The sequence below is a fragment of the Notamacropus eugenii genome, chromosome 1 (genome assembly GCF_028372415.1).
Source record: "Notamacropus eugenii isolate mMacEug1 chromosome 1, mMacEug1.pri_v2, whole genome shotgun sequence".
Classification (NCBI taxonomy): domain Eukaryota; kingdom Metazoa; phylum Chordata; class Mammalia; order Diprotodontia; family Macropodidae; genus Notamacropus; species Notamacropus eugenii.
In genome coordinates this window covers 745,229,657-745,373,835 of record NC_092872.1, presented here as the reverse complement: position 1 = coordinate 745,373,835, position 144,179 = coordinate 745,229,657, and positions in this window count along the sequence as shown.

Below are 144,179 nucleotides of genomic sequence, written 5' to 3'. Positions count from 1 at the left end.
CTTTTATAGAGGGAGAACCTCCTTTTTCCCAGGCAAACTATTCTAGCTGTAATTGTTAAGGAGTTTTCTCTGAAATTAGGCCAACATCTGCCTTCTGATCATTTCCACCAATTTTACCAATTTTTGAGCTCAGTTAAAAACAGAAGACTTCTAAGTATTCATTCATATGATAAAGTGTAGAAAATCTGAAGGCAGGTACCAGTAACAGATCTATGATCTCAATTCAAATGGATATCCTTTGACCTTGGACTTACCAGTGCTCTTTTCTATCAATATAGAGTTTATGTAGCATTAGAGTGGTCAATGGATTTCATTACTGTTTTTGTACTCTCGCCCCCAACACTTCAAAAAGTTTGATATACTGCAAGTGTTCATTATGTTCTTATTTAATTGAAGTGAGTTGATTTGGCCATATGGCATAATACAATTTCAGCATCCATAAAACCAATTAATATGTATTCATTGACCAAGTACTATGTATAGGCATGCAAGTGTGTGTCTACATGAATGTATACACGTGCATATATTGTGTGTGCATGTTCATGTACTTTTTATGTATGTTCCATGCATGTGTGTATATGTGTGTATACATACACATATATATTTTGGCCACTGATTGGGTATGTTGGGGTGAAAGAGAGGGAAGCTTTGAAGGTGGAGGATAATTGAATGCTATCCACTCAACAAGGTAGAAGGGGAAAAAATCAAGTGAATACATAATCGGCCTTGGCAAGAAAAAGAACCATGTCTTTGTCAGAAACTAAGAAAATGTAGAGTGTAGGAAATGAAGAACCAAGGTCGTTCCATGACTCAGTAATACATATCTATCTTTGTTCCCTGAAAGGGGGTAGAAAGATAGGAATAACTGAATCACCTTCTACTCCTGTTCTTTTACCACATGGCAGAGCTGGGTGGTACAAGTCAAGTTCATCCTAAAGAATGAGAAGAGTTTAAATTTGGATACTAGCAAGCAGATATTTTTCTAAAGTCTCCCCATTGATGCTTTGCAGTGTGTTTCTCATTAGCCTGAATCCCAGAATCTTTTTAATAGTGGCCTTTCCCCTGACTTGGAGAGACTGAAGCTTTTCAAGAGGCTGCTCAGTCCCCTGTGTGGTTCAGTCCTTCCCCTAATTGACATAGTACAAACAGTCCATCCAACTGTGAAGATGACAGGTTGACATTTCTGTGAGTTCTTGTTTGAGAATTGGAGACCAAAATCTACAAGAAAACCACCCAATGCACGAGGCCTTTAGACTCAGCTGGAGTTGAACAAGTGCCCTGTTGAAATGACAGACTTGTAATAGTGTTGGCTCATAGGGAAGACTCTCTTCCCACTTCTCTAGATGCCCATTTCATAGAGTCACAGCAGATGAGAGCTTTGAAGAACTACAGAGATCATTTTGTTCAACCTCCTCCTTTAAAAGTGGAGGATACCAAAGTCCAAAGTAACAATGTGATTTGGACAAGGCCACACAGGAAGACTAGGCTAGGATTAGAATTCAAGCCCTCTTATAAATCCAGATCTTTTTTCAATGTACTGAGCTACTTTAATCTATCTGGATTCTACAAATGAACAAAGATATTTTATATGAAACTTACCTGAACAGAGATATGGAATCATAAAATAAGGTAAGTTTAGAGAGCATGGTTGTAGAGTGGAAACAGCAATCAACTTGTAGCTAGATGACTTGAGTAGCAATTCTGCCTGAGATACTTACTAATTGTGTGATGATGGGTAAGACATTTTACCTTTTGAGAATCAGTTTTCTCATCTACGAACAAGAGGAATGGACCTGATCATAGCAGCCATTGTAACCACAGCAGCCACATTTCTATCAGGATTTAAGATTGCCAAAGTGTTGTCGGTGTTATGACACTGTATCATCTGATCCAAATCCCCTTCTGTGTCTAGGTCTATGATCTAAAGTCCACAACAAAGACACAGTGACCATGAGGAATGAGAAGCAATGAGTAAAGAACTCTACTCTAGCAAGCAAAAGGCCTATGCATGGGACCAGGATCATAAATTGCTGCATAACTTTGGGTTAATGATATGACTTCAACAAATCCTTTGTCTCAAACTTTACAAGGAGGCAGATAGGTGGTATATAGATAAGAGCCCTAGTGCTGCAGGGAGGGAGAAAGAAAGATCTGAATTCAAAGCTCGGCTGAGAAACTTACAGTGTGGTGCTGGAACATCAATTAAACTCTTTCTGCCTCAGTTTCCTCAACTGTAAAATCAGGATCATAATAGCACTCACTCATCTCCCAGGTTTGGTGTCAGGATCTAATGAGATAATGTTTATAATTAACTTATCACAAGGACTGGGACATACTCAGTATGTAACAAATGTCTCCTTCCTTCCTTACTTCTTTCATTCCTTATTAAAATAGTGTTTGCACATAGCTATGGTGAGGATAGCATTTTGAAAACTAGAATGGGCTATTAAAAAAATCCTATCATTAGTAGTTATTTTGTGTGTGGAAATTCTCATGTAAGATTTTCAATGGGTGATTAGCTAAAACAACTTTTTGCCCTATCCCACTTCCTTGGTGTAACATCTTAGAATCACTGATGTCATTTAAGGAACTGCCAAGGTAACACCTATTATGGGAAATCTTTCTCAGTCCATCTTCTGGTGACTGCATTCTTTTCTTCCTCAAACATCCTATGCAACTTATCTGGTGTATCCCCTAGTAGAATACAAACTGCCTGAGGGAGGGGAATATTACACTTCTCATTTTCAATGTATCCCCACAGCTAACACAGGATTTTGCACATAGTAGGTGCTCAATAAATTCTTGCTAGATTGGATTAGCCCAAATGTGATTAAATTGGATGGTCTGTCTCATTGCCTATTCTGTGACATAAGATTTTCAGTGGACTATCTCTTCACATTGCTTATCCCACTGTTATCAGTTGGCCATAAACTGGGAGATTTTCATGAACCTGTTGTTTGTTTGTTTGTTCCCTTCCTAAAGAACAACTTAAATTATTATTATTTTCTTTTTAAACATATTTCCACATTAGTCATGTGGTAAAAGGAGAATCAGAAGAAATGGGAAAAAAACAATAACAAAAAAGAGAAAATGTTTTGTTTCCATCTACATTCAGACTCCATAGTTCTTTCTCTGGATAAGGATAGTATTTTCCACCATGAGTCTTTTGTGATTTTTTAGATCGTTGTATTGCTGAGAAGAGCTAAGTCTATCAAAGTTGATCATCACTCAATGTTGCTGGTACTGTGTACAACAGAAGAGATTAAATTCTATAGTGGTCAACTTATTTCTTAAGTTTCACATTTTAAAAATTTCTTATTTCCTCTGAGATATAGAGATTTCCCTTAAATTCATACCAGAAGTATAATTTTCAGCAAGTGTCCTTTTTTACCTTATTTTATTAGTAAGTTACTGAGGTTAATTTTCTAGAAATCAACTGTACTCATAAACTCCATCTCCAAAACAAGATATGAATGAATTTACACTCCTTGTATTTGCAATGAATTGATTGGTCTTTGAAACATTAACTCTGAAAGAATTGAATGTTACACATTAGTGTTGGGAGGGATGATATATGATCTCATCAATATGGGTGGCCATATAATGGTGGAGATCACAGGCTATTCTTACTGTTATAGAATTTGAGTACTTTATATTAGGATTCGGAATTATAGATTTGAAATTAGAAAGGTATTTGTAAGGCACTGAATTCAATCTACTTGTTTCACTGATGAGCAAAATGAGGCCCAGGGAGCTCAAGGGACTTCTTCAATGTCATAAATTTGCTAAGTATATGAGACAGGATTCAAACCCAGGTCTCTGCATCCAAAGGAAAACATATAATGATTACATAAAGCACCAGTTTTGATCCTTTCATTTTACAGTTGAAAGAACCAATGGTAAAAGAATTATCCAAGGTCACACATTTCACTTTGGTGTGACATGAGAGTCAGCTTCTGAGATGGAACTTGAAACATGTCATCTCAAGGCTCTTTCCAACTTACTACTCAACACCAAATACTCAATTGCAAATCAATTTCTAAATGTCAATAACATCACTGAGCTGGACCATCCACATGATGTTTAACAATGATATTTGGTTTTCCAAGGTGTGTTTTGTTACAATCACTTTAAAAAAGAACACCCCCACCCCCACCAAGAAAAATATATACACATATACATATATACATATATATGTATATATATATATATATATATATATATATATATATATATATATATATATACGGATAGAAAAAAAGATAGATAGATAAACAGCCAGCCAGGTGAATAGACAGCTAGACAGACAGACAGACAGACAGACAGATAAATAGATAGATAGATAGATAGATAGATAGATAGATAGATAGATAGATAGATAGATAGATAGATAGATAGATAGATAGATAGATGATAGATAGATGATAGATAGATAGATAGATAGATAGATAGATAGATAGATAGATAGATTTAGTGCTTCATTCATGCAGTTACAGAGGACTTTGACAATATAGAAAGAATCCAGACAATACATAAAGAATGTTAAAAGGCATTGCGTTTGAACATCAATTAGAAGAATTAGGTAATTTTTTTCTGGAGACATGAAAACACAGGGGTAATATTATACCAATGTCAAAGTATATGAAGAGTGAATTCATAATTGAGGGATTATAGACCTATCCTGCTTTTTGGAAGAGGACAAAACAAGGAACAATAAGTGGAAAATGCATTTCAACTTGATGTAAAGAAAAATTTCCTACCAAGGAGAGTTGTTTGAAAGTGGAAGGGATCCCCACGGTAAGGAGAGAGTTATCTGTTAATGGAGAACTTCAATCCACAGCTGACTAATCATTTGTCTAATATGTTGTTGAAGGAATATCTGAGGTATGTGCTGGACAAAAAGGCCTCTGAGAATCCTTCCAGCTCCGAGACTCTGTGAAGTTGACCTATGCTGGGCATAAGAGTGATACAAAGGAGGAACTTAATCATGACCGCCCTTTCTCAAACACTACCCCAAATGAGCTGTGTTGGTTCATAAATCTGTACTGACCTAAGGCTGCTCTTGCATTTTATTAGGAGATATTCTTGGAGGCAGAGACCTGTACAGCCTCTTAATAAGAGAATCAGCCTTCTATGCTGAAATTCTAAGTCCTTCTTTCTGAGAAATAGGGAAGATTAGGATAGATGAAAAAATTTTTCTTGGCCATATTCCTAATTCTTACTCCACCTGCCAGACATACTTCCCCTTTGTGCTTTTTCCAGTCCAATAAGTCAATAAGTATTCATTAAGAATCTACTGTGTGCCAAGTATTATGCTAACTTCAGGGAATGCTAGGAAAGGCAAAAGACAGTCCCTGCTTTTAAGGAGCTCTATAACACCCACATGACCTCACTTGCCTCTACTTGTAATCTTTATTCTATAATTAGTTAGTCCAACTTTATACTGTTGTCCACCCCCTAGGATCCCTGACCCAAGCAGTCCTTTTTCCCTTTCATTCCTGAAAAAAGTTTTATTTTAGTTTGAACTTAAGAAACAAAAGAAAGCATTTCCATAATATGGGTGGGTGAGGTACATGAAACTGAAAATCTATTATGTACAACTTGTTATTCCTTCTAAATATATAATAAAGTTATGATTTAACTTTCTTTTTTTTCCATTTTGTCTTTCCCCTTGCCCTGGAGATGGCTACCAGGCACAAATCTCTCTCTCTCTCTCTCTCTCTCTCTCTCTCTCTCTCTCTCTCTCTCCCCTCTCTCTCTCTGTCTCTACCGCTGTCTCTGTCTCTGTCTCTCTGTGTGTGTGTCTATCTGTCTGTCTGTCTGTCTGTCTGTGTCTGTCTGTCTGTCTGTTTCTCTCTCTCTCTCTTTCTCTCTCTCTCTCTCTCTCTCTCTCTCTCTCTCTCTCTCTCTCTCTCTCTCTCTTTCTCTCTCTCTCACCATTCTATACTTCTATTTACCACTTCTTTCTCTGGATGCAGATGGTATCTCTCTTCATGTGCCATTTGGGATATTTATAATCATCAAAAAGACTTATTGACTCAAAGATTTTTTTCTTAAGGCAATATTATTTTCCCTGTGTACAGTGCTCTCTTGTTTTTACTCATTTTGCTGTTCATTATTTTGTTTAACCCCATTCGAGTTTTTTTTCCTAAGATTGTTGAGCTCATTTCACCTCCAACTATGAATTACACTCATTGATCTTCCTTAGATTCCTTCAAGACAGCTCAAACACTGCATCCTCCAAGAAACTTTTCTTTATCCCCCAGGTGCCAGTACCCTCCTTCCCCTACTTCCTTATATTTATTTTCGATTTACTCTCTGTGAACTTCTATGTCTTTATATCTCCTCATTTAAAAATGTAAGCTCTTTGAGGGCATGACCTATTCCACTTTGGCTTTTGCAACCTCAGCACTTAGCATGGTACCTGGCTTATAGTAGGCTTCCAATAAATGCTTGTTAATTAATGATCTAGTCTACTCAAGTGCTCCTAGAGCAAGGTATTTAACCATTCTGACTTGATCCTTATGCTAATATTACCTAAATATGCATTATTGCATGACACTTCTTCCATCACTCTGTGACTGATTCTCTATCATCTTCTATCTTTCATTACCACTATGGGTCAGTCTTAAATAAATAATTTCACAAAGGGTACATGAAAAACATTGATTTCACTCAAATAAAATATCAAATCAAATGAAACAAAATATGTAAAAGAGCTCAGCATAGTGCTTGGCATGTAGTAGGTGTTCCTTAATTATTTCCTTCTTTTCTCCTCCCTTCATGTGACCTATGTGACCACCTGCTCATTTCCCTGTAAACAGAGACTCTCATCCCAAATTTCATCCACTTTATTGACATTTTTTGTTTTAACATCATCTTCCTCCCATCCATTATAACAAAGAATAACACAGAAAATATGCATATATGTATATGTATGTGTATGCATGCATACACATACTACATATCTGCGTGTATACATACATACACACATAAATATATGCATGTAAACATAAACACACATGCATACATATACATATGCATGCACACATGCATGTATGTATGTATAATGGGTAGTTAAAGATGTGGAAGTAATATTGAACATGCCCTCCCTATTCTGCAATACAAAAAAAAATTACCTGGACTCTTAATATTATAGTTGAATCAGACTAATATCCCCATCTCATCACTGATCCTTGTCATATGTATTCAACTTGTGTTTCCTTGAATCTCATGTCATGTTAAGTTGGTGCCAAAATATCCTTTTCTCCAGACTCCTCCTTTCCTTTTTCTTATCTCATTGCTTTCCCTTCAGCATCTCCTACAGCACTTACTAATTATCATTGCTTTCTGACCACATTTTCTTTAACTGGTTCCTTGATCTTCTCAAAGTGTGAGCCACAGATTACGCTGAGATTCTTTGTTTAATAGCCCATTAATTCTTATTCCTGATGTTTTGCTTTTATTTCTTTCATTTTTCTTAATTTACTGTTGTTATTATAATGATAATTTTCCCCCATTACCTGCCGTGTTGAAAACAAGCATTTTGTTTCATTACCAGTATAGGTCAGTCTCATCAATTCTACCTTCACTGTGTTTCTTACGTTTGTCCCCTTCTCTCCACTAACATTACAACTAAGCTATTTTAGGCCTTCATTACCTTATACTTGAAGTATTCTCCTCTATTTGGACTCCCTAATCCCAATCTTTTCTCCTCCAATCCATCTTTTAGATAGATACCAAATTGATATTCCTATAGCACAAGAATGACTATCACATCCCGGCTTAAGAATTGCTGTCTTTCAACTCTCCCTATCTTATCCCTATTTGCCTCTACTGTCAAATACCAGCTTCCATAGTTGGTAGTATAAGAAATTGGACAATAGACTAGACCTAAAGGACACTAAAGGTCAAATCCTGTCTAGTCATCTACTAGCTGAATGATCCTAAGCAAATCACAACTCCTCAGTCTCAGTTCCTTCCAATTTAAAATGGGAACAATAATAAAACAGCATATATTTCACTCAGTTGTTGCAGGATTGAATGAGATAACATATACAAAGAGCTTTGCAAGCAAAATTTTGTACAGGGTATTCCAAAAAATATTGTGCTGCTTTAAGTTATTGAAGCCTAAAATGGCACTAAGACTTTTGTGGCAGTCTGTATCAAGGCTATCATCATCATCATCGTCATCATCACCATCACCATCATCGTCGTCATCATCATCATCTTCATCATCACCATCACCATCACCATCATCACTATCACCACTTAACCTTCAAAAACCTATCTGAATAGATTTTGACCAGATTTTAGAACGTTCCTCTTTGTGTGTTCCATAGTCAGACAAACTGACTTAGTCCAAATTTTCAGCACATGACTTTTCATTGCCTATCTCTGTGCCTTTGAATAACAGGTTCCCTACCCCTTCCCTCTCCCCCGGTCTGGAGGGTCATCTCTCCCCACCTCTGCCTTTTAGAACCTCTAGTTTTCTCCAAGGCTCAGCTCTTCCCTGGAGTTGTTTATTCCCTTTTCCCACTCCAATGTTACTTATCTGTTAGCACGACCCACTGGTAGAATGCAGCAGTTTGGGGATATTTCATGTCAATTTTTGTATCTTTCACACCCTGTGCAGTGCATAGTGTAAAGTATAAATTTAGGAAATTCTTATGGAATATATGATTCCTGTGAAGTATTTTAGGGTTTCAAGGATTTCTTTGAAATGTCACATATAAAAGTAAACAGAAAGGATAGCAAATAAATGAGCCAAATAAGGAATGTGTTGTTTAACCTGGGACAAAATTCAGAAAATTCAGAAAAGTTGTAATAATGGTGATCATACTAAAACAAATTGATTGTCATTATCTATGCAAGTGGAATAGATAAGACAATCAGATGGAGTTAGTCTGAGTTGGAGGCTGGCCCCAAAGAGTAGTTATTAATGGTTCATTATCAAGATGGCAACCCTAAATGTCTCCAGTTGAGTACCACAGGGATCTGTGATTTACCTGGTATTAATCAATGTGCTTAAGTCATCAATCGATGACTTAGATAAAAACATCTATGGTGTATTCATCTAATTTTCAGATGACATAAAGGTAGGAGGAAATACTAGTACAACATATGAGAATCAAGATAAAATAAAAAATTTATAGGTTCAAACATTAACCTCCATTTATGTATATGCAATTCTTTAGGAATAAATGTAAAGTTTTTAATATGAGTACACAATCAACATCTAAAAAGAGAAGGGAGGTATAACTGGAGATGTTCTGAAAAATGTTTGGGGATTTTAGTGGAATAAAGACTGATGTGCTGTCTCTGTGATATGGCAGAACAAAAGGCTAATGCAATTTTCAGTTACTCAATAAACTTTTATTAAGCAACTAGTATGTGTCAGGCACTATGCTAAATGTTGGGATGCAGAGAGTCAAAAGACAGGCTTCACCCTCAAAAAGCTTACAATAGAATTTTGAACCCTGATAAGAAAGGCATGAATTTGGGGAAGGGGTGATGTTAGTTTCTCTCTGTTCTGTCCTTTTCAGACCTCCTCTGATGATTGTGTTCAGTTCTGACAGAGAGATTTAATAGGACATTGATGAGATGGAATATGTAAAGAGGAATTATAACCAGGATGGTGAAGGCACTTGGTTCTACTACATAGAAGATAAAGCTGAAGTAACTAAAGAATTAAACAACTAGGTGATGCAGTGGATGGATTGCTGGGTCTAGAGTCAGGAAAAACTGAGTTCAAATTCAGCCTCAGACATTTTCCTGTGTGTGACCCTGGGCAAGTCAACTATCTGTTTGCTTTATGTTCCTCGCATGCAAAATGAGGGTAATAATAGCACCTGGTTCCCAGGATTGTTTTGAGGATCAAATGAGCATTATTGTAAAGTACTTAGCACAGTGTTTGGCACACAGCAAGAACTATATAAAATTTAGGTATTATTATCATTATGTTTAGGCTGAGAAAACACTTATGGGGTACTCAGCTATGCTCAAGTATTTGAAGGGCTATCAGGTAATAAAAAGGCTTAAGCTTACTCTATTTTGTCTCCAAAGGCAGAATCAGAACCACCATATAAAAGTTGTAAAGAAGAAGATTTAATAAACTTAATATTAGGCAGGGAATCACTAAAAGCTAAGCACTCCTGAAGTGAAATACGTTCCCTGAGGTCCATGGTTCTTCCTCCTTGGAGATTGTTGAGCTGAGGATGGATGACCCCTTGTTCACTACGTAATAGTGGGCAATTCCTCTGATGTGTTGGTTGGGTTACATCAACAATGGGGTTTATTCCAACTCACACATTCTGTGTTTCTGTGATCCACCTTACTTGTGCACAGTAACATTTTGTCAAATTCACACAACACAATTTTGCTAGCATTACCCTAACCCTTGGCCACATGTTATTCCCAACTTTTTCGTCACCCGGAATAATATGCTTATGAACATTTTTGTACACATGGTCCTTTGCTCATTGCCAAAATGCTCCTTACAGCGTCATCTCAATGGTAAGATCTACACATAAGTTTGTGAATGATTCTGCAACTTTTTTGTGAATAATTGAAAATTGTTCTCCAAGATGGCTAAGGAAATTTCCAGGTCTGTTAGGAGTAAACCTATGTCTACAGCCTGCTGAGAAAAGGAGCTCTCTCTGTTAACGGGATAAACATCTGTCTTCTCATAAGCATATCCAAGTTTTTTTTTTTTTTCCTCTTCTTTGGACTGGGTCTATGATTTCAATGGTATAGGGATCTCCCAAGAAGAAAAGGCCCACTCATGCTGATCTGCTCTGCAACTAATTGACAAGGAGATTGGCCTGAAAACAGTGAGAAGTCAGGACAATCAGCAAAAGTGAAAAATGTTTATTAAGTTCTTCCTCTATGCCAGGCACTATGCTAATGCTGAGGATTGAAAAATGTTGGTTTCTTTTTAAATAGTCTTTCTCTAACTGGAGAGATCACATGCAAATATTAGTTACATATAAGATATACTGGAGGTAGATGGAAGATAATCTGAGACAAGAACCTTTAGAAGTGGGAGGAACCCAGATAGCTATACTAAAAAGGGTAGAGTTGCAGTTCATTCTTCAAGGAATCTAAGGAAAGTAAAAAGTTGAGAGCATAGCATTCTGGGCATGAGAAATATATACCCTTATCAAGAGATCTCACCACTGAGGGGATGCAGTAAGAAGAATTTTGGCAGCAAGCAAAGAACCATGTGTACGAAAATGTTCATAGAAACATTACTCATGATGACAAAAAAGGTGGGAATAACGTAGGTGGCCAAGTATTGCTAGACAAATTATATAGTGTGAATTTGAAAAAATGTCATTGCACTTTGCACAGATAAGGTAGATTCCAGAATCATAGAATGTGTGATTCGGAAGAAACTTCATTGTTCACATAGCCCATCAAAGGAATTTCCCACTTTGACATTATGAACAAGTGGCCATCCATCCTGAGATTAGGGACCATCAAAGAGAGAGAACCATCAACCTTGTAATGTAAAAAGCACAATGAATTCAAAAGCACAGAGACACAAGATAGATTGTTATGTCTGAGGAATAGTAAAGAGACTGGTGTGGTTGCATGAAAGGGGCGTGAATGGAGGTGGAGTCTAGTTGTAGAGTGAAGCTTATGAATGGATGATGTTGGGAAGAACTCTACATTCAAAACAGTTTTTATTTCATTGTGTAGATAATAGGAAACAATTTATCATTGTTTGGGAAAATGACAAGATCAGGAAAATTGTTTTGGCAGCTGTGTGGAAGATGGAAGTGGGGAGACACTTGAAACGGGGAGTTAGAAATCCATTGTACTAGAGAAGGTGCAAAAGGGGGAGGTCCTTAACTAAGGTTGTGACTGAGTAAATGAAGAGAAAGGGATGAATACAAAAGATATCAGGATAATAAAGATGATTTGGCAAGGTGAATTTACCAGGGACAACTAGCCAGCATGAGGCAGAAGAAGGACTAGAACACAGACCTTCACAGCTATGGAGGCTATCTTTTTTACCATCCAATTTCTCCCCAGAATAAATGTTATAATCTTTTCTAGCTTGATGAACATGAGAGGATATGTCGGTTGTTCAAATTTCCATCTCTCTGATCATTAGACATTTGAAAATTTGTATTTTAGGACAAGTTGGATACTTTTAAAAATTTCTTTGTCAGATCCTTCAATGATCGCAACTTTGAGACATGGCCACACCTGTCCATGGACAGTTCTAAAACTGTTTCTTCCCTTGGGGCATTTCCATCAGGCAATATTTGAAATAATACCTCACTGGTAAAATGCATTCACGTTTACAGAGCGCTTTCCTTGTATCAGTACAATGAGATTTTTCAGACAAGAAAACTGATGTTCCAATGGAAAGAGAGTTGATTTGTTCTAGTCACACAACTAGAACATAGGGGTCCAAAGATATCTAGTCTGATTTTTGGATTCAGAGCCTCTTCCACTGTGTTACATTGTATTCTAACCCTATCTCACACGTAGCTGTGTATAGATATGTAGATATAGATATGTACCTAGAGAAAGATATGCATGATTTTTTGTTCACAGATGATTGTGCACTCAATGCAGCCTCTAAAGCATGGATTAATTCTCTGCTCCTTATGCTAACTGTGGCTTAACAATTAATACCAGATTCACACCATCCATACATGAAACTGATGGTTACAGTAAGTGAAAAAGGTTGCAATACTATTATTACCTTGGCAGTATACTGTCCCAGCCATATACACATAAATAATGAGATTGGCGCATGCATTGCCAAAACTAGTTCAGTGTTTGGGAGACTCCAAACGAATATATGGGGGAAAAAAGAGGTATTAGACTGACTACCAAACTGAAAGTCTACGGAGCCATTGTGTTGAGCTCATTGTTGTATGGCAGTGACAGTTTACTGGAACCATGCCAGGAAAGTGAATCAATTCTATTTGAATTGTCTTAGGAAGATTCTGAATATCACCTGGCAGGATAATGTACCAGACATTGTGGTCCTTTCTAGAACTACAGAGCGAAGCATTCAAACTCTACTTCAGAGAGCACATCTCTGATGGGCTGGACATGTTGCTCAAATGTCAGATGTATGCTTGCCTAAAGACTATTTTATGGAGAACTCACACAAAGCAAACACTCACACCCTGGTCAGAAGAAGGACACTCTCAAGGTCTCTCTGAAAAACCAAAATTGATTGTATGACATGAGAGATGCTGGAAAAGTACTGCCCAGGATGGTGTACTTAAATCAAAGAATGTACTGTGCTTTATGAGCAAAGTAGAATTGAAGTAACTCAAACAACCACAAAATGTACAAATTTAGAGAAACCACCCCAAATTTACACATGGACCCTTTGTGCCCAACTTGTGGTCTTGCATTTCAAGCTTCTATTCATCTGATCATCCATAGTTGGACACATAGTACCTTGCCTCTAACATAATGAAGTCATTTTGGTCCTCTTTGAGCTTGAAGGACAACAACCAACCAATCAACTAATCTATATATCTATACACATATGTGGATATATGAATATATAGTTTATCAAATAATTTTTCATAATACTCATTTGAAAACTCATATAACTTAGTTGACAAAGAAGTGGTCTCAGTGTCTTGAAGAAATGGTTTGAGTCTTCTCCATGACACAGACTGACTCTCACATAATGGCCGTGTGATGCTAAGTCACTCAACTTTTCTTTGCTCTAGGCAATTCTTTGATTATAATATGAAGATAATTATTATTCACAGCAACTAGAATTTATATAGCAATTTGAGGTTTCCAAGGAACTATACAAATTTTATCTTAGTTTATCCTCACAGCAGCACTTAGAAGTAAGCACGATTGTTGTACATGATTTACAGAGAAAGAAACTGAGACTAGCAAAGGTGAAGCAACTTTCCCATTATCACACAGTTTTATCTGAAGTTGAATTTGAACTCGTCTTTCTCTTTCCAACTACTCAGTATTGTTTTCGTGGCTCTACTTCCTTCACTGCCTCAGTTCATGAAGATCTTTTCATGCTTCTCTGTACTCATCACCATCATAATTTCTTATAGTACAAGTAATATTCCATTATATTTTTGTACCATAATGTATTCATCCCAACCCTAATCTGTGGGAATCTGCCTTTTTTGAGGTTTTTTGCAAATATAAAAAGTGCCATTTTAAATATTTAGGGAATTTCTATTTTTTTTTTTGATCAGTGTCTTTGTTCTTTAAATTTAATAATATAATCTCTAGGTCAAAGGATAAGGGAATTCTAGTCCCTTCATTTCATAATTCCAAATTACTTTTCAAAATGATTGTATTGATCACTAGCTTCTCCAGTCATGAATAAATATGTCTATCTTCCCACCCTTCACTATACATTAAGCAGAATCGGGGTGATTCCTTCTCATTCATGTTATACAAGGGATTACTTTTCAGATAGTCTGGACAAGATAGACTCATTTCTTTTCCATCTCCTCAACTCTGCAATTTTATGTAGTTCATGGTAAAACTGTTTACAAATATCCACAATAGACTCTGTGTCAGTAACAAGTCATTTCCTGATGGTTGAACTATAACCAGCTTCATTTTCCTTTATTTCCCCATATCTAACAACTAAATCTTTTCTTCCTAAAGTATTCATCATATGTTTGCATGACAAATGTTGTACATTCCACACATCATTGCCCACTTTTATTCATTATTTTTATTCCATGGTTTCCAATATTTTTCCATTCTGGTCTGTCTTTTCATCAGTTGATCAAAATTAGAGTATATATAATTGGACAATCTTAAGGAGTCTATCATATACATTTTCTCAAATCCATCATCTGTTGTAGATAATGTAGTGTGCAGTGCAATTCCCTTGAGAGTCCTTTTCATTATAAATGTTGTGATCATTCCATCATGAAATGACCAAATATCCATGAAATTATATTTCCTCTTGACTTTGGTTACATGATTAAACTGGTTTTGAGTTAGATTGGTCCATGGAAAGCAAACTTAGTCTGTTTCTCTCACCCTGTTAGAAGACTTTCTTTCATTGTAGAATCTGCCAGAGCCTGGCTTCTGTTTGCATAACCTCTGTGAACATAGGCTCACCTCCATCTGAGCAAGGATTTTTAGAATAGCAATTATGAGACATGTATAAAATACTCCTTTTTGTGCTTTTGAATTTCATGCACTCCATTTGCTAGCTGGTATCCAAGCAAAGGAGCCTTCCATTAGGGAAAAAGAAAGGGACCATGTTGTGGGCTGCATATAGAGAGAAGCTAGCTGTGTCGGGGTCCTGTTCTCAATACAGTTCCCCACAGATTAGCTTCATACATTTCTATTATGGAGCATTGTACATTGAAAGACATAAAGAATTTAGTGTGTGTGCCTTGGTTCAATCCACCAGTAAATATACATTTATCAGGTTTCTACTTTAGGCAGAGTACTGTGCCAAGTGAGGAGGATAAGAAAAGAGGCGAAACATAGTCCTTGCCCCTCAGGAACTCTCTGTCTAATGGAGGAGACAACAAAGAAATATGTATAAACAAGCTGGATTCATTGAGAATTATTAAGACACTATAATTAAGAAGGGGTGGGTAAAGCTTCTTGCAGAAGATGGGATTTTGACTGGCACTTAATGGAAACTAGTTAAGCCAATAAGTAGAGATGAAGAGGGAGAACATTCTGGGGTGGGGGACAGCCAGAGAAAATGTGTGTATCTGAGAGATGGAGTTTTTTAATTTATGTAACAACAAGGAGAGCAGTATCACTAGATTAAAGGACACAAGATGGAAGGAAATGGGAAAGGTAGGAAGGGAACATTATGAAAGGTTTTGAATGCCAAATAGAGGATGTCTTATTTTGTCCTGGAGGTGATAGGGAACTACTGGTGATTTGTGAAGTAGAGGGTTAAAGTTTAGAAAAATCACTTTCATGACTTAATGGAGGATGAATTGGAGTGGGGCAAGAATTAAAAATAAAAAGTAGATTATTGAAATAATCCAGGTGTGAAGTGATGATGGTCTGCATCAGAACAGTAGCAGTGCCAGGGGAGAAAGGGAAGTGTATTCAAGGGAGGATGTAAGGGTAAAATCCACAGGCCTTCACAACAGATTGAATATTTTGGATGAGAAAAAGTAGAGAATGAAGATTGGCACCTACATTGTAAGTCAATGGATGATGTTATGATAGTAGGTAGAATAGAGAAAAACAGATGGAGGGAAAGATAATAAATTCAATTTTGAACATATTGAGTTGAAGATGTCTTCTGCATGCTACTTCTGAGATATTTTAAAAGCAGTTAGAAATATGAGTTTGGAGATTAGCAGAGAGGTGAGGGAAGATAGCCTCTTCCTACTTCTGTGGATTTTGAGAAATCCTTTCACCTCCCTGCCTCTCTATGTTCAATACAAGTCTCATGACTTCTCAGAAGCTGCTCATGATACTCTCCATCAGAAAATCAACTTGTCTACACCAGATAGTTGAAATCCCATCTAGAAAACTCATTGCCCTAATGGTTCTCAACATCCCTACCTGTACTGGCCCAGACAATACTATTGCACATGATCAGGGATTTGACAAAGGAACTGGGGATATTTAAGTGAAGTCTGAGATAGGAAATGGATAGACTCTTCAAGCATGTGGATGCTGGACATTTTATTCCATGTCACCTGGGTGGGGAAGGAGCAAAAACAAAGCTAGGTTTGGAAGTTGCAAAGAATGAACTTTTGTTCCCATTTTATGTCAGGAAAGAAAAATTCTTCACAATTTGAGCTGTTACAAACTACTTCAATTAATTCAAGTCCAAAAGCACTTAAAGGGCTTACTTTGTGATAATCACTGCCCTAAGTGCTGGTAATACAAAGAATAGATACAAATGTGCACCTGCTTTGAAGGAGTTCACAGTAAAATGGTGGAAGAGAAGGCAGACAAAATGCAGATGATTATGTACAAGCTAGCTATGTACAAGATAGACAATCACAGGTGGAAGACTCCAAGATTAAGGAAGACTGGGTAAGGTTTCTTGAAGAATGTATAACTTTTCCTGAGATTCAATTTCATCAGGAGACCAGAAGACAGAAATAAGGAAGCAGAGAGCCTGTGGAAGTGGTGACATCCCCATCACTGGATGCTCTTAAATACATGCCAAAGAAACACTTGTTGAGAAGTTGCTGGGTTTTTTGTTTGTTTTTTTCAAGTCATCCTTTGGTCTAGATGGCCAATGAAGTCTCTTCCAGTCAGAGATTTATTAATTCTGTGATTCAAACAAGGATTTCTGGTGAGATGTCAGGCCCCTCTGAGGGTGTGGGCCCTGAATTCATTGAGGATATAATCAGCAATTACATGAGTTTTGAGGCAGATTCCAGAATTCATGGTCAACAGTCTTTTACATGTTTGAGCTTCCTTGATAATCACCACAGAAATACATGTGAATGAATGATTAATTTAGGTTGTTTATAAACTGCCTTTCCACCTTCATCTTGTTCTTATCTGTTTGGCTAGAATGAACAGATTGAGAATGACAGCTGCTATGGATGGATTTGTGAAGGAGTTGAGAATCCTCACACAACCCACCTATTTGGGCTGGTTTTCTGCCTGAGGTCCAATTGAGGTAGGGTAAATGAGAGCAGGAAGAAGCCTGGGCACAAGGGAGAGCCTTTCATGACAGTACAGCTTGGTATGTTGTGAATTACGATAGGGAGACTAGAGTGAGAAAATGTGACGTTGTATAGTTTTAAAGAATTTCTTAGTTCAAAGATCATCTAGTCTACTTGGTATAATAGGAAGGATTCTCTTATAATTATAGGACCTTTCCTTTCTTTTTCCTTCCCTTTCTTCCTTCCTTCCTTTTTTCTTTCCTCCTTCCTTCCTTCTTTCCATTTCTATGTAAAATATATTATGAAGTATTTTATAGTGATATTTATTCTCATGTGTGCATTTAGTAAATGTTTCCATCTGACTTTCTTAATTTTTTGTCTGTTCTAATATTGGTCCTTACCAACCACAGAACTCTTGATGAACGACTCCATCTCTCTGGGCCTCTGATTCCTCACTCAGAAAATGAAACAGTTGTAGTAAATTCAAAAATCTCTCCTATCACTTAAATATACAATCCTGTGAACTTGGTGATGGGGGAAAAGTGATGCAGTCCCTCCCTCTTTAAAATGAGGGGATCAAGTTGTGAGAGTCATTTGAGGTCATTTAGTTCAACCCCCTCATTTTAAATATGAACAAATTGAGACCCAACTGGGTAAGTGACTGAACCAAGGTCACAATGGTCAAAAGTATCTCAGGGGAGCTTTGAACACATGTTTTCAATCACCTAAGTTAGTACTTTTTCCACTGTATTATGCTGCCTCATTGGGATTTGGACTAGATGGTCTCTTTTGGCCCTTCAGTTTCTAAGTATCTGTTCCTATTATCCCCCTCTAATTATAGCCAACGTGTATGAAGGTACATAGAATGTGACTAAGAATACTGTGGCATGTAGAAGAGTCCTTCCAGGTGTCTCTCTGGCTCTGTCTTTCTAAACGCAGGAGAGCATTCAATCTGTTCTATTATGAAAAATGTCCCGATTAATTGCTTTAAAAGATGATTACGGGAAACATGGTTATAGAGTTCCATTTCAGTTCATTCTCTGCAAGAGCAATCAACTTTAAAGGCTCATAATTTCCTTTAATTGGATATTTTATTACTAGGCAAGGGGACAAAGAGCAAAACTAATTTTCTTTGCCTTTTGTTTAGCCCACTCTCTTTGTAAGAAAGGGCTTTTGGTATGGGTCTGAGTGAATGTGGATGTCTCATTTTCCCATGCCTTGCTTTTCTCAGAAACAAGGAATTGATTGTATCAACAGTGTTGTTTTAAATTTTCCATCAAGCCAATATTTATTATGAAGATCCCCCAGGATTATACCTACTTGGTTTTCTGATCAAACTTAATTAATTTTGAGTTTTCAGCATGGAGATATCAGGGAAATCACAAGTTTTGTATGTTTCAGGAATCGAATCTATGTCTATTTGTGTTAACTTGGAAAAGTATTCCAATTCAGTAAGCCTCAGTTTCTCTATTAATAAAGTGAGGGTGCTAGTCTAAGATAATATGATCAAAGATTTATAGGAGGAAGGTATCTCTGAGATCATCAAGTTCAACTTCCTCTTTTGACAGAGAAAGAAACTGAGGCACAGAGTTTAATAATTTGCCCAATAATACCTAAAGAGTTAGAACCAGAGTTAAGATTTGGATACAAATTTATTTATACAAAATGCATCCGCTGGTTCACATGCACATGCGTGTAAACTCATATGCATATGTGTGAATGTGTATACTACATATAAATGTGAACATAAATATGCATCCATGTCATGTACATATGCAAACACGTGAGTCTGTGCACACACATATTCATATACCACAATGGTGCATTTACATTTGCATATGCCTTTATGAGTACAATGCAAATATGGGTGTATATGTACATATGAATCAGCTTTATATTATGGCTAGTGGGCTCTGAATTGGGAAGACTTCAACTCCAGCAGCCATTCTGAGAGCCACCAGCTTTGTGACCTTGGGTTAGCCACTAATTTGTTGAGTGATCCAAGCAGACATTTGCATAACTATTGATGGTGGATGATAAGCTCTGGGAGAGGAGATTTTCCAACTGGAAGTAATTTGCTGCACTAATGAAATCTCAAGTCTGCATAATGTATGAGTACATATATGTGAATGTATATATACACACATACATGCATGTGCAATTATATATGTACATACATACATACACATATGTGTATATATACATATATGTACACATGTGTGTGTACATAAATATACCGACGTGTGTGTGTGTGTGTGTGTGTGTGTGTGTGTGTGTGTATCAGGGGCACCAGGTTTGGAGTCAGGAAAACTCATCTTTCCAACTTTGAATCTAGCCTCAGAAACTTACTATGTTAATTTAGGCAAATCACTTAATCCTGTTTGATTCAGTTTCCTCATCTGTAAAATATACTGGAGAAAGAAATAGCAAATGACTCTAGTATCTTTGCCAATAAAATCCCAGATGGAGTCAAGAAGAGTTGGACATGTCTGAAAATGATTCAACAACAATAAATATGGGGGAGAGAGAGAGAGAGAGAGAGAGAGAGAGAGAGAGAGAGAGAGAGAGAGAGAGAGAGAGAGAGAGAGAGAGAAGTATGTAGATGATTTTTTAAGCGAAGTTTAATTCTGTTTACAAAGAGCATCTACATTCTTTAGAAAAGCATTAGTACTATATGTTCTGACATAATACTAGTGAGAACGGCAATGCTAACTAGTACTCACATAATGCTTTATGTTTTATGGTTAAATTTGAAAATATGATCTCATTTTATCCTCACATTGACTTGGGAAATTAAGGGCTATTATTATTCCCATTCTAAGGATGAAGGAACTGAAGCACAAAGAGATTAAATGACATTTTGTGTATTGCATTGAGTGATGTATTATATGAAATTTAAAAACAAATCAGTTTGCTCCTAGATATTAATATAACTTCTAGGTCACAACCACCACTATTGTACAGATGAAATGAATTCAAAATATTTTGAATGATGTGTTCAAATGCATAGAGGTCATTAGTAAAAGAATCCAAATTCAAGTCCTTTGCCTCCCAACCTAGCCCTCTGTCCAGGCATGGATATAAATAGATAAGTCTCCTGTTCCTTGACCTAAGACCTAGGATTAGCGTGCTTTGGTGGATGTGAGTAAAAGAATTAGGGAAAGAAGTCAAAATCATGTGCACATGTACATAGACTTCAAAACCTTTCCCCTTGTTTTGTCATTCAATGATTTATATTCAGAAAGTTGTTGAAAGGACTTTTCTCACAATCAACTGAGGTCAACAAGTCCTAAAAGGGATTTCCAGCTCCATTTTTTCACAAAACAAACTGAGGTCCATGGAGATAAAGTGACTTGGCCAACTTTAGAGCTTCTTGGGAGCTTCAAATTCAGAAGGGTTAAAGCATATTTATTAGATGCTGATTCTATTTCAGGCACCTTGTTAAACACTAAAGACACACCAGCCAACAGATGGTCTACTGCTCTCAAGATGTTTTCATACCTAATAGGGGAATAATACCCAAAGTAGAGAATTTAGGGACATGCTAGTCATCAAGTCCAACTCCCTTCTTTTTAAAGATAAACAAACTAAAACCCATGGAGCCAAAGTGGTTTGGGCAAGGGGACAAAGCTACAAAAAGACTAAGAAATCCAGGTATTCTGCATCCATGCCCATCAAGCTGGAACATGTGGAGAATAGGCCCCATCCCTACCAGTTCATGCTTTTCAGAGTGTCAGCTGCTAACACATCCTAGGGATGACGAATGGTTACTCTACTAAAATCCTAAGTATGCTAAGGTTCTTTTGTTCACAGTCATGCCAGCTGCTGATTGTAAGCATGTTTTTATTTTCATTTCTGACTGCCATCTCTTGTCAAGTATGATCCTTTATATAAAAAAAAACATTGCATTATTGTTGTTATTTCTTTCAACATGGTCAATTCCAGGATTGTACATGACAAATCCAATGAGAGGGAGAGAGAGAAAGATGAAGGGGGAGAGAGAGAGAGAGAGAGAGGAGAACATAAACCATAATAATTATATGATATGTCTATTTATAAATATATGTGTCTTTATATATATGTATATATATATATATATACATACATACATACATACATATATGCCTGTGTGTATGTGAATAGATGAAAAATCACAAGGTAGGAGGTAGTTCTATAATATTACAAGGAGCACTATTTCTCTTCTCTTTCTTTTTTTTTTTGAATCCTTGGATTTTCTTTTGAGTCATTTCCATAAAGAAATATTGTTTGATAATTAATCATTTATCCACCTCATTAGGTACCCTGCTAGGCGCTGAATATGAAGTAGGACTGGTAATTTGCAAAATCAATGCCTGAAGATGGGTAACATGATCCATCAGCTACCACAAAGTGAAGGGGCTCTTAAGCCTCTCACTGGAGGGTGAAGGGTTCACCTCCTAGCTCTCTGGACAAATGACTCCTGAAAAAAAAACACAAATTTGGAGAGAACTAGCTGCAGCAAGTCCGTCATTTTGTTCAACTGCTCCACTGATTTAAGAGTCAGAGGGGTGTCACCATGACATCATCATGTATTAAAGAATCTAAGAATGGCCAAATACTACAAGTGCATATAATTACATCTAAAAAACAGTCTCATAACTAGGGAAGGGCCAACAAGGCTTTGTCACAGGCCAAAATATTTAGAGGATCTTGAGAATGGTATTTGAGGATACATTACCTCTTCAAGCCCATTTCTTGCCTACTCCCTGGAGCTATGACAGGAACAGCAGTGACATCCTTCTTGGGATATGGTTCTAGTCACATACTACTATCAGCAGCCTCCTACAGTGAGCCCTTCATCAGCATAGAAAGTTTAACTTGTCCCAAGGCACACTTCCTCCTTGCAATAACAACAACCTTGGAGAGCTCCCAGTCTAGCTCTGCCACTTGTCCAAGATGCAGAAATTGCTAAGTAAGGCTCAGATTTGTTTTGAGCAGACCTGTGATTTCACTGGTATAGAAGGAAAGAAAGAGGGATAAAGTAAAACATTTACTATACAGTTATTATCTGCCAGGTACTTTTCTTTTTTTTTTTTTTTTATTTTTTTTTTATTTTGTAATGTTTAACAGTCACTGCCATACAATTGTGATTTTATCCCCCCCACCTACCCCCCACTCCCCCCCTCACTCCTCACGACTGCATACAATTCTCTATAGATTCTACATATACTTTCCTATTGAGTATATTTTCACTATAGTCATGCTATGTAGTCAGACTAAGATAAATGAAAGAAATCGTATAACAAATCAGAACATGATACAGAAACACATACACATACACAAACATGATCTGCTACAATATGTGAGTGACCTCCATATTTCTCTCTCTGAGTGTGGCAGGCATTTTGCCTTGAGATCCTCCATTGGGATTTTTTTTTTTTTTGTAAGAAGTTCTTGTGTTATTACAAAAATCTAAGTCTACCAGAAAAAACTCTCACACACTGTGGTTGTTGCTGTGCATAAAGTTCTCCTGGTTCTGCTCCTTTCACTCAGCATCAGGTCATATAAGTCCTTCCAGGCCTCTCTGAAGTCTTCTTGTTCATCATTTCTTATGGCACAATAGTACTCCATTACATTCATATACCATAATTTATTCAGCCATTCCCCAATTGATGGACATCCCCTTGACTTCCAGTTTTTGGCAACTACATAGAGTGCTACTATAAATATTTTTGTACATGTGGGACCCTTTCCCATTTTTACGATCTCTTGGGGATATAGTCCTAGTAGTGATATTGCTGGGTCAAAGGGTATGCACATTTTTGTAGCCCTTTGGGCATAGTTCCAAATTGCTCTCCAGAATGGTTGGATGCCCTCGCAGCTCCACCAACAATGAATTAGTGTTCCAACTTTCCCACATCCTCTCCAGCATTTATCATTTTCTTGTTCTGTCATGTTTGCCAGTCTTATAGGTGTGATGTGGTACCTCAGAGTTGTTTTGATTTGCATCTCTCTAACCAATAGTGATTTAGAGCATTTTTTCATATGATTATAGATAGCTTTAATTTCTTCCTCTGAAAATTGCCTGTTCATATCCTTTGACCATTTATCAATTGGGGAATAACTTGTATGATTGTACATTTGGGTCAGTTCTCTATATATTCTAGAAATGAGGCCTTTATCCCCGAGCTTAGCTGTAAAAATTCTTTCCCAATTTACTACATCCCTCCGGATTTTGGTTGCATTGGGTTTGGTTGTGCAAAAACTTCTCAGTTTAATGTAATCAAAGTTATCCATTTTGCATGTCATAATGCATTCTATCTCTCCTTTAGTAAAGAATTCTTCCCTTCTCCATAGATCTGATAAATACACTATTCCTTGCTTCTCCAGTTTATTCATGGTATCAATCTTTATACCTAAATCATGTACCCATTTGGACTTTATTCTTGTGTATGGTGTCAGGTATGGGTCTATGCCTAATTTCCGCCACACTGTTATCCAGTTTTCCCAGGAATTTTTGTCAAACAATGAGTTCTTATCCCAGAAGCTGGGGTCCTTGGGTTTATCAAACAGAAGGTTGCTATATTCCTTGCCTACTGCATCTTGAGTGCCAAGTCTATTCCACTTATCTACCTCTCTCTTTCTTAGCCAATACCAAGTGGTTTTGATAATTGCTGCTTTATAGTACAGTTTGAGGTCTGGTAGCACTAGGCCACCTTCCCAAGCATTTCTTTTCATTAGTCCCTTTGATATTCTGGACCTTTTGTTTTTCCAAATGAATTTTGATATTATTTTGTCCAGTTCTAGAAAGTAATTGTCTGATAGTTTAATTGGTATGGCACTAAATAAGTATATTAATTTGGGTAGAATTGTCATTTTTATTATATTAGCACGGCCTACCCATGAGCAACTAATGTTTTTCCACTTACTTAAATCTGACTTTATTTGTGCAAAAAGTGTCTTGTAATTGTGTTCATATAATCCCTGGGTTTGTTTTGGCAGGTAGACTCCTAAGTATTTTATACTGTCTACCCTAACTTTAAATGGGATTTCTCTTTCTATCTCTTGCTGTTGGACTTTGTTGCTAGTATATAGGAATGCAGAAGATTTGTGTGGGTTTATTTTGTACCCTGCAACTTTGCCAAAGTTGTTTATTAATTCTAGTAATTTTTTACTTGAATCTCTGGGATTCTCTAGGTAAATCATCATATCATCTGCAAAGAGTGATAACTTAGTTTCTTCTTTGGCTATTTTAATTCCTTGGATATCTTTATCTTGTCTAATTGCTACAGCTAACATTTCTAGTACCATATTAAATAATAGTGGTGATAATGGACAACCTTGTTTCACCCCTGATCTTATTGGGAATGCATCTAGCTTATCCCCATTGCATATAATGCTTGCTGAAGGTTTTAGATAGATACTGCTTATTATTTTATGGAAAGTTCCCTTTATTCCTACGTTCTCCAATGTTTTTAGTAGGAATGGATGTTGTATTTTGTCAAAAGCTTTTTCTGCATCTATTGAGATAATCATGTGGTTTTTGTTAGCTTTGTTGTTGATGTGATCGATAATGCTAATAGTTTTCCTAATATTGAACCAGCCCTGTAGTCCTGGTATGAATCCTACCTGATCATAATGTATTAATCTCGTGATAAGATGCTGTATTCGTTTTGCTAGAATCTTATTTAAAATTTTTGCATCTATATTCATTAGGGAAATTGGTCTATAATTTTCTTTCTCTGTTTTGTCTCTTCCTGGTTTGGGTATCAAAACCATATTTGTATCATAGAAAGAATTTGGGAGGACTCCTTCTTCCCCAATTTTCAAGAATAGTGTATGTAGTATTGGAATTAACTGTTCTTCAAATGTTTGATAGAATTCACTTGTGAATCCATCTGGCCCTGGAGATTTTTTCCTAGGGAGTTCATTGATGGCTTGTTCAATTTCTTTTTCTGAGATGGGGTTGTTTAAGTATTCAACTTCCTCTTCTGTTAATCTGGGCAATTTGTATTTTTTAAAATATTCATCCATCTCATTTAGATTATCAAATTTGTGGGCATAAAGTTGGGCAAAGTAGTTTCTAATTATTGTTTTAATTTCCTCCTCATTGGAGGTGAGTTCACCCCTTTCATTTTTAATATTAGTAATTTGGTTTTCTTCTTTCTTTTTTTTAAGCAGATTGACCAAAGGTTTATCAATTTTATTAGTTTTTTCATAAAACCAACTATTGGTTTTATTTATTAATTCAATAGTTTTCTTAATTTCAATTTTATTAATCTCTCCTTTGGTTTTCAGTATTTCTAATTTGGTATTTACTTGGGGATTTTCAATTTGTTCTTTTTCTAGCTTTTTCAACTGCAAGCCTAAGTCATTGATCTCCTCTTTCTCTATTTTATTTATGTAAGCATTCAGAGATATAAAACTTCCCCTAATAACTGCTTTTGCCGTATCCCATAAGTTTTGGTATGTTGTCTCACTATTGTCATTCTCTCGAATGAAATTGTTGATTGTTTCTATGATTTCTTCTTTAACCCAACCCTTCTTTAGAATTAGATTATTTAGTTTCCAATTGATTTTTGGTTTCTCTTTCCATGGCCTTTTATTACATGTAATTTTTAATGCATTATGATCTGAAAAGGATGCATTGATTATCTCTACCTTTCTGCACTGGATTGTGAGATTTTTATGTCCTAGTACATGGTCAATTTTTGTAAATGTTCCATGTACCGCTGAGAAAAAAGTATATTCCTTTCTATTCCCATTTAATTTTCTCCAAAGATCTATCATATCTACCTTATCCAGAGTTTTATTTACCTCCTTAACCTCTTTCTTGTTTATTTTGAGGTTGGATTTATCGAGTTCAGAGAGGGGGAGGTTGAGGTCCCCCACTAGTATAGTTTTGCTATCAATTTCTTCCTTCAACTCCCCCAACCTCTCCTCTAAGAATCTGGATGCTATACCACTTGGAGCATACATGTTTAGTAATGATATTGCTTCATTGTCTATGGTGCCTTTTAGCAGGATGTAGTTTCCATCCTTATACCTTTTGATTAGATCTATTTCTGCTTTCGCTTTGTCTGAGATTAGGATTGCTACTCCTGCCTTTCTTACATGAGCTGAAGCACAATATATTCTGCTCCATCCTTTGACCTTTATCCTATGTGTATCCCCCCGTTTCAAATGTGTTTCTTGTAAGCAGCATATTGTTGGATTATGGCTTTTAATCCATTCTGCTATCCGTCTCTGTTTTATGGGAGAGTTCATTCCATTCACATTCACAGTTATGATTACAATCTGTGTATTTCCCTCCAACCTCTTTCCCACCATTTGTGCTTTTAGCTCTCCCATCTCCCTTCCCCTCCTCAATAGTATTCACTTTTCTCCCCCTCCTCCTGCAGCCTTCCCCTCCTTCTTTTAACCCCCCTCCCTTTTAGTTCCCTTTACTCTTATTGCTTCTTTCCTCCCTTTTAGCCACCCTCCCCTTTCTTCCCCCTTCCCCTCCTACTACCTATAGAGCTAGTTAGGCTTATCTACTTAAGATTATTGTTCCCTCCTTTGAACAAATCAGATGAGAGTACCTCTGAAACAATGCTCATCTCCCTCCCCTCCTTCCCTCTACTATAGTTTTGTACTTCTTCCTGTGATATAATTTGCCATTTTCTGCTTCCCCCTTTCCACACCTCCTATTACATTCCCTTCTCATACTTAAATCTTATTTTTGACATGACATCATTTACTTTATGCCCGTTCCCTCTAACTATATCCCTTTTATCATAATAGCTGCACAGTTCTCAAGATTAACAGGTATCATCTTCCCTTATAGGGAGGTAAACAGTTTGCCCTAATTGAGTAGCAAGTTTTTGTTTTTGTTTTTTCCCCTCTGTTTACCTTTTTATGATTCTCTGGAGACCTGCATTTGAAGATCAAATTGTCTATTGAGTTCTGGTGTTTTGGTCAGGAAGCTCTGGAAATCCCTTATTTCGTTGAATGACTTTCTCCTTGCCTGAAATGTTATGCTGAACTTTGCTGGGTAGTTGATCCTTGGTTGAAGTCCCAACTCCTTTGCCTTACGGAATAATGGGTTCCAATTCTTTCGATCTTTTAATGTAGAAGCTGCAAGGTCCTGTGTGATCCTGACTGTGTGTCCTTGATATTTGAATTGTTTCTTTCTGGCTGCTTGTAGTATTTTCTCCTTCACTTGATAGCTCTGGAATTTGGCAACTATATTTCTTGGGGTTTTGAGTTTGGGATCCCTTTCGGGAGGGGAACGGTGGATTCTTTCGATGACTATTTTGCCCTCTGAGTCTAGTACTTCTGGGCAGTTTTCCTTGATGATTTCCTGGAAGATATTGTCCAGGCTCTTTTCTTCATCATGGGTTTCTGGCAGGCCAATAATTCTTAGATTTTCTCTCCTGGATCTATTTTCCAGGTCAGTTGTTTTTCCAATTAAATATTTTACATTTTCTTCTATCTTTTCATTCTTTAGATTTTGTTTGACTGATTCTTGTTGCCTCATTGAGTCATTAGTTTCTACTTGCCCAATTCTAATCTTCATCGTAGTGTTTTCTTCAGTTAGCTTTTCCATCTCCTTTTCCATCTGACCAATTTTTCCCTTTAAGGAGCTATTTTCTCCATTTAATTTTTGTACTTCTTTTTCCAATCGACCAATTTTCCCAGTTAGGTTTTGGGTTTCCTTTTCCATCTGATCAATTTTCCCAATTAGGTTTTGGGTTTCCTTTTCCATTTGATTAGCTCTTCCTTTTAGGGAATTATTCTCTCCAGTTAATTTTTGAACTTCCTTTTCCATTTCTTCAATTTTCTTTTTCAGGGTGATGTTCTCATCAGTGAATTCTTTTTTTATAGTTTTAAAATCATTGGCCAGTTTTTCTTTTATATCCTTCTTCAGACGTTCCAGGTAATCTAGTTGTGCTTGCGAGAAATTCATAGTCCCATCTGAGGTTTCAGATGGAAGTACAGTCTCAGCTCTAACCTCTTTGGTGTTTGTGTTTTGGTCCTTATCCCCATAGAAAGATTCTATGGTTTTTTCACTTTTCGTCTGCTTTTTCCGATTCATGATGTTGGCTGAGTGTTGTAGCTTTTGGTTCTTTCAGTCAGAAGGTACAGATCTTTAAGTTGAGCTGATGTGTGTCTAGGCTAAAAGCAGGCTTTTGTTTTTTGTTTCCCCGATCAACCCTGGGGTTAGCTTGTTAGGTGTGTGGGAGGTGTGGTCTGGTCTCAGGCTATCTCCTCAGCTGACTTGAGGCAAAGGCAAGGTCAGGGGATGGTAATCCCAGCTTCCCTTTTGTCTTCCCTTTTCCCCTGGAGGGCTGGGGCAAGCCTAGAAGCTAACGCGTGTTCCCGCCCCTCCTGGGGCTCCTCTCCCGGCTCTGAGGCTTGCCTGGGTCTCAGTACAAATTTTCTCTGCCCTGGGTTGTCTGTCCCTCCAGATCGCCTCCACCACAGTAGGAAGAATCTCCCTTTGCTACTTTTCCAGCCTCTGGTGTTATGAGACCACCCGCCCCCTTCTGCTGTTCCCGCTGATCCAGGATTAATAATCTGGGGAAGAATTTTATGGTTCCCTCAGGGTCATCAGGGGGGAGGAGAGAGCACTTACTGATCACTCTGCCATCCCAGTTCCTGGAAGTTCAAGTAGTGACCCACCGAAGTCCGTCTTCAGGCTGAAGATTTCAAGGACTGCTGCGCTGATGTCTGGCACTCAGCGGCTCTCACCGGCTCGGCCTGGCTTATCTCCTGCTCTGCTGGTCTCGCCCGCCACTCTCGGGCTCCTCTGGTCCCCTCCGCCCTGCCGCGCTGACCGCGCTGCGCGCCGGGGTCTTACCCTCGCGGAACAGATCCCTCCCGTGGACCCTCCGGTCCAGCCTGGGCTCCAAATCCGTCAAAGTCCATCACCCACTGGATTTTACACCTCCAAAGTCTGGTCAGACTCTGCCAGGTACTTTTCTAACAATTTCAAAAATATTGTCTCACTAGATCCTCCAAACAACCATGGGAAGTAGATGTTATCATTCTATCCATTTTACAGTTGAGGAAAATGAGGTAAATAGAAATTAAGTGATTTACCCCTGGACCCAGAGCTATTAAAATTTGGGGACAAATTTGATTTCAGGTATTCCTAACTCCAAACCCAGGCTTATATCCCCTGGGTCATTTACCTGCTTCAAGGGGTAATTCCAGAAAGGAAACTGACCATGCAGATCAGAACCTATTCTGCAACTTCAAGTCTTACAAATTTGCCTGAGATACTAAAATATTAAGTAACTGACCTAAAGTCACCCCGGCAGCATATTTCAGAGATGGGACCCCAGGTCTTTTGGACTAAAGCTTGCTCTCTATTCAGTGTACCACATTGTCTCAATAATGAAAAGAGGGGGCATGTGGTTTTTGATTGTATTTTCTATCATATGGACATTGAGGAGTGACTATGGATTGTAACTTCCCTGAGTAAAAACTCTCTATTTTATCTAAATTTCCACTCTCTCTGACATACCAGGAAAGTGATCTACACACTACTAGAGATTAGGAAATGGCTTGTGTATTTTTGACTATGTCATAGAATTAGTAGTTCAGAGAAACGATGAAATTATGAAAAAAATACCACGGCTCTTCATGTGGACAAGTTAAAGAGATGCACATTCAACAATAACACTATTATCACTAATACAAGATGTATGTGGGGTGGGGGCACAAATGTAAGAACTGGGAGAAAGGAAGTGGAAGTAGCAAAGAGATGAACAGAGATTTGATGTCAGGCTTTGGAACTGTTGGAGCGGCTGCCCTGAAAGAGTAGGCATTAATGAACTTGTGTCAGATTGGTGGGAGGTACTTAATGGAGTACACAAAGCTCTAAGTTTGATCTATTTTTTTAAATCATTCACCTGAATAAAAGCAAGATAGATGTCATCATCACCAACTTTGACAGGGCACAAAGCTAGGTGAAAGAGTAAGGATTCCAAAATATCTTGAAATATTAGAAAATGAAGCTAAATCAACTTAAATATATAGGGACTCCAAAAATCAGTTTTACAAATATTATTCTGAAAAGACATGGGTAGATAGCTTTTTCAATGAAAATATTCTGCTGACTTTGGTGAATTAAAAATTCATTATGGGTCAGCATGGGCAACACCGCCCCCACTCAAACAAATAAATAAAAAGAAAAGAAAAGAAACTAGGGTTGAATTTGGATGCATTGAGAGAAATAATTTACAGAATTAAGAAGGTGATAATTCTTCTGTACTCTATCCTAATGAGATTAAATATTGACAGAGACAGAGACAGAGAGAGAGAGACAGAGAGAGAGACAGAGAGATAGAGAGACAGAGACAGAGAGAAAGGAAAGAGGAGAGAGATTGAGGATTGTAGATTATTTTATAGTGGAAATCCATGAACCCAGGGTGAACTTAGAAGTCAAGGTTAGTGCCTCCTTCAAGTCTCTCAGGCCCAAATTCACTAATGCTGGTGTCTTCCTTTATGTTTCCTCCATCCTAACCCTCCTTCAGAAAAAATATTTCTCCTTTTTTCTTTCTCTAGCTCATATTTCTTCTTCATCTTTTTTCATATTCTCTCAACTTTCCCTCATCCAAATCATTAGCTGACCATCTTCCTAAATGCAAAGCTCTTTAAGTTCAATTTACAATATATCTTTCCTTAATATTAAGCTCACATGTTCCTTCTTCAGAATCTTCTTTCCCCAGGAAAATCTGTAGCAACAACAACCAACAATTACAACAACAACCACAAAAATAAAGGAATAGCCATAGACAATAAATTTCCTCATGTTTTATTTTGTTTCCTGGATCAGGGTCAGCCCTAAGTGTGATCTGGCCCAGACAGATGTCCTCCAAGCAAAGTCCTCATCTCCCTACTCAAATAACCAGCAGAAAAGCTAGCATTTTTATAATCCTTCAAAGTTTACAACTGTTCTAAGTATGTTATTGCTGCAAATTCAGCATTAATATTAGCCCTCTTTTACAGAAGAAATTTGGGCTGAGTGAGATTAAGTGACTCAACCTCTTAAACCCATAATGTCCCAAATGGAGCTCATTATCTTTCCCCCTAAATTCCTGCTCCTGCCTTCCTTATTACTGAAGAAGTTGACATTATTCTCTCTGTCCTTTGGATTCCCAACCACAGAGCCGGACTGGACTCTTCATTATCTCTCACACCTTATTCTTTTACCAAGGACTTTGTATTTCACATTTGCAACATCGCTCCACTATGCCCCCTTTTCTTTTGTGACTGCCACCTCTGGAGGTCTTGACCTACCTCATTGGAGTTCTTGTAGCAAAGACTGGGTGATTACTTCTTGGGTATAACTCTCATCACCTCACATCTGAACTATTGCAAGAGCCGCTGCTAGGTCCATCTGTCTCAAGTCTCTTTCATTCTTCCCAATCCATCCTTGATTCCACCATGAAAGTGATTTTCCTAAAGTGCAGATCCAATCACTTCACCTCTTTATTCCATAAGTTCCAACGGCTCCTTACTGCCTCCATGATCACATGCAAAGTACTCTGGCATTCACAACCAAGCACTCTCCTACCTTTTCATTCTTCTTACACTTTACTCCTTGACATTTGCTTTTTGATCTAATGACATTTGATCTAATGACATTTGATCTAATGACACAGCACTCCATCTCTTAGCGCCAGGCATTCTTTCTGGCTGTTCTGCATGCCTAGAACTATGTTCCACCTACTGGCTTCCTTTAAGTTCCAGTGAAAATCTTATGGTTTTCTAGAAGGCTTCTTGACTACTCTTAATTCAAGTGTCCTACATCTGTTAATTGTTTCCTATTTATCCTGTATATACAATCTTTAACATTTATATGTTTCACTTTTGTAACTTCAAGCATTTATTTAATATTATTAGTAACTTCATACTCACTTTTGCATTGGCAAATGGGACCATTTGCAACTATGTGCAGTAGAGAAAAAAAAGAAACATCATATATACAAGTTTGTCATGGTTTAGCACGAAATGCTTCATTGGTCCTCTTGACCCTACCATTGTAAAGAGTTGCCATGCATTCAAATAAAAGTATTAGACAAACTTCATGCCAGACTGCAGCCACTGTTGGTAGCAAGTTTGGTATTAAAGAAGCAATGATTTATTATATCTACAGAAAGAAAAATAAACATATGCAAAAGTCGTCATGACTTGCTCCAGAACATACTAAGGTAACCTGTCAAGTAGGCAATCTCTAGCAAAAGACTGAGATTTTAATGGTCATAGAAGCCTCCTGTTTCCAATAGGTTCCATATATTAATATTAACATTTTGTTTACGTTTGCACCATTTTCTAGGAATGTTATTCCCACAAAAATTGAGAGATGACTATAGCTTGCTGTCTTTCCATTTATCTCAAGTTATCACCCTGGTTATATTGTAAGCTCCTTTGAGGTAAGGACTCTCTTTTTCACCCTTTTGTATTTCCAGGGCTTAACACAGTATCTGGCATAAAGTCGTAGCTAATAAATGACTATTTTCTGACTGAGTGAATGACTTATTCAGGGTCACAATGCCATTAGGTTCCTAAGGAAGGAGTTAAGCTCATATTTTCCTAATTTTAAGTCTAGAACTCTATGCATAGTGTCACTTATCTGCCTCAAAGCCGTGTGTTAGTAGATGATCTTAACATACATAGCCCCATTGTAGTACTCAACATTGTGGAAATTTTCTTAATTAACTTTATACAAGACTTTCAGTCACATATGGAAGACTTTCCCCCAGTAACATTTATACTTAACATCCTAGAATAAGGAAAAAATAGTCTCAATGTATAAAAAGCAATGTGATATGATATATAAATACTCAAACTCAGATTCTACAAAGCCAGAAATCTAACCATTGTCTTCTAACAATGAGGATAGAAAAATTCCCTTGAATATCCGGTAAATAATCACAAAACCTTTCCTTATTTCAATTCAATTCCAGAATAGTAGAGATATGTAAATTTTAGACTACTCTCAGTTTCTCTGTACATGAGACTCAGCAGCTCATGAGGGGATGATATAGATACAGGAAGAGTTAAATTTCTCAGCATTATCTGATAATTTCTTGTGAAGAGTAACCATAAGGTTCCAGAAGTACGTATTTACTATCCTTCGAATTCAGCATCTCATGTCTTTCCACTATATATTTATAAAGGCTGTGGCTCAACACTGAATATTCTGTCTACCTGTTTCTACCTCTTAGAATCCCTATCAACTTTTAAAGTTCAATTCAGGTGTCAAATTCAAGATGAAGCCCTTCCTCATCTGCTTATTGGCTAGTGTTCTCCCTTTCTTCAAACAATCGTGTTTTACTACCTGATTCTGGTCCCACTCTCTTGGAGCTGAACTTACTGTATTTTACTACTCCCCCAACTCAGAGTTCTTTGATACCTAGTTTTCATCTATTTGCTTGGGGCAGCTAGGTGGTTTAGTAGATAGAGCACCAGTTCGGGAGTGAGGAGGACCTGAGTTCAAATCTCACCTCAGACACTTGACACTTCACTAGCTGTGTGACTTTGAGCAAGTCACTTAACCCCAATTGCCTCATCCTGGGGCATCTCCAGTCATCCTGATGAATATCTGATCACTGGTTTCAGATGGTTCTGGAGGAGAAGTGAGGCTGGTGACCTGCACAGCCCTCCCTCACTCCAAACAAAGTCAAGTGCAAGTCAGGTCATCATTTCTCTGATGGTATTGTGTTCTTCAGCAATGAAGGATGAACACACACAATCATCTATTTGCTTATGTTATATGACTTATTCTGTCCCATCTTGAATACTTCAGGAACATGTGACTAGTGTTTTCAATCCATTTAATCTTTTTATGTAAGAATTTTTTTTATAGAAGCACATGTACTTCAAAAATATACTTAAGAATGACTATGTACCTGTTTTCCTCAATACTTTTCGATTAAAATCACTAGCATCTCCACCAGCATCACCTCTACCTTTTTTCTCTAGGAAGCAGAGGATGATAGACGTAGCTAAGTTCACTTCTACATGCCATTAGTTCCAGCAAATTTAAGTCCAAAGGGCAGTAGTGCAAGCATTTCTACTTATCTGGCTACATCAGCACTTGGCTTGAGTTTCTGTACTCCTTGATCCCCCTGACTTGGGCTCCTAGGATGCATCAGAGACTAAATTTCTGGCACACGGAACAGCAAAACTCACAGCAAAAGGCCAAAATCCTCTGCTTAATTCTCAAGACTACCTGGTAGGAGGGATGGGAGTAAAATGAAGGTCCCTCTTCTCCTATAGTACAGTGTTTCTTAAACTATGTGGGTCCAACCCACAGTTTAAAAGTGCTGAAGGAGTCACTGGTGAAAAAAGTTTAAGACTTCCTGCAGGCTACATGATATGAGTGAGGTAGTCACTTTCATTCTCAGGCTCAGTCAGAGAACCCCCCAAATACTATGTGAGACTGCTTTAAAGGCATCCATCATTCTGGCTATGTATCTAATGAGAAAAACACTATTCCCAAGACAGTGTTTGATGTGTTGAATCTTCACTCAGTTCCAGTCTTCTTTTATCTCTGAAGAAAATCCCTTATTATTTTCTGCTGGTGACATCATACAAATGGGCCACATCCCCATTAAATATATTAAATATATATATTATCGATAGATAGATATAGATTGCTACTTTGTGAAGAGAATGTAAACTATTGGAAGGAAGGAACTGTTTTCACTTTCATATTTATTATCCCAGCACCTAGCATAGTGCCTTACCCTTAGTAGATGCTTATTAAACTTAATGAATAATTTTGAGACTAGGCTGTTGGATTGATCCAGGGAAAGACAATAACACATAAGGGAATCAGGGACAGCAAACACACTGCCAAAGAAGGTCTGCAGCTTTTTCTTAGCCTTTATTCTTGGTCTTTGAGTAGAAATCTGTTCATCACAGAAGAGGACTGAAACTTCAGGTAGTTCATTTCTGGAGACAGCTCAGTTTGAGTTTGCTTCAGGGAATGAGGCTGGTGCAGGGGCAGGCATCTTCTGATGCAGCCTGCTTAGCTCCCAGCCCACAGCTTTACAAAGAGTTTCATTGCCAGAAATGTCAATTTTGCATCTTAAGTTCTTCCAAAAGGCAGCCAGAGCTATTCTTGGGATAAGAAACAGCTGGAGGACATCAAGCTTAAAACTGTAGTTAGAAGCAAGACCATGGAAACCATTAATTTTACAGTCTACCTAGACCAGTGTTGGATAAAATGCAAAATTGTAAAATTATTCTTTCACATTTTCTCAAACTTTTCTCCTATACTTCAATGGAGAAAAAAATGTCAGAAAACTTGGTTTCCAAATTCTACCTATGAATCTTACTAGCTGGATGACTGTAGAGAAGCCATGTAAAATTGCTGAGCATCCTTCTCTGTGCTATAATGAAATTCCCATTTCTATTACTTTACAGTTGACAAAGAAAGGCAGTGATATAGTAAAGAGCATGTTAACACTGACATCAGGACAAGTTAGGTTCAAATCCTACTTCTTGTTAACTGGATGACTATGAAAAAAATCAGTTAGCCTCTCTGACTCTAAATTTCCTTAGCTGTATATAATGTTAATGAGAGTTAAAGATCTTCCCCACCCAATGATAGACCTCAGGTGGAACCCATTAAGGGAAGCTTGATTAGGAGAGACTTGTTTTGTAGGAAAGCTCACAACTTTTGTTAATTTCTGAGGCACTGGGTTACTAGAGTCATGATGCTCTCTGGTTCTGAAAAGTGTGTATATGCTCTGGAGTGAGGTTTTCCTTTAGGGCTTAGTCTTTGGAAGAAGATTCATGTACAAGATGAGACTCTGGGTACCGTTATGGAGCCCCCCAGCTTTGAAAACCCAGATGTTAGTGTTTCTCTCCCTGGTGACTACACGTATATAATGGTTAGACAGTTGGATCTGTCTGTTGATCTGTGACATATATATTGCTTATGGTCAGACAGTTAGAAGCCCCATCTGTTGGTCTTTATTTCCTCTGCTTGTATTTTCTCTGTTAGTATATGTGATTAAAGAAGATTGTTGACCTCTCAAAAGTAGCTTTCCTTTAAGAAAAGCAGATCTAAGAACCTGTGCCAGCAGGCCATCCTCGATGTTTCAGGATGTGCCAGTGTAGCTTGCTGCTATGCTATATTATAAATAATGTTACAATATGTATTGTATTATTATAAATAATAATTCTCATTTATATAAAAACTGTTAAGTGTTTTAATGGATAAATCACTAGACTTGAAGTCAAGAAGACCAGAGTTTCAATTCTCAGATACTTACTATTTGACAGAAAGCAAGTCTCTTAACCTGTCTTAGATTCTGTTTCCTCATATGTAAAATGCATGTAATAATGGTGCCTACCTCACAGGACTGTTACAAGAACAGAATGACATTGCATGGATGAAGAAATTATTTTGCAAAACTTAAAATACAATAGAAATTTTAGGAATAGAGATGAACTTGTGATTCCATCCTGAAAAGAAGCTACCTTTATCAGTATAGCTGAGCACCTTTTTCTACAATTTCTAGTCATAGACAACTGAAAGCTTAAGTGACTTGCCCAAGATCACACAGACAACAGGTATCCAAGAGTTGAGCATAATTTTTCCAGGCTCTGTGAATAGCTATGTATAATAATATTCCACATTACCTTCTGTTTAAATATCATTATTATTGTTATACTAATAACATAGAAGTAGTACAGTAATATACTTTACTGAAAAATGTAATATACTGTTAGTGCAAATATCATTTTCCCATTTTGTAGAGGAGTAAATTGAGTTTCCAAAAACTATTTTGCCCTATGTCATACAGCCAGTGACTGCCATAGAACTGAAACATTGTGAATCTAGAACTAGAACCTTAGAACCTCCTATTTTTATGTATGAAGAAACTAAGGAACAAGGTGATTAAAGGACTTGAGGAGAGATGCAAACTCGAGTCTTTAGACTCTGACACCAGTGCACACTATACCACGTAGGCTCCAGCCCACATTTTCACCATTGCTAGACCATGGTGCCTCTCTGCAGTATCAAAAAGAATGTCAGATTTTTCCTTCTCTACTTCTCATGGAATTGAACAAGGAAACTATTTGGTGAAAATGTTAACCAGAAACATGAGAACGTGAGTTCCAGTTATTACTCTGAGTTGATGGGGTGATTCTCTTTTGATTTTGCTCTTGTCAACCTCAGCATGTGATGACTTACCTGGACCATCCTGGCTGCCGAGGACCTACTGCCTATGAGTTTCATCTGAGATTTGTGGCAATGAGTCAGCATCCTAAAAGATGGGGATTAATTCTAGGGTGAGCCACCTGTTCCAATTGCTGCAGTGCTTGCTGATTGGGTGGCCTGTGAACCGTTGGCATCACCTCCATGAGAAGCTGGTCAGGGCAGAGATTCATACAGTACTGTTTTAACTAATATGACAAATCTATATTATTCTCTGCAGTTGTCTGCCAAATAGCAGGAAAGTTCCAAAGTATCTTTTTCCTCATTAAACTCCCGTCTGGATCAGGAGTGGGATGAAGAAACAACAATTCAGCCCTGTCAGCTGCAGCCCACAGGCTTCCTCTTCTGTCCCTGAGGCAGCTCCACAAGCTGCCAGGGACTGACAGAAAGAAATTACTCAGGATGTGGTCAACTTTGGGTCCGTGGGCATACCTCTGCTATAAAAAGACATTCCTATTTAATGATAGTGCAGAAAAGGAGAAAACCACTCACCAGCTCTAAAGTCAGAGGACCTGGGGTAAAATTCCATTCCCCATTTTTAACATCTGTGTGACCTTGGGCAAGTTGTGAAAATTCCTCCATGGTCAATTTTCTCAATTGAAAAATGAAGATTTTTTTTCACTAGTTGGTCTCTGAGCTCCCTTCCATTATAATATGAATGATTCTAAGTCCCAAAGGAGCCATCTGGGATCATACCTTGGTTTCTACCTCTATAAAGAGAGGTAATTGGACTAGATGACCTCTTAGTAGCCTTCCACTTTGAGATCTGTGACTATGAATATTACGAGGACATGTGATTCCTTCAGTATTAGGCTACATTTGTCCTTGGACAAGTCTTCCCTCCCTGACCTGAGAAGAAGTTAGTTTGAGTTAGTTTGAAAGACCCATTCACCTTATGGCCAGCCCTGTGCTGATGTGGTTTTCCCAGCATTAGCCAAATTACTCCTCAGGCAGTAAGCATAGAGCCTCCCTTTGGCTCCTACTCCAATCTTTCTTTCTGACTTGTTGACACCTGCCAGAACTGGAATTCTATTGGCAGAACTTTAGAGTACCCATGCATCAGAGGAGTTTTTCAGTCAACAAACATTTGTTAAGCTCTTGCAATGTTCTAGGCACTGTACTAAGCACTAGAGGGGGATGCTTGAAGAGGGCTCCATCCATTTGGAGGGTAGGCATGGACTATGGCCAACCTCATCATGAGCAGAAATGATCAATGCCTCCTTTCTTTTCCATTGCTGAACCTAGAAGGTTTAGTCAATTCAATTGAATTCAAAGAGAAGAGGTTCAACATTCATCTCCTCCCTGGATTTTTGTTTTTGTCAAGATTATAGGATCTCAAGATCGTGGATATAGAGCTGGAAAAAAGCTTAGAGGTAATCTAGTCTACCCCCATCCCCTGTTATACAGATAAACAAACTGAGGCCTTAATTGGTGAAAAGATTCACTACCCAAAATAAATAACTTTGTGTTCATTCTGCATCTTTCACATTTGTACTCCCACTTTATTAATACCCTCTGCTCTTGGAAACCCTCTGTGGGTCAAACAGAGAATTCTTCGCCAAAACCTTCATTTAGAGAGGATACTCAGACCTTCATATCTCGTCATTTCCTACCCAGCTGCACTCCTTCACCATGACTATGTGTTGGGTACCTTCCATTCTTTTCCTCCCACTTCTCAATTTTCTTTTGCATATTGTCTTTCTCCATTAAACCATAAGCTTCTTGAGGGAAAGTACTGTCTGGTTTTTCCCCGTTTTTGTATCCTCAAAGGTTAGCACCTTGCCTGGTACGTAATATCAACCTAAAAATGTGTACTGACTAACACACACACACACACACACACACACACACACACATATATATGTGTGTATAAATGTATGTATATATGTATGTATGTATGTATATATATGTAGATATATACATACATACACACATACACTCACTTCTGATAGAATATAAGCTCCTTGATGGCAAGGAAATATATATATATACATATATATATATATATGTGCATATATATGTATATATATATACACATATATATACATGTATATATATATATCCTAGTCTTCAAGTTAGAAGGGAACTTAGAAGTTATAAAAGTTCATAAAAGAGATCTTGGAGGCCACCTGATTCAATTTCCTCATTTCATAAGTGAGGAAACTGATACCCAATGAGTTAAAAAAAATTTCCCAAAATCACACATGAAGGAAATGAGAGAAGCAAGATTTAACCGTTATTTTGCTCATTACAAATCCATTGAACTTTCCACTATGTGATATTGTTGCTTTTCTCTTGCTAACTAGCATGACACCTTAGATAAATTGCTTTCCCTCTACTGACAGTTTTAAAAGTTGTTAAGTAAGAGAATTAGACATCCTTCCTGGGAAGGTGTTTGGTCTGGAAAAGAGAAATGAGGGAGGAAGTAGTTTTCTGAATTCTTTAATATTCATGTGTATGAAAGTAAAGCACTCTAAAGTCGTCATCATCACCATCATCACTTTTATATAGTGCCTACTGGGCGACAGGCACTGTGCTAAGCATATTTCAGATATAATCTCATTTGATCCTCTCAACAATTCTGGGAGGTAGATGCTACTATTATCCCCATTTCACAGATAAGGAAGTATCATGAAACATTTTAATGGTGTGACAAAGAGACAACATGTCAGAATAGGTAAAGCCAATCTCCAAACCTGGAAGCCCTGTGTTCAATTCCTGCCTGTAATTAACTATATGATCCTGGAAAAGTCACTATACTTCTTAGAGTTGGAGGAAACTAATTATTAGATGCAAAGCAGATGCTAATCTATGTTGGCAGAAAACTCTGCAAGCTAGCAAAATCAAGTTTTCTGTGCAAATGAAATGAGAGAGCTGGTCCAAATCAAACCAAAAGTGAAATGAATCAAAATAATTATCTTAATTCCTTCCTTTATTATACCAGTCCATTCACTGATCATTCATTTATTCACTAGTTGGTCTTGATCAAATTAAAGAAAACTATTTTGAGTGTATTTTGTCACATATGTGTGTATTGTGCTTGGGTGTGAGTGCATTATGTGTGTGCATGGATATGTGTTTGCACATTTGTATATTTTTTTGAATATGTTTATTTGTGCACAAGCTCGTGTTTTCAAGGATGACTGCAGGATCTTCCAGCATTAGGCACACATCCAATATTCATCACTGGAGCTCTTGACTTTGGAGAGAAGCCCCCATATAACACTATTCTGTTCCTTGAGAAGTGAGAGTCTCAGTTTTTCAGCTGGAAAAATTAAAATTTGAATAAATGAAGTGGAAGTGCTTATAATTAACAGAAATGGAAATGATTGACTCCTAGGCTACCATATCCATTGATTCTTTTCCAATACACAGGGGATAGATTAGGTGCCAGCAGTTCCTGAAAATGAATCAATAAGTAGTTATTCTTAATGCAAAACATGTCTGACTTTTTAAAATTCTTTTCCTCCCAAGAACTCCATTTTTTTTTTCCAAAAGACTTTTCAATTCCTCTTATTGAAAAAGGGAGAAAATATCAATTCGATACTAGTGGTTCTTAGCACCTTAATAAGCACAAGCCAATATCTCTTTTAAATAAGGATGAGTTCTTGGGTTACAGTCATTCTGCACCCTCAGGGGTGTCGAATGACAATAGGCAGAAAGAGGCAGTAAGTATTGAAAAGTGCAAAAGTTGATTCATAGGACATTTCTCTACCATTAAATAATGAAGATAAAGACCATTAAAAATGATAGTAGTGTTGTAGAGAGAGATCTGATCTATGAGTCAAGAACAAATGGTATATATTGTCTTCAGAATCTTTTACTCTCTGCACACTGTGCAAATATAAGTATATGTGCAGGTATATGCAAATTACATATATATATGTGTGTGTGTGTGTGTCTGTGTGTGTTTGTCTGTACAACACACATCTTTGTAGAAAGAGCATCTCTTATCTTCAGTGAACTTATATTCTAATAGAAGAAAACAACACATCTAGTAAATTATGCCTAGGTAGGGTTATTTTGTCCTAGGGAATCAGAGGAATCCAGAATGCAGGCATTAAACAATTGAAGAGGACATTGGTTCCAGTTTCACTTCTTTCATGCTCTGGTTGAGGGTTAACTTTTCAGAACTCAGGCATACGAAAGTAAAAATAAGACCATATATGGGGCAAGTGCAGATTTGCATTGGGAGAGGCTATCTCCTCACTAGGGATTCTCTGCAGCAAAGAATTCACAAAAGGATTGAGACACCCCCCACACACACACATACACATACACCTCAAAAATAAGGTTAAATGAATCCAAAGACCAAAAGATCCTAGAACTTGCTTCTACACTGTTTTCTCCTCCTGACACCTCCACACCCACATCTATTCCTTCATTTCTTATAAAAGCAATCAGATCACCCCTTACCCTCTTTACGTATTATGTGAGTGACAGATAATTGAACTACTTGCCTCCTCAGAAGTTTTACTAAGGGAGAGAAGCTGATAGGCGTCTTACACAATGGTTCTGGGCCCTTCAAATGCCATGTGGAACAACCTAAGTTGTTATTGTTAATTCCAGGGTTCATCATATGGCAGGATAATTATAATGTGGCCTGTCTTTGCTGATGACATCCCGAGTGTTACCTGTCTGACTACCACTGAAACAGAAATTCTATTTTTGACTATTGTTCCCCAAACCAACTCACACACATTCCCAGATGGGTAGGTCTCCAAGGGAGATCCACCTTTATAAAGAGCAGGCTTCAGCTTGCTCAGTGATAACAGTACGTGTTTCCATAGAGTGGGAGTGACTAAAGAAGGCTGACAACTTCTGTCCATGACTGTGCTCTAGGTCTTGTTGGGTGATTGGGGATGACAATAGCAGGGGCAGCAACAAGAAAGGGAGGTTTGGCCACAAAAACAACTGACATTTACATAGCACAACAAAGTCTGCAAAGTGCTTTCTACATGGAAACCCAATGGGACCTCATAAGAGCCATGGGAGGTAGGTACTGCCATGATTCCCATTTTATATATGAGGAAACTGAGGCTAAGAGAGGTCAAATGCCTTGCCTAGGGTCCCACATCAAAGAAAGTGAGGAAGAATTTATAATTGTCATCTGACTCCAGGTCCAACAATGTACCCACTGCACCTGAGTGATGGAACCAGAGGACCCAAATCGCTACTTAGCAGGCTCAAGGATTGTATATCAGGGGGAACATTGGGAAAAGAGGGTACAATGTTTGTTTGAGGCAGGTCTGAAAGCCACAGGGAAGGCTGAAGGAAATATAGAGCAAGGAAGCAATACAGTATCATTACCCAAGCCCTGTATGCTGCAAAGGAGCATTTTTCAAGACCAAATAACAGGAGTCGATTGAGGATAAGAAGAAGGAGGTTCTCCTAGAATAAAACAATTAGAGTTTGCCCATGGCCTTGTGAGAAGGAACTGTACTTTTCACATGAACTAAGGCAGGGAAATAAAATTTAATCAAATTACTTTTCCAAAAAAAACATGTATTTTTAAACATTCCATTCTTTTGCTCAAATTGCAATAGTTTCAAGTAACCCAAGTAAATGGAACTGTATAAGCATCTACCATGTCTCTGCTCCTTTCCAGCCAGATAAAAAATATGATCTGGTCTGTTTCAGGTACTGGCTCCCTGATTGTTTCTGCTTGTGTGATACTAACATAAGCACATTACAGTACATAATAACATGTGTTTAAGTGACTACTATATGCCAGGGATTGTACTAGTATTTGGACATCAAATTTGCATAAATCAATCAAGCAAAAGCTATGTTATTTATCTTCCATATGGCAGTCACTTGTGCTAGGCATTGGGGATACAAAGAAAAGAGAGAATCAACCTTTACTTTCAAAGTGCTTATGTTCTAATAGGAGACACAACAGGCTCTCGCACACACCTATTTATACGTACATGTAAAAGATGTGGAAAGATGATAAAAGGTGACCTGGGTAAGAGTGGGTTGAGGGGAGGAGGCTTGAGTAGCTATGAGCACAAGGAAACACAAAATAAAGCAGGTGGGTACTTCAGCTGAGTCTTCGATGGAGCCAAGAAGTTCACGATGGAAACACAAAGCATTCAAGGCCTGTGGGACAACCAATTCAAAGGCACAGAGAGAGGAAATGGAATTTTGTGTGAGGAATAAGGAGACAAGTACAACAGCTTTAAACTGTGCAAAGGGGAGTGATATTTAAGACTAAAGAGGCGAGGATTGATCCAGATTGTGAGGGATTTATATTCCAAAAAGAAGAGATTATATCGGATTCTAGCTTTAAAAATGAGTCTTTAACATTGGATGTATTGATTTTTTAAGAGAAATGTGACATGGTCAAGACTTTGCACTAGGAAAATCATGTTTTTATTATGATTGGTTTCTCGGATCTTCATTCATAGAATCTTAGAATTCCAGGATTTGGAGCTCCTTGTAGTAAAAGGTTCTTAGTTGTAATGCAGTCGACCATTTTTCAGATAAAGAGCCTATATCTTGCAAGAAGCAAATAACTTCTTGAAGGCTACAGAGGTAGTAAGTAGCTAACGTGTATGTACAATACTATGGTTCTGTTGACATAGAGAAATCCCAGGAAAAAAAGCTTCCTCTAGCAAAGCAAGGCAGCATCTTCTCTGCAACATGTAGGCTTAGTTAGTTGCCTTAATTAGTTAGCAATGGCTTGTTCAGGATCCCACAATTACTATGAGTCAGTGGTAAGACTTAGATTCGTATCTTTGACTTAAGTTTAAATCCTGTCTCTGATTCTTATTAGCTGTTGCTAGCCCTTCATTCTTGAAGAGGACCAATGCCATCAGGAAGGTGATGGCTTGACTTGCAAATGAACTGGATTTAAGTGAGGCAGAGCTGGGAAAAGTCAACATCTTCACTCTCTCCTCAAGAATCATCGGAGTCAAGTGGCCAAACATTAGCCATGATGACTGGTGATAGCCCTGCTTATTAGTTGTATGGTATTGAGCAAGTCAAGTGACCTTTCTATCCTTAAAGGATCTCCTAAGGGATTATTGAAAATGGCAGCTTATATTCTGCATTGGTGGTATTTGTAACATTTGGAGTTCCCTGTGATAAACTCACAAATACTTCAAAATACAAGCATAAACACACATGTATATGTATTAGTATATTTGTGTATATATACATATATATGCATATATGTATGTATGTGTTTTCGTCCTTCATTGCCAAAGAAGAACATGCCATCAGAGAAATGATGACCTGACTTGCACTTGACTTTGTTTGGAGTGAGGGAGGGCTGTGCAGGTCACCAATCTCACTTTTCCTCCAGAGTCATCTGAATCCAGTGACCAGGTATTCATCAGAATGACTGGAGAAGACCCAGGATGAGACAGTTGGGGTTAAGTGACTTGCCCAAGGTCACACAACTCGTGAGTGTCAAGTATCTGAGGTGAGATTTGAACTCAGGTCCTCCTGACTCCTGCGCTAGTGCTCTATCTATTCCACCACCTAGCTGCCCCACATATGTATGTATATACATATATACACATATATTCTCTGTCTCTATTTCTGTCTAGATGGATAGGTAGATAGACAGATCTAATTTGCCCACTATTAATGACTTGATTCCTCAACTGGATATCATGTATCTTAAAGGAAATCATCCAGTCTTATATACCTTATTATTTCCCCAAGTGGCACTCAATCAATATCAGATTAATCAATGTCCTCTGGGAGAATAATGTATAGAAACATATAGTATCAAAATGTCATCTGAAACCTGACCTGTTCCAAATGAGTCAATTAATTGTTCATTGAAAATCAGTCTTCTTGTGCATCTTCAAGAGTATCAACTAAGACCAATACTTGACATAATATAATACAACAGAATTGCTAGCAATAAAGGCTTGATATAAAGATGATCACTGATAGACATTTCAGTGTGGCCAGGTTTTTCTGGGCTGGTCATCTTCAAATCATAGATTCACTGTGTGAAAATTGTAGCAGTTGCTGACATACAGTTGGTATTTCACCAATGTTTAGAGAATGATTGGTTAGGACCGTAGAGGCCATGTAGTGCAAATTATACTCAAACAAGAATCCCCACTGCCAACATCACCAACAAGGAATTATCTAGCTTTTCCTTGAAGCTCTCAAATGAAATAAAACTCACTCCCTCCCAAGGTAGCCTATTTCAATTTTCAATACAGAACTCTGCTATTTAGGGGAAAGTATTGTTTTTTTCTGTACCTTTCCTCAAGACTAAATTTACCTCTTTTCAATTTCTTCCCACAATATTCAAAACTAGAGGGCAGAAGGGCAAGAAACCTCCGTCAATGCAAGCCTGAAAGATAATCAGTTCTTTACCAGTTGGTCCATCTGAGTCTTGCAAGAAGGTAGAGGAAGCTAGCTTCAAACAATGGGGAGTGATCAGAAAGCAGCAGAGGCAGCTGGTGAAAATACAGGCAGTAAGCTGAGCATCTCTGTGGACAAGTTGGAGACAGAGCTGTGAGCCATGACTGGGGATGGCAGCTGTAGCTATAAATCAAAGAATCATCTTTTATGTGTGCTATGTGAAAAGGACAGTTGGTTATACATCAGTCTTTTCAACCAAACCCTCATAGACCAACAGGCATCACTGTCGACAGTGTCATCTTTGAAAATGAAGGCTCATGATATACACACCTGAACTTTCAATTGCGGCCAACATAACTCCTCAGCTTTGTTTAGGATGTATCGGATCCAACTTTTTGAAAAATGAAAATTATGTCAGAGGTTGAATCAAAAAAGACTTTAAAAAATTTATGTTGAGATACTATTTTTTATCTATGATTATCCCTCTGTCCCAGTGCCTCACTAGAGCAAGGATAAAAAGGGTGGATGCTATTACAGTCTTCAAAACCCTTGGGAACTGAATTTTAAATGGATCCTTTATTCCTTGCTTTCTTTTCTGGGATTTTCTTTTTTCCTCTTCAACCTGTTATCTGAAATTATACAAGAAGTCATTTCTAAGAAGCATATTTTAGGAAATAGAGTCTTTTATCAGCATTTAAGGCATTATTATTTCAGTATATTACTCACAGATGAGTTATTGTCAAACATGCAGTTCAATTTATAAGAAGGTAGAAAGATCAGTACATGGGATTGGTGGGATTAATTGCAAATTTGCAGTGGAATTCTTTTTTCTCTAGGGATTTTTGAAAAATGCTGTTTAGAGTACATCTTGAAATGAAACCGTATATATGTTATACGTGTAAGAAATTAAATTAAAGCAATAACTAAGATTCTAGATAGTATAGTCAATAGTAGGGGGAGGGGGCTCAAAGTCAGGAAGACTGGTTTTAATTCTGCCTCAGACACTTACTAACTGTTTATTTCACCAAAAATCTCAGTGCCTAAGTTTCCATGTCCATAAAATGAGAGGGTTCTAGGTTCTATTTGGTTCTCTTTGGGTTCTATGCTCCTTCTAAAGTTGTGACCCATTGATGCATATCTCCCTTTGTGTTTAACACCATACATAAAACCTAGTAAGTGCTGAGCAAGTGCTGGTTAAATTGAATGGAATCCAACTTTTTGCATTCAATTTTCTCCATCACCATAAGGCAATTTTTGCTCTGGACACCTCAATCCCACCTTATAGCCATGATCTGAAATATGTAGGTGCAAAGACTACAAATGAATAATGGTTAGAGAATTGCTTCTAAAATCAGAAAGAATACATGCGCATCTAGCTGTATGTGTACACACACCTATGTATATCTGTATGTGCATATATTATGTATAGGTAAAAAAATGCTAAGTATAACAGTTCAACTACTGGTTTCATTGGAATAGGAAATTTCCAGGTGAAAAACATCTTGCAGATTGGCATGGTCTCTTCAATTTTTAAGTCTTCACCAATTGCTTAGTCATGTAAGAGAGTGTAACATGTCCAGCATGTACTGGAGGTGAGAGTGTATTGTAAAAGATAGAGAACTGGCATCAAAGACAGGAAAATTCAAATTTAGAGTTTACATAGAATAAATGAACCACAAATGAAAGATATTTGGGGGAGAAAAGGTAGTAGTAGATTGGGACACCAAGAAAATGTTCACATAGAAGGCAGAGTATGATCTAAGTCATCTCCCTCAGATATCTAGAATCAAAGAGTTCAAATGGATCTTAGAAATTATTTAGCCTAATTCTATGAAACATCCTTCCTTCCTTTCTTTCTTCCATCCTTCCTTTTCTTTCTCCCTTCAGCTTTTTTCTTCTTCTTTCTTTTCTCCCTTCCATCTTCTTTTCTTTTCCTTTCTTTTTCTTTCCTTCTTTACTTTCCTCCCCTCCTTTCTTTTTTCATTCTTTTCTTTATCCTTCCTTTCTCCCTCTCTCTTCTTTTTCCTTCCTTCATTCCTTCCTTTTGTTTCTCCCTTGTTCCTTTTTTCTTCTTTCTTTTCTTTCTTCCTCTTTTTTCTTTATTTTTCTTCCTTCCTTCCTTTCCTCTTTCCCTCCCTCTTTGCTGCCTTCCTTTCCCTCTTTTCTTTCTTCATTCTCTTTTGTCAAGCTGGGAGAAGGTGGTGGGTTTCTGTCATTTCATAAAAGACCTTATTCTGCCCCTTATGTTCTTAGAGATTTAACCATGGCACTGAGAGTTTAAGTGATTTTATCCTTATTATTGAGTCATTTCAGTTGTGTTCAATTCTCTGTGATCCCCTTTGTTTTTACAAGCAGCAGCAGCAGCACAGATATTGGGTTGTTTGGCATTTCCTTCCAGCTTATTTAAATGATTTTCCTGGTGCCATATAGCCAGTGTCAAGAAAAGGTGGGATATGAATCCAGATCTTCTACTGTTTAAAGGATAAACGTAACAGACAAATTGAGGAGGAAGAGTAGAATCCATTGATTCTGAGACCCAAAATGTGCAGAAACTCTTTGTGCATCATTTCTTGCAATCTGATAAGTACACAACGATTTTTGGGGTGGCACAGTTTCATCATTCAGCCCTGATAGATGATACTTGACATGGATGATTTTCTAAGAAGGTGCATTACTTCAAATGTTGAGCTCCAAAAGAAAAGCTCAGAGGCTCTGCATCAAGAAAATAACATCCAAAACCTCTAACTCCCTCCCCCCAGGTCTTTGGTGATGTTTAGTGAAATGTATTTGACCATCCTCCTCACTCTTCCTGCCATCTTTTTAGCTTACTGGACAACAGCATTGAGCCATCAAAGACATCTAAACTCATTGTTTCATCTTAATTTGTAAAGAAACCATCTTTTCATCTGGATCATCAATCATTTCCAGTTTCCCTTGATGCCTTATTTCATTTTATGGCTATTTCATCCCTCAATGCATAGATATATTTGAGCTATTTATTCCCTGCCAACATTTCTTGGTAGATAAAAGACTTCAGTGGCACCTAGGTGGCACAATGGATGGAGTACAGGGCCTAGAATTAGGAAGACCAGTATTCAAATCTGACCTCAAGAAGTTACTAACTGTATGACTCTGGGCAAATCACTGAAGTCTGTTTGCCTAAGTTTTCTCATTTGTAAATTGTACTAGAGAAGGAAATGGTGAACCATTTCAGTAACTGCCAAGAAAATTCTAAATAGAGGGTCCTAAAAAGTCAAACATGACTGAAATAACTGAAAATGAGACTCTAGGTCAACATAAAGCATTATCATACTAGTCAAAATTTTATATATACACACATGCATGTGTGTGTGCATGAATATATGTGTATCTATATATGTATGTGTGTCTGAATAAATATATGTATATGTGTGTATATGTATATAGGTGTGTATTATGTGTGTATATGTCTTATAGTTTAAATCAGAAATAGGAGATCACATGCCTGAAACAAAAGTATCAAACAATACTACAATTGAAATGATTCTTCAAGGTCATGAAAAAACTAATAAGTTTAATGATCCCTTTTACAACAGTTCTTCCTGATGCTCATCTATACATTCATTAATACTCACAGGTTTCTGTATTCAATCAATCAACATAATTTATTAAATATTCTTTGCTAAATGATCGATAAAGTCCCCCCAGCTCTGCATCAATGATCCAAATTAATTACAAATTTTTAAAACATTCATTAAATGCTCAGTATGCCTGAAGCACTGGGTTACAAATAGAAAAGCCAGACAGGCCCTGCCCTAGTGGCATGCACATCCTATTAGTAAGAGTGGCTACACATGGGACATATGTGTCATGGTGTACTATCTCTGTGCTAGATGTCAGTTTCAGAAGGCTGTGATGCCATAGGATGGGAGGTAGAAATAAAGGCACTATGGATATGTCAGAAAAATCATGAGTTCAAAAATCCAGTTGAGTACTCATAAAGAGAAAGAATTAGTCTCAGAACTGATGTGATCCAGTAATGGCTAAGAGCCTCATCTAGGAAAGTCAGGTACAACAACATAAAGGAATAATTGGAATCCATGATAATTCTGTTTTTTTCTGGTTAGATAGATTGTAACTAGAAAACAAAAGAGCAGCATATTTTGGGGGTGAGATTGGAGTGAAAGTGCTTTTACCTGATAGGTCTATTTGGAATCTGTGAGAGAATGAAAGACTGTGTGTGCTAATACAAGTGCAAGATAATGAGTAAGGACAAAAGGTTCTGGAGCTAGAGGCATAGTCAAGCCAGAAATGCTAATAATTGCCTACATCTAACAGAACTGTGATCAGGATATTTACCCTCTCTTGTCCACCATTTTAAATGTACAGCAGTCTAATAGAGTCAGCTTCAAGGAATGGCTGATGATCCAATTCGATCCTATAGAGTGGATCTATTTCTAGGACTTCTGAGTTTTTCCTGGATCTGGACAGATTTGCAGGGAAATGATCTGGAGGTTCCAAAGTAAATAAGATGTGAAGCTTTACTGTATCTATTTCCACTACCACCACCACTCTAATACTTTGATGCCCTCATTACTATCTGCCTAAATTGCTATTAGAATGTAAGTTCCTTTGGGAGAGAAACTATTTCTTGTTTTAATTTGTTTTGTTTTTACTTTTCTTGAGCACCTAGGACAGTTCATTGGCAGGAGGTTATCACTTAGTAAATGTTTTTTGACTGATTAAACTCACCACCTATATCATGGTCATTTAAATACTTGAAGATGGATATTCTGCCTCCCTTTACTCAGTCTTCTCAATTCCAGAATAATCACTCCTTTATGATACCATGAGCATCTGGGTGGCCCATTAGATAAAATGCTGGGCCTGAGAAAGGAAGACCTGAGTTCAAATCCTTCCTCAGACACTTACTAGCAGTGTGACTCTGGGTAAGTTTCTTAATCTTATTTACCTCATTTTCGAGATGGAAAAGAAATGACAAACCACTACAATATCATTGCCAAAAAATCCCCAAATGAGATCATGAAGAGCCAGACACGATTAAAAATGACTGACCAGCAACAAATAGCATACCATCCTTTCTTTTCCACTGGCTCCAGACTCCTAACCATCATATTCATTACAGTTTAGAACAGGGGTGGGGAATCTGCAGCCTGGAGGCCACATACGGCCCTCAAGGTCCTCAAGTATGGCCCTTTGACTGAATCCAAACTTCATAGAAGAGCTCCCCTTAATAAAAGGATTTGTTCTGTAAAACTTGGACTCTGTCGAAAGGTCACACTCAAGGTCCTAGAGGGCCACATGTGGCCTGGAGGCTGTAGGTTCCACACCCTTGGTCTAGAAGAACTTAATTTTATCAAAGACCTTCTTAAGATAAGGTGATTGGTAGTTTAATTCCCATGTACATTAAGTTCAGGAAACACCAAAAAGAAACATTCCGATGGGAATTTATTCCTATATTCTTAAACTTACTCTTCTCCTCACACACTATAACCCTTTACAGCGTCTCTCATACACACTTCCTCTCTAGCAAAGCTAGGCAAAGTACTTATCATCTCTCACCTGGAATACTGCTATAATAACACTATAAAAACAAACAACTCGGAAGGACTTAAGAACTCGATAGTGTATTTCGAGAATTCATCTGGTGATTTAAGTCTCTCTCCACTCCAATCCATTCTTTACATTGGTTCCTAAAAGATTTCCCAAAGTGAAGGTCTAAGAACACCAGACACTACACTACACACAGACACACAGACATACACAGACATAGACACAGACACACACACACACACACACACACACGGCTTCCAGCTATCTCACGCATTCAAATGCACACTCTTTTATGTGGCATTTAAAGGTCTTCGTACTCTACCATACAATACTCCATCTCACACCTTTGTGCCTTTGTATTTTCTATCCCCATGTCTGTGATATTTTACTTTTTCATCTCTGTCATTTCATTTCCCTGACTTTCTTCATGAATCAACTTCCCTCTTGTTTTCCAAAACTGCTAATGTTTTCCCTGCTAAGGTCACCTTCCAGCTATTCTGTGTATATCTAGTAAATAGCTGGTAACTTACATGTGGCTTCCTCCATTAGGATGTGAGTTTCTTGAGAATTTTTCTTTCCTTTCTATGAACCTCCAGTACTTAGCGTGGGGTCTGGCACATTGCAAACATTTCTGAAATGTCTGTTTTTGACTGATTATACCACCTTTCCTGGCACACAACAATGGAGAAGAAAAAAAAAGTAATAAAAAATTAACGTTGCCCATATTCACCCTCAGAGAAAGGGAGGAGGGATGGCAGGAAGAAGTTAAAATCAGTGAAAAAAACACCAGAATGAGACAAGCATAGTTAAGCATGTTTCTCACTAAACACTGCAACTGAAAATTCAGTTATTAGAAGAGCGGGATCATTCATCATATCTCCTGGGTGACAAAGTGAAGCAGTGCTTTTATTACTTCTAGGCTTGCCAGTTTAAACTGACAACAATGACAGTGTAACAATAGGGCCATACCATGGCCTCATGGGGCTGTGTTCTGGACTTGGTGTTCTGCTTTCCTGAGTGTCACCTTGTTTCTGGAGGTTCCAGACAAACAAAATCACTAACCTGCACCACGAGGCATTTTAGATATTTGGGGAATATATGTGCCTTCTCTTAAGAATTTTGGGTCAGGAGCTGGCAGTTCCATGTCTTTAGGTGGTATTCTGTCTTCAATTTAGGGTGGGCAATGGAGTTTTGAACTCCTCCTGAGGCAAATTCCTGGTGGGCTGCTGAATGATCATCAATGCTGAAGGGCATCAGTAATCCATCTCATTAGCCAGGGTCATATGATCAGCAAGAGGCAAAACTAAGTTATTTTCAAAGACAAAAACAAAAATCTATCACCTTAACAGACTCAGAAGAATGTACGTTTAAAAAATGGAAATAAGTTCCAAATAGATTGTAAATATTTTAAGACTAAGCATAATATGAGACTACAGAAATCCTGACAAAGTAAATGTCTCATGAAATAATACTGATTGTTTTTAAAATAGTTTGAACTTGCCTCCTTACCCCCTAGGCCAACACATTTAAAGAGACTTAGCTACAACAGAAAACCTTTAAATTTTTCTCTTTCTGAATCTGAATGAGACAACTCCTGCTTGGTTCCTCACTGTGGTGAATTGATATTACTCCTTTGACCCACCCCACCTGACTAGAGGCAGAAAAAAAAATTGAGTGTGTCCACATCCATGAAGCAAAGGCTAGAAAATTTGGTGGAAAAGGGGCATAGTAAACTCTTCTCTGCCTTCTGATGATGACTTTCCTATCTCATTCATTAAAATGCACTCCTGATTCACCTTGACTTGAAATCCACTAAAAACTTTGGGTGTTCTTCAGATGAACCTTTATAACATTTGCTTTATCACTACCCCATCATCTTCCAGTTTGGGTTCTTAATTATTATCATAATCACATTTTTATAAAGATCAGTGCTGATATTGAGCTTTACCCACAATAATTCTATCTAGATAATAAAGTCATTGTAATTCATATCATACAGTGAAGAAAACTGAGGTTCAGAGATGTGGTGACATACCCATGAAAGCAGAGTTAATAAAAATCAGAGGAAATATTCAGTCTCAGTTCTTACTCCAGATCTAGGGCTTTCTTCACTTTACTATAACTTCCTCATGCTTAACTTGGATGCAAGACTTCCCATTTACCTCTATTTCATTTAACCATGTAAAGTGTAGTTCAACTTTCCAGTCCAATAATGTCTTTTTGAGTTCTATCTTAGAATGGGTACTCTGTGCCTTCCAGGACTGTATCGTCTGCAAATCTGATAAATATGCTATCTCTGATTTAATCTAAAATACTGAGTAAGAAACTGAACAGCAAAAACCAAAAAGCCAAAATTGGCACAAGAGGCAGAGAAATGATCTATACCTGGTTGCATCACAACTTCAGAGGCTGCATTGAGTGTATATTCCTCTGAAAACAAAACCATGCACTAACACTCCCTCCACTTTGATCTTGGCTTGCAGCCTTTTCAAGTTGAAGAATTTACCATCAGTGTGGTAGCTGACCTCATACCATGTTCATCCTCATTGAAAGCATTTGACAACATGGCTGAAAACATCATGCTAAAAATTAGCATGGGAGCACACAGCCTTGTTTCACTCCATTGGTGACTAGGAAAGCACGAAAGCATTGCCCATTATTTAGAATCCAGACAAGCATGCTGTGATGAAACTGACGCACTGTGCTGATGTACTTTTCCTGGCAACCAAATTTTGACTTAATTTCCCATAAACCCTCACGACTAACAGTATCAAAGGCCTTAGTCAGATTTACAAACATTGTGTACAGACCTCTGTCCTGCTGCTGGCATTTGTCCTGGAGTTGTGGGGCAGCAAACACAATGTCGTCTGTTCCTCAACCCTTTCTGAAGCCACATGAGCTTGTCTTGGTCTAATCAGCCATAGTTGGACACATTGATACTTGACTCTAGCATAGTGATGTCATGTTTATCCTCCTCAAGAATGTTCAGTGACAACCAAGCAGCCAACCAAACAACCGTAAAATGTGGCTCACCTCTCCAGCCAACCAATGTCTTTTTGAGTTCTGTATACTCTATGCCTTCTGGGGCTTTGTCATCTGCAAATTTGACAAATATGCTATCTCTGATTTTATCTAAAATACTGATTAAGATATTGAGCAGCATAAACCCAAAATGTCTGTTTCAGAGGAAATGTAATATTGACAGCCAGACAAAATTTATTTATAAAATCAATAATTATTCATTGGATTCAGACATTCAACCATTTCTGAAGCCACCCATCTGTATTATCATTTTGTCCATATCTCTGCATCTGTTTTCTCCCCCCAGAAGGATCTTATGAAAGAAAAATACTCGATAAAAATCTAAGTAGAATTATATCGATAGCATTCTCATAAACTACTTATCTAATAACCTCTGCCCAAACCAAAAGGAAAGGAAGTTGCTTTTGCACAGTATAATCTTAATGAAGTCAAACTGACTCTATGATCAGTGTTTTCTTTGTAGATGCTTATTTACCATTGCTTTAACAATACTTTCTAGAAATTGGCAGTAATCAAATGAAGCTCATTGATATTTTCAGATTTTTCCACTCTTCTGACTTTAAAAAATTTCAGCACAATTGCCATTCTCCAGATATGAATTAGGATTTCCATTTAACTTTGAATATTATACATTATTTTGGTTTTAAGGTTTAAACAAGTATCTGGGTTGTTCAATGGAGAACACAGGGTAAGGGTCACAAAGAATAGCATTTAAATCTGGCCTTGTACACTTATTAGTTGTGTGACCTTAGGCAAGTCATTTGACTTTATTCACTGTGTTTGCCTCAGTTTCTTCATTGGTTTAATGAGTAGGAAAAGAAAAGCGCAAACCACTCCAGCGTCTTTGCCAAGACAACCCCAAACAGGGTCATAAAGAATCAGGCACAAATTAAGTGATTGAACAGTAACGAAAATTATAGATATCTGATAAAATACTTTAAAAAAAATTCTGACTCCCTTTATTAGATTAGTTTCATAAGGATTAGATAATTTCAGAATCACAATATCTGGATCTGTGATCTCACAGATGGGTGTACTACTTCCATATACACATACACACACATATATACAGACATGTATGTGGAGGGAGCATACATATCACTGCAATCACAGTTGCATTAAGATAGGTATAGATAATAAAGATACAGATCAGCACATCCATAGCATCCTATTCTGTGCAACTCATCCATAGACTTTAATTAATTCTTCAGGGGGGAAGACACAATATGGTAGATGAATCATTCTCAAATTATGAGCGTGGGCATCCCACAAGATCCTTTCACGGGGTCTCCAACGTGAAAACTATTTTCACAATAATACTAATATATTGTTTTCCCTCTTCACTCTCATTTTCTCACCAGTGGACAACGGAATTTTCAAGAGACTATAGGATTTTGAATTAGATATTTCACTTCAAAGTTGGAGACTGAATGAATACCTCATCTGTAGAATTACAATTTTACCTTAAAATGGACAAATATTCCAACATTACTTGACTTGTTGATCTACTTACATTTGTCCAGTATTAGCACCAACTAATTTTAAAAAAAGATTTTCTTTTATGTGGATCGTGGCAATGAGCCCAAGGAATATTGAACTATTCCAAGTGTTGAATACTGTTTTGGACTCTGATGTTTTTTCCTGGATCAACTGTTGACATTTGCACTAATGGTGCAAAAGGAAGGGTGTGCAAAACTGCTGATGCTTTAGCATGAATCAAGGTAATGGAGCCAACCTGTACTAGCATTCATTATCTTCTTGACTACTCTGTATTCTCAGGCTAAAAATCATCCTTCTCAATGAATATATGAAACAATAAAAATATTGTTTTTATTAAATATGAATGCTTGGATTATGTTCCTTTTTCAAATTATCTGTGATGACATAGAGTTTAGACATAAAATATTACTGGACCCTGGATGGTGTTGGTCTCAAGGAAAAGCACTTTTACTATTGTTTGAGTTGTGAGCTCAACTAGTCATTGTTTTCATGTAGCATCATTTTGACCTGAAAGAATGCCTGATAGACAAGCTATAGTTAATCAGAGTTGGGTATTTGGCAGACATTTTTTTGAGAATGAAACAAGCAAGCCTGTCACTTCAAGGAAAACAACTGACAGTATCTGTTGCCAATGACAAAATTTTAGTTTTCAAGTGAAAATTAGAATTTTGTAAAACTTGTATTTTCCACCATGAGTTTGACAGCTTCCCAACACTTAAAAATGTTTCTTATGAAATTGGTATAATAATTAAAATGTGATTTTTAAAATATTATGTAACAAAATTTGTGAAAATTTGAATGTTCTGCATAATACAGTTAACCAATATTTTTCCAAAGCTTCAATGTTACAAGCCATGCATAAGTAAACAAAATCCATACGAAACAATAAAACATAAGAAATTATTAAAAATTCATTGATTGGATGTCAGAGTCCGCATTGCAACTCACCTTTAGAATTACAGTTTGGGAAGACTTGTTGAAACACCAAAGAATAACCACAATTATTTGAAAAGTCAGTTAAATATTTCTCTCTTTTCCAACCAGATATCTATGTGAGTCCAGATTTTCTTTGTGGTTTCAATGAAAATAACATATCACAAGGAATTGAAGACAGGAGATAAGGAATCCAGTAAAGTCAAACCTAAAGAGATTTGCAAAAATGTAAAACAATGGAACTTCTCTCATTTTTATTTTGAAAATTCTAGTTATTTCTCACTAAAAATAAGTTATTCGTGTTAGTATATAATGGTTTCATTATTGTTGTATATGGATGTATATATGTATATATACACATGTATATGTGTATGAGTGTTTGTGTATATGTGTATTCACTTGTTAATCATTTTAAATTTCTAATATAGTAAATATCAATGGATACAACCCACATAAATAAAAGATTTTCTAGATCCTCAATATTTTTAAGGATTTAAAAGGGCCCTTAAACCCAAAATGTTGAGAAGACCTATGCTAGAGAATTTTCTTCTGAACGCCTGTGTTTATATACCTCCTAATGGAGCATACTACCTATCATGTTGCCTTCACATTCATGCGCCAACTTTTTTTTACTGGGATCAGGCATATCTCTGAGTTCCTTCTTTATGTAGACTTTTCTGTACAAATTATCTACATTAGGGATTTGAAATTCTACTTGCACCATAGGCCCTTCAATTTAACTGGTCCCAGACACAAAACTAGAAAACACTGCACCTTCACATTCATCCTTTCATCTACTCTGAATATCTTTGTATCCATCCAGCTTCCTGCTGCTTATCCCCTGCTTCTCTCCACTTAGACCAATACATTTGACACTTGACCTCCACACAAAAATGTCTTAATCCATATCTCCAGTCCACACGGAAGCTAATCCATTCATGTTTGGAATGCTTACCCTGGGAGAGAGCTGCCTTGATAGCTAACTGGATTCATAAAACCTTGCCTATCCCAGTACACCTAGTTGTCTCCAGGTCTCAGATTGGATGATGCTTCATCTATAGATCTCTTCTACTTGTCATCTGCCAAAGAATCTTCCACTTCTTTGTGTGGTAACCAAATCAGTCATATTTCTGCTTCTGGAAAGTGCATGTCTCTTGACTTCCCTACTCATTAATTCATGGTCCTAGTGATACTTGGGACCAAACCCATTGACTGGGCACCACTCCCTCATATAATTTTGGTAGTAATTTATTTGGTAATAAATTGAAGTCTATTTTTTCACAAATCTCTAGTATCCTCCCCTTTCAATTAATACCTCCAATCTCACCATAGTGAGCTGGTCTTCTGGCTCTGTTTTCCAAAGTATCATTTAGGCATATATCGCTATAATCTAAACTCCTGCCAAGTGATAGGCTAAAGACAGAAGCCAAGATATGTCCCTCATCTACTCAGTAAACTTCAAGGACTTCCTAATTACTCTAGACACAAAATAGATTTCCTATTTATATTTAGTGCCCAACACAAAGTAGCTCCAACGCACATTTCCAATCTCAATACACATCACTCCCCTTCAATCAATCTTTTGTTTAATCTAATTGCCTTTGCTTCTCTTCATACATGACTCCATCTTCTGCCTCAGTATATTTACACAGTCTATCTGCCATATGCTTCCTTCCCAGCAAGACCTCTCAGAATCCCTAGATTACTTCAAAGTGCATCTTAACAGTCATATCCTCCATGAGACTATTCCATATTACTTTTGTCTCCCCCCTAAAAAAGATACATTGCATCAATTGTGTACATATTTGCATATGCTTATATGGATATATGTTGGTTCTTAAATGTAAGATTTTTCCACATACAGTTGTTGTTTCTTTCACGAAAGAATGTAAGGTCAGAAATAATTTTATTTTCACCTTTGAATTTACAGCAGCTAGCACAGTACCTACAGTTTAGTAAACAATTAATAAGTGCCTGTTGATTCACTGAGTATGTGATAGGATCTTTATGAAGATTTTCTGTTATTTCTGGGAAGAGCGAATATCAAATGAAATGATCATACAAAAAGAAAACTGATGATATCTTAACTTAATTGATTGCATCATATCTTAGAAAGGAAGCAACTGACTTCTTATGTGGGATGCAATTTTTAATCAATTGTCTTTATATAATCAGATTATGAATTTGCTAGAACAAATAATAAAATTGGTGCCAAGATAGAAAAAAGTGAGCAGATGTGAGACCCAATTGTGTCAACAGCAGCCTGACATTTAAACAAGTCACTGTCACACACAAAAATGGGAAATCATTAAAATGATAAGTATTTAAGAAAATAAGCATATTATATGTATGGGTATTTACCCAGAGATATTCACCAGGGAATTTTAAGCCATATAAGTCAATCCCATAACAAGTAGGACAAAAGAGTTCAGAGGTTTCCTAGTCAGGAAACCATTATTCTCCTTGCCAAGCGGAGAGATGCCAAGGGTAATCTTGATTTATATCATATTTTGTAAATAAAATTTTACACATAAAAATAAAATGGAACATTATAAGTAGCATCATCCCATAAAATAGTGAGAAACAATGATGGGAGAAAAAAATCGGCAAGTTTAAATAAATATCCAGCTAAGAAAAAAGTACCCAAGCGCTTTAATTTTCACATTGGAAAGACAACCAATTTGCTAATTGGCATGTTGGCTATTACTGAGAAGATGAACTCACAAACGTTTTTGTAAACATGTATGTATTGTTGGACATTTATATCAATTCTTGTTTTTTAAAATGGCAAATAATAGAACTGTGGACATTTCTGAAGAAATAACTCTTATGGCAAGACAAGGAAATGCAGTGAACATTTGGAACATGATTACTATGTGCCAGGCATTATGCTAACTGTAGAGGATGATACAATACAAGCAAAAGGTTGTATTGGTGTTAATGCAATCAGGGTATATTCACCAAGTTCAGGATATATTAACAAAACTTAAATTAGTCACTGCCATGTTATTTGGTGGAAAAAAAAGTTTTATGAGATTGTAGTCCTACCAAAGATGAATAAATTCTCTTTTATATGTACTCAATGGCATTGAGTTTCACAAGTTTATTATTAAACTATTGTCAATTTTATAGTTTAAAGGTGACACTTAAAAAGTGATTTACATGTTTACATGTCCATTTTTATTTTGTTGTTGGTAAGGCTAGACTTTTCTTTTAAATATCATTAACAATTTGCATTTAGTCATTTGAAAACTGTCATATAAATTTGAACATTTATTACATTGGATCACGAAAATATATTTGTTCATTTTAGTAATCTTTCATTTTTTTAGAAATCATATTCATAACCTCTTATTTTCCATAATGAATGTGTTAAAATATGCATTTTTTGGAGGGAGAGAGAATATGTAAATAAATGTGATTCCAGCTCCATTTGAGGATTTGCTATTCATAATTTTCCCAATCTGTCATTTTATCTCATAGGTCAGTAGACATAAAAGAGGTCTGATACACTGAGAAACCCCCCATGAAGCTAGCACATGGTACTCATTGGGCATGTGCTCCCATGCAAAATGTGCTGTTGCTGACAATCCCTTCTCTTACTTCTGCTTGAAGTCCAAGGGACAGAAAGAATTGCCCAAAAAGGATAATAGAGAAATCATGTCCACATCCATGATAAGTCATGATGCGGACTTCTTCTCTAGACCAGTTTATGTTTCTGGTTTTCAGTTACCAATCACTTCAACATAATCCTAAGCAGGACAAATCAGGAGTTCCCTGTGTCATGCCAGTAAGATATATGGTCTTCTCAGAATTCATGCCCAACTCTATGGAAAATGCCCAGTCCAAAAGCCAGTAAGTCTTTAGTAGCCAATATTATTTTTTAATCATTGATACTGTGTGGGTTTTAACGAGCATACATTAGGCATAATAGCTTCCATTTAATAGAAAAAAAAGCCACTTCTCTTTCAATATTAAGGACTCATGTCTTCCTTTCTTCATTTTCTTACATTAAAAAAAAAACAAATCATATTCCTTTGGTTATTTAATATCTCCTTTGTTCTTAGGCATTATACTTTTATTGTTGTCCTTAAACAGATCTTGAGTATTTCTAGATATGTAAATTCACAAATATTTTCTGGGTCATGTATATTTCTTTGGATCCGTGATTTCATTTGTGTAAGAAACTCAAGTTATCCAAGGCTTCTTGAACTTGAAGTTCCCTAGACACTATGTAATAATATTAATCATTTTTGTAAATGTGGTAACTTTTTAATATGCTTATTTGATACTTTTGTTAAAAATTAGAATATGAAAGATTGTGTAGATAAATTTAATATGACTTCTGAAGCCATTTATATTGTTGTTTCAGTAATAATAATTGCTGCTATTATTATTTTGAGCGAGATGGATCTTCTTGATAAACTACTATGTCATTCACAAATAATGATAATTTAACACTTTTTATGTTAATTTCCTTTAAATTAATTCCCATTTTATTACAATTACTCGAATTTCCAAAAACATATCTAATCAAAGTGATGAGTTGCTCCTGTTTTTGGTGAGAATGAGTCTAATATATTCTACTGACTAAGATGTTGGCTCTATGCATAAGATACATTTTTTATCATGTTGAGGGAAAATAAATTTATATCAATTTATTTTATTGCAATGGGATATTATACTTTTTACATCTTCTGGTTTGTTTTCTACCTTTTGGGTTTATTCATGTTAGTATGTTCATAATCTTTCTGATCAAAAAGCAGCCTTGAATGAGGATATAAATTGGGCTTGGGTAATGAGGAATAATTTTCTGAAGTACTGTATTGATTTATTTTATATCTAGTTTTATTAGCAACAGTTCTCTATAATTTTCTCTCTGCCTTTGTTTCTGTCTGCATCCCCCCCACCACCTCTGTTTTTCCCTCCGTAATAGTAATTTAAAGAAGGTAATAGTAACTTAAATTGGAAGATTTTTCCATTCATTAATATGCTCATGTGACCTGCCTGGGGCACATGGAAGTCTGAGTCACATTAGTCTGTGCTAGGAGGAACTTACTGAACTAGAGGAACAGGAAGGGGAGGAGCTGGAAGTCTGAAGAGAGCTAAGAGGAAGTTGGTTAGAGAGCAGTCAGAGAAGGGAAAGGCAGCAACTACCATGAGTGGGGAGAGCCTGTTTGTGATTTGTTTAAGGGAGCTAGTTTGTACAAAGGCTATAGCCATGAAGGCTTAGGGATAGTGGTGGCCTCTGCATTGTTATTGTGTATAGATTCCTTGGTTACTATGATGTATTTGGCTTTCTGGTGCCTAAGTAAATCTTTTTCTTCTACCTTCTGTATGGAGAGTCTGTTATACTTTGTGATTCAGAACTACACTGGCATATTCACAGTCATCAATGGTGTGTTAATATTGCCTTGGTGATACATCCTCTCTCTCTCTCTCTCTCTCTCTCTCTCTCTCTCTCTCTCTCTCTCTCTCTCATTTACCTGATTTTACCTCATAGTTGCCTCATGAAGGGCATATTCCATATGTCTCTAAAATTACCAAAAAAAAAATCTGTGTAATATAGATTGTACTATCTCTGAAAAATTGTCAAGAAGACGTAATCCAGCCATACCATATTTTCCCCTTCCTGTGAAAAAAAAAAATATTTTAACAATTTCTCTTATTTCTTCCTCTTAGGCAGCAGAGGATTGATCCATATTTTGTTGCATCTCAGCTTCAGAGACTGCATTGAGTGCACAATCATTTGCAAACAGAAAATCATGCACCAACACTTCTTCCACTTTGTTCTTGGCTTCTAGCCTTTTCAAATTGAAGAATTTACCATCAATATGGTAGTTGACCTTGATGCTGTGTTCATCCTCATTGAAAGCATTTGACAGCATGGCTGAAAACATCATGCTAAAAAGCTTGGGAGCAAGCACACAGCCCTTTTCACTCCACTGGTGACTGGAAAAGCATGAGAGCATTGTCTACTAACCAGAACCCAGGCAAACACTCTCAAGATCTCTTTCAAGAATTATGGATTTGACTTAGCAACATGGGAGACACTGGCACAGGACCACTCAACATGGAGTGCCCACATCAGAAAAGGTGCTGTATTTTGTGAGTAAAGTAAAATTGAGACAGCACAAAGTAAACACAGGATGCAAAAATTTGGAGTAACCACCCCAAATATTCACACAGACTATCTGTGCCCAGTCTGCAGTAGAGCACTCTGAGCTCATATTGGTCTCATCAGCCACAGTCAGACACCCTGAAACTTCACTTTATCATGGTGATGTCATTTTTGTCCTATTCAAGAATGAAGGACAACAACAAACCAGTCTCAGTAACTGAAAAGTTCTCATCCCTCCCTTTTGCATTGGAGAATCCACTCCTTTTTTACAAATTTACTTCCAGTGATCCTTCTGGAAGCCTTTTCTGATTTTTTTCTAATGCAATGATCCACAGAAATTACACTCACATACAGAAACACACACACACACACACACACACACATACACACCAAGATCTCACATAAAACTGTGTCTAGAACTTTAGTGAATTTATTATGTGGTTGGCTGTTGTCCTTTGTTCTCAGAGGACCAAAATGACGTCACGATGTAAGAGTTGACTTACAGTGTGTCCAACTGTGACTCATAAGACTCTATCACAGGTCAGGCATAAATAGTCCACGTGCACCTTTCAGGTAGATTCTCTAAATTTGTGTCTCACATTCCTGTTGAGCTACAACAATTCTACTTTGCTCACAGAGCACAACACCATCTTTGACATGGGCAGACCATGCTGGACAGTCATTTGTCAGCATCTCCCATGTCACAAATCCATGCTAAACTTCTTGAGAGAGACCTTGAGAATGTACTTGTATCACTTCTGAGCACCACATGAGTGCCTGCCTTGCATGATTTCCATGTAATATAGTCTTTTGAACAAGCTTACAATTGGCGTTCAAACAACTTGACTAGGCCATCAGAGCTGTGCTCTCCAGAGTTTGAATGCTTGGCAGTTTACTTGAGAAAGGACCTCAGAGTCTTGGACCTTCTCCTGACAGGTGATCTTCAGAATCATCTTACTTATTATGGAATATTCTGTGGGGAAACTATATATATATATATATATATATATATATATATATATATATATATATATATATATATATATATTCTCTGACAATGCAAGTTCCTCAAAGGGAGGGCTCAGCCTAATTTAAACACTTTGTTACCTTCACTTCAACATGTACACGGTAGAAGATAAATTTATTTTATTGGTATTTCTACCTATTTTGGGCAATAGGTTTCTAGGAATGGGATTTACCTGAAAAATAGAATGTTTGTGGCTTCATACATTTTCAAAAAACCTTTTGTTTAGACTAGAGAGAGAGGAGTTGGAGGACCTGGGTTTGTATTCTATCTCTTGCATTAATTACAGTGCAGCCTTGGACAAGTCATTTATCCTATCTAGATCCAAGAGGCACTATATGTAAAATGAAAGGGTGGATCAGATAAAGACTAAAGTCTCCCCCATCTCAAAATCTCTAATTCTATGTTCCTTCTGCTTCCATAAGTTAGACATTCAGTCTTTCTTTATTACCCCTTTAATATCTCCAATAAAATGAGGACTCCAGTGAACTGAGAAAGGATGAAGACTCATTTTATACACATATATACTATATGAGCACATTCATGTGGGTTGAGTTTTTTAATTATTTAATATGATCCATCATTAGAAATTCTGAATATGAATGTACCACAAACTTTTAAATAGCACCCCTCAAAGCAGTTACTAAGTTTCAGTCCATTAAGAGTCATAACTCTGGAACTCTCACCAGTGTTTCCAGTTTTGCTAGTTAACCAGAGGATACAAACCAAATCAAGGGCATATATATACGTATATATATGCAAATATATATACATATATATATATGTATGCATGTATGTATGTCTGTCTGTATGTATGTATAAAACATCTTCCTGAAAAAATTGTAACATTCTCTCACACAAATGCACACACCAGTAGAAGAAAGAGAGGATAGGGACAGAAAAGAGGACATGTGATGAAGACTTGGGGTCTTGACGTCTACAGTAAAAAGCAAATTGCACTTTCAGCGTGACTGGATTGCTGATGTCTTGTGGAGACGTTGTCATGCTGGGACTGCTGCTTACTTGCTTTGCCATGGTGGGTAGCCTCCTCCAGTTGTATAATTTTTCTCAGATTCTAATCAGTCCATCTTGACTTCCTTGATAGGACCAAAGGTCTCTGAGAGCAGGGACTCTTTACTTATTTGTATTTTTTTTGTAACTGTGCCCACAGCACCTAGAAGGATGTTGTTAGAACACAATAAACATTTAATAAAACTTGTTGAGTGAATAATTAAGTGATGGTTCTATATGTTTAGTTGGATGTGCAGTATTCCTTGTTCTTGTGTACCTGTTGTTCAGCCCTGCTCTGATGTTCCCATAGGTCTCCACAGGTGGCAAACAGCATTAAAATCAAACGGGCCCATGACTGCACTCAGTTCTAAAATTTCTCTCTGCCTCCTGTTTCTGCTCCCAACTGGAGTCCTTCGCTGGAGGCTTTCTCTTCCTCATTAGAATAGAAATAGCCTCTCCCATTGCTCTTTACTTTAAATTTCTAGAAAAAAATCCTGCTACAGTTTTTTTAAAGAAATCAGAAGCCCGCATACAGCCAGTCAGTGGATTAAAGGTGGGGGTGTGATGGGGAAACAGTCTTCCTGACTTTCTTAGCTTTTCTCCTTCTTAATGAGCAGTCTGTTTCTCATCCAGATGGTGATATTTCGTCTGCATTTTGTCTACATTTTCTCCTACTGAGAGTGTCTATATGAAAATCCAAAGCTTCTCTTTTTTTTTTATTTTTAATGTCTGCTTACATTTCTTTCTAATTAGCCCTTTAATGTCAACCTACTTGGGGTAAAGTAATCCTAACTATTTCTGATTTGGACATGTCCTTATTTGTGAATAAGGAATTTAAAAAAAGAAAAATCAGTGGACAGGTTGTCATACAGGGAGAGAAAAACAGTCCAGAGAACAGGATCTCTCCCTTTCTGAATTTCTGTTCACATCTAGCTAGTTCAGAAGCTATGGGGAAAATTTAGTTAATTTTGATAGTTCCTAAACTTCCCAAAGCTAGGTAAAGTCAACAATAATCCTAGGTTTTACTGTTCTAATATTGTGAATCAAAATTAGGTTGTTGGGCTGGTGGGGAAGGATTATGTCATTGAATCAGGAACATATTTACCCCTTTATTATTAATTTTTTCATGAGTGCCCTTTTTAAGGTTTGAGATGAGAACATTTATGAGAGCCTTAAGTGGAAGTAGCTAGACAAGACAGGAAACATCCACATTCCAAAGGTGGAAGTCCAAGGAGAAGGAGAGAGATTATTCTCTCCTCCTGTAGAAAGTAGTTCAATCAGGAAATTTTTCTACCCTATATAAACAGCCCATGCAGAAATCTGGCTATAGTTAAATAAATCAGGTTAAGAGATTGTTGTGAAGAGAAGAAAATATCTATATTATGGTAAGAAAGTTGATGAGAAAATAAGCCTGAAGTTGATGTGGAGCTTAAATTTACTGCATCTTGTCTAGGTTATGGAACAACCCTATTATATGTCCTCATACAGTGACATGACTATCTATCATTGAGTTATTTTTTGTTGCTGAGTCATTTTTCAGTCATAACTAACTCTTTTTAACCCTGTTTAGGGTTTTCTTGATGAAGATACTGGAGTGGTTTCGTATTTCCTTCTCCAATTCATTTAGCAGATTTTCTAGGGTCATACATTTAGTAAGAGTTGGAGGACAGATTTGAACTCAGGAAGATGAGTCTTCCTGACTCCAGACCTGGCACTCTATGCACTGGGCCGTCTTGCTTCCCTCCAATCATAAATTAAAAGTATACTATGGGCAGACCCTATGCAAATTTCGGGAAATATAAATGTGATGGAAAATTTAGGGTACAGTTCTAGCAACATGGAACCAACCTACATTCTGTGTTGTTCTACCATGTGGATGAAAGTAGTTTCCTTTTAATGGCTATATAGCTTCATCTTTTAAAACAGATACACTATCAGGTTTTTTTTTTTTTCCTGCCCTTTCCTGCTGCATTCGGAGAATGAAGATCATGCATAGCTCACCCATAATATAAATATCATGAACTGCACTGGGAAAGGGGGGTGGTATTTTCTTCCCCCTCTTCTACTCTTCTTCTGAGTAATGGGTCTGGCATGTCTTTTTGATTGGATTCATTTGTTCAAATTGGTTTCAGGTTGAGGTGGTAATTCCCACTGAACCCAGGAGTCCAAGCCATGGTGACCTTGGAATTAGGACTGTAGATGTGATATTGCCACTAACCAGTCTGGCAGAGAAACCCAGAGAAGCCAAGATACCTGGGACTTAAGCCCAGATAAACTTTGAAATTGGACTTTGAAGCTTTTCTCTGTAGGAACTGAGCAAAACTGTGAACCTGATCCCTTTCCCCGGAGCATAAAGTAGTAGGAGGAGGGGGGAGATCATGTCTCCCATGTGTTGGGGAAGTAAATTTGTATATCTCTGATTATATCTTTTGAAGAAAATATTGCTTTGTAAAAGTCTATCTGACAGCTCAAAAAGTCAGGTTCATTTAGACCTCTGGATATCATGTGAACGCTAAGGAAACCTTGAGTTGTCTATAAGTCAGTCAATCAGTCAGTCAATACGGCTTTGTTAAGTGTCATGTGAAATGGAACTGGTGTGCAGGGGACCTACTCTCTATACTTGAGAGAACATTATTAGTGGGGGTTAGAGCCATTTGCAGAAAGCCTCTACCCCAGTTCCCTTAAGGGTTCCAGAGAACCTCAGGGAAAAGGTGAGACAGAACATATCTGGCCTCTAGGCAGTGAGAATCAGGATAGTTAGTGTTACAAACAGAAAGACAAAAACATTCATTTCCCTCCAGAAGCTTGGATTTCAATGTGGGGAGGAGAGGGAGACGACACAGAATGCAAACAATGATGTCTAAACAAGATGTATAGGATAGATGAAAAAAAATTATAGAGGGTACTACCATTAAGAAGTGCTTTCCAGTGCTTCTTGAAAGTGGGATTTTAGTTGGGACTTGAAGGATGCCAGTAAAGCCAAGAGGTGAAAATGAGGAGGAAAGGACTTCCAGCCTTGGAGAAGCAGCAATGAAAAAGCACAGAGTCAGAGAATCATGATTGACTAATGATGAAGAGGCCACAATTTGGGTGTTGGAGAGTTTGCAGGTGTCAGAAAAGAGTAAGAAGACTGGAAAGACAGATAAAGACTGGGTTGGGAAGACGAGCTGATTTTACTATATCTGTTTCTAAGAAGTAGAACCTGCAATTGATTGACAATGGAAGTGACATTGTCTGGTCTGCATTTTAAGAAGGTTACTTTGGTGACTGAGTGGAGAATGAACTGGAGGGGAGAGAGATGTGAAACAGAAAGACTAATAAAAGGTTATTGCAATAGACAAGGAATGAGTTGATGAAAACCTGCACCAAGGTGGTATCAGTGGCCAAGGAAAGAAGGGACTTCATATTAGAGATGTTGCGAAAAAAGAGACAACAGGACTTGGATGCAGGTTAGCTACATGGTGGGAGTTTGAGTTAGGAGTCATAGATGACACCTGGGTTATGTGCCTGGGCAACTGGGAAGACTGAGGTACTCTTGAAAATAATGGGAAAGATGAGATCATAAAAATGGGAATGGGCCCCACATGGACAAAAATATTTACAGCAGCTCTCTTTGTGGTGGCCAAAAACTGTAAATCAAGGGTACGCCCATCAATTGGGGAATGGCTGAATAAATTGTGGTATATGAATGTAATGGAATACTATTGCACTATAAGTAATGATGAACAGGAAGACTTCAGCGAGGCCTGGAAAGACTTATATGATCTGATGCTGAGTGAAAGGAGCAGAACCAGGAGAACTTTGTACACAGCAACAACCACAGCATGTGAGAAATTTTTCTGATAGACTTAGTACTTCATTGCAATGCAAGGACTTAAATAATTCCCAGTGATCTCTTAAGACAACATACCTTCCACATCTAAGGAAAGAACTGTGAAATTCGATAGTAGAATGAAGCAGATCATTTTCTTTTGTATTATGTTTTGGTTTGTTTTATGATTTCTTCCATTCATTTTAATTCTTCTATGCAACATAACTAAGGTGAAAATGTATTTAATAGGAATAGAACCCATATAAAATTGTATGCCATCTTAAGGAGGGAGGGGAAAGGAGAGGGGGGAGAGAGGGAAAAAATCTAAGATATATGGAAGTGATTGTAGAACAGTGAAAACAAATAAAATTTAAAAAAAATAATGAGAAAGTTCCAAAGAGGGGAAGGCTTGGAGAGAAAGATATTAAGTTCATTTTAGACAATGAATAAAAGCTTTCTCAGGGGCATCCTGTTTCAAATGTCCAATAGATGCCGGAGTGCAACTGGAGCTGAAGAGAGAGATAAAGTTCTGACAAACAGATGTGAGAATCACAAACAAAGAGATTCTAACTGAATCCATGGGAGAAGAGAACACCTAGAAATGATAGTGGATGATATCCTTTGATTCAGTGATTCTAGGGATTTGCCACTGGCAAATGACTTGAGGGCAGCAATGACTGGGGATTGATTCTGGGGGCAGAATGGAATGGATGCCTGATCTGATATCATCAGAAGGATCACCCCAAGCCCTGAAGGTTATCCTTAGAACCCTGAGGAAAAGGTGGAGTCATCATCTTGGAAGTTGGGTGAAGGATCCCAGAGTCTGTAGGGGCTACATCCATAACCCTAACACTGAGCATGGTTCCCATTAAATGGTCACAAAAGTTTGTTAAATTGAATTAAGTCTAGTTCAAATTCGTAATTTTATATAGGAAGTAACTGAGGTCAAGGAAGGTACAATGGCTTGTTTCGGGTGATAGTATAACAGTCTTCAAGACATTCTTCTTTTCTGTAGTTGAAAGGTGCACATGTTTAAAAAAAGAAAGTTTGTTTGGAAAGCAGGGGTAGGAGACCCAAGTAAAGTTTGGGATTTATGTTTAATACCATTTTAAAATTATTTTGAAAGCCCCCTTCCTTTTGAGAAAAAAGAAGTGTTTTGTTGCTGTTTAAGAGTAAGCAAATGTTTTGCTCTCCCTATCTCATCTTTGCTTTGTACTTCAGAGCTCATGTGAACATTTAAAAGTAACTGGTTGCGATTTTTTTTCGCCTTCAAGCTTGACTGCTCTGATCATATCCAGCAGTGAGTCTCAAAGAGGACTTATATAATTCAAAACTTCTATATGGATAAAATGTCAAAGACATTCCTCTCCTAAGCTCTCAGTACACCTGTGTCAACCGTGTTCGCTCTGTTGGAGAAAGAGTAAATGATTTTTTACAGATTATGTTCTTTTATTCTTTAACAAAGAAGCTAAAGGAGAATAGCTCTCTTTCTCCCTTTTTTTTTTTTTGCTTTCCCCAGTGCCCTTGAAGGTTGGATTACACCTGACCAAGTATTATTGGAGGGCGGAAGGTGAAAGAAGGACAAAAAGGTCTCAAACTGTCTTCCTGAAAAACCTGCTTACCTGGCAACTGGACTATGCACATAGCCTTTCTGTATGTTCTGTTATGTTCAAGTAAAAAAATGCAGGCATCCCTTGTAACTGAACCCCTGTTGATATAAAAAGGTGCCTTCTTTTCCATTTACAACATTGATTTATAAGAGCCTAATTTTAACAACTTCGCCTATCACCAAAAAATAAAACCCTCTCATTTGTTTGATGTGTAACCTTTAGTTTGCATTAAAGTTGATACAGGTCCTGGAACCTAAACCAATTTTGGCAAAATAAACAAATTAACAAATGGTCAAATAAAATACGCACTTTTAAGTGGGTTCCAGGTGGTTTCAATGTATATATCCTGCTGCAGTGTGGTATAGTGTAAAATGTACTTACATTATTACATGATGGAAGAAAAAAAATCTCCTAATAACTAAACTATGCAAAAAGCTTTGGAATTCTGGTGGTGGTATTCATTAGTTCTGTGACCTTTGACAAATAACTAAACCTGTATCTCAAAGCACAAGATGAGAAAACCTAGTTTCCTTATCAATAAAGTGAAAGGATCAGAATTGATGATCTAAGGTGCCTTCCAATTCTAAACCTATAATTCTATGATTCTTTTTGTCCATTCAAGTACTTCTCCATGAATTCTTTTGTTTTCTTCAGAGATTCCAAAGGGTTTGGTGAGCATTTAGTAATTGGTGAATCATCACAATTGGAACTGTCTCTGAGAAATGGTAGGTCTCATCTAGGCCCTTACCTAGGTTCATGTTCTGGGACCCTGCCACAGTGTAGGGTTCAAAGTATTTCCAACATGAAGCAGATGATGAGAGCCAAAACCATAAAACACCAAATATGGAAGGCAACTCTATCCAAGCAGGAATCCCTTGGCTATTGTATTAAATGTATCATCATATAGTTTGTGCTAGAAAACAAAAAAATAAGCTCCAGCAAATGGAACCCCATCATCTTCAGAAGCAACTAAGTCTATCTGGTTCTATGATGCCATGTTCCTATAGATGTGACTACCATTAGAATGTAACTTACTTGAAGATAGGAATTGTTTGCCCTTTTTCTCTGTAATTCCAATACTTATCAGAGAGCCTGGAAACTTCTAAGTGCTTCATAAAAGTTTCCTGATTAATTTGTTGATTGATTGTGATCAGTCGTAGACCTCAAACCTTTGCCTGGGGTGCAATATAGAGACTTTGTCTGAGAGGATTGCCAACCTAATTTGCTTGATAACTTTGGGAGCTGGAGCAAATTACTGAATGTGTTGGATAACAAAAATTCATGCATATAGACATAATCAAAGATGAAGTCCAGGAGGTTGTAAACATATTTGACAATATGTGAAATAAATATCCTTGAGCAGTGTTTGGGAAATGAAGCATTCTCCACCTACCTCCGCGCCCCCCCCCCCCCCAAAATAGATCTCTTCTCTTTCTTCTGCCTCCTTGCTTTGATCTTTGTCTCTCTCCTCAATAACAGAAGGATATGACAGAAAGCTGAAAATGAAAATATTTACATAAATCTCTTCATGGAGCTTCTCATTGTTTCATAATATCTGAACAACTGGAAAAGAATTTTGGAACACAGAATGTTCAAGTTGGAAGCTTCCATAGAACAAACAATGTCAACACTAGTCAGAACCTTGGAATGGAACATTTCAGGGCTGGGAGCTAGTTTCAGAAATAAAAATGCTGGGAGGAATCTTAGAACATGGAATGGCAGAACTGGAAAGGGCCTCACAACACAGGAAGTCCGAACTGGAAGGAGGTTAGAACAGAGAGAAGCAGAGCAAGAAAAGTCATGAAGACAAGGAAGGTCAGAGGTTAAGGCCTCTCTGAGCCTCATGTTCTTTTGTTTTGTTTTGTTTTCTTTGGTTTAGTTTTACGAGCGCTGACTCTTCTTTATTCAGAGATCTGGCAAAAATTTCTTAAAGCCTGGGTTTTGGTTTGTTTGGGCTCCCTCCAAAGGGTGAATGAGAAGATATTCCATGGTCAGTGTAAAACAGGTAGATGGTAATTGTTTATTTCCTCTACGCAAAAGAAAGACGTAACACACACAAGACCCACAAGTACTCAATGAAAGAAAACTTAAGCAGCAGCAGTAACACAACCACCAGTTGCCTCCAACCAAGGGACTCAAAATCTCTAGAACTCTTGACTTCATAAGGTTGCTTCCACAGCAAGATATATCCATCCCAAGATTATGGTTATGCCACGCACAATCAATAACGACATAAAACAGAAGTAGAATCAGGATCCCTGAGCTTCCCTGAGCTCACAAATGTGCTCTATCTGCGTTAGCTCACCATGCTCAATTTCTCCTAAGCTGGAGGAAGGATTTTACCTCTGTCCTCACTCCCTAGCACTTCCAAATAGAAACTGGAAAACTTCAACTAACCCTGGCAGATGGAAAGAGAAGGTAGTAGCCAGTACTCCGTAAAGTTACACTGAGTCTAGGGCTCTAGCTGGCCAGTGATGGATAAAATTATTGTTTCCTCAACTCCAAGCAGAATGCTTTTTAAGCATGAAAACATCACTGTCCTAGATTTTTGCAGACATTACCAGGGAAACATTAGTGCATGCTACATGGGATACTTTGAATGGTTTATTCCCTTGTTCCAAATGGATGCATCTCTGACAAATTAGAAGAGGCATCAATAAACTGGAGAATTGTCAGAGCAGGTGGACCTAGATGATAAAGGACCACCCATTTGTTCCACATGAACATCTGTTGAAAGAACTGGGGAGTATTGTTGTGTTCATCCTTTATTGCTGAAGAAGACCATGCCATCAGAGAAATGATGACATGACTTGCACTTGACTTTGTTTTGAGTGAGAGAGGGTTGTACAAGGTCACCAATCTCACTCCTTCTCTGGAATCATCTTGATCTAGTGACCAGATATTCATCAGGATGACTGGATATGGTCCAGGATGCAATGGAAGACCTTGACCCCTTTAGGCTAAGGCCTATTCTGTACTCACTTAGCATGAGGTAATGTCCTACCAGGGAAGTAGTCAGGGGATTAAAGGCAAAGAAAAATAACTAAATTAGGCTGGGAGGGAAACAGAAACTGTTACTATTGATAATCATTCTTAAGCCAAGAGGGTCCAGAAACCAGCCTTAAGTGGAGCTTGGGAAAGATTTTTGCATGATACAATCTCTGGGCTTCAGAGTGCAGTAGTTTTAAAGTTATTGGAAAGGAAAGGAAAGTACGGAAAGGGAAGGGAAGGGAAGGGAAGGGAAGGGAAGGGAAGGGAAGGGAAGGGAAGGGAAGGGAAGGGAAGGGAAGGAAAGGAAAAAGATCTAGCCAGTAAACCTCAAGTTAACTGGGCTTCCTCTGGCCATGCAAATTTACCTTCCTTTGGATTGTGTTTGTCCTTTGTTGCCAAAGAAGACCACGCCATCAGAGAAATGATGACATGACTTGCACTTGACTTTGTTTTGAGTGAGGGAGGGCTGTGCAGGTCACCAGCCTCACTACTCCTCCACAGCCATCTGAATCCAGTGACCGGATATTAATCATGATGACTGGAGATGACCCAAGATACACTGGGAGACTTTGGCCCCTTTAGGCCAAGGTCTATGCAGGAAGTCACATAGGGTGAGTCAATGTCCATTCATTGAATAGGACTGCTTAAGAGGTAGCCAGGGCATGGTCCCTCTAATGAGGTCAAGGAAAAGAGAGACATCAGGCTGGGAGGGAAATAGCAACAGTTACTATTGATAATCACTCTAAAGCCAGGAGGATCCAGAAGAGCCTTTAGACAGGGGCCCATTGGCATCCTACCTTCAGAGTGCAGTAGGTTTAAGGTTTTGGGACAGGAGAAGAGAGGAGAGGAGAGGAGCTACCTAGTAAAATCCAGTCAACAGGGCATCTTTTGGCCATCCAAATTTACCTTCCTTTTGATAGAAGGAGGGAATGGGGAGACAGACAGGAGAGGAGGAGCTGAGTTATGCAACTAGCTGGCTCCCCATTCAGGTAGCTGGGTTTAGTCACAAGTTGTTGTGTTCATCCTTCATTGTTGAAGAAGACCATGCCATCAGAGATTTGATGATGTTGCACTTGACTTTGTTTTGAGTGAGGGAGGGCTGGGACGGGGAAGTATGGAAGAAAACATGGGTGAAGAATTCAGGCATCTGTAAGTATTTCCACCTATCACTGAGATGAGGATTAGACATAATCACTTTGCTCTTCTAGTAACAACGTGGATTTGTACAAAGGAAAACCTAGGCTTGTTATCAGGGGAAAAAATAATCCTAATAATTAGAGCAGTGCAAAATTGGAATGGGTTATTGGAGGAGGTAGTGGGGTTACCCCTTACTCAAAGTCTCCCACAAAGGCTGGTTGTCCACATGTGTATGCCATAGAAGGGATGGATAGCCACTGATAAGCCAGAATGGACAAGGATTGAAGCTTGTTTGAAAGTTCCTTCTACCTCTGAAATGTCATAACTCTACAAGAAAGAATCGGAAGGGAGATTTGCCAGAGGTGTCTCCCTATTCTGCTCCATCTCTCTCTTCTTTCTGTCTCTCTAACTCTATTTCATGTCCGTGTCTCAATAACACCACCTCTGTATTTCTGTCCATCTACCTATATCACTCTCTCTATCTCTATCACTATCTTTTTGTCTGTTACTCTCTCTGTATCTTTTTATTATTGTCTCTCTCTCTTTATCTCTGTTTCTCTGTCAATCTCTGTGTCTTTCTGGTGCTCTCCAGTGCTTTGAGTCTTTCTCTGTCTTTGTCTCTCTCTCCCTCCCCCCTCTTTCTCTCTCTGTGTGTATACACACAAAAACATATATTTGTGTATATATACACACAAACATATGTGTGTATATATTATAGACACTTATATACACACATATATGCATACAGAGACATACAACTATATACTACATGTGTAGGTGTACACATATATGCACATATATATATACATATATAGCTATACATATATCATGGCTTACTTGTTCTAATCTATTTAAATAGCACTTTTCTCTCAAGTGGCAGTCTTCTATATGAGTGTGGGAAAACACCAAAAGGATTATCTTGCAGGTGCTTTTCCATTAATAACCCAGATGTGTGAATTTCCCTTGTGTAATGTCTTGCTTTTTTTAAGCTGAAAATTAATGTGACATGCAGTGATATTTCAATTTGCCTCAAACTTATGATATGTGAAACTTTAGAATACGAGAATGTGCAGTATAAATAGAAGAGATTCCTTTAAGAACACAAACATGATGAAGGAAATCTGGTTGCTCTCTTTCCAGGAAATACTCAAAAAGACTAAATGACCAAAATGATTGATATTAACCCAGCTACTTTCTATGCGTCATCTCCTTTGGATTCTCCCATCATCCCAGTGATGGTGGCACTGTCATTATCATCCGCAATTTACAGATGAGAGCACTGGAACTCAGAGAGCTTATCTGCCTTGTCCGTGGTCACACTGATTCTATGTGTCAGCAATGGTATTTGAACCGAGATTTTCCCAGCATCTCACCCAGCCTATACTGTGACATATATATGGTGGGGGTGGGGTTGCTGCTATTGCTTCTTCTTGTGAAGGAACCAATAAATTTGATACTTACAATGTGTTAATATGAAATTTTTCCTATCCCTCCAGCCACATACTCACAAAAGATACTTCTGGCTATCCCTGATCTCAAGGGTTGGTTGCTGGTTGGTTATCATTTCTTAGTATCTTTCCCTTAATTTGATATTTGAGTTCAATACTCTATTTACTACCACATCTATCCACTCTTTTTTCAGAGAAGATGAAAAGTGTATCCATTTCTGAGCACTTTGGAGAGCTAGATCTTCACTACTGTTAATGAAGTCCATTAGAATAATACCACTGCTTTATTTACCTTTGTAGCTCCATCTCTCAATGTTATTCTAGTTGGACCCCATATCCCTACAGTCTTCATTCTCTGAGCATTTTTGTGGTGCTTCTATGTTTGAAAAGCACTTTACATATATTCTGTCATTCAATACACACAAGGACCCTCTGAGGTAGGTGCTGATATCACTATCCATATTTTATAGAGGAAAAAATAACTGAGGCTAAAAGAGATCATGGGACTTACCTCACGCTTCAGAATTAGTATCTGAGACAAGATTAAAATCATGTCATCCCGTCTGACTCTGTCCCCCACACCAAACTCCATGAAACTGCTAAGAGAACAGTCCAAGTTTATAAGCAGCATAGAAAAAAAGGAGTATGGCATAACTTATAGACAGCCTGAAATGGAAGGATTTTTAAGGGCTATCAATGATGCAGTTCTGTCAAAATCTTTGTTTTTAAAACTGGATTGATTTAAAAAATCACTTTGTAATTACAGACTTTGATTATATTAAATATGAAAAGTCCTTTGGGCTCAAAAGATACCATGTCAACAGATGATGATATTATAATGTCAGACATCTACCTGTCATATAGAGTAGGGAGAAAATGATCTAGAAGACCATTTAAACTTGATGTGGCCATGCTTGATTTAGCCCCCTTGTCAAAGCACTGTTGCTCTCAAGTCTGTGAGGACTGACAGCTAACATTTAGCTGTGTTGTGTCAACTGGACTTGGAATGGGGAGAACATTCTTTCTATTCTAACCTCACTATTTTTTCATCTCTGACCCTGGGAAGAACACATTCTCTCTCATCCTCAGTTTGCTTCTCTGTGAAATAGGGAGGATGGTATCCCCATGGTTTCCCCATGTCTCATAAACCTTACTGTAAGCAAAACAATTTTGTATAAGTTGTAAAGGACTATAAAATGTGCTGTCATCATTATTATCAACATCACTAGAATGAATAATACAATTTTTATCGAATCAGTGAGTTTTGTTATTTTTAGACTTTACCATTCCCTTTACTACAGGTGAAGTGATTGGAGAATAGATTACTGGCCTTGCTTGACCAGTCCCACCTCTGACATATGGTAACAAATCCCTTAACCTCTCAGTGACGTAATTGACATTGCTGTTCAGTTATGTCAGCTGTATCTGACTCTTTGTGAACCTATTTGGGGTTGTCTTGGCAAAGATACTGGAATAGTTTGCCAATTCCTTCTCCAGTTCATTTCACAGTTAAGAAAACTGAGGCAGAATGAGGTTACTTGCCCAAGGTCACACACATACCAAATGAAGCCAGTTTTGAACTAAATATGATGAATCTGATGGTGGAAACCTTTTTTTAAGAATGAAATTTGGAGAGGTATTGATCTGTACTGGTAGAGGGAGTTTCCTCTCCTGAGATCTTCCTATAGCAATGAAATTATACACCTCATTCCTATATACTTTTCTTACTTCTCAGTGAAAATACTCTTATTCTCCTCTGGTAGTGGGAGGGGGAATAAGCATTATTAAGCACCTACTATGTGCTAGACACTGTATTAAGCACCTTACTCCTGCTCCTCTTCAGGTTCCTCCTCCCCCTCCTCTTCCCAATAATAACTGGTATTTATATGGCACCTACTATGTTCCAGGCATTGTATGAAACATTTGACAAATAAATTTTTTTTGATTCTCACAATATCCCTTTGAGTCAGATGTTTTTATAATCCTAATTCTAAAATTCTAAAAACTCTAAAGTTGAGGAAACTGAGGAAGACAGAGGTTAAGTGACTTGCCTGGGGTCATGTAGTTAGTAAGAGTCTGAGGCTTGATTTGAATTCAGGTACTCCTCTCTCCTGGCCCAGAATTCTATTCACTGTATGACCTAGCTACCTCTGAGAGAATATAAGTACCTTGAGGGCAGGATAGTCTCAATTTTGTAACTATAACTCAGCACTCACACATTTTCTAACACACAGGTTAATGAATGTTTATTGATTAGTTGGTAGAGGGCCAAAGTTTGGAGGGGATGAGTGGTGTTGACCATGGTACCATTTTAAATATCAGAGACTCTGTTTTCACATTAGATACAAAGTAAATATGGATTTAAGGAATAGCATCCCTAGAGATTCTGTGATCTGATTTAAAAAGACTCAGAGCCCCTTGGGGGTCTCCTATAATTCTTCAAAGACATATTATGGAGAGAAGCTACATCTGTCAGGAAATCTGTCATGTGGAAAAAGCAACAGTCAAAATGAATTCCATGAAACGTAGTTAACTCATCAGCCTAGGAAAGTAAGGGCCCAGAGATGACCATTGTGACTGGGTCTAAATACACAAAGTTCCGGAAGGATGAGTATGTCAACTCACTCAGAGGCCTCATCAGAATGTGGAAATGATCCTGGTTTCTGAAAGGTCATGTGAGAGAAACATGCTAGACATGCTAGAAAAACTAAAACCATGGTAAAAGATCACTGTTTCATCCCTATCCAAGTCCACTGCTCTAGTCACCACATTGACTGGTTGCCTCACTATGTCTCTTTCACTAAGTGTTCAGAATCTCAGCACCAGTTAGCAGGTTGGACACATGATGATGGGTTCTGGGGACTTTCATCGTTTGCCAAAATAACTGGGAAAAAAAACTCTTTCTTTGGTATAAATTTTCATTCTATATACATGAGGCAAAAAGGCAACCTTGTGGGCCCTTAGTTAGCATAATAGATACAGGGCAACACCTAGAAAAAGGAAGAACTTAGTTTCAATCCTGCCTGAGACACATACTAGATATGTAACTCTAGGAAAGTCATTTAATCTTTTTCAACCTGGGTTTTCTCTTTAAAAAATAGTATAATAGTAGCATTTGCCTCGTAAAGTTATTGCAAATATCCAATAAGATAATATGTAAAACAGTAAGAAAACCTTCAAGTGTTCTGCCAACATTAGTTATTATTACAGTTTTTAGAGTGATTTATAGAAATCTTTCTGATCAATGACATATTCAATAGAGAGATGGACATGGACATGGGATCAGGATTCTTCCTCTGACTCATTATTTGTGTGATGAGTCATTAAACCTCTCCCAATCTCAGTTTCTAAACTGTAAAATAGGAATGATGTCACCTGTTTCTCCTTGTTATTTTGAGGATTGAATGAGAAAACATATGTAAAATGCTTTGCAAATCAATAACAGTAATTAAATCAATAATTTAAAGTAATAATTTAAAGAAAATTCATCAACCAAATCAATAAATAATTAATTATTGATAGTAATCTTGTTATAAATACCTTCATATTTATTCCTAATTTTTCCTTCATAATTAAACTCTGGACAGGGAATGGTATAATGATAGGGCATCCCAGGCAAATATGGTTAGGGAAAAGCCACATGTCATCTGGTACCTTCCAAATTTAACTACTTCTGCTAACTAAATGCTAGGATTTGCAGTTTCTGCGATGGACTACAGTGCTGTCATAACCCTTTAAATGGCCCCTATGCCCCAACTCTAGCTATTTCTCTAAGAAAAGAAAAGAAAAGAAAAATGAAAAATAAAAATGAAAGAGAATGTGGCTTTGTGATTCAGAGGCAATGTAACCAAAAGCTTCGGCTCCAGATTTGAACAGTCCTTTATATTTCCAGCCTTACTAACTGCTCTTTAGAAATTAAATGGAAATACATTTTTCTTTTTACCAAACTCTCTTTTAAATTTGCATTCATATAAAATAATAAAACCTTTATAAACAACAATCCCCTAACTATAATAATCAGCATTGGCAGATGAACAGGAAAGACAAAGGAAGGAAATTAAGGTAGACTTCTTTCTCCTCTGCTAATCTTTTCTTAATTGTGCTTTATTAATGTTATGCTGCAGACAGCTCTGCCCTGGTTTGCTTGTCCTGGCTGAAACTCAAATGAAAAAGCAGAAGGATGATTTCTTTCTACCTCCTTTTGACAGGCAATGCTTCAATCAGAGAATCAGAGGCAGCTTCCTTCTCCACCACCCCCACATCCCACAACACTTGAGCTTACAAGGTTTCTTTTGCTTAACTCTTCAGTCTTCCTTCTCCACAGAGTTCAGGGCTGTCACTGATCTTTTGTTCAGATAAATGGAATGAATCATTGTCATCAAGCAATTTTATGCTAATAAGGTGTTGTGTTTTTCTGTTTTGCTTTCAGGCTTATAAAAGTAATCTCTTGAAAAGCCTAACATAGCCATTCAGTAATAAATAATTCTAATTCCTGATTCTCCTATAATACATATTTCCCCCTTACATACCTAATTAGTTAGGAGGAAACTTACAATCTGTTGTATTATAAATCAACCAATTCCATATATTCTAAAAATCTGGAAATACATCTTCACTGGTGAAGGGAAACAAGTCACTGAATTCTGCTTAAACTGGGAGACATAAGCCCTAAATCTGAATCCCAGTTTTACCATTCATCTGTGTGAACTTGGGTAAGTCAACTAAACTCTCCTGGCCTCAGTTTCCTCATCTATAAAATTAAAGAGTTGGACTAGATGGCCTCTGATGGTCCTAGCAGCTTGAAGTCTATTACCCTAATATCAGAATTAGAAACTGGGCTCTACCATCTACTTGCTCTGTGACCTTGGATAAATTATTTGCCCTTTCTGGGGAGAAGCATACTCGAGATGATTTCTCAAGTCCCTTTTGACTCTTTATATGATCCTATGATAATATGGATATTTTAGAAATATAATATCCCTTTTCTAAGCACTAGACCACACTGGTGAAGTAGAGGTAGATAACAGGCTCAAATGTGAGGCCAATCAAATGAGATAAGGTGTTAAGTGGGATAAATATGAATATAAATTCTTAAGGTCCACAAAATCAAGTTAACAAATATCAGAGGTATGAGAGGACATGTCTTTTCTGGGGGAAAGTTCTGAAAATTTAATGTGTTAAAAACCAATACGTCAAGGGTATGATATGGCACCCCAATGAGCAAATAGGAACTTAGATACCATTGAATCCAATTAAGTAAACATCCATTAAGTACCTACTTTGTGCCAGATACTGGGCAAAGTACCAGAGATACAATAAAAAGAAAGACAATCTTTGCCCTCAAATGACTTACAATCAAATAGGGAGAAACAGCCTGCAAATGGAGGCATGAAAGTGTGGAAGATAGGGAGGCCAAGGAGGGCCTGGTGGGGTACAACTTGTTCTGTGGATCTGAAACCAGGTAGAGCAGCAGACAGAGAGTGGAAAGAGCCTGAAATGCTATATCTGACTTCTATGAAGGAAGGCATTGGGAGGAGTTTGGTATTTCACCCTCCAAGAAGAAGGGACATGGCTGAGGGAGGTGGTGTCATTCAAGTCTTGGAAGTGTTTGGGACCAAGGAGGTGACTGTAGAGTACTGTGTTTCATTCCATATCCTTTTATTTTAGGCATGTGCCTTGTGCACATGAGGTCCTTAAAAGATAATTATCAAATGATTAATAAACTGTTTCCGTATTAAGCAATTATTTTACCACCTATAAGTACAGTACAAGTTAGAATGGAATGAGTGGATAATGAAGGGAGAATAGTTTTTAGATAGATGAAAAACATTCTGAGTAGGGAATACAAAATCAAGAAAAGCTTTGAGATAGGAAGGAACACTTAATGTCCAGGGTTCTTCAGCTGTATTTTGAAGAACAGCGGAAGACAAAGTTAATAAACAGAGATTTGTGATGCTAAATGTTAAACTCAAAATTATTGCCATGCACGTGTCATGGAAAAAACAAGTCATGACATAGTGGGTCACATTTCCTACAAGTAGACTCCCACATATTGGGCCCAGAGATTAGGAACCAGCATTTTTATTTTGAATGAAAACTCCTTTTGATCTCTTACAATATATAAGGCAAGCTACAGACAGTTTCATGTAAATGAAGATATTTCTTAGAACTCATAGCATCCTGGTGGGGAATATAATATCATCTATAAAAGTTATAACAAGTTAGAGGAAATTGAGTCAGAAACTGAACAATGACACTCCTGTGTTAATTTATTGGATTAGAGATTTAAAACTACAAGAGACCTCAATCAATGGTCATCTAGTTCAGTCTTTCCATTTCACAGATGAGAAAACTGAAGCCTCATGCAGTCAAATGACTTCTTCAAGGTCACACAGGTAGTGTGAATGGCAAAGACAATCTTAAATAATCTTATTTCTGCAAAGCCAATATTCTTTCTATTACATCATTCTGTTTGTGAGCTCAAAAGATTCTTATGAGTCCTAATGGCAGAAGTTTTTAGTCAGTCTATTTGTACATTTCCATATTGATCCAATTACCTTGCTAGGAATTGACTCAGCTATTGGGGAAATAAGCTTTTCTGAAATATTGTTATTCAATGTCAACCCCAGCAAAAAGGGGATTCAATGTTGCCCACTGAGACAAGGAACTAAAAGTTTTAAATTCATGGTGCACATGCAGTCAGCATTAATTAAAAAGAAAGAAAAAGTAACTGCTCTGGACTTTTTAAATTCATGATGTCATGTACAATTCTTACATTAAAATAATGAGACCAACATTTATATGTTTTCAGAAGAGTAGATACACATAATCCTTGATGTGTGATGTGTAGTGTTCCTTACGTGGCAAGACCTGACTCTCAAGAATGAGTAATCAAGTACTTGTGAACCAGAAAAGGTCAGGTATAGATGAGCTTGGCTAAAGATGACAGCCAATTAATAACAGGTAAACTTGCTCTAGTCAAAGATTAAAAGGAAATGCTTCAATGTGTGCAGAGAAAGGAATAGGGCTTCACAGCTCTCACCTCTTTCTTCCCATTTACAATAAACAAAGAAAGTGAGGATTATATCAAGAACACATTTTACAGATCATCTTCTCCACTTGCCTTTGTTTGACAAATGAGGAAACTGAGGTCTAGGGATGCTATGTCCTTCCAGCTACTTCATAACAAAGCTAATATTTGGAGGATCTCAAATTTGGAAGAAACATCAGATGTCATCTCATTGGTTCATAACTAAGCACCAATCCCATGTCTAATATCTCTAACTTGTGATCATCCATCTTTCTTCTAACTACCTTCAGTTTATTCTGTATATAGCTTGTCTGTCTCTTCCATTAGCCGATAATCTCCTTAAAGGTGAGGATTAGTATTTGCCTTTCTTTGCATCCCCAGTGCTTAGCATGGTGCCTGACATGTACTTGGTTGGTTGTTGTCCTTCCTTCTGGAAGAAGATCAAAATGACATCACCATGATAAAATGAAGTTTCAGTGTGTCCAACTATGGCTGATCAGACCAATACGAGCTCAGAATGCTCTACCACAGGTTGGGCACAGATAGTCCCTGTGAACATTTAGGGTGGATACTCTAAATTTGTGCATTCTATGTTTCCTTTGAACTGTTTCAAATCTGCTTTTCTCATAGAGCACAGCACTTTTTGTGACGTGGGAACACCTTGCTAAGCGGTCCTGTGCCAGTGTCTCCCATGTCACACAATCAAATGCAGAGTTCTTGAGAGAGACCTTGAGAGTGTCTTTGTATCACTTCTTCCACCATCACATGATCACCTGCCCCATGAGAGTTCTCTATAAAATAGTCTTTTTGGCAAGCGTACATTTTGCATTCGAACAACATGGCCAACCCATAGAAGTTGTGCTCTGTGAAGCATAGTTTGAATGCTTGGCAGTTCAATTCAAGCAAGGACTTCAGTATCTGGTACCTTATCCTTCCAGGTGATCCTCAGAATCTTCCTAAGACAGTTCAAATTGAAGTAATTCACTTTCCTGGCATTGCACTTGTAGACTGTCTATGTTTCATAGGCATACAACCATGAGGTCAGCACAACAGCTCTGTAGACCTTCATTTTGATAGTCAGTCTAATACCTAGTATCTCCCAAACTTTTCTTTGGAGCCTCCCAAACACTGAGCTAGCTCTGGCAATGCACGTATCCACCTCATTGTCAATGCGTACATCCCTGGAAAGTACACTACCAAGGCAAGTGAACTTATCCACAGCACTCAAAACTTCTCCATTTGTTGTAACCAATGGCTCCACATATGGATGGGGTGGTGGTGATGGAGCACCTGGGTTTTCTCAGTGTTGATTATTAGGTCAAAATTACACATGCTAGTTGCATAATAAACATGTACCGACTGACTGATTGAAGGTTGAATCTTGGAATGCTAATAATCAGCTTGATGTATCGACGTGGATCTTTTATACGTTTTTCAAACTCATGTCAAAAATGGAATGAATTATTCCCCACCCCAAATCTGTCTTCATTCCAATTTTTCCATTTCTCTTAATGACAACAACATTTTCCCAGAAACCAAGACTAAAACATTAGTCTTTGATTTTTCCTTTTATCGAAAGTGCTGCCAATTTCCCATTTGGACTCAGTCATCTCTCACTTTTGTACCTGTCCTTCTACTCACAAGGCTACTGAGGGATGGTGGGAAAAAACAGAAGAAAAAATCAAAACCCTAGAGCTGTAAAAATGAAATAAAAAGCAAATATTTCCATGTCATCTATTTGTTGTTAGTGACAAAAAGATAGAAAGCTACATTTGATCTATACTTTCGTTCAGAGAACCTCTGGGTGAGGAAATTCCTACTGCTGTAGATTCAGTCTTATAGAGTTCCCTAAAAGAGTGACATGAAGAGATTTGAGGTTACATAACTGGGAGATGTGATAGGCAATACTTGAACTCAGGACTTCCTAACTCCAAGAGCTATGGTCTATCCAGCATACATGACTACCTCTCAACAGATAGAATATTTCCAAAATCATTGTGATTCTTCTTGTAATTAACAAAAATATTTCCTTAGCATGACATTTCTGCTTAGTAAAAGTAAAGTTAAGAGAGGAAAAAACAGAGAGAGAGAGAGAGAGAGAGAGAGAGAGAGAGAGAGATGGCTGCTTCTCTGCCATATTTAGGATGTCCTTCAAATGGAGGCATTGTGAGTGATTAACATCTGAGAGCCTTGTTTTCATAGACATTGTCATGTTCATGGTTATTTCATTCTAACCAAAAGAATGATATGCACATGCTCTCACTAAGCTCCTATATCAGGAATTGTCAAATGACATTTTTTTTCCAATTGTATCTTGAGAATTTCTTAAATTCTTCCCTTTGCTTCCCTTGAAGGGGCATGACCCTTTCTCAGAGAATCATTATTACTTATCTGAACTAAAGTAATTGCATCCTATTTGAACTCACTGTTCCCTATACCTCCCCTCATTTACCATAAAGCTATCAAAATACACTTCCTAAATCAGACTTTCCTTTGACACTCCTCTGATGAGACTTTTACTATCTCTCTATTAAGTTTAGGAAAAGGGTTTTTAACTTGGATTCTATTGATTTCAAGGATTCTTTATTTTTTCTTCATTCTTCCTTCCTTCCCTGCTTCCCTCAATTCTTTCTTCTTCCTTCCTTTCTTCCTTCTTTTATATCTTCCTTTCTTGCTACCTACTTGTGCCTCAAGAAAAAGGAAATTCATGTCTTAACCTAGTCACAGTATAATAGTTCCTCAAAAGAAAATCCATTAAACATGATTTTGATGACTCTAAATAATAAAAGTTACTGAAATGCTTCATCTCAGAACACATTTCCCTTTCCATTACTATGCTCAAGGCATCTTTGGCTGCCAGAGAAGACAGTTTTGCCTGGTTACCTGAAAGGATGATTTGAAACAAGAGGATTTATTTGTCTTCTTGTTTCAGTCTACTCAGTGGAAACTAGTAGGCCAGGCTCTGTTGAAGCTGTCACTTTATTCATATTTTTAAGACAAAGGTCAGTTTGAAAAAAAAATACACATATATATATATATATATATATATATATATATATATATATACTCACCTACCATGTTTTCTCCTGCATTATCATTGCAATAGAATTAACCAGAATGCAGATGAGAATAAAGCAAGAATAGATATTCGGTGCTTAAAGAAGGTACATTTCAAAACAAATTATAAAATCTGCCCAGATGTGGTTAGGGGAAAGTAACTTATATTAAATTTTGATATGTGCATTCCCTAAAAAATCTCATTTTGTTCACTAAAGCCCTGAATGGCATGACTCAACTCTACCTCTCAAGTAGTATTACACACATTCTCCTCTCACTCACTTTTGGGTGGAACCAAATTAGTCTTCTTGGGTTCCTCACTCATCATATGTTATCTTATGCTTTGTATCTTTGGACAGGTGGTAACTCTGGGCTAACTTTAATCCACTGATGAAACCTAAATGCCTTCTCCATGGACAAACAGATAATTACCTGGAGTTCTCCAAATGTCCTTGACTTTGAAACCAATTGGTTTCTGAGAAGAAACCAAAAGCCTAAATGTCCAGAGTAAAGGAGCTCCTGGGATTCCATGTCAGATCATATGAATATGGAGGAGAATGTCAATTATGAACAGAGGACACTAAATATAATTAAATCATAAGCTGAGGATGAAACCAAACTTGTGACACTAAGCAGATCTCCGGGAGGGAAATGATCAGATTGAAGGGAAAAAAGACTTTTGTTAAGATAACCAGAATCTCTTCTGCAACCCTTTCTCCAGTCCCTCCCTTCAAGAGAAAAGACCCATTTTCATCTACCTGTCTGATGCAAACTTGTTGTGTTTCCCTCCTTACCAATATATAGGAGAATAGATAGAGAAGAAAAAAGACAATTTTATTCATACCTGGTTGATCAAGTGACCAGTATTTGGTCCAATTATTTTCCTTATTAATCAGTTTTATTCACTATTATCAGATACTTTAAAACATTAATAGTCATCAACCAAAATTTGCTTGGTTATTGAAAGTGTGTGATTGAAAAGTGAGAGGAACCCATTTCATAAGGTCATATGTAATAGACATTTATTTCCTCATTGGAAACTGGCAGTAGGAGGCAAAGCCAATGAAAAAATGGGAGACTAATGCCTTCATACATTTTCAGAATTTATAGGAATAATGTTCATGCCATACAGAGATGCAGAAGGACACTTAGGGAGACAGAGAGAGATAAGGTCAGACATTTAAATCCAGAGACAGAAGGAGGGTGGAAGAATGAGAAAGTGGGGGACAGATAGAACTAGAAGAAAAGAGAAAAAGGGGGAGACAAAAAAAGAGGGATGGAGGAAGCGACATAGGGGGAGGAGGGATGGAAAAAGGGAGGGAGAGATAGAGACAGGGAGAGAGATTGGAGAGACCAAGACAAGGGGAAAAGATACAGACAGAAACAGAGAAACAGAAACAAAGGCAGAGAAAGAGACAGAGGCAGAAACAGAGAAAGACACAGAAAGAGAGAGAGAGACGTTCATAAGAAAGACGAGATTATCCCAAGACCCAGGAAGTAAGCAGGAGATTCAGAACCCCTGTATGAGCTTTGGCATTGATTGTCCCTGCTAAGCACCTTTGGGGCTGTGAGCAGCTAAAGCTCTTGGGCTGCTGCTAACTTTCCCTAAGAGCAGAGTATTTCACGCACCAAACACAGGTCCTATCACACATCCGCAGAGGTAAGAGGCTCACACATACACATGCATGTCCTCTTCTTTCCAGGGGGAGTATATCTATGGAACATTTCATATATGTTATCTATGCTGGCTGGTTGAATTGTACTGATTCTGATTTGTTTTCCTTTTTCTGTCCATCATTAGAAGGGAAGGAAGAGGAGTCAGGGCAGGATATATTCAGAAATGAAAGTGATGCAAAAAAGCTGCCAAAAAGAAAAATGCACGAACATACATTTGCATTCGTATAAGCATCAGAAAGCCGTACACCAGAATCTTTTGTGAAGTCCAAGGGAGGAGATAAGCATTGAAACCAGGGAATGAGGAAAGAGGAAGGGGAAGAATGGGCAGGATTTGGACAGGCAAACAAGGAGAAGACAGAGAGTTCTCATCATGAGAAGCTGTGTGAGTTAAGGCGCTGCTTTTGAAAAGCATAACCTGGGTCTGTAGGAAGACAGAAGACCCATTTAGCAAAAACATGGAGTGAGGAAGAGATCAATATGAGACAAAGCTGACCATTAGGCTCCAACAATGGAGTCCCTTGACTTCCAAGTAGAGGGGATTGAGCTTTGATAGTAATCCAGTTGTGTGTCAATAATGCTTTTTTGTGTTTGGGGGGGATTAGTGGAATGACAAGATATATTGTATAAAGAAGTTCTGAGAACATAAAGTGAAAAGGAGAGACTGGAGGTAGCAAGGTGCATTGGGAGCCTATACAATTGTCTGAACACATGAAAATCAGGCCTCGTCCTAGGATGGGGGCATTAGAAATTGGGCGGAGGGTGCAGGAGGAGGAAGGGTGCTCCCGATTTCTTTTGGCAATCCATAGCTGCAGTGCTGCAGATAGGATGGGGCTGAATTGCTGAGAACAGGGAGTGTTGGTTAATGAGGGTAGGTAGGCAACAGTACTAAGTGTCAATCATTTTCGAGAGAGTGATTGAAAGTTGCAAGTGATCTTGGAAACAGCTTTAAGAAGTAGAGTCATTTTGCCAAATCCACTTTGCTAAAGTCTAATGAGATCAAGCTAAGTGGAAGTAATCATTTTCTTCATCATAATTACATTTGAAATGAAGTTATTTTTTTAATACAGGTAGAACAGAGAGTCTGGGTAGTGAACCAGGTGCCATCCATACCAAGTTCATATCGTGTCCAACAAACAAACAAAAAACCTCCACATTCCAATCCAACTGATATAGTCCCTGTTTTGTAGATATAACATCCTACTCCCAGTCTCCCAGGACTCTGAACAGCCTTTTCCCTATGGTGGAAGGAATTCCCTCAGTCACCTGTCTCTCCAAATCCTTGACTTCCATCAAAACCCAATTCAGCCTCAGTGATCACCACCTCCATGAAGCCCTTCCCAGTTCTTTCAGTTGATAGCATTCTTTGCTCTGAATGGTTTTTTTTATTGTTTTGTGCATTGTCTAGTCATTTTTCAGACATGTGTAAATCTTCTGTGACTCCATTGAGTGCTTTCCTGACAAAGCTACTGCAGCAATTTCCCATTTCCTCTCCCAACACATTGTGGAGAGTTTCTCCTTACTTTTCCATGTAGACATCCACTCTCTCAGTATCATGTAAGCTCTTTGACACCAGGGCCTCTTTTAGTTTTCTTTCTATGTCATCAGCAGCTAACAAGAAACCTGGAACATAGCAGGTGACTAATAAATAAATGCCCATTGATTCATTGAATGATATAGACTAGAAAAATAAATCAAGGCCCTCTCAGCCAAGCCCTTCATTTTTTACAACTAAAGAAATAGGTACAACTTGTCCAAAGTCGGTTCAAGCTGAATAAGGGACTGGCCCCCTGTGACCAGCCTCCTAGTCCTTCATTCTTCTCATGGTCCCCATGTCACCTTCAAGCCACCAACTGCTAGTTGTTCTCTTTCCACTGGAGGGTATTTCTTCCCTAGTGTGAGTCATCCACTCCAGGGGATACTTCTCTAAGGTGAGTCATGCCTGTAATGCTTGGCTTACTAGAAGCCACAAACAAAAGTATAGGCCCTTAGATAGGCTTCTCAGCATTGCTAATTACAAGCTAGAGGTTCTCTGAAGAAAAGGGCTAAATAAGTGACAAGGAGCAAGGCTGAACATCAGCTGATGATGGTTTTATGCCTTCTTGCATCACCAAGATGGCAATAGAGAAATCATGGGTCACTGGGAGTGCAGTATTCAGGTTGTCACTTCCCTTTCCCATCAGTGCCAAGGGGATCCCAGTTGACAATGCAAGTCATTGGCTCCTTTCAACTTCACACCTTCTAAACACAAGTGCACTTGGGGGTGACCTGTCCAGTCTAGTGACCCCTCCCCATCCATGGCCCCATCCTGCAGGGAGGCTGAAGCTTGACTCTCATCATTTAAAAATCCATCACCATCCTATGAAATCAATAACATTTGCATTTCTCACCCCTTTTACTGCATGTCATTACTTTTCAGATGGTTTCTCAGAGAACAGATGTTACCTACTCTTCCCCTCACCTTTTTTCAGCTGCCAACAATCTTTTTTTTATCTGCTACGGCTGTTGTTCATTGGATTTCAAGGGTATAAATAAGCCCTTGTTGGGACTGGAAGCTCAATTCCGTGTGGACAGTCTCGGGCAGGTAAAAGTGGGACTTCTAAATCTTAGAGTCTTACGAGGCCCTCCATGAACAGCGGGGGTTCGAGAAGGTCAGACTGAGCTAGCTCGGCTAGCTCGGGTATTTCCGCCTCTCCCCCGGAGATACCTGATGGGTGGAGTCTCCCTGCCCTCGAGGTCGTCCCGGATTGGAGCACACCTAGTTACCTAACAGCACGGTATTGAGATGCAAACTGTGTGGCTGAAGATTAAGTAGGATTGAGGAAGCCTAAAAGCTCTCTTAGCACGTGTGGAGCCAAAGAGAAAAGTAGGGCTCCGCTTCTTTTCTTTCCTCTCTCCCCTCCCCCTCTCTCCCCCGCTTGTACTTCTACTTCCATTCCCTTAAGCTTAGCCTTCTTAGGAAATCTCCCCCTCTTCGTCCTAAGAAAGAAGACCCCCTGCACTTGTAACCGAAACCCTGTAATAAAGCTCAACCCCTGTTTGACTCTGGAACGTCCTTTCTCTCATACGTGCATCCGGCGTGGCCAGCCGAAGACCTGGACAGGTAAGAAAGACTCGGGTAGCCCAATACAGGCCTCTAGGCTTGGCAAGCCCTCAAAGTGATGCTGACATCCTTCAAGGCAGCTGGTTAATGGTGTGCTTAAGAAAGGTCCACTTTCTCCAGACTTCCACCCACATTGTTGCATCATGCATCCATTTCTTTGTGTAATATGCTCAACCAAGGCTTTTTTTTTCTCTTTTCTCCACTGTATTTTCCCCTTCAGTATCTACCCTCCAAACTTCTTCCTCTCCTCTACTTCTCTCCCCTCAGTGTCTCTTTTAGCTTGTCTTCATCTATCTCTGCCTCTTTCCTTATTTCTATTTCTGTATTCCTGTTTCCCTTTTCTCACTACCTCTCTTAGAGAGCTATCCTTCAGTCTCTCTGTCACCTTGTTATGTCTCTCTCCCTCTCTGTCCCTCCCTTTTCCCTTTTGTCATCCATTTGTCATTCTCTTGCTCTGTCCCTTACTTTTTACACGCACACACAGATACAGAGAGAGAGTGAGAGACAGAGAGACAGAGAGAGGCATGTATTTATTTTTTATATAGAGTAAATTATTGAGCCCACATGAAATGATTTTATTTTTTTCTAAGTGCTCAGAGTATTCTCTGTTACTGTCAGAATAACATTCTAAATAGAATCCTAAGCCAAGTTGCCTTCCCTTGGGTACTGCAAGCATCTTGGTTGCTTCTCACTTCCCCTTGACATGCACCTAGGAGGCAATTTCAGAACTGATTTCTGCGATAGACCACACTTCTAAGGAAATCCAGTGAACATCATCCCATTCTCCTCTCCTGACTAACTAAAGCCAAGTGATGACTGCATTAACACAGGACTTGCATCTAAAAGTTGGGGGATCATTCTGATGCTCTCAGCATTGCTGAGACTACATCTGAATGATTGTGTTCAGTTCTGGACAAGACATTTTAAAAAGGACTTTGTCCTATCCAGAGAAGACAGACTAGGATGAAAAAAGGTCTCAAATTCATGGCTTTTGAGGACCATATATAGTAAATGGGGATGTTTAGTCTGAAGAAGAGAATACTTGAATGGAAATAGATCATGATACATGTCCAAAAGTGCTACAAAAAGCCTTTAAATTTCTGCAGATGCCCATTATACATACAATGACTTGCTCATGTTCACTTGGGGCAATTCATTCAGTTCTCTCATCACTCCTCAGAATGCAGCATCAGCCTTCCTAAGGTTAAGCGCCATCTTTACAAGCAGAACCAGCTCATAGGCTTTTTGGTAAAGAGGAACAGTATAGGGGAGTAGAATTCTGATTTTTAGAGAGAGAAGAGGCAGGCCCTGGTCCCTACTTTTCACATGAATGTGAGGAAATTCCTTGGTCTTTTTGGTCTTCTGTTTCCTCATCTACAATGCCTTCCCTTCACTTTTGAAATGTTATTTCAATCAATCAGTCAACAAGAATTTATGAGAGTGCTATGGATCAGGTAGTACACTAGGCTCTGAGAATAGAAGGACAAGTGGTGAGATTGTTGCTGCCCAAGAGATTTACTTTCTACTCCAGTGCTTTATTGTGATGTGTATGGAGGTGATCTCAAATTCTTAGTGACCTTACCAGAAAAAAACATGCAACTCTAAAAGGTCCTGTCAGGTACAAAGATAACACATCGGATGGTGAATATCTCTGTGGCTATTGTCTAAGTAGCAGGCTAACTAATATTGGAAAGGTCCATGCACAGACATGATGCACATCCTCTCTACATTGTGTAGATGTCCATCCTTTATCCATCATGCGCTAGTGATATCCCCTACCTGAAGAATCTGGGGTCACTGTGTTAGGGAATACAGTCCAGTGAAGCAGAAAGTAGTCATTACATAACAACAATTATGACAATAATCAATGTTTACATGAACTTTAAAGTTTCCAACATGTTTCACATTTGTAATCTCATTTGATTCTCATAAGAACCCTGTGAGGTAGGTGAGGCTACCATCTCCATTTCAGAGATGAGGTAACTGTGGCATACAGAAGTACCTTGTCTGTGGTCATTTAGCTAGTGTCTGAGGAAGGATTTGAATACAGGGCTTCCTGCCTCCAGATTCCAGCGCTCTATGCATCATGCCACCTAAACGATGTGTGTTGGCAGAGGGAGTACTTATACTGAAGATATTTGATATACTGAAAGATTAAGTAACACCATCCTTACTTCCTTCAGGAGTTATAAGGGCCCAGTGAGATAACCTAAGTATCACAAAATTCCCAAATCTCAGAGCTAGAGTGGACTCCAGAGGCTAGCTGAGTGAACCAGCATCCTCTCTACATCACACATTAGATGTCCATCTATCTTCTGGGTCATGACCCACAATGGGAGAGAAAAGAGACAGAGAGAGGAAAAAAGTGCAAAAATTCATTATTCATTTTCTCCAGGGCACAAAACTTTCTACTTTGGTACTATTCTAATTACTAGGCTGTAAGGAGTGGAACTATGATTTCATGTGGCTAGGGAATTAAAGGAGGAGGAAAATATTTCCACCAACTAAGATTGTCTTTGTGACTTGGGCTTACCCAGGGTCCTACAGCCAGTGTGTGTCCAAGGTGGCTGCAAAGTCTAGTTTTTTTCCTGACTTCAAGACAAGTTTTTGATTCAGAACACTATGCTACCTTCCACCTACAATTATTAGGAATATGTTATGTAATATAATGTGATGTGATGGGATATGATATAATATAATGATATAATAATATAATGTAATGTGATATACAATATCATGTGACATAGTGCAGTCTAATATGATGATAGAATAGGATGTGGCATGGTGTGGTGTGATGTGACTGATATACTATGCAATGGTATGTTCTGCTATATGATATGACAAAATACAATATTGTATGACATTTTATCAGTATACACATATATATACATATAAGGTATATATGTATATGCATGTATTCGTGTTTATGTATATATATGTATATTCATGTATAATTACAATGCATAGTTATTGTATAATGTAATTGTTATCATGTTGTGCTGTGTCACGCCATATTTCATTTTACCTCTGTCATCACACCTACATTTTCCTCCTTATAACTTCCATCCATTGCCCCTACTTGTGTCCTTTAGGGCCAGCGGAGCAGGGCTAACACCTCTTCCATGTGGCAATAATTCAAACCCTTAAAAGGATACACAGACCTTGTTAAACCACAGATTCTACTCTTTTTATTGTTCTCAGTAATAATAGTGATGATAGCAACGTTAATAGCCGATATTTTTGCACTACAAAATGCCTAGAACAGGAGGAAGTTAGATCTGTGCTTGACTAGATTTGAGAAATTCGCAAAATTGGACTGGGAAGAAAAGTGTTTCATTTCTATATAATTATTGGGGGAAGTGAAAGCCAAGAGAGGCAGCTCATCTGTGTGTGTGTGTGTGTGTGTGTGTGTGTGTGTGTGTGTGTGTGGTGGGTGGGTGGGTGTGGGTGTGGGTGTGGGGGTGGGTGTAATTATTTCCTTATAGGCTTTCTTCCTAAGTATTCCTCTCATAGAATATCCAACATAATGAATGACCCAAACACACGTCTCTGTCCTGTGCCTGGTACGCAATCCATCACCCTGTGGAAACTGGGAATACCAGACTCTGCCCAGCTGGCCCCTGGTGAGTATACATGGCCTTTCCTGTTCAGGAAACATTTGCATCCCAGGGAGAATACAGGTCTTCAATAAGTAAGGGAACTCATTATTTGGGAAGCAGCCAAACCAGAGATACTGAGCCAAAATTCAATCCATTTAAGCAAGCATTCCAGAGCAGCAGTTTAGAAGGCATTACATAATGAAGGATGTTTTCCTAGAACAGTCCTTCTTTTAATTGTTCTTTTCTATTTTTTATACTGCACTTATTCTTGGGAAAGAATGAACACAATATAGCAAACTTTTATGAAGCACCTACTGAGTCCATGATCCTCTACTAAGCAATGGTATCAGAACAAACACAGAATGATACATCATCCTATACCTCAAGGCTTTTGTTGTAAAATAAGTGAATTCAATGACAGAAGACATCGTTTTCCATTTTGTCTTTGAGTATCCTTATAATTTGACTATCTCAAGGAAATCCCAGGCCAAGTTTCTATATCTTTCTCCATAAAAAAAACAAACAAACAAACAAAAAACTGGTGACGTCAAGGAAGGGCTCATATCTTCATTTCCAAATGACAGAAGAGAATTTGTATAGGTGAATATGAATAAAGAACTATTATAAATCATATAACTCTGAAGATCCTTAAGAATCACGTAGTCAAGGGGTAGCCAGGTGGTGCAGTGGATAGAATGCTGGTCCTGGAGTCAAAAGGCCAAAGTCAGTTTCAGACACTAACTTTGTGACCCTGGGCAAATCATTTAATCCTGATAAAAAAAAAAGAATTATGTATTGAACCCTTACTGGGTACATAAGAAAAATCAAACCCAGGGAATGAAGTGACTCAGCCTAGGCCATTCAATTAATTTCATTTCAATTTAATTCACTTCATATAATATTATGCATTGTGGGTCAGGATTTGTCCTAAGTACAATGGATGATAAGGCAAAAGACAAAAGAATCTCTTCCTACAAGGACCTTACATTTTACTAGAGGAGGACACAGTATATACGTAGATAAAAATACTCAAAGTAAAACAGACAGAGACATACAAAGTAAATCCAAGAGTGAGAAAGTAATGACAGCTAGGAGATTCAAGAAAGGCATCGTGGAGGAGGTGATGCCTCAGCTACTCCTTGAAGAGAAATAGGGATTCCAAGAAGTGGGCATTCTAGGCAGGCAAGAACCCTTACCACAAACCCCTAGAAGGGGACAGAGTGTGTGTAGAGAAAAATGAGAAAGAGAAAAGAGAGAGAAGGAGAGAAAGAGACAGAGAGAGAGGGAGGGAGGGAGGGAGAGAGAAAGATTGAGAGAGAGACAAATTGAAAGACTGAGATAGGGAGAGATTGTGAGGAGAGAGAGAGAGAGAGAGAGACAGAGAGAGAGAGAGAGAGAGAGAGAGAAAGAGAGAGAGAGAGAGAATGAGATTGAAAGAGTACAACTAAAAAAGTTAGATGGGAGTTTGATTATAGAGGATTTAAATAGCAGACTATAGATTTTCTATTGTATAACAGTAAAAACAGAAATTGAAGGAGTTTTTTTGAGGAATGAAAAGTGAGAATTTGTGGCAGTCATGATCTTGGTTTTCAGAATCCAAGTGCTTGTTCCTTGTTCCTAAATTGTAATCACCTATGATCTTTGAATGTGAAGAACCATTCCATTGGTAGTTAAGCCAAATGAATAAAGACCCAGAGAGATTACAGAACTGAATGATGAGTCACAGAAAGAATTTCATAGATTTAAGTCTCCTGCTTTGCATTCACCTCCTACTAAGAGGAGCAAAAATACTTCTGAAAAGAAAGACATTTGCAAGAGAAGTAACAAATATCCGGGGCAGAAATTAAATAGGTGAAATCTGGAATCTTTCAAAACACCTTCTGTCTCCTTGATGTAAGTACTCTTTCTTGTCAGACATTCTTCTCACTTTCTTGAATGTTTATCCATACTTACCACCCCCCCCAAAAGAAACCCTATTGTATTTTTGGAAAAACTGCTAGTACAACAACAATTTGGGGAGGTTCCATTTCTAAGGTGGATCATATAATATTAAGTACAGAGGATTATAAATCTTCCTACTTTCATGTTTTACTTTGAAGCATGTAATAACCACATGTAATTTCTTAGCTTACTTGTTAAAAAGTTAAAGAGCAAAACACAATCTTCCCTTTGTTTAATTAATTAATCCTCTCCAAACCACTATATTTTAAGGTAATAGTTCTTTCTTCTAAGTTTTTCTTAGTACATTCTTGGAAACTGACATCATAATGGTTATTTATCATCCTGTTAGTTGCTAAATTTGTGCCCAAACTGACCAACTCTAAAGACCAATGACAAGTCCATAAAGATTGTTCATGATCTTATCTACCTATGTCCTGGTGAAACAGTGTCATGAGAGCCTCGACAAATGAGATTTTATGATAAGCATCAAAAGTGAGCCTTCTCTTTATAAATGAAAAAGCTTTAATTCAGGTGCCAGGCAAGAACGGACCATTCTCTAAATATGCTGCCTGCCCTCCACAGATATACCACTGTTGAATACACTATTGTGATGAGCCTTCATCAGAGGTCAGTGGAAAATTCTAGAAGCAGTTAGCAGTTACATCCAGTGACCCTTATCCACCATTTGGATCAGTCTCAACTTTGATATTCTTGAATAAAACATATTTGAATATATAAGCAGGGGAAATGGCTCTGCTTTTACTTGTTAGTAACATTGTAATCATACTTTCTAGCTACCTTTCATTTTGGAGACTATTGTCTGATGCATGTCAGGGATGAAAAAGGAGGATTTTATCACCTCTCTATTATCAGAAGTTAGTCTGAAGAACATAGGACATCTTTCGCCTTTCCAACACTGCCTCACTATTAGATAGATATTGATATAGAAAGATGTAGATGTGTGTACATACACATATATATGAATATATGTTTATATATGTATATATAAACATATGTGTACATGTGTATATATATATATATAGATATATACAAGGTTGTTGTCAAGAGCAAATGAGATAATAATTGTGAAGAACTTAGCACAGCACTGGGAACATCGCAAGTGCTGTATGACTGTGTGTTGCTTTGGTTTCTGTAGCTCAGTTGTTTTAGTCATTTCTGACTCTTCCTGACTCCATTAGGGGTCTTCTTGGCAAAGATACTGGAGTGGTTTGCCATTTCCTTCTCTAGCTCATTTTACACATGAAAAAACTGAGGCAAACAGGGTTGACTGACTTGTCTAGGGTCACATAGCTAGCAAGTATCTAAGGTCAGATTTGAACTCAGATCCCTTGACTACAGGGCTGATACTCTATCCACTGTAATTGTTATTTATTATATGAGAAGGTCTAGAATCCTCACTACAGAGATGGAGAGCAGATTCTAGCATATGTACAACAAAGCACTATGTATTTTAATTATGGGCTTGGCATCAAACTCAATGATATGATCATCTCTCTCTTTTTTTCTCTATCTTTGTCTCTCTGTCTCTCTCTCTCTCCATGTCTGTCTGTCTCTCTGTTTTTCTATCTCTGTCTTTCTCTGTCTCTCTCTCTCATTTCACATATACAATATACATATGTATATATAAGAAGAACATGTGAATATATGAGGGGTGAATACATCTATGACGTGTTAGAAAAGAAAAAACAACATTGTCTTTACAATGAGGATGAGGGTTTGAAACGAGATCCTGCTATTCCTTATTACAGTGACCTCAGACAAGTGACCTCACCTCTCTGGGCTCCATGTTCTTCATCTGTGTTCTAAGATCCTTGCCATCTAAACCTTCTAATCCTAATTATACTCTCTCCTCTCTAGACTAGGGACAGGAGAATGCCCTTCCCCCAAAGATCTCCTAAGGGATATAGGTAGTTGTAATAGAATAAAGATAGGGAATGATATTCAAATTACCCAGGGTGCTCAAGTCCCTCATTAGACGTTAAAGAGGACAGCATTTCTATTGATGTATGAACCCTGGTCCACATTTTCTACCATGGGTAAATAATAATTGGAATACTTAAAGGATTGCTACTTTCATTTTTGAAGCCCTTTTCAGCACTAAGATGGATTCTGATCCCTCCACAAATGACTTTGTAAACTGCATAAAATGTTGTCACTATAACTATAACTTCATCATCCATCTTGTGACAATGAATTTTTCTAAAGTCATTTAGGTTGATGTGAATGCCACACTTTCTGGGATGCAGTTCTTTTCTAAGGCTCCACTCCTGCTCCTTGGGTTCCATTAGCTAGCTACAACTTGATTGAAATATGGACCACCAGATGATACAGGACTGTCCTCCTTAAGGAGTAGTGGATTTCCATATAAGGGAATAGAAAAAAATGTACCTAAACATTATAAAGAAATTTCATTGTAAGACATTGACTAGATACAAGACTACAGGGTAAGGAGGTGTATATCACACATAAGAGAGACTGGCAACCTCAAGCTCTCTACCACAGTTGTTATGACCTTGGCTCTCAGTACCTTGTCCATGCTATTATGAAGCATTATAAAGAGTGTCAATGGGGACAGGAGTGGAAAACCAGGAAAATTCTCATTCATTCATTCCAACCACCCAGCTACTTATTTTCATCTCGCCCTGCCTACTGCCTACTCGCCCTGCCTACAAACATGCAGATCTTTCCAGGTCTTCAAAAATCCCTCACTTTATTTTTCCATCCCCTTAGTAATTATCTTAGAATTCTTCAGTGATTAGTGGTCAAGTTTCTTGAAAATGCTAGCTACATTCTTTCTGCTCACTCTTTTCTTGATTCCTTTGGAAGCTTCTGACCTCATTGTTCCACGGATACTTTTCTCTTCAAAGTTCCCAGTTATCTCTTAATCCCCAAATCCAATGATCTTTTCTCAATCTGCCTTGTCCTTGGCTTCTCTGAGGCCTTTGACACCAATAATCATTCTCATCTACTCAATACTCTCTTCTCTTGGTTTTTGAGATATCAGTCTCTCCTGGTTCTTTGCTACTAATTTAACCAATCCTCAGTCTCCTTTTCTAGATTCTTATTGGGATAACACACCCTAATGATAGGTGTTCAAGAGGGTTCTGTCCTGTGTCCTTTTCTCTCCTCCCTCTGGACTACTTTGTGAAGTCATTAGCCACCATGGATCTCATTACTATCTCTATAGTGATGATTCTCAGATCTACTTACTCAGCACTGATGCTTCTCTGATCTCCTCCAAGCTGACATTTCCAATGACCTTTTAGACTTTTCAAAATGGATGTCCAGTAGGCATCTCAAAGTCAACATGTCCAAAACTGAAATAATTGTTTCCTCTTACTTCTCCCCATCTTCCCTACTATTGCCTATTGCCTTGTAGAAGGCAACAGTATCCTTCCAATACTCCAAACTCTCAATCTAGATGACATACTCAACTCCACACTATCTCACACCTCATATTCAATCTATTGTCAAGTCCTTTCTATCTCACCCTCACAACATCTTTTGAAAATGCCCTCTTCTCTTTTGCACCTTGCCATTTTGAAGACTTCTCAGGGATACAGCTCAAAATTGACCCTTCTCTATCCTGACAGCACAGCCATTCAGTACTAATCACTGGATTCTGCTTAGCTAGGTAGTACTGTCCCTCTATCTATATTCATGTATATTTATGCAAAGTCCCAAAATAGCCAGCCATGCTTTAATCAAGAGAATATCTCCATCCTAATGAGGGCAACTAATCAGGAAATACACAGCACATTTAAACCCTATTGTGGAAGAAGAACGTAAACTGATGCCCCAGAGGAAGGGGAAACTAATTTCACTCAGAAATAAAACATCACTTTTTAAGTGACTGACTAGAGAGATAGTTTACCATGACTCAGAGTGTTTTGGAAACTGGATGGCTACCTGTGGGGGATCCTATAGATGGGGTTTTTCATATTGGGTAGAAATTAGCCTTAGCTGAGCTGAATTCCAAGTTTCCTTCCAACTTGAAAATTCTGAACATCTCCAATTTCCTCATTGATAGGGAATTTAAGAAGGGAAATGAAGATGATTTCTTATTTGCTTCTAAAGGTAGAAAGTGACAATGTAAGGGGAGGGGGATTGAAGATTTGCTAACTGGAGAAATCTAGCAGAGATTAGAAAATCAGCATGAGGTTAAATTGGACCCACTTTTTCTCCTTGTTCTCAACCATAGGGAGTAAAAGTTAAATGCAGAGAGCATGGAATGCTTTCTTCTGTCCATGCAGCCTGGCTTCAGCTACATATTGGGCAATTCACAAGAATGATACAGTCATCCACTATTTAAAAGCAGATTGCTGCTGCTGACAATAGTCTTGATAACCCAGGATTTTCCCACAGAGTCTCTATCAGAAAAGGAAAAGAAATAACCTGGAAAAGGGGAAATGTGGTGCTTTGTAGATTTCAGAATTCTAACAAACTGGGCTTTGAAACCTCTAAGACAATTCCATAGACCCTTTTGTAACATGCTGTTCTTTCTCCAATCGAGAAATTCTCTCTGACATGGTTTTGCTTAAAAAAAATTCTTTTACATGGCACCCAGACAGCAATTCAAAGTTTTCTCCAAGAGCTGATAAACAGGCACCTCTCCTTACTGAGAAAGGCTAGAAGAAGAAAGGAAAATATGTTTATCAGACTATGAACGCTTTTGAAGTTACCGTTCTGGCAGAGCGCATTTGTCCTCTTCTGTGTCCCTAGACAGTTCTTACCAGACCACTGAAGAGTTCTTCAACTTTCAGCTAAGATAGGAGGAAATGTAGAGTGTAAGGGAACAAAAATCAGTCTCTGGCAAGCATTTCATATCACATGTAGAGAAAGAGGTACAGGTAGGAGGGTGCTGATCCTCTAGAGAAGGCAGGAGGATTCTGAATTTAAACTCAAAAGTTCACAATTCAAAGCCCAGAAAGCTCAGTCTCTTCTTATCTGTATGATTTTGGTGAAATCCATATGCCTTACTTTCCTCATCTGCAAAATATCCATTCTGTTTGCATTGCCCATCTCACTGTGGGATTATGAGGATCAAGGAAGATTGTACATCTAAGGAGCTTTGTAAACTATTTAGTGCAAATCAGTAAACATGTATTATTCCTTTTGCACACAAAGCACTATCATGGACACTGGAGGGAAAGTCAGAAAAGAATATAATTCTGGGTCTGGGAGGCGAGGAGAGATCTCCTTTTTCAATTCCTTAATTCCACAGATACCACAAGACCTAAAGAGAGATGTTACTGAACCAAAGTGATACAGTTATGGAATAATTAGCAGAGATGAGAATTGAAGCCAAGTCCTGTGAGTTCAAAACTAGTGCACCCACCACGAAAGCCACACTCATTCTCTGAAGTCTCCACATGATCCACTCTCTTCCCTTTGTGAAAAGCTTGCCAGACTAGACGGGAAACTGGCCATTGTAATTTATCTTGGCAACTGACCCACCAAGTGAATTGGTTGATAAAATGATCTGTCCATCTCTTCACCACAAGATCCTAACTAGTACCAATTTATCTTCTAAATCAACCTTTTCTGTCTTGTTAGAGTTCTGCTTATTAGAAAGTCTCTTTGTGATATTAGGTATATAACTTTACCTCTTTGGAATGAATCAATCCATCCAAAAGTACTCATTAAGTGGTGACTTCTGCTGAGCACTGAATTCTGTCCAATGGATATTAGGAAAGGTCTCCTGAGTATGATAAGCACTGAAACTGTGCTTTAAAAGAAGTTGGGGGAAAATGACCACACCACAATGACAAGCAAAACTCAGTTAAATACAAGCACATATTATGCATACTCTCTCTCTCTCTCTGTCTCTCTCTCTCTCTCTGTCTCTCTCTCTCTCTCTCTCTCTGTCTCTCTCTCCATATAAATATGTGTGTGTATGTGGATATATGCGTAGATAGATTGTATAGCTAGAGTAGCTAATTTTAGAGAATGTTCAGCTGCTCAGAGTAGGAGCTGCTGAGTTAACAATGAGCTCAGGAAATTATGCCCAACAAAAGACATGAAAGAAAGGCAGCTTTGCTGGAAGAAATTGAGTGTGTTATGAGCATCCTATTTTCCATCAAAACCATAAAATGTGTGTATCACAAAAGTGCCTTTATTCTGGACATACTGACAACAGCCCTGCCTCCTGGATTGTATTAAGTAATGACAAAGCTGAATGGGACATTTCCATCTAGAGAAAATGATTGAGTCAACAGTGGACATGGAAACAAAGAAAGCTAATGGATTCCTAGGCTGACCAAGTTTAATATTAGCTAGCTATGTTAAAGAACAGCCAACTAAAAAGCTAATGTAATTTGAGGATCCATTAAGAGAACTATAAGAGCCCAGAACAAAGGATTCTGGCATAGTAGAAGGAATCCTAGCACTGGAGTTAGAGAAATGAGATCAGACCTCATTTCTGACCTTTACTAACTTGGTCAAGACACTTATTCTTCCTGAGACTCAGTTTCTTAATCTGTAAAATGGGAGATTTGCAGCATATTTCTCCTAAGATCCCTTTGAGCTCTCGATCTATGAACCTAGGAATGTAAAAAGGTGATAGTCACTCTGATCTCTGCTCCCATCTAACTATACATGGAGTATCCAGTACACTTTGGGCACCACATTTTTGAAAAGATGTTGATAAAGAGAGTATCCAAAGGAAGGTAACCAGGAGGCACTATAAGGATAATGTGATGGAAATAGAAAATGTGTGGACTTGCAAGGAGAAGATGCCAGGACAGCTGTGTCAAGTAATTGAGTGGGTGGCAACAGAAGAGGGATTTGAGTTCTTCTATATCATATATTCTATAATGATGACTCTGACCTCACTCTTCCAGCATGATGTCAGCAACATTGAGCCATCTAGGGGTGTCCCTGAGGGACCGGGTTTGTCCTCTAATACTATCCACTATCATGTCATTCCTGGATGCTCCATCCACTGTAAAGTGCAAGTGATTATCGCCTGAATTTCATTTATTCAACTAACCTCAATTAACTCTTACAAAGGGACATTGAGTGAGAAGATATTGCAGGGACAGAGAGCCAAATACATTACCAACACCTATGGCCACAGGCTCTCTAATATTACCTCAGTCCCTGGATAGAGCAGACTCAAATACAGTATGACATTCCCTTCCTTTTGTGACATCGCCGACTTTGGATGGATTCATGGGTCTACTTGTCTCTTACTGCTGGGCTGGACCAGGAGATCACCCAGGATTTCCTCCTTAGTCTCTGGCTCTTGGCCAATGCATGTGTGAACTCCAACTCTTATTGATGGTCTTCATTCGTCGTTACCAGAGAGGACCAATGAGGCCATGCCTTGACTTGCCAGGGAACTGGTTGAATTGGATTCAAATCAGGAAGAGTTGCCAACGTCTTCAGCCTCACTGTCTTCTCCAGGGTCCTGGACTTGCAGTGGCTCACTCTCTTGATCTTTTGAAGTTGTCAAGGCAATAATCATATTCAGTCTCCTTCACCTAAAAGAAAGGGCAACTGAAATCACAGGGTCATGTGGTCATGGGCCTCTTTGTGGAGAACCTAGTGGGGAATTAATGGCCTAAATCTAAGCAGGAATGGGGCCAGATGGGGCCAGATGTGGCCCTCTAGGTCCTCAAATTCAGCCCTTTGAAAGGGCTGTGCTTGAGGACCTAGGGAGTCACATGTGACCTGGAGGCCACAGGTTCCTCACCCCTGAGGCCTCTGTCTCTGCTGAGGAATTAGTGTTCAGCTTCTCCCGTGCAACCCAGCCTGAGAACAGTCAGACAATAGTTTGCCCTTGGCTTTATGATTCACAAGTTAGGGAACTGAAAAAGACAAAACATGGCTTGTTTGGGATGGCCATTCTAACCCAGAGCTGTCACAATGATGGAACTAGAACCCAGACTTCCTGATTCTCGTAGACCACTCTTTATTTCATTTTGCTCTTTAGCTTCCATGGCTACCTGGTTTAGTGTTTAAAAATGTAATTGCACAATAAAGTCATATCATTGACAGGACATGCTGAACTAATTTCATTTTAGCCTTTTTACCTAGCACCATGCTAAATGTCAGTAGAAGCTGCATGGATTAGAAATTAGAAATATCCACATTGGAAGGGAACTGCCTGCATCATCCATTGTTTGGTTTGGTTTGGTTTTGCTTGAGACAATTTGTTCTCTGACCTTGCAGTACACCTGGGGGAGGATACTAGAAATGAAGTTTAGAGGTCTCTACTTGGCTCAAGGAAGGAGTCACTCTCTTCTGATGCCTCATGAATTAAACACACAGTAAAACATTGCCAATTGCATCCAGTTCAATGTAATCACTTTCCTGGAAAGGAATCGGGAGAGGCAGTATGGTATAGCAGAAGCAAAGCCACTGGCCTAGGGACTGAGGATAATAAGACTGAATCAAGCTGCCTTGTGATGTTCCTATAATGGAAGTTCTCTTTCAACTCCAAAGCACTATAGGAAAGGGAGCTCCAGTTGTCATTAACAAGATTACAGAGCTAGGGGAAGAAATGGCTGCCAGTTCATGTACTCAGAGAGTCAATAAATTTCTGAGTGGTGCAATTGCTGATGCTTTGGTACCCATCTCCTGTCCCTTTCTCTAGAAGAATATATATGCATTGTATGTTCCTTTTCCTATTTAGCTAAGCAGATCTCAGATCGAATTTTTCTCATTGAATTTCTGGGAGAATTTAGTGTTGACTATTCCATTATCAAATCCATGTGCAGCCTAGGTGGAGTGGTTACCCTTCTCTCTCCCTGTTCCTGGTATATTTTTTATTAATATTCATTCTTTCTCATCCCACATTCTAAAGTCACCAAGGAGGAATATTCTAATGCAAATACATGATGCTGGAGTATATTTACCCTTCTGGTTTCACTCCTCCATCATGCCCCCAGCCACCTTATCAATCTTCAAGATCTCTTCAATTCTGGCATTTAGTCCATATCAGCATCCCATATTTCTGGGTCCGCTCATTTTGATTGGAAAGGGTGGAGTTGGAGAGCACCTCTTAGCATCTCCTCTTAAAGAAGATAGCAAGGCCAGTCTTCTCTTCATTTCACACCCACCTGCAATTCTACGGACTTCCTCATCATGCTGTTCCCCCTTCCTGCTTTTCAACATCTTTGTGTTTGCTGACTCCGTTACATTGCCCTCCTCAAGAGCAGAGAGTGTTTTTCTTTTTAATTTATTCTCATTTCCAGTTCTTAGGTGTAGAGTACATGATTAATAAATGTTTCTGACTGCTTTTAGACGATTAATAGCAGGGACCCCAATATACACAGGAGGATCTCATGTACGGGTTCTTAGATCTGCTTTTCTAAAAGGAAAGCAACTTTTGAGGGGTTCACAATCCACTTTAATCAAGGGAAAAAGTCAGCACCCTGACCTTGAAAGAAACAAAGACCAACAGACAGAGCTTCCAACTGTCTGTTCATAAACAACACCAGAGAGAGAAGCCCCAACATCTGGATTTTCAAAGCTGGGGTTCCTTAGTGGCTGCCCAGAATCTTATCTGGCCCAACAAACACTTCCAATGAGTAAACCCCAAAGTAAAACCTCACCTCAGAGTATTTATACACTTTTCAGGTCCAGAGGGCATCACAACCCTTGAAAATCAGTGCCTGTAAGGCGAATAAAAGTAGACTCTTTTGCTGTTTTTGTTTTACTAAAAATGCCTCTGAATAATATGATTAAGGAGGATCTTTCCCACCCACTGTTGGGCCTGGAAAGATTTATAAGAAGGTCCTTACCTTTTGTTAATGAGGCACTGGTTCTCAAGGGATATGATGCCCTCTGGCTCTAAAAAGTATGTAAAAACTTTGAGATGCAGTTTTATTTTGGGGGCTTACTGACTGGAAGTGTTTGTTTGGCCAGACACGGACTTGGGAAGCTGATAAGGAGTCCCTTAGCTTGGAAAAGCCAGATGTTGGTGCTTTGCTCTCTGGTAACTATGGTCAAACAGTTGAACCTGTCTGTTGAATTGTAATGTATTTATTGATAATGGTCAGGTAGAGGAAGCCATGTCTGTTGATCTTTGATTTCTCTATATTTTCTTTCAAGTTCAAAGTGCTGATTCCTCTGGACTAGGTGAATAATATATGTGCTTGATTAAAGGAATGATATATGTGATTCATTAAAGTGATTGTTAGCCTCTCAAAAGGTGGGGAGGGGAAGGGAGAGGAGGAGAAGGAAGGTAAGGAAAGGGAAGGGAAGACGCAATGCTTATTTTATTAAGTCTTAATCACTGAATGAGTATCGTCTCAGTCAAACTGAAACTTGTTAAAGATCTTAGCAGTCTCCCACTGCATCCTGAGTCATCTTTGCTTGTCCTGATCCATATCTGGCCACTGGACCCAGATGGCTCTGGAGGAGAAAGTGAGGCTTGAGACTTTGCACAGCCCTCCCTCATTGTAATCCAATTCACTTGCATGTCATGGCATCTCCTCCCTGATGTCATGGTCGTCTTCAAGAATAAAGGATAAAGAGCAGTAACAGTATATTTAAAGGGAATAATTTTGTATGCAATCATCTTTTTTTCTATTCTGTATTGTTATGGAAGTACTTGTTTTATTTCTCAAGTTTAGAATAAAATAAATAAAATTTAAAAAGAAAAGAATACATGATCCTCAATGTCTCTTCTCCCTCTAATATTCTGAGCTATCAGGAATCAAGACAGAATTAGATCAAGTGACAGGAAGACTATCTGACTAAGAAAACCCAACTCCATGAAAGTGTCAAAGAATCAAAGGATTTTCATTTGAGAGTTGGGAGTTTAGAAGGAAACTGGAGAGCAGAGAGGGTAAGGGGCTTGCTCAGAATCACCAACTAAAGAGTGAGTCAGGATCTGAATTCACTGGACACCAAGTCTGGTCCTTTCTCATCCACCATAATACATCCTTCTTTTTGTCAGGTTACATAAGGAGCCAGAAGCTCCATTAACCCTAATGCCAAGCTATACTAGTCCTCAAGAACCATCCAACCTGGACTCAACCAGAGCCATCTCCTGCTGTCTAGCTAAAACTGAGCCTAAAAATATGGTATCTTTCCTGGGAAGGTGTTTGGGAAGGGAAAGGCTGGAAATGTTCAGGGCGTCATTTTCTGTCTTCCTTTGGTACTTGCGTTGTTATAATTAAAAAAAAAAAAACCTCTTTGTTTTCTTTGCTCTGCTTTAGAAACTTCTGTGGGTGTGTGCTTTGTCATCTTCTGATAACCTTTGATTCCAGAGTAATTTCAGCATTTTTATGTATTTTTAATTGTCTTTGATCTGTACAACTTGTACTGATGTCTCAAAAGATAGCAGAGAGAGGCAAAACATTGAAAAGAACCTCTTTTGGTAAATGTCTTTATTTTTCAAAGAAATTCTTTCATCTTTTTAACTACAATTTTATTACCTGGACAACTGAGGCTTCTGAGCTTGCAGTTAAAATTAAGCCAAGACTGACAGACTGAGATTAATTAAATCAGTGTACTCACAGGGGAAACAAATTCTGTTTTTGTTACTCTCTGTTCCTTTCTTTTTCTTCCACTTTTCCTTTCTTTCCTTAACTCTTTCTCTTTTTTCTTCCTTCCCTTCCTTTTCTCCCTCTTTTTGTTTTTTTTTTAATTTTTATTTTCTATTTCTTTGATTGTCTATTTCCCTTCTCCTTTCTCCCTCAATTGTCTCTTTTACCAATGTGCTTTACCAGAAATAAGTGATTTACCTCAATGGAGAGTCAGAACAGAGTTTCACATCTCAGGGCCTCTTGGTTTTTGTCTTTGTTTAATGAAAATTTCCATAGAAATAAACAGATCTGAAAGTAAAGCTGTTAATTCTTTAAATTTTTGACAAGATAGGACAATTAAATACATCATTATTTAGAGACAAATGATCCTTAGACGTAGGAAGTAGATTAAACATGGACTGACAGATTAAAGGAAGGTTATATCATATTGTAATATTGCAACATTTTCCTGAAATTCTAGAGAGAGTGACAGTCCTTTATTTGTGATTTGTGTGTGGAGGCACCACTGTGTGCAAGCATATAGATTGATAGATTGATAGACAGATAGATAGATATAGATAGATAGATAGATATATCTATATAGATATAGATATATCGATATCTATATGTGGTTGGTTGTTGCCCTTCGTCTTCGAAGAGGACCAAAATGACATCACCATTGTAAAGTGAAATTTCAGTATGTTGGACTGTGGCTGATCAGAGGGATACAAGCTCAGAATGCTCTACCACAGGTTGGGCATAGATAGTCCATGTGAATATTTGGGGTGGATATCCCAAATTTGTGCATCCTGCCTTTACTTTATGCTGTCTCAATTCTGTTTTGCTCAAAGAGCACAGCACCCTTTCTGATGTGGGCACACCATGCTGAGCAGTCCTGTGCCAGTGTCTCCTATGTTGCATAATCAAATCCAAAGTTCTTGAGAGAGACCTTGAGGGTGTTATTGTATCTCTTCTTCTGACCACCATGTGATTGCCTGCCCCATGCAATTTCTCCATAAATAGTCCATAAATGAGGTTGATGCACGCATTGCCAGAGCTAGCTTAGTGTTTGGGAGGCTCAGAAGAAAAGTTTGGGAGACAAGAGTTATTAAACTGACTACCAAACTGAAGGTCTACAGAGCTGTTGTGCTGACCTCATTGTCATATGCCTGTGAAACATGGACAGTCTACCAGCACCACGTTAAGAAACTGAATCATTTCCACTTGAACTATCTTAGAAAGATTCTGAGGATCACCTGGCAGGATAAGGTACCAGACACTCAAGTCCTTGCTCAAGCTGAATTGTAAAGTATTCAAACTATGCTTCAGAGAGTGCAATTCTGATGGGCTGGCTGCATTGTTCAAATGCCAAATGTACACTTGCCAAAAAGATTATTTTATGGAGAACTTGCATGGGGCAGGCGATCACATATGCAGATAGATAGATAGATAGATAGATAGATAGATAGATAGATAGACAGACAGACAGATAGATAGATAGACAGACAGACAGACAGACAGACAGACAGATAGATAGATAGATAGATACATAGATACATAGATACATAGATACATATATATGTATGTGTGCCCATATACATATATGTGTGTCCATATGTATGTCTATATATGTGTGTCCAAACATTGGATATCATTTTTCATACGTGAATCATTGATGTTCCAAATTGCTACCTTCTTGTGCTTTTCTTTTTTACAACTTAAGGAGAAGATAACTGATGAATTGACATTGTCTCCCACCTGGATTTCTCCAAGTGGACTTTTCCCCAGTTGGGGAAGAAGGTAGAAAAGACCAAATCTAAGTGATCCTTTTTTTTTTATGTTTATCATGACAAATATCTAATGAAAATAAGAAATAGTCACTTATTTTAATGTCACTTTCACAATTCCTGAAAGGCAGGTTTAAAACATTTTCTAGATGATAACATTTTAAAAATGCATTTTTTTTTTATTTCTTGGCTATATTTTAAAAAGAGTAGGGGTTAAAAAAGGAAGAAAATGTCAGGTGCTTTTAAGAAGTTCTGTCTCTAGATTTCACACAGATATATTTCTCATCCCTCTGCCAACACATTAAGAAGCATCCTCTTATCAGTATTTTCTTTAACACATGAGAAAAGACCCACATTTTTACAAATACATAAGGTCCTAGGCATCAAGTGCACAAATGTCTCATTTATTTTTTTCTGGTGCCCATCTCCATGGTACCTACATGCATTTGCAAATATTCTCAGCTAAAAACAAATCCTTATGTGGGTAGATACTCTTTCTGCTAATTTTCTCTTGAGCCATATTTTGCTCTAGAATTACTTTTTCTGGATAGCAAGTTAAGGCCTTCCAATGCCAGTTAGAACACACAGAAGACATATGACTCAGTTCCATATGAGTATGTCAATGTAGGGGACCACCTTAAATAACATTTCACCAAATCATAGGATTTCATTTTTGGAAAGGCCCTCAGTGACCCTCAATTCCAGCATATATCTGAAAAAAAACTCTCTTCAGTCTACCTGACAATTGTTCATCCAGTCTTTCCTTGAAGATTGCAAGAAGGGGGTACCGCTACCTTCATCCACTAATTCCACTTTAAGACATGTCTCTTTGTTAAGAAGCTTACTCCTTAGCAGGAACTCTGATACCTTATTCTGCTTCCCTAGACAAACAGAGGCTTTCACATGAAAACAACCAGGTTTCCTAGATTAAAACTTTTGTCCTATTATTGACAATTATATTATTGAGTTGTTAGGACCAGAACAAGGCATGAAGGGCAATGATTAAAGGGGATAGGGGAAGTCACTGTGAGTGCAATAGATTTCTTCACTATAAGGTGTCTTCAAAATTGTAAGACATTCTGCAATAGACGAATGCAAAATAGCTTTGTTCAATGATCCACTTTATATCGTGAGGCATAAAGTATGAAAATGGTCAGGAGATGTTGTTTCATAGACATCTTTGAGAATGTCTGTAATGCTAATGAGTTAAAGATCTTCCCCACCCATTGATAGGCCTGCCCATTAAAGGAAGCTTAGTTAGAGGAAGCCAATACCTTTTGTTAATTATCTAATGAGGTACTGGTTCTCAAGGGTTGTGATGCCCTCTGGCTCTGAAAAGTATATAAATACTCTGAGGTGAGGTTTTACTTTGGTGCTTATTCATTGGAAGTGTTCGCTTGGCCAGATGAGACTGTACAACTGCTAAGGACTTCCTGTCCCCCCCCCCCCAAAAAAAGTTGATGCTTCTCTCTCTGTTAACTCTATATGTATGGTCAGACAGTCGGATCTGTCTGTTGACCTGTGACGTATGTATGGCTTATGGTCAGGCAGCTGGAAGCCTTGTCTGTTTATTTTTATTCCTCTGTCTTTTCTCTGAATTTCAGGGTGCTGGCTTCTTCCCCTGAGCTAAGTGAATGATATCATTCAGTTAGTGGACAAATTCAGCACAAGTATATAAAATATATATACATATATATTATATATATGTATACGTGTGTTTGTGTATACTTGATTAAAGTAATAGTTAACCCCTCAAAAGTTGCTTTCCTTTTAGAAAAGCAGATCTAAGAACGTGTGATAGCAGGCCCTCCTGGGTATATCAGAGTGCTTGATTTTACAATGTCCTAGACTGTTCAAATAATAATCAGTTCAATACCTACCTTTTAATTTTTCTGTCCTCCCCAGCTCCTATCCTCATACTAGCAGGTACTAACATATGTATTGATTTTCCCTCACATATTCTCATCACTTTGTTCCTCAGTGTACTGGCCTCCCATGAGCTATTCCACCCCATCTAGCCGACACACAAAGATAGCCACACCCTTAATCGTGTCACCACCCAAAATGTGCCACATCTTAAGCTCAACATGCCCCAAACAAATATCATTATCTTTCCCCATAAACCTACCACTCCTGCCTTCTCTAATACTGTAGAGGGTCATACCATCCTCCCAGTCCCTCAGGCTTACAATCTGAGTCATTGTGGACTCCTCACTATCTCTCACTTTACATTTCCAATCAGCTGCCAATGGCTTTCAATGTATCCTTTGCGATATCTTTTGAATATAACCCCTTCTGTCCTCTGATACTGCCACCAGTCTAGAGAAGACCCTCATTAATTACTGTAATAACCTACTGGTTGGCCTGCCTTGTGTCTCTCTCCCCACTCCAATCCATTCTCCTTTCAGCCATTAAATTGATTTTCCTAAAATGCAGGTCTGATCGTGACCCTACTCCCCTCCCACTCAAGACATCCAAGTGTCTTCCTATTGCCTCCAGGAGCAAATAGTTTTCATGACCTAACCTCCTTCTACCTTTCCATTCTTCTTTTACTTACTCTGTGACACTGCTTTTCAATCCAGCAACACTAGCTTCCTGGCTGTTCCATGAACAAGACAGTCCATCTCTCCCTCCAGGAATTTTCTCTGGCTATACTGCATACCTGGAAAGCTCTCCCTGCTCTGCTCCAACTACTGACCTCCCTGACTTCTTTTAAGTTCCAAGTAAAATAGCATCTTCTATAGGAGCCTTCTCCAACTCCTTTTAATTCAAGTGCCTTCCCTCTATTAATTATTTCCTATTTATCCTGTATATAGCTTACTCTGCATATTATTGTCTACATATTGTCTCTCCTATTAGGGTATAAGCTTCTTGAAGGTAGGATTGTCTTTTGTTTCTTCTTGCACACCCAACACTTAGCACATTGCCTAACACTTAGTAAGAACTTAATAGATATTAAATGAAGTAACAATCATAGAGTTAGCATTTGTATGCAATCTACTATATATCAGACACTGTGTTAAATGCTTGATAAATATTATCACACTTAATCCTCACAATAATCCTAAGAAGTTATCTCCATTTTATAAATGAGGAGAGAGGCAAACAGAGATTCGAGTGACTTGCTCAAGATCATACGGTTAGTAAGTGTAAGTGTGTGAGGCTGGATTTGAACTCATTCTTCCTCACCTCTACAGCTACAAGAGACATGGCATAATTTAGCTGGACACAGATATGAAGGGGAGAAGGAGAGGATGCTGGATTTCACATAGGGAATTCTTCAGTGATTCAAATACTTCAAAGCTGTCCTCAATGGAAAAAATACAAATCAGAACCTATCCTTTCAACACTCATTTTCCTATTCATGCAACACAACAAGAAGTTATGACAGACCATTATCTTAGGAATAAATTCAGGAAAAATACCTACTATGTGAGAGCTGTTGTACGAGGTCTTATAAATAAAAGATAAAATGTATTTACCGTCATCGATTGCCTTAAAAACGTTTGCCTTCTTGAAGAGGATATTACAAAAATCATTAACCAAATCCCATATTAGAGATGTTTACATTCTTTAACAAGATATCAGTCATTGATAAAATCCCATATTTTATAAGAAGTCTTTCCTAATCACTCCTAGTTTTAGTATTATCCCTCTTTTCATCCCTTCCTGTTTATGCTGGGTATAATTTATTTATACATTTGTGTTTTTTTGTGGCATCCTCTTTACATGGTGAGCTTCTTAAAGTCAGGGATAGTCTTGTGTCTCCTTTTGTCTCCTCGACACTTAGCATGGTACCTAACACAGATCAGATGCTTAATAAATGTTTACTGATTAACTATAGTTAAGTAGATACAAGATAAATTAAAATGCAAGAAAAGTAAAAGTCCAGTCAAAATGACTTCAGAAAACAAAATGAAGGAAGGAGAAAATGTTTTCACCTGGCAATCAGCGAGACCTTAAAGGAGGAGATATCAGTTATGTTGGGTACTGAAGGAAAAGAATTCTGAAGGGCAGAGATGATGCATTCTAACCATTGGAGATGGTCTATAGAAAGATGTGGAGGTAGCCCAGGTTCTATGGAACATCGATTTTACAATGAAGATGAATAATATAAAATAAGTATATAAAGAAAGGTAAAAACATGTATATTGTAAAATGTCTTAGAAGATAGTCTAAGAATATTTTTAACCCAAAAGACAATAAGAAGGTATTTTTTTAATGAGAGTAAAATAATCAGGGTTTTACCTTGGGAAGATTATTTTTGCAATTGCGTCAAAAATGGATTGGATAGAAGGAGAGATTAAAGCTGGAAACATCAGTTAGTGTTCTATTACAGTAGTACAGGTGAAAGGTAATGAGGATCAGAAGTAGGAGTGATGGATGAATGAATGAATCAGTATGGAGATGGATATGTCAATAAGGCAGAATGACTTGCAAAGTATTGTGACAGACAGAGAAAAGAGACAAAACAGAGTTTGGAACCTAGGTACAGGGGGAAAAGGTGGAGCTGTCAACCTAAAAAAAGTATTTGGAAAACAGGATCCATTAAAAATGAAAAAGTATTGTTTCAGATATGAGGTGCTCATTTTGAGGTTCTGGTGGCAAATCTATGGCAATATGACTCATATATATTTGAGATTTTAGTTCAGGAAAGAGACTAGGGCTCAAAGCAAAGATCTCAGAATCAACCCTATGGGCAGGCAACCTAACCTCTTAGAATCATGAAGTCATCCAGAGGGATGGAGAGTAGGCAGCAGGCACAAGTTGAATAGCAACCCCTCCATTAGTTCATTCAGCTCCTCCACTTGTGCCAGAGCAATGCTCAGAATCTGCAGCCCACAAGTCACAAGAATTGCAGTGCCTTGCAGACCATTGGCACTACTTCAATATAGTTTCCACACCAGGGTGATGGTTCAAACAGCAGCAGTAGCTTTGGGAGCAGTACTCAAACTAGAGACAGTAGGGGGCTCTGCAGCTAGTCAGAGAGAGATTACAGAAAAGCCAGGTAGGTGGTGCAGTACAGCACTGACTCTGAAGTCAGGAGGACCTGAGTTCAAATCCAACCTTTGACACTTACTAGTTGTATGATTCTGGGCAAGTCATTTAACCCCAATTGCCTCCAAAAAGAAAAAGAAAGACATTACAGAGGATGTCTGCAATAGCACTGGACCCAGGAACAGACACTGTCTGACAATTCCATTGCTTATATCCACTTCTGAGTCATATTTTAAGAGCAGAAAGGAGCAGCTACAATCAAGAACGAGTGGAAGCCCTGAGGGAACAGTACCATTTTTTGCCCCAAGGGATCAAGAGCCTGAAGAACAATATTGCTTCCAGTGCCAAGGAAACAAGGACAATGAGGAGTAGTATTGATTGCAATCCCAAGGGATCAAATACCCTTCCTGTGTAAAGACCACAGTACAGATGATCTCTCTCCAAATCACACTACACTGGAACCATTGAAAACTTCCAAACTCCCAGAACTAGCTCTGGGGACAGTGGAAAACAGCCACGTAAAAAAAGTTTGAAACTTGAGACAGAGTTCCTTGGTCCCCCTCACACACACACAACAAGATCAGATCCCAGCATTAACATAAGGTTTCAAATAAAAAAAAGTAGAGTGGAAAAATGAGCAAACATCTGAAAAAAGGACCTGACCATAATACTCCACTATGACTATAGGGAAGATCAAGATGTAAACTCAAAAGAAAACAATAAAGTCAAAACAGCTTTAAGCAAAGACCCAAAGAAATATGTGAATCAGATACAAGTCCCACAAGAATTCCTGAAAGAACTAAGAAAATAAATTTCAAAACCAAATAAGAATGACAGTGGAGAAAACACGTGAAGAAATAAAAGCAAAAGAAGTAAATAATAAAGACAATGGTTCATCCTTCATTTTTAAAGAACAAAGTTGACATGAGATGGTATCTTGAATTGGGCATGAATTAGATTTAAATAAGACAGAGTTGCACAAAGTCATCACCCTTACTCTCTCTTCCAGAGACATCAAAGTCTAAAGACAAGACAAGGGGCGAAGCCAAGATGGCGGAGTAGAAAGACGCACATACGCTACCTCCAAACCCACTGCTCATAAAATACCTGTAAAAAAAAAGAACCACTGGTGAATTCTGGAACAACAGAAGCCACAGAAAAGGTCCCTCGCACCCCGGACCCAGAGCAGAGCCCAACCCTGCCTCGGCGGCGCAGCACCAAAGGAGCAGATCCAAGCAGGCTTCAGGGACAGAATCTCCAGCAGCCACACAGGTCCCTCCACCCACAGCTGACAAGGGTAGGTGAGAGGGTCTCTTTGGCAGGTGGAGAGGGGAGTGGGGTGCCCCCATAATTCAGGCCCCCTCGGGAGGCAGCAGCGGAGGCTGGAGCAGACCATGGCTCCCCAAGCAGGCAGGAGCCTGGATACATTGTTGAAGGTCTCTGCATAAACCCCCTGAGGGAACAGAGCCCGTGAGGCAGCCCTGCCCTGACTTGAGCACCTGAACTTAATCTCACACTGAACAGCAGCCCTGCTCTCACCCAAAGCCCTGAGGCTGGGGAGCAGCATTTGAATCTCAGACCCCAAGTGGGTGGATCTGGAGGCAAGCTGGGGGTGGAGAGGACACTCAGAAGTCAAGTCACTGGCTGGGAAAATGCCCAGAAAAGGGAAAAAAAATAAGACTATAGAACGTTACTTTCTTGGTGAACAAGCATTTCCTCCCTTCCTTTCTGATGAGGAAGAACAATGCTTACCATCAGGGAAAAATGCAGAAGTCAAGGTTTCTGTATCCCAGCCCACTCAATGGGCTCAGGCCATGGAAGAGCTCAAAAAGGATTTTGAAAATCAAGTTAGAGAGGTGGAGGAAAAACTGGGAAGAGAATTGAGTGACATGTAAGCAAAGCATGAAAAACAAGTAAACACCCTGCTAAAGTAGACCCAAAAAAATGCTGAAGAAAATAACACCTTGAAAAATAGGCTAACTCAATTGGCAAAAGAGTTTCAAAAAGCCAATGAGGAGAAGAATGCTTTCAAAAGCAGAATTAGCCAAATGGAAAAGGAGATTCAAAAGCTTACTGAAGAAAATAGTTCTTTCAAAATTACAATGGAACAGATGGAGGCTAATGACTTGATGAGAAACCAAGAAATCACAAAACAAAACCAAAAGAATGAAAAAATGGAAGATAATGTGAAATATCTCATTGGAAAAACAACTGACCTGGAAAATAGATCCAGAAGAGACAATTTAAAAATTATGGGACTACCTGATCAAAAAAAAGCCTAGACATCATCTTTCATGAAATTATCAAGGAAAACTGCCCTGAGATTCTAGAATCAGAGGGCAAAATAAGTATTCAAGGAATCCACAGATCACCGCCTGAAAGAGATCCAAAAAGAGAAACTCCTAGGAACATTGTGGCCAAATTCCAGAGTTCCCAGGTCAAGGAGAAAATATTGCAAGCAGCTAGAAAGAAACAATTCAAGTATTGTGGAAATACAATCAAGATAACACAAGATCTAGCAGCTTCTACATTAAGGGATTGAAGGGCATGGAATAGGATATTCCAGAAGTCAAAGGCACTAGGACTAAAACCAAGAATCACCTACCCAGCAAAACTGAGTATAATACTTCAAGGGAAAAATTGATCTTTCAATGAAATAGAGGACTTTCAAGCATTCTTGATGAAAAGACCAGAGCTGAAAAGGAAATTTGACTTTCAAACACAAGAATGAAGAGAAGCATGAAAAAGTAAATAGCAAAGAGAAGTCATAAGGGACTTTACTAAAGTTGAAGTGTTTACATTCCTACATGGAAAGACAATATTTGTAACTCTTGAAACTTTTCAGTATCTGGGTACTGGGTAGGATTACACACACACACATACACACACGCACACACACATAGAGACAGAGTGCACAGAGTGAATTGAACTAAAAAAATGAAATCAAGCAGTGAGAGAGAAATATATTGGGAGGAGAAAGGGAGAAATGGAATGGGGCAAATTATCTCTCATAAAAGAGACAAGCAAAAGACTTATTAGTGGAGGGATAAAGAGGGGAGGTGAGAGAAAAACATGAAGTTTACTCTCACCACATTCCACTAAAAGAAGGAATAAAATGCACACTCATTTTGGTATGAAAACCTATCTTACAATACAGGAAAGTGGGGGATAAGGGGATAAGCAGGGTGGGGGGGATGATGGAAGGGAGGGCATGGGGAGGAGGGAACAACTTGAGGTCAACACTCATGGGGAGGGACAGGATCAAAAGAGAGAACAGAAGTAATGGGGGACAGGATAGGATGGAGGGAAATATAATTAGTTCTTATACAACACTACTATTATGGAAGTCATTTGCAAAACTACACAGATTTGCCCTATATTGAATTGCTTGCCTTCCAAAGGGAAGGGGAGGGGAGGGAGGGAGGAAGAGAAGTTGAAACTCAAAGTTTTAGGAACAACTGTCAAGTACTGTTCTTGCCACTAGGAAATAAGAAATACAGGTAAAGGGGTATAGAATGGAGACAAGGGCAGAGAGAGATGATAGAAGAGAGGGCAGATTGGCAGACAGGGGCAATTAGAACTCTCGGTGTTTTGGGATGGGGGGAGGAGACAAAAGGGGAGAAAATTTGGAACCCAAAATTTTGTGAAAATGAATGTTAAAAGTTAAATAAATAAAAAAATTAAAAAAATTAAAAAAAAATAAAGACAAGACAAAAATCAGGATGACTAGCGGTGGTCCAGGATGTAGTGGATGACCTTGGAGTCTTCAGTGTCTGACCTAAAGTCCCAACAGCAGCAGATTTAGCCACTTTCATGGCCATTGGACAAAGTGTACTCATCTACCCATTTGTAATTAGCAAGCACTCTAGCACATTCAAGATGGTCTGCTAGCACAGGTTTTTTGATCTGCTCTTCTTAAGAACAGATAATTTCAAAGGGGTCAAAAATCTTACCTTAATTTAACACATATAAGTCGTTCACTAGTTCAGGGCAAAGATCAACACCCTGAACTTGAAGATAATACAAACAGAAGAACAGAGAGATCTAAGAGACAGGGCTCCAACTGTCTAAACAGAGTAGTAGATACATAATCACCAGAGCAGGGAGCACCAATATCTAGGTTCTCAAAGCTGGGGGTCTCCTTAGCAATGGCTACCCAGAGTCTTGTCTGGTCAAATCACAAAGAAATATTCTTCTCATGAGTGAGCCCCAAAGTAAAATATCAGCCACCCAGTATGTGTGTGTGTGTGTATGTATATATACATATGTGTGTATATATGTATGTGTGTATATGTATATATGTATGTGTGTATGTGTATATATATGTATATATGTGTGTGTATGTGTGTATAAATGTAGTTTTCAACTAATAAACTCAGAGCCAGAATGCATCATAACCCACATGACTCAGCACGTCTGTGCATCACCAGGGTTCAGAGGAGGTGGATCCTTCAGATGTTTAGCATGAGCCTAGGAAACTGAACTCCAGGAAGAAAAACAACAAAAATCGCACCTTGTCTGTGCTTACATCATTCCACTGGGTGAAGTCTTCACATTCTTGGGATAGAAATCCTCCTAACTCACTGAGGGGCTTGAAGCTTCTTGGTTAACCTCCAGCTGGTTTAGTCTACTGAGGTGGTTTTACTGGGGTATGGATGCTGAGCATGCTGCAGTTTCTTGGAGTCACAGATGAGAGTTAAGAATCAGATGGCCATCAAAGGTGGAAGAGCCGTCCTGGAAAGGCTCATCAAACCCTCACACCAGAGCCGTTACTTCAAAGAGGCACAAAAATGCTGAAGAAAAGACCACTTTAAAAAAAGAAAATTGGCCAAATTGAAAAAAAAGTGCAAAACTTCACTAAGAAAATAATTCCTTAACTTATGATGAAAAATATTATCCATTCACAGAGAAAGAACTAGTGGTGTCTGCATACAGACTGAAGCATAATTTATTTTTTCCTTTATTTTTCTTGAGTTTTATTTTGTCTTTTTTCTTTCACAATGTAACTATGATGGAAATGTTTTGCATGACTACCTACACATGTAAAACCTATATCAAATTGCTTGTCTTCTCAATGGGGTAGGGGGAGGAAAGGAGAGAATTTGAAACTCTAAGTTTTAAAAACAAATGTTAAAAATTGACTTTTTACATCCAATTGGATAAAATAAAATGCTATTTTAAAAAACATAACTCTTTAAAAAACAAAATTTGCCAAACTGAAAATGAAGTATGAAAGTTCCCCGAAAGTGAGACAATTTAACAATTCTTAGATTATCTGAAAGCCATGATTAAACAAAAAGCCTAGACATCATATGACAAGAAATTGGCAAAGAAATCTTTCCCAATGTCCTCAGCTAAAGGGTAAAATAAAAATTGAAAGAATCCACTGATAACGCACTGAAGGAGATCCTAATACATTGTCAGTATCCATAGCCATTCTTTAGAAGAAACCTTGGGAATTAGAAGGAATTTTAGGAATTAGTGTATTTTTTAATAACAAGGAACTTCATTTTAGAATACAGATTTTTAGAGCAGCCCCCTCTTCTTCCCTCTCTGCTTTGAAAACCCAGATGTTGGTGCTTCCCTCTCTGGTAGCTGTGTATATATGTATGTAATAACCAGACAACTGGTACCCTGTCTGTTAGTCCCCGTATGTTGAATGTGATTAAAGTGATTGCTGAACCCTCAAAAGTTACCTTTCCTTTTATCCAGGCAGATCTAAGAACCTGTGATAGCAGGTCCCCTTGTGTCTCTTGTGGTGCTTACTGATACAAATGAGGATAAGAATATCAGAAAGTTCATAGGGTTTTCATTGGATCAAATGAGATCAGTGAATCAATGAACATGTATTAAGCATTTATTATGTACCAGGTACTAAGCTATGGACTGGGGATACAAAACGAGTCAAAAGATGGTCCCTTACCTCTGATAGTTTCCCATCTAACAGAGGAGATAAAATGCAAAGAGATACAAAGCAAGCTATGTGTAGGATTAAAATGAAATAAATAAGAGAGGGGAGCCACTGAAATTGAGAGGCTGGGGAAGGCTTCCTGGAGAATGTACAATTTCAGACGGCAATTTAAGGAAGTGAGAGGATTGGTAGGCACAACAGAGAAAGGAGAATATTCCAGGCAGAGAAAATGCTGGGAGCTGAGAGACAGAGTTTCTTATTTGTGGAAAAGTCAGGAGACCAGTGTTATAGGATTAAACAGTATGTGTTAGGGAATAAGGCATGACAACAGGAAAGGTAGGAGGGTGCTAGGTTATGAAAAACTTTGAATGCCAAACACAGCATTTCATATTTCCTCCTGGGGGCAATAGGGAGCCATTGGAGTTTATTGAGTAGATGTATTATTAATGTATTTTTGCATGATGGGAAAATCTTTCTCATCCATTAATGGGCCCATGCAACCTGTTTGAGTCACATGGAAGCCTGAGTTACATGGATCTGTGGGGGTAGGAGCTGGAGTTGGACACAGCAGTTAGAGCTGAGGGAGAGAGAAGTAAGCAAGCCACAAACTCTGAGTGTTCATTTGTAGGAAGGCCCTGGCAGGAGGGATGGTGCCGCCCCCTGCATTACTGTTGTGTTTAAATGTCTTTGTTGTTATGATGGACCTGGCTTTCTAGTGCTGGATTTGGTTTTCCTGTGTTTAAATAAATGTTTTGATTCTGTCTTCCCTGTGGAGAGTCAGATATTTTGTGATTCAGAATTACGCAGGCATGTTCATTGTCACTGTACGTGCTGTGACTATCATGTTGGCACTACGGTAGGGAGGTGACTAGCTAAGTAATCTAGCTCTGACAATCTGTATTCTGCAATGAAATTCCTTTTTATCATAAAAGCCATTCATTCTTGGCATTTGGCATTCTTATATTCCTAAGTCAGACCTGCATTTCTTTCTTGGTTAATTGAAGGGAATTATGGGGCAATGTGAAAGTAGCTATAAAGATGCAGAAAGGGGACACACATAAGTTAGTTCTTCAACCAGTTTTTTTTCAATGAAAGCCAGGGATTCAACCAGGCAGTGCTTCTTAGGGAGATTACTCCAGGTATAATCGGAATCTGACATATGTATGGACTCCATCAGCTTTCTTAGTTGGTACAAGCTCTCCATGAGAAGGATGCTGGGGGATAGCTTACAAGAGAATCCTTAGGATGTGTAAAGGAAGTTTCCTGGAGAGACCATGGAGCATGTGTAGACATCCTGTAACTGGCTGTTATCAGTGAGCCAGGTGGCGAAGAGGAAGTTCTCTGCCTTTATGAGCATCGCAAAATGCCCGTGAGCTTCAGTTATTTTTTTTTTTATAGCTTTTATTTTTTTTATATTTATTTTTTAAATTTATCGATTTATTTAACTTTTAACATTGATTTTCACAAAATTTTGCGTTCCAAATTTTCTTCCCTTTTGTCCCCTCCCCCCACCCCAAAACACCGAGCATTCTAACTGCCCCTATGGCCAATCTGCTCTCTCTTCTATCATCCCTCTCTGCCCTTGTCTCCATCTTCTCTTTTGTCCTGTAGGGCCAGATAGCTTTCTATACGCCTTTAACTGTATTTCTTATTTCCTAGTGGCAAGAACATTACTCGACAGTTGTTCCTAACACTTTGAGTTCCAACTTCTTTACCTTCCTCCCTCCCCACCCATTCCCTTTGGGAAGGCAAGCAATTCAATATAGGCCAAATCTGTGTAGTTTTGCAAATGACTTCCATAATAGTCGTGTTGTATAAGACTAACTATATTTCCCTCCATCCTATCCTGTCCTCCATTACTTCTATTCTCTCTTTGATCCTGTCCCTCCCCATGAGTGTTGACCTCAAATTGCTCCCTCCTCCCAATGCCCTCCCTTCCATCATCCCCCCCACCCTGCTTATCCCCTTATCTCCCACTTTCCTGTATTGTAAGATAGGTTTTCATACCAAAATGAGTGTGCATTTTATTCCTTCCTTTAGTGGAATGTGATGAGAGTAATCTTCATGTTTTTCTCTCACCTCCCCTCTTTATCCCTCCACTAATAAGTCTTTTGTTTTCCTCTTTTATGAAAGATAATTTTCCCTATTCCATTTCTCCCTTTCTCTTCCCAATATATTTCTCTCTCACTGCTTGATTTCATTTTTTTAAGATATGATCCCATCCTCTTCAAATCATTCTGTGCACTCTGTCTCTATGTGTGTGTGCATGTGCGTGTGCATGTGTGTGTGTGTGTAATCCCACCCAGTACCCAGATACTGAAAAGTTTCAAGAGTTACAAATATTGTCTTTCCATGTAGGAATATAAACAGTTCAACTTTAGGAAGTCCCTTATGACTTCTCTTTGCTGTTCACCTTTTCATGCTTCTCTTCATTCTTATGTTTGAAAGGCAAATTTTCTTTTCAGCTCTGGTCTTTTGATCAAGAATGTTTGAAAGTCCTCTATTTCATTGAAAGACCAATTTTTCCCCTGAAGTATTATACTCAGTTTTGCTAGGTAGGTGATTCTTGGTTTTAGTCCTAGTTCCTTTGACTTCTGGAATATCCTATTCCATGCCCTTCAATCCCTTAATGTAGAAGCTGCTAGATCTTGTGTTATCTTGATTGTATTTCCACAATACTTGAATTGTTTCTTTCTAGCTGCTTGCAATATTTTCTCCTTGACCTGGGAACTCTGGAATTTGGCCACAATGTTCCTAGGAGTTTCTCTTTTTGGATCTCTTTCAGGCGGTGATCTGTGGATTCCTTGAATACTTATTTTGCCCTCTTGTTCTAGAATCTCAGGGCAGTTTTCCTTGATAATTTCATGAAAGATGATGTCTAGGCTCTTGTTTAGATCACAGCTTTCAGGTAGGCCCATAATTTTTAAATTGTCTCTCCTGGATCTATTTTCCAGGTCAGTTGTTTTTCCAATGAGATATTTCACATTATCTTCCATTTTTTTCATTCTTTTGGTTTTGTTTTGTTATTTCTTGGTTCATAAAGTCATTAGCCTCCATCTGTTCCATTCTAATTTTGAAAGAACTATTTTCTTCAGTGAGCTTTTGAACCTCCTTTTCCATTTGGCTAATTCTGCTTTTGAAAGCATTCTTCTCTTCATTGGCTTTTTGAACCTCTTTTGCCAATTGAGTTAGTCTCTTTTTCAAGGTGTTATTTTCTTCAGCATTTTTTTGGGTCTACTTTAGCAGGGTACTGACCTGCTGTTCATGCTTCGCTTGCATGTCTCCCATTGCTCTTCCCAGCTTTTCCTCCACCTCTCTAACTTGATTTTCAAAATCCTTTTTGAGCTCTTCCATGGCCTGAGCCCATTGAGTGAGCTGGGATACAGAAGCCTTGACTTCTGTGTCTTTCCCTGATGGTAAGCATTGTTCTTCCTCATCAGAAAGGAAGGGAGGAAATGCCTGTTCACCAAGAAAGTAACCTTCTATAGTCTTATTTCTTTTCCCTTTTCTGGGCATTTTCCCAGACAGTGACTTGACTTCTGAATATTCTCTTCACGCCCACTTCGCCTCCAGATCAGATTCAGTTATTTTTTCTGATTTGTTCAAATATGAAAGAATTTGACAACTCTAATTTGAGCAAGACACACTCTATTAGGGGAGAATTCTAAGTACCATTTCCCCCTTTGATACCATGTGACCTCTGGATAACAGGATTCATTTAATGATCTTCGGTCTGTGTTCTCTTCTAAGTGAAAGGTAAGGGACATTGTGACTTAAGGGAATTAAAAAGCCATTTTGGAATCCCAGCATTCCAGAGTCAAATGAAAAAATAACAATCTTTGTAAGTGAGCACAAGGAGCTATCCAGCTAAAGTGTTCATCCAGGACTGATGGCCACTTTGAACCTGAAATCAGCAGGAGCAAAGCTATGTAGTATCTGTATTAATATTTAAGCCTGTTTCCCAACCTCCAGTGACTAAGTTGGTATATAAATTCTGATATGTACCAGAATTTCTGGGAGAAATATATGTACATTTGTTCTTGCTACATTTTGGAAGTAAATATAATTTTATAAAAGCTATCTGATATTAAGCAGGTAAATGGATTTGGAATGATGATCAGCAGGCCTCTAATAAGAGGAACATTGCCAGTGGGGGCTTAAGCTGATCGATGTAAAAGAAGAACACCCACAAACCAATCATAGTACTACCAAATGCTCAGCAGGGATTCTTAAGGCCTAGGTAGGAAAGATTAGGGACAGAGCCTCCATGTCACAGGGATCTCCTTGAATCACTTCATTTGGCATAAACTGGATCACTTTCACCTTCCTGATCATTTGATTTTGGCCACTAATCAATTTACTTTCAATTGCCTTTCTGAAATATAGTCCCTAGAACTAACAAATTTCTAGATGTGTGCTGGGCAGGGCAGATTACAATGGGTTGCTCTCATAATCCCTGGGCACTCTAATTCTTCTCCCCATAAATCTCAACATCACATAACCTTTCTTGACAACCTCACAGTGTTGATTCCAAATAAGTTTACAGTCCCCTAACGCTTCCCCTTCCACTGATTTTTTTTTTACACATTTACTTGTTTGGAAAGTATGTTTAATGAAAAGGATATAAACACTTCCAAAATATCATTTAATCATATGTAAGTGTAAGGGACAGCAGAGATGAAATATACAGCTGAATTCCTGTTGAAATGGTGTTTCCCAAACAAGTGGTCTTCCAGCCTCTCCTTGAAGACAGAGACCTAAAGATATCTACATGGTACAGTGGATACCCCTGCTGAGCTTGGAGTCAGGAAGTTTAAATCTGACTTCATACACTAGTTATGTAAGCATGGCCAAGTTACTTAGCCTTTACTTGTCTTAGTTTCCTCAACTTTAAAATATGGATAACAATAGTACTAAACCTCACAGATTCGTTGTGATGCTCAAATGAGATGTTTTAAAGTGTTAATCCAACAGCTTGGCACACAGTAGTTATCTAATAAATGCTTGTTTATTTCTTCCCTTCCTTCTTTCCTTCAGCACAGTCTTCTGATAAGGCACTCACTCACTGTTTCTTGATGTATTTCTTTACTCTTTGATGTAGTTACAGTTGTTTTGAAGGTATTTTTCCCTATAATCAAGTGATGAACTTTCTACTTAAAAATTCTATGTCATTGGTCATCTTTCTGTCCTCTAGCAACAAACAGAAGTCACCTCACTCTTCTACAGTATTTCAAATACAAGACAACAATTGTGTTTGCTGTGTACTATGTGGAATGAAAACCCCAATGTACTTCAAATGATCATTGTATTTCATATTCTCCAGTGTGTTGATCATTCTAATTTGTCACCTTTGTATACTGTCCAATTTATTAATGCCCCCTTCTAAAGTGTGGCTAAATCAAAACTGATTGTATCAGAGTGAGATGGCCACTTCTCTGCTCTGCACAATGCTCAGCCAACTTTATTAAGCAAATATTTATCATTCTTCTAATATGTATGCCAAATGGTGGCACTGGGATCTGAAAAATGGCAGCCACTATCTTCAAAGAGTCTGCAATCCAAGAGGGATTCATACCAAAAAAGTATGATTCAAGATAGAATGTGATTGAGGCACAGTAGGACCCTGACTTAAATTTTTAAAAATGATGATGATTATGTTCTAATTAGTGAAAAAACACTGTTAAATAGGTTAAAAGTTGAAAAATTAACTGTGCCCTTTCAATGCTATGGTGGGCCTGCTCCAAGAAAGGTTTATCTTAATAAAGAGGGTGCGAAGTGTTCCCAAGACTTTTGGCCTTTTGTTGGTTGAAAAAATAAATAAATCAACAAACCCGCTAAACACTAGCCCATTTGCAACCACTTTAAACCTACATTTATATATTTCATCAAGCTCATTTTATGAATAAAAAGGCAATTAGGGAAATTGTGTTTATAAAGCCATGAATGAATACATTTATCAGAAAAAAACAAATTACCACATTCTTCAGATGTAAAAAAAAAAGAACCCTCTTCTACCAAGACTTGTTTCCTGGGAAATTTTGACTGCTGAACAATGTTTACTTCTAATCAAGTTATTTCTTCCCAGTTAGAGTACATGAGAAGAAAAAAAAGCTTTTTTTGTCAAGACAATAATAAGGTTAGATGTATGTTTCTAGTTAGCAGATGTCAAGACAATAAACCTCTCCTTAAGATTCATTCCTTGAGATGTTGAACTCAGTAGAGTTGGAGGTATATAAGGAACTATTTCTTTTCGGAGGAAGAGTCATTAAAACATTTCCTCTTTTAGCATTTTTCACTTGCATACAGTTTACGTCCAATCTCAGCCCTTATAGAGCTGAATATTTATCAATAGATAGTGAAATAAATAACTGGAGTAAGAAGGACCCAATCACCATGATCTGGAATGATGAAAAGAATCTCATTATCCTTCCCGATCATAGAGATTTAAAGAGTTGTTTCTGATACTCGTTGCCTTTCACAAGGTATTATTGTCTCTCCTGAACTTTTCCTATACATCCCTTCCTGCTCGAATGACTACCTCACTTCATAAATCAATGAAAAATTGGAATGCCCTCATCTTCCCTGTTTCTTATCTCATAATACCCAAGCATCTTCACACAATATCTCCTCCATCATTCCTAATTCTGATGAAAGAATGACCCTTGACGTTCCTTGCCAAAGCTAATCCATCTACATGTACCCTCTTTCTTATCCCCTCGACTGTGCTCCAGAAGTTCATCCCAATAGCAGTCCCACTGTCTCTCTAATCTTCAGTCTGTCCCTATCTATGGGCTGCTTGCTTGTTGCCTAATAAAAAGCCTGTTTCTCAGTCAGAGAGAGAGACAGAGAGAGACACACAGAGAGACATGGAGAGACAGAGACAGAGAGAGAACCTCTTTTGATCTGATTGTCTCTATTATTTTTTCATTTTTCAATTTTTCTCCCCCTTTTAGTTAAACTTCTTGAGAAAACCATCTATACTTCATACCTCTGTTTTAACTCATCACATTCTTCTAAGCTCATTGCAATCTGGATTTAAAACTTGGCATTAAATTAAAACTGCCCACTCTAGAGTTGATCATTATAAGTGCAAAATCTCATGGCCTTTTCTCAATCTTAATGTTTATTCACATTTTTGCAGTCTTTGATGTTCCTGGTTATCATATCTTCCTGAATATTTTCTCCTCTCCAGGTTTCTGCAATACTCTTCTCACTCGAGTCTTCTCGTAGTTATCAGACTGCTCCTTTTCAGTCTCCTTTGCTTGATCTTAATGAAGTTCATGTCCATTAAATGTTTGTCTCTCAGATCTCTATATTGTGTCCCTTTTCTTCTCCTTCTATTACATTTCACTTGGTGACCTTATCAGTTGCCATGGACTCAATTATGATTTTAATACATATGCTTCCTACAATTACCTATGTGATTCCCAACTCCAGCTACTTCCGGAATACTCCTGAATCACTACCTAATTTTCTTGTAGAAGAATGACTTTCAATTCACATATTCAATATGCTATTATATTTTGTCATGTCTACCTTCACATCATTCCCACTTTCACTTGCACAACCACAATCCTATTTTCAGCACTATCACTCTCACTACACTATAACCATGACCTTCTAATCATTCTCCTTTTACCCATGTCAATTCATCTTCCATTCATATGCCAAAGTGAATTTCTTAAAGCATGGATCAGATCATGTCACACTTACTGTCTCTCCCCTTCCCCACCCATATATGCATACATATTCAATAAACACTAGTTGTTTCCTAATATCTCCAGGATCAAAGACAGAGTCCTCTGATTGCCATTGAAATCTCTTCCAAAGCTGGCTCCCTTCTAAGCTTTCTGGTTCTCTTACACTTTCCATTTTACTCTAATCCATATTCTTTAGGATATAGCTCCATTCACCTGCTTTTAGGTCCCCCCGCAAAGCTCTCCCTCCAGACTTCATTTCTTTACAATAAGTGTCCTTCACACCTAGAATGTTCTTCCTCTCCCCCAGACCCCTTGCCTATTAGCTTCCCTGGATTCCTTCAAGACTTAATTCAAATCTCGAGTTTGGTAGCAAGTCTTTTTCTGGTTCCTTAAACTGCTCTTGACATTTGCGGATACCTTTCATTTGCTCTGTATCTATCCTGTATGTATACAGTTATTTATACTTATTGTCCCTCCTATTGCAGTGAGTTCTCCTTGAGGATAAAAACAGACCTTTTGCCTCTCTTTTTTCCACTCCTTAACAGTGTCTGGTGCACAGTAAGTAGTACTTCATAAAAGATTATTGACTCACTAACAAACCAAGTGAAAAGCGTTTCCATATTGATTCCCTTTCCAGTAGCTTTCCTCCTATTTTGACAAGAATTATAGATGAAAATAGTTCCTGGTCAGTAAAGATGGGGTCATGCAAGAAACTAGAATGAAGAAAATACCATGGGTAAAATAAAACTGGAGTATTGCAAAGTAAAGAGAAATTAAAGATGCAAAGATATTAAAGTAAAAACATCTAATTTTAGGTTTAAGGTTCCCCACCCTATCTCCCCGCCCCAGCAAAAAAATCAATGTTTGATGTAACTTCTTGGATCCTTTCAAGAATTCTAAATTATGTAAAGTAAAGCTTTGAGAAAGAGTCCAGATCAGTCCATATCCCCACTCTTTATCACAACATTTCAAGGAGTCATGAGCTAGTTTAGTCAGTTTCAGTAATGTACAGAACCACTGCTCCATTAAGGGAAGTGGACTTTTCTTTCATAGCCAACAGTATCAATTTTTCAACAGCTATTATTGTGTTAATGAGTCTTTTTTCCCTACAAAGGTCAAATAAGAGAGTCAGAGGCCTTCAGGTAATTTTTTTGGTCTTGGGTATGTGAAGTTGCTACTGGAAAGGAAATATTGTCCATTGGAAATGATTAATGAAGTATATTTGCAAGGCATACATATAATGTAATTTTCAAACAATATTTTTTAAAAGTTTCCACTCCCATCTCCTATATTAGTCTGTCATGATTTTAACATTACATCAGCATTTTTTATTATTATTAATTTTTTATGTTTTAAGTTTGCAGCATTTACTTCCACAAGATTTTGAGTTCCAAATTTTCTCTCCATCTCTCCTCCACCCACCCCAGGACAGTGTGCATTCTGATTACTCCTTCCCCCAATCTGTCCTCCTTTCTATCACACCTCTCCCTTCTCTAATCCCCTTCCCCTCTATTTTCTTGTAGGGCAAGATAGATTTCTATACCCCATTGCCTGTATGTCTTATTTCCCAGTAACATGTAAAAGCAATTCTTAACATTAGTTTTTAAAACTTTGAGTTCCAATTTCTCTCCCTTCCTCCTTCCCCACCCATGCCCACTGAGAAGGCAAGCAATTTGATATAGGCTATACATATACAGTCATGCAAAACACTTCCATAACAGTCACGTGAAAACCTAGCTCTATTTCCCTCCATCCCATCCTGCCCCTGTTTATCCTGTGCTCTTTTGACCCTTGCCCTCCTCAGAAGTGTTTACTTCTAATTACCCCTTCCTCCCATCTGCCCTTCTTTTCACAACTTTTCCTCTACTTCTCTTACTTGATTTTCAAAATCCTTTTTGAGCTCTTCCATGGCCTGAGATCAATTCATGTTTTTTCTTGGAGGTTATGCACATAGGAACTTTGACTTTGTTGTCTCCTTCTGGTTGCATGTTTTGGTCTTCCTTGTCACCAAAATAAGATTCTATAGTCTGATTCTTTTTCCAGTTTTTGCTCATTTACTTGACTTTTGAGCTCTTTGTCAAGGTAGTTCTCTGCTTCCAGTGGGGCTGGGGGGTGTACTGACAGCCTCTCGATCTCCCCACAATCTGTGGGCCTAGAGCTCCAGAAACAGTTGCTGCCTCTGTCCTGCTGTTGCTGCTGCAGCTGTGGGCTCCTTTGCCCTCTCCACAGTCCTGGGGCTGGGAACAGGACCACTCGACTTTCTTTCACAGGTCCAATAGATTTTTTTCCACTGACCTTCCAATTTGTACTCAGTGTTTTGCGGTTGTGAAGTCTAGAAACTGTCACAGGTGCCAGAGATTCAGACCCCCCAAGATCTGTTTGGTTTCCCTCTGTGCTGATGTGGCCCATGCTAGACTGTGCTCTGCTTCCAGTCTGGTGTGACAGACACTTCCCTTCCACCTTCCAGATTGTCTTGGGCCGGAGATTTGCTTCACTGTCATTCTGTGGGTTCTGCAACTCCAAAATTTGTTTAGAGTAATTTTTTTAAAAGACATTTGGCTAGGTTTGTGGGGAGAACTCTAACAAGTTTCTGCTTCTACTTTGCCATCTTGGCTCTGCCCCCTCTAACAGCTTTTAAGACATTTCCCATCATCAACATTTCTTCAGCAGCTGATGAGCTCTTGACTAGGAATGGATCATTAGGATACTTTCTCAAATAACTCAGCTCTCATTATTATCATTTCTCCAAAATATCTATATGAATCAAATAGGATTTTCCCTTTCCTGAGTAATCATTGCAACTCCCTTTTCTTTTACATATGTAAGCACTGGCTAAATTATACTTTCCTCCTTTAATATTCAGAAATCAAATCCATCAAATGCTGTCCTACAAAACTGATTGAACAATATCTTCCTATAATCTATACTTTGAAGATAGAAAAGTACAGAATTGCTGTATGCTATGTTGATAAACCAGACTCCTCTACCCTCTCCCCAAAATTGAATGTTTTAAGATTCCTATTCCTTGCCTTTGCATTTTACAAGGTGCCAATGCATGCATTTTGAAGTCTGATGGTCCAAGTTCAATTTTCCTAACTTCCTGAGGAACAAGATAAGGAAATTCCATTGAACTATATGTGCTAGTATAAATACCAAGTAAATTTAAGGTCATTCTCTGGCAGAATTATCACAAGTTTTTCACTTTAAATTTTGGCAAACTAAAAGGTTTTTTTTCATATTAATTTTTTATGAATAATTTTCTTCACAGTTCCAGAATGACTAACATCAAGATATGAAGAAGCATAAGACCTCTGATTTCACTGGTGCAAGGTATTTCTGGGTAAGGAAACTCCCTTGTCATTTCAGGTTTATAACTTTTCTGCAATTTCTAATGTTAGAGAATTGCCTAGAACTCAAAGTTTAATTACTTGCTCTGGATCATACAGCCAGTTTGCATCTGAAGCATGCAAGGACATGAATCTTGGTCTCCCTGGATCCAAAGCCTGATATCTATGGGAACCATAATACTGTCTCTCAGTGACATGCAGATTACAACCCTTGTTTTACATGTAGAAGAAAATAAAGGCTCAAAGAGCTGAAGTGATTCTCCCATGATCACATACTTAATAAATATGAGAATTGAGGTAAAATACTTGACTCCTCCCTCTTACTTTTTCTCCTATTTTGTAATCCCTGCCTCTATCTCACCTGTTTACCATGATCATTTGATTCATTTCACTACTTAGTATTTATAGAGTTAAAATTTTAAAAGGGACTTAGAAAACATCTAGTTCCTGGCCTTGATTTTTTCAAATGAGGAAACTGAGATTGAGAAAGGAACCTATTCTACTGGTTTATTTTGCTAAGTGGTCTTTCCTTTCTTCCCATCATTGATTTCTAGGAAACATGGATTGTTCCAATTTTCTTAATAGAGAATACTTTCTGGACATTCATATTTTCAGAAGGACATGAATGAATAATAAGTGCTGGAAGAAGATCCTATACTGTCAAATCTTAGATTTTTCTTCTATTTCCATATAGATAATCTTGATACAACCATGAAAAGGTCAACTATGAAAGGAAGGGGCCTCAAGATGATGTCATAAGGAATTTTGTTGAAGCAATCTGCAATAGTCTCTTCCACCTCTGAAATGCAATAAGTTGTGAAGTTGCTAAAAGATAAAATAGGTTTACAAACTAGATAAAACATGATCCTGGTAGGAAAGAACAAATTTCTGTATTTATTAGGTGGGAGCTGAGGTAGGAGGGAAGGATAATGGTTTTCCTCATGTATTTGAAGAGCTGTTACATGAAAGAAAGCCTAAATAGTATCTTCTCGACTACAGAGATTGAAACTAGGATCATTAGGTGCAAATGACAAAGAATCAGTTTTCAGTTTGATGTAAGGATGGTAGGGAGAGGAATATATTCCATACTAGTAGAACTGACCAAAAGTTAGATGGGCTGCTGCCTTAGAAGGTTGGCTCCATCTATTTGGAAGTCTTCAAGTGGAGTTCATATGGCTACCCATTGAATATGCTACAGGATAGTGGAATTTTACCTGGAAGGAACCTGATAATCCATCATCAGCCATCCAGCATAAGGAGTACCTAATAAGGTCCTCCGTTGTAGTAAACTCCCCAAAACAGCTACTTAATCTTTATAGGAAGATGTTACTTGGTAGAGAATCCACTATCTTCCTCATTGTCCCTTGAGGCAGTTCACTATATTTGGGGGAAGCTCTCTTTCCATGAATGCTAGAGAACAAAACCCTGAAAAGAGAAGAACTGTCTATTCAGGGATGGTTTTGCCTAACCAGTCATTTGAAGATTCTATGATTCTAGAAAATGGTAATTTTGGCACTTAGAAAAGGGAACAACACAGAGATCTAGCTCCTACGGATTTAGAATTGGAACGGACCTCAAAGGTTACCAATCATGTCAAGCCCCCATTTTACAGATAGGGAAACCAGCATCATGGAGATAGTACTACTTTTCAAGGTCACAGAGATAGCAAGATTTTGAACTTTCATCTTCTACCCTCAAAGTCAATTCTCCTTTGGCTACAACATTCTAACTCCTATTGGTAGCTTGGTGGAGAGCGAAAAAGGTAGCATACTGGACACTGAGTCTCCTAAAAATGAGTTCAAATTCAGCCTTAGACACTAACTATATGTATGACTCTGGGCAAATTACTTACCTTCTCCCTGCCTCAATTTCCTCCTGTATGAAATGCAAATGTAGCAGCACCTACTTCCCAGAGCTGTAGGGATAAAATTATGAAATATGGATAAAAGTACTTTGTAAACTTTCAAGTGCTACACAAATGATAGTAATTATCATATATTACTGCCATTATTTATTTCCTTATCTAATCAGCCTGGTCCTGCATTGCTGTACCCTTCCCTACCCTGTCTTGCCCTGTTCTGCCCTTCACTAAAAGGGAAAAGGCTGCCTTTCATAAAAGTTGGGCAACACCTGCACAGCCCTGATGGGACTTGTAGAAATCTCTCATAAATATAGTGACTGTTCTGTGATTCCAAGTCATCACAAACTCTGCTTAAGCTGGAATAGCAATTGCAACAGGCACTTACAACACTCATTTTGAAAACTACCCTTTTTAAGTGCACCAAATTCCTCTTAATGAAAGAGTTTGGGCAGTGATGAGTAGCCCTCTCAGGTTGTGTTGCAATAAATCCTAAGCAAGAACCTCATCTGGAGAGCCCAGGCAGTGCTCAAGCCCATTAGCAGTAATAGTGGGAATGACCATCAGCCATTACTTTTGATGAGATCAGGCCCACATCACCTCAAACAGCCTAGCAATGCCACAGGAGGCACTGAGCTATTCTCATTCTTGGCTCCCTTAATGAATAAAAATGTGCAGTACTTACAGGCCACCTGACAGGCAGGGACCACAGGCCCAAGGAGAAGTTCACCCTGTCAGCATCTGAGAGAGAAAAGTGCTGAGGAATTATTACATTAGCTCTGTTAGCATCTAACAGCTCTGAAATGGGGGGAAAGTACTAAGGACATCAACCTGGGATCACCCTGAGGTCCTGCACAGACTTCATTTGAGGGAGAGCTATTTTGTTTCCCAGAATTCCTAGAGATTTGAGAATGTGGGTTCACTGATTCACTAAAGGGACTACAGTCATTCTAGAATAAAAAAATGAATCAGTGTTCCAGGGCTCCCTAAAATACCTCTGAGAAATCTATTTTCAAAATGAGGCAGGAAGAGGGGTCCTTCACAGTATTCTCTTACCTGTGAGCACATTTTAGAAAAGTAATTTTGTTTTCCACCTTGACTGCTCGTTAATATTCTATTTAGGCTGGAGCTTCTTTGAGATTCCTGTGACATTTGTCAGCATCCAGGATTTCATTTGGGGTGCCTCTGCGCTTGCGTGTCTGCATAACTATGTGAGTTTCAGACCTGTCAAGAAATGAGATTCACTGCTCTTATCTCAAGAGGGAGGGAGGAGGCAATAATTTTACTTCCCTGACTTGCAAATATCTTGCAAAAGGAAAATCATAATTCAGAGTCCCATATGTACAAAAATGTTTCCAATGTGTTCCATTTTGGAGTTATAAGCAATGAATTTTCTGCTAAATGCAGCAAACTCAGGCGCTATATTTATAAAACAACAACAAAAAATGCACTTAGAGTCTGACTATGAGATGGAATCTGTGGGTACAATGAGTTCTATGTCAAAACAAAAACAATTGCACAGCAGCCACAATGGAAAATGATCTGTACTTACTAATTATTTTTCTTGTTTGGGATCCTAATTCTACTTTTAGTAAGTTCACAGAATAGCAGCATTACATAGTTAGAAAAGACCTCTCAAAACATCTAGTCTAAGTCCCCCCACCCGCATTCAAAATCCTCCTCTATAAAGACACTTTGCAAATGGTCATTCAGTCTTTGCTTAAAAGTACACTCCCTTTTGAGGCAGCAAAAGCTGTAGACACAAAAGCATATTGGGTGGAGGGAAAGGCCAAGAAACATCATGCTCTTTAATTTCCATTTCAACTTCAGTATCACTAAGGTTCACTGGTTTTTTTCCACCCTGGAGTTTTTACTCTGCTTCTTTCATATCTCCTCCATTCCTTTCTTCTTTCCCATGTGAACATATGCTTCTTTTGGATCACTTTTTGATAATAAAAATGGCTGGGATCTGCATAGAAATGCAAGTTTTACAAAATCCTTTACAGATAGTACTTCCTTGGATCTTCACAAAAATGAAATGATATTGTGGCCTCAGGCCCCCCACACACAGATATTTATATATGTATATGTATACATATCCACTCTACCTTTGGGATATATATGTGTATGGTATATATGAATGTGTATATGTATACCATGCTCACATATACATGTGTATACATGTATAGATATTGACAAAGTTAATTATATTCACAATGCTAATATATGTGTGTGTTTGTGTATGAGTATTATAGGTATTTATGTGTATATATGTACATACACATATGTGTATTGTGTGTACATATAACCATACGCATATGTATATGTGTGTCTACACACACACTCACACAATACCACTGTAGGGTGGAGATGTTTAATATGTTAATTACTCAATTGTTTTAAACTTGTGATTTCCCCGTAATTTTAGGGCATAATGATATAACTTTTGAACTGCCACTGAAGAGCTTTACTCCTTAATTATTCGTTATTTAGCCACTCAGTAATATCTAACTCTTTATGACCCAATGGACCACGGAACCAATACTGTCCTTGGGGTTTTCTTTGCAAAGATACTGGAATTGTTTTCTATTTCCTTCTCCTGTGATTTAAGGCAAATAGAGGTTAAGTGATTTTTCCAGGGTCTGTAAGGGTCTGAGATTGGATCTGAACTCAAATTCTTCTTGACTCTAGGACCAGTGCTCTGTCAAGTGAGTCACGCAGATGCTTTAATTATTAGATGATATCAATTGGTTATCCATGTTATTTGCATTTTAAAAAAAGATCATTTACTTAGGTGGCACAATAGGAACAATGATTATAAGACATTCTCCTTTAAAAGTATGTGACATATTCTACCATCAGGTCATAAGGAGTCCACAGAAGTGGGTGCTCCAGCTGTGAGAGCAAAATGGCAAATGACTCAAATGGCTCAAAATTCTTGTTTTCAGTGAGTCATTTTCTCCCCTTCTTGATTCACTCATACATTTCCCTTAGAATGATGGAGATTTCTCCTGGTCTTCTTGCAAGGTTCTGAAACTGTTTTTCCTCAATGTGTCGAGTTCTTTCTGGATTCCAAACGAAGAAACTCCTGTCAATCACTGAATTTTCAAGGACACCACTAGGACTTTGATATAAAGTCCAAATCCTTTCCCTCTCCAAAGTTCACCAGGTTCTTCTCTGGTCAATGAGATTTGGATTGGTAGTGAGGAGAATGAGGCTTTTCTCCTCTCCTCATAATTATCCCTTCTAAGATAGAACTTTGGATAGAATCTTAGAATCTTAGGCTTAGATGGAACTGCTCACCCAGCTCATTACTTGATTCTCCCAAGTTCCGATATTTTTATATCTCAGGTTATGACAGTTTCTCCAGCTAATTTAAATGCCACTTGTATGGCATTATTTAATCTTTTCACTGACTTGACTTAATGCACATTGCATAACTTCTTTGATTGATTGCCTCTTAGTTGGTACTTCTGATCAACTGACTCAGTGGACCCCCACTTCTTTAAGATCATAAATCTACAACTGAGTAAGAGAATAGGTTGCCCAATAACTTCCTTTACAATGAGGAAACTGAGCCCCAAAGGGGGAAAAAATCTACCTAAAGTCACAAAGGTAAGCTCTATCAGAGACAGGATTTGAAATTAGATGGTTTGAATTGAGAGTCAGTGTTTCTCTCATTGAATCATGCTGCTTAAAAACATCTCATTTTACTCATGAGAAAACAAGGGCAACCTTGTACTTAGGATCTTTCCTGGTGCATTGACCCCAGTGATTTCATCTCAAAACCTCTTTGTACCTACTTCATATGTATCCATATATACATATATATGTATACATGTGTATATATGTATGTTTACATGTGTATATGTATGAATGTATATATATATATACATACATGTGTAACAGTAAGGAAAGTAGGATTTTTTGTTGTTTTTCGAGATTGAGTTTTAGCCAATCAAGGGTCCTTGATAGGGTCTTGTCTTTGATTGAAACAAGAGTCTTTGATTGAATCATTGTATCAAGAGTTTTTAACTGGAAACAGTATATACACAGACACACACACAAAGACACACACACATACATATATATATATTTGTGTGTATATATATGTATGTATGTATGTATGTATGTATGTATGTATGTATATAGTATTGCCTGGAGGGAGAGAATGAAGTAGAGAGAGAAGCAGACGTGAGAGAGAGAAGTGAGTAGAAGGGGGCAAGGGGAACTTGCTTGTGGGGAGGCTTAACAGAAAGAATGTTTGTGATGTTGACACTCCCTGTTCTTTGTTAATTTCTGAGACAGAAGCCCTGTCTGTTGGTCCTTCTGAGTGAATTGGGATAATGGCAATGGTAATGCATATAAATATTGTTCTAGCCCTGTTAAGCTTTATTTTCTTAGAAACAGAAGTGTGGGCAGGAGACCCTGGAGCCTTCTGTCAGGAAGAAACAGGATGAGTTTGGAGCGGAACAGTCCCCATGAGCTGAGACAAGGAGCAGGAGCAGAGATCTGCCTGTGTTGTGAACTCAGGCAAGAGCTGGTAGTGGTCGGCCCATGAAGGAGGAGCTGTGGGCTTTGGAAGCTATCCTTGAGTCATGATGAGAGAGGACTTTACTGGAGCACTCTGTATTGATTAAGGAGATTGTTTTTAAAGAGCCCTGGGGTGGATGGTGTGGGATGTCCTGTTACTCCTTAAGGATGAATCATGCTAGGGAAGATCCTAGCCTGGGACCCACTGACTTTGAGGATTCAATGAAATAAGTTATATGTCATATGACATACTGAGTGTTGTGAGATATATACATATACATATATATATATACACACATTTGTATGTATGTATAAATTGATATGTTTTGCTTAAGGATGTTGCTATGAATGTTACATTTTACCTTATTGAACAATGTTTAGTTTATTGCTGAATAAATACAGAGTTCGTTATACTATGCAATTAGACCCTTAAAATTATTCACAGCAGCGGTCCTCAGGTGCGCTGCTGTGATTGGCATTAAAACATGTTGCCTTCCCCCAGGTAAATGTTAAGCTCCTTGATGCAAGGAATTTCATCTTTGTCTTTGAATCCTTGGCATCTGGAACAGTTTTCAATATATAGTTGGTACTTAATAAATACTTGTTTATTGGTGGGTTGATGAGTTAATTGATTGAAGCTGTAACAGAGAACTGGAATTTCTAAAGACCACAATTCCAACTCTAGTTCTCTGGCTCTAAGTCCAAGTTTATCTTTGTTTATTTACCCCTGTCCTGCTTTCCAGGGAATAAGTTCAGGAATCTTTGATACAGTTAGACTAAATATCAGGTTTACACCAAAATACATCTTGATTAAACATGTATTTAGTATGATGTTGACACAGTGGCTAGGCCATGGGGTGTTCAAGATGGAAAAAAAAAAACCTCTAAAATCAGATTCTGCTTTTATTTTCTTTTTGAAGGATGAAAACTTGTCTCCTGTGACCACTTGTGAAAATGTTTGGCTCACTTGCACACAGTCTTTCAGGCAACACAATTGATTTGTGTGTGTGTGTGTGTGTGTGTGTGTGTGTGTGTGCGTGTTTTCAGCCCAGAGAGTTTGCTTGACATAGCCCTGACTCCTGCTGCTCTCCTGAGATGACAGAACTGTCAAGAGGACTCTTTTCAAGAGTAGGACATCAGAATATACCATGTTGCATTTTATTTTTATTCTTAAAGGGTATGAAAAAATGTGTCAGCTGGGTTCAACCATGCATAAATTAAATCATGTTGAAATGTCAGCAGGATGGTACAGATGAGACTAAAAAAGTCTTAAAAAAAGGTTGAGTACATGTCAAGGAAGATCTCACACACACACACACACACACACACACACACACACACACACACACACATACACAGTCAATGTGTTATCTATGTATGATTGACTAGTAGGTTCCCTGAAGTGATTATGATCTTTCTTAGGTTACATCTCCCTTGGGAATCCTGGTAAAATCCCCTTCCCTTCATCAATCCAGCACGTCACCTCACTGTCTACTCCAATGTCAATGTCAATGAAAGGAAGACAGTGTTTGCAGTACTTGGGACTTGGGCCAGGCTTTTGAGGAAGCAATCTTCAATCATTCTTTATTAAATGTCTAATGTATGTAAAATATTGTCCAAAGTAAAGGTGAGTGGTATGAATTTCAGATGACACATTTTCTACCCGCATGGAGTTCGGAGTTTAAAAAACATAAAATTCATACCAACACAAATAACTGCAGAAGAGAATATTCCATGCTATATACATTAGAGTGGAAGAAGAAAGCACATCATAGGATTATAGTATTCTATCCAACTCCCTTATTTTATAGATGAGCAAACCAAATCCCAAAGAGGTTAAGTGATGTTCCAGTGTCCTATTGATAGAGGTTGTGTTTGAACCTAACTCATCTGACTCCAAAGGCACTTTTATTTCTACCACAATATATTGAGGAAGGAGGTCATAGGAAGGTAGGATGATTCAGGACCCTCTGTGTCACCCTCCAGATGGCTACTAACTTGGAAGTAACAGAATAGAATGGGGATCAGGAACCTGAGGGACAATATTTGACTGAGATATTAAGAATCCCTGGCCAGATCCTGTTCTCAAAGTCATCATGAACTATTTTAAGACACTGGACTCAGACACATACTTTGAGCTCCATTATGTTCTTGAAGAAATCCATCCCGCTTGTTAAGTTACTGAGAAATCTCCAAGGTCTTATGCAACTTAAAAATGTCACTGATCTATTAATTCATTGTTTATATAATCTTCCAAAGCATTTCTTCCATTATCTGATATGTGGAAGAACACCTGTTCTAAGTTTAATTTGGGACTCAGAAATCCAAGTTCTGATCTAAAAAGATGAAGCCCAACCTTGAAGGTTATTGCAAATGACTCTTTCTTTGACACATTTTCCCTCCATCCATGGACCTTCTGGGAAATTTCAGCATATATTTCATGTCTCCCTACATGTAGTTAAAGGGTCCCCAGATCTTGAACCAGCATTCAAGGTAACAAATTCATCTATAAATTGTAGGATATTCTTTACTCTGAAAATCTCATCACTGCCCAAAATATGGAAAACACATGAAGGAGTCACAGTAGTAGTCTATAAACAAGTAATATAAATCTTCCTCTCCAGAGAGCTCTGCCTCTCATGGTACTGAAGTCCTCTATCCTTATAGCACCACCTAGTGGTTTGGAATCCACTTAGAAGGGAAAGAGTTTGAATTGAGAGCAATATCCCCACTGACCTTCCAGTTAATCCTATTTTTACCCCTAAGTGCTTGTAGTACTCTATTGTGGTTTTTAGTATTCTAGAGAGAAGAACTTTCGGAGTGCTAGTTGCCCTCTCCCTGATCTTTTGTGCAATGCCTCATTCACCATCAGGAAACATAGACATATAACTAGAGGTAGTACCACAAGGGATTTTGACCAACCTTAGAAGGAACTGATATTTAAAGAGAAGCACACTTCTTGCCCCCAGAAGTGTGTTACACAAATAATTTATAGGCAGAGTGAAGAGCTAAGACCAGCTCATTTGTTTCACCATATTGTGGCTTAGACACCACTGGTTCTTTTCCTTCTTTAAGGGTCTCATGTAAACCTCTTCTGTCTTCAAAAAGCCAGCCGTGCTCTGAAAACCATTTCATTTCCTCATAAGACTAATGCCGAAACTTTCAAAATTGTAGTTGATCTCTATCCCAACAACCCAAGTTGACCTCACTTAGGAACTCCTTCCCATTTCCTAACAAGACCATATTCTAAGGTCCCACTTCCCAAGAGACTTCCATTTCTCTATCTAGGAGATGTGTTTTCAGGGGCTTTCATAATGTATTCATTCACCCTCTTCCATAGCTGTCATTCCTCAGGTAAAGGTCTATGGCAGTTGGATAGTACACACAAGCACATGTAAGCTGTTACCTTTGGTAAGTCACTCCATACCTCAGTTTCTTCATCTGTAATAGAGACAGTTGCTGCCAATGATCTCTGTGGTCCTTTCATCCTCTCCAACTTTGATTCTGAAATTTTATGGTCCCCCATACCTACAATACACTATCTGCTCATTACCTTTAACTTATAGACACTATAGCTTCCTTCAAACACAGTTGTAGTATCAGCTCCATAAAATAAAAATCATTCTTAATTCCCCCAGTTGTTAGAACCTTCTTCCTCTTAAATTTACTTGGTGTTTATTTGCATATCTTCTTCCATATTAGACTGTAAGTTCTCTACAGTCACTGACTTCTTTGGCCTCTTTTTGTATCCCAATCGCTTACCACAGTACCTGGTACATAGCAGATGTTTAATAACATTAATTGAGTTGAGTACATGTATATGTATACACATGTATACACATCTCTGTGTATATATATATTATATTTACTTGAATTTATATAATAGCTAATTCCTTATAGTTCCATGTTACTTAAAGACAGGGTCTATTTTAATTTTGTATTTGTATCCTCAGGGTTTTGGACATCAAATTTGCTAAATAAATGCTCATTTTAAAAATGTTGAATTAGTTCCACAGTCTTTTTCATCATACCTGCAAAACCTGTGTCAGTACTTTCCTACCAACTCTCGTGATGTAGACCCCACTAGATATCAGTAGCTTGCACTCTAGTCCAAAAACCAAAATAACATTGCCAAGTATTTCCTTCTTGGCAAAATCTTCCCTTCTTCATTCCCATGCATTTTGATTTCTTATTTCATCATCCCAGAGTTGGAAGTGATTTCAGAAACCTCATAATCAGCTTAACAACCCTTCAGCCATAGCTCATAAAAGAAATCCAGCATCCATTTGAAGAACTCCAGTCATAGAAAACCTGCTCTCATCCAAAGTAACCCATTCCACTTTTCAGTAGGAGTAATAACTTAGACATTATTCATTGAATAAATCTTGTAATAGGTTACTTGGTAATTTGTTTCCCCTCCCCACTCCATTGATTATATTTATATTCTGTCATCTAGGGCCAGGCAGAATATGTCTAACTACTTATCAGTATGACAACCATTCAAATGCTTGAAGACAAGTATCATGTTCCTTATAAATCTTCTATTCTGCAGGGCAAAAAAATCCCTAATTTATTCAATTGTTCTTTCTCTGCCATGCTCGGTAACTTTCCTGGTTATTTTTCTCTAGATATGCTCTAAATAGTCAGAGACTTGATGAAAATGTTTCTTTGTCTCCCAGCTCTTCCCCAGACTATTGCACTAGAGGTCTTTGCAGGTTCTCATGGATATCACCCAAATCATTATTAACCTCTGCACGGGCATAAAGCCACTTACACACCAAGTAAGTGTGACATACTTCCCTTCTGATTTACTGCAACTCATTCAATTCAGCAAGTAATAATTATTACATTTCTATAGAAAACAAGACATTCTCTTAGCCATTAGGATGTAAAGTCAAAAATGAATTACATCCTTCCCCCACGAAGCTCACATTTGACTGGAGGATATGCTATTTCTTCAGATAATCAAAGATGAGATAGCTTTGAGAACGAGAATTCCTTAATAAATGGAAAAATCATAAAGATATGGCACAAGAGCTAACCCTGAAAAGAAGACTAGTATATCAACAGGGAAAAGTAGAGGGAAAATGTGATCAAGAAATAAGAAATACACAGGAGTAATAGATGTAATGCAAAGTTCAGGAATACACGACTAGCTGGCTTGGTGGAAAAATGTATATGTGCATGGTAGGAAATAAAGCTGTAGATATAGTGATGAAACTTTGAAATCCTAGCTACCAAGGAGGCTGAGGCTGGCAGATCACTCCAGCTCTTAAGTTCTTTGCTGCAATAGTCTATGAGAGTTAAGGTATCTACATTAAGTTCATCATTGATACAGTGAGCCTTGAGGAGAGGGTGGGGGTGGGGGGACACCTGGTTGCCTTAGGAGACATGAACCTGTCCAAACTGGAAAGAGGAAAATCAAACTTTTGTGTTGATCGGAGGGAAATGAAGCTCATAAGTAGTCCCTACAATTTCAGTTTGTGGAAGACAGGAACACCTCTTAAAAAAAATAAAATAATGCTCAGAATTTCAGTAGGAACTAGACTGTGTGAGACATTAAATGCTAGTCAAAGTCTGTGTTATATTTTTTACACTGCATCAATGTAGCTGTCCAAATAGAAGATATTAGAGAAACTGTAGCAGGGACTCACGCTTCAGGTAGGGATTTTATTAGATAACCTCTAAGGCTACTTCTAACTCAGTTTGTATGGCTCCAGGATCTAAGGAATGGAATATAGAAATAAAATCTAAGAGCATTGTTTAATAAAACTAAGTTGTGGAATAAGTTTAAATTTTAGCACTTTCTTGCAAAAAAAAATATGTTG